The sequence below is a fragment of the Echiichthys vipera genome (assembly GCF_963691815.1).
Source record: "Echiichthys vipera genome assembly, chromosome: 11".
Taxonomy (NCBI): Eukaryota; Metazoa; Chordata; class Actinopteri; order Perciformes; family Trachinidae; genus Echiichthys; species Echiichthys vipera.
Window position 1 is genome coordinate 8822894 of NC_139836.1, and position 131924 is coordinate 8954817.

The following is a 131924-nucleotide window of genomic DNA, read 5'->3' on the forward strand; positions in this document are numbered from 1 at the left end:
GACTATTTATGCAGCTAAGTTATATATGAAGGCAATGAAAATGTTACATTTCACATACTGTCTGACCAGTTTTGCAGAAGCCTATAAAACAACACTAAAAGCACTTGAAACGCTATATAAACAAATCCTCAAAGTCCTAGATCGGAAGTCAAACACCTTCCACCGATGTCTTATTTTAAAGAAGTATAAACATTTGAGTTGGGACAACCTAATAAAGTATGGTTGTAGTATGTAGTGTTGTCAGTTGGCCTTCTTACTTTCTTACTAACTTCAATGCTATTGTGCTGCAGTGGTTGTTTCATTATAGCTGGTTCAATGTCTGTGCGTGTAAACCAGAAGTTTGAATAAAGCTTTGAATAAAGCTGACATGCATGACAGAATAATTAAGCACAAACATAAACTACATATTCTATTTGCAGTCTATGCAAATAATCTTCTGACATTACAATCTTGTGCACTACAGTGTGAAATAATGAGACTTGAAAAAGAACAATTTCTCTCTGCTTCCCCTCTCATGGCCATAGGCCTGAAATGGCTCATCATGTGATCTTAGACATGATCTAAGAGTCATCTCTTGAAACATTCAATTATAAAATCCTTAAAGATGTGTTTTCAGGCAGAGAGCTGCAATTCTTGTTGTTCTGTTATGATTATTGCACGTAATTGCATTTTTTGGCATGGATAATATGATTATAACTACAAAGACTAAATGTGAAAAGCCCAAATCTCGAGATGTTTTCAACTAGGCAGAATTGTTTGTAATAAAATGATGCCTGATTAGTGGCTGTTTTGCCTCTCCTGGCTCAAAGTGAAGAGGCAAATAACCAAAAGGAGGAAAAAAAAGGAATGAGATTTTCATGAAAATGCTAATGGGTGATGATTATTTGAGAGTACATATCAGAAAAAGCCAGCATTAGGTTCCCCCTTTCAGAAAAACTTGTAAAATGTAAATCTAACACCATCCTCACAAAAAAACCCAACTGCCATAAAGGTTGATTGCAAGGTTTATTGTGTAAGCAGCTAATAATGATGCTGTGTCCTCTAGCATTCTAAAAAATGTTACAGATTTCGATGCTTTCTCACGTGAGGTAAAAAAATGGATATTAAGAAATCAGTATTCTCAGCACTAATCATCAATCAGTACTCAGTGTGCGTGTGTGTGTGTGTGTATGTGTGTGTGTGTGTGTGTGTGTGTTTGTGTGAAGAAGAAGAAGAGAAGAAGAATTACTTTATTAATCCCGCAAGGGGAAAGTACATTTTTTCACTCTGTTATTATTCATATTACACACACACAGGCCTGAAATACACACATGCACAAACAGGACCTATATAGATGCAATTAATGGAGATTTGTTAGAGCGAGGGGGCTGCCAATGGATTGGCGCCCCGAGCAGTTGGGGATTTGATGCCTTGCTCAACAGCACCTCGCAGTGCCGAGGAGATGAACTAGCACCTCTTCAGCCACCATTCTACACTCCATTCATGGTCCACACAGGGACTCAAACCGGCCGAGTCACCTATGGACTGAGCTACTGCCGCCCCAACTGTGTGTGTGTGTATGGGCATGCATGTTCTTAATCTTGTATTTACCTGCCCAGGGACTGCAGATGGAATCTGGTACAAATCATCTTTTTACACTATGTATGTAACCAATGAATTTTGTACATGGTCCCTGAAACAAATAAACGACATAAACTAAAACTAAAACTCTAGTGGTCGTAATATTTATTGCAGGAGCAAACAAGGAGGTAAGGTGGCATGGTAAAGCCCCAAAGTCTGTCTGCAGAGAAGGTTAGGGCAATGGATAGGTATAAAAACACAGGACTTTCACACAGGAGACTCCATGTATTACTAGACCGGGATGTAGGACTGAAAATGGCGCCCTAGTCATTCCAATGATCCCCCAAACCATGACACTTCCTCCTCCAAATTTAACTGACTTCTTTACACACTTTGGGTTCAGTTTTTCCTCAGTCCTACGCTGAACATAATGTTTCCATCAGACCAAAATAAATTTAACGTCCTCTCATCACTGAAGTAACTCTGGACCAGTTCTCCTCTGTCCACACAACATGCTCCTCAGCAAAGTCTCACAGTTTTATCCTTTCTGCTGATGAGAGGTTTGGTCACTGCAGAGAGGGCTTTTTGTCCAAAAAGTCTTAAACCGCGAGACACTGTGTGCAGAGACAGATCCTTGCTCTGTTCAAAAACTGAACTGGCGAGCAACTCCAGCTGCAGTGTTGAACAGATTCCCCGTTGAGAGTCTTTTTATAATCCTGTACTCTCGTGCACTTGTTTTACGTGGACGAGCGGCCTTTTTGAAGGATTTAAATAAAACTGTGCCCCTAAAGTAAAGTTTCAATCTTCTTGGAATCACAGACTGTGAACACCCAGCCTCTCTCTGATGGCTAAGAGGGTCATCCCTTCGGTTTCAGTCTCCTTAGAGCAGCTCGCCATAAGATAAATGGGGTGTGTCCAACAATTACGTCAACTGTCACCAGGTGCCAGATTAACACCAATTACTGGGAGGGATCTGAAAGTATCTGAAGGTGTTCTCTAATTTTGCTCAGTGCTTTTCCACAAAATAAAGGTTTTCGTTGAAGTGCCTTGGTAAGCTAGAAAAAATGCTAGTACAGCAGTGGTATAGCCACAGCGGATATTCTATCAAATTCTGAACGATAAAAAATAACAGTATGTCAGAATAAATCAAGTATTTATAATTTAACTCATTTTAAATCAATCCATGATCTTTTTCTAAACCTAACCAAGTATGGTATTTTTGTCTTATCTTAATTAGTTTTATTTTAAAACTATGACCATTCCACAATATTAAATAAGCTATCACACGATTAAAAGGGGCACTATTTGGCCATTTTAATGTTAAATAGAACGGTCATACATGCAGTTCTGGAGGATTGTCAATAGACCTAGTCTGTTGTCTAGGTATGAGGGTGTGATGGTAAATCTACATCTGAGTGTCATTATTTCAAGGCACCTGAAACCAAGGTCCCTGGATATAATCGAACTTCAGGATTCCTGGTGTTTCACATCTGCATTTCCAGTCTAACTTGCACCCCCTTCAGGAGAGGAAAGTGGCATCAGCAGCATTTTAGACCACTTTCTTGAAGTGTATGTGTATCTAAATTAAAGATTTTTATGTGAAATAAATAACAATCCTCTTTCACCAGGTGCTCTTTATAAAAAAAACCAGCAAAAACACAGTATTTTTTTCTGACTGGTATGATCACTTTAAACACTAGATATCAATAAATGGTGTTTCTTCTTGCATTGATAAACCTATAATTATTTTATTCAGAAGAATTGATTTAGTCAGACCGAATTTATCGCTACAAAAAACGGCTTATGAAAATAGAAAAAAATGACTGTTCTCGATTCAGGACAAATATCATACTCAGGACAGGAGCCAGATTTAATCAGTGGAGCTGTTAAACGCGACACAGGTACAGGGCTGTTACTTTTTTATCGAAATTTGAATTTTTGTTTTTATGTGGGAAGAAATTTAATAATTTAAGTGCTAAAATTTATCAAAGTTGTTGATAAAAGAAATTGATCAAATACCTATTGCATGCACTAATTGGCCTATCAGGAGGACGACACCAGCAAACAAAGCCACAATAATCTGATAATCTCAACATGAAACTAAGAGGCAGTGAGTGGAAGTAGAAGTAGGGTTCTACACCGTAGATTGAAAAATTAACAACAAAGATATGGCTGTTTGCTGACTTCGTAAGAAGCAGCTGCTTTACCATGACAACAAATCTGAGGCTCGCCTCACAGGGTGAGGGTAAAACACTGACAGATGGACATAGCTGGATTGTTCGGATATTTTCACACTTGATTTTTTGACAGCCCTAAGTGACAGCAAGTTTAGAGTTTCAAATGAGTTCTCAGTTAAAATAGAAAAGAAAAACACCTCCAAACTATCTGTGTGGGTTTTTAATGTTGTTCCAGTGAGAAACTGATGGAAGAAGTCGCATGTCACGGACAGCATGGTGGATTTATCAACTCACAGTTACTGATATTTCAGAGTCATGATTGGGGCCATAGACTCTGACTTTCACAAACCTCAGTCTGATAAAGGCTCAATGAGTCAGGCAGAGTAGACTTACATATTAAACTAAACTCTGTCTCTGGTACTAGGAGATGGAGAGGAGGGATGGCAGGTTAACAAGGGGCATGCATTTTGGTCATTTTGCTAACAAGGAGGATGACATCACCCAATGATTAATTCCCTTGTAGAGCAACAAGCTAGTTAGTGATTTTAATGATGGAAGATGCAGTTGGCCTACAGGTTGACTGCAAGGTGAGCTCAGTAAAAAACCAACTAACTAAAACTGTCTGCAAAGCAAAACAGAACGATGTTTAGGATGTTTCTAGTATGCAAAACAACAAAATCTGAAACTTTGCCAAGGAAAAGGTGGCTGTCAAATAAAGCATTGCCATAAATCAGAGCTTTGTCTGGGCATCCATGGTTAAACAGCAGACTGCTTAGGCCTTGAATAAAAAAGCAGTTTCATTGATAATTCACAGGGCAACATCAATCAACCTTGCTTATCAGAATGGCTGTGTCACAGTCATGCAGCTCAACACTGCTTGACGCAGTGTACCCGACGAAAACCCATATCTTAAAGGTACAATCACGCCAGGCAAAATTTACTTGTACAAGAAAACGGGAAATAGTGTGGAGAGGGTTGCAAGCACTGACTGTTAGTATCAAGAGGATTTTTTAATATTAGTATTCCAAATGTTGAAAATGATGCATCTTATCAGATTCTATGCTGTCTTTACGCTCTTTCCCTGCCCTTGCACTCACTGCCAGAAATGCAGCATGCCTCACATTATGCAGCTTGTGGCTACACAAACAAGAGGTGCATCTCATTTCTCGTTGTCACCTTTCTTCTCTTACATTGAGTGGGACAAAAAGCTAGTCATCGTACTGGGTGCACCGGGCTGACAGCCATTGCCTTTCTCTCACTTAGAGTTAATAGAAGGTAGATAATTACTTTTAGTCAAAATAGAGGTTTAAATTTGAACTTTGGCACAAGGGTTGGCAATGTTGGCCAATGTCGGTTAGACTGAAATATCTCAACAACTATTGAATGGATTGCCATGAAGTTTGGTGAAGACTGTTTTGGTCACCAGAGGATGTATCAGACACACTTTGGTGATTCTGACTTTTTTTTAGTCCCACCAGCAGCTCAAATGTTAATTTGTCATTAATGACCAAAAAAACTACATTCCCACCAATCTCATCACACAAAGCATTTTGTGTGTGTGTGTGTGTCATTGTGGCAGAATGAGACACCTACTTTATTTTGCTAGGTGTTTATAGGCTATGTCTGTCTGTCTATCTGTGGCCACTTTATGTTCCTGCCCCGATAACTGTTCAAGATGCACTCACAAAACTTCATCATTCATTATTGTCAATTATAGGCCTACTTAAGCACAGTGTGTGTTCACCTTGGACCTTTCCCTTTCCCTCTAAGTGGGAATTTACGTAACGCCAGTATGGAAATAGAAGAAAACATAATGGAGGTGTAGGAGGATGATGTTGTGCCACTTTGTCCAGCAAACATGATGTTTGGGGAACTCAGACCTTGAATAACTTAATCATTTACAGTAAGTGGCCATAGGACTCTGCTGTTAAATTTTTTTGGTCAGAAGCAATATCTACCATCTACTATACTTCACATGGCCTGGAATGTATCACTTTGACCAAAAAACAGAGAGTAATATCAGAAACTGTGGACTTGTTAGTCAATTAAAACGCATTCCTCTGAACTAGGAAGGGTCTTTCAAGGGATTTGATGAACACTGCGCGGGAAGCTCATATATAATAAATATTTTCCTTTTTGTGCAATCAACATCATACATCAGATCAGTCGGGATGATAGGGTCAGTTAATTCATTGGTCAACCAGTGAAGAAGTTGAGGACATAATAATGGATTAATCACTTAGGCTTTTTTTACTGTGACAATAGCACACATATTCTGGTTTCATCTTCTTAGATGCATTGGTTTACTTACTTTTCTTACTTTTACTTTTATGTTAAAGGGGGTGTCCAGATGATTTGAGAAGCAGGCAGGAGTAATGACAGAATTTTAGAAAAGGACTGCTGTGGTTGGTTGCAGCAGTTAAACCAATTTTAGCCATCTAAAAAATCAATCAATCACGGGAGCACTTTGCAGAACCCCAACAGAATAGAGCACACAAAGTTTTGTGTTTGTGTGTGTGTGTGTTGTGGTCCATTTTCAAAGAAGGCAAGCATTTAGGTTCATTTTTATTTTATTACTTAATTATTCACTTTTCAAGGCTTAGGTGAAGTATTTTGTGAATACTTTGCACGTAATCACCCAGAGACTAACATTACCTGAGCAGAGGACTGAACTGGAGCACTAGACAACAAAACCACACGCCCAACACACACTGCAACTCTGTTTAATAATTTGGAACATTGTTCGTTACATTTAATAAAAAAACCTGTGTCTGTACAGGGTTGTATTTAATGATGACTTTTATTGTTACTGGCATATTCCTTCACCACTACTTGGGACATAACTTTAGTTAAAGCACAGCTGAGGTGCTACAGTTTTTTTTTTTACCCTTACTCCAGAAGTAGGTGTCTCCAGGACCAGATTTTGTCATGACACACACACACACACACACACACACACACATTCCGAATGAGTGCAGTTACCTTTTTTAAATCACAAGGCTACATACTTTCATATTTAAATGAATCAAGAATGAATTCTGAATCGAATCATGACATCAAGAGACAGAGTCCAATTCATATATAATTATGGAGAATGAGAACAGGCAAAAGTAATGGCAAAGGTAGTGCTGGAGATGTGTTCTAGTATACTGTAGGGGAATTATTAACACTAAGCCTTGCAGCTACACCAACAAAAAGGCCAAAACATATACTGATTGTCAATGGTTGCAAATGCTGGAATGCAGGAATCATAGTAGTGGCGATGGTTACGGTTTATCCTGAGCATGAAGCAGTACCTCTTTCTGTGAATAATCTCCTGCGCCTCTGCCTGCTTTCCTGCCGTCTCTGCTGCCTCCAGTGTATAATAAGTCTGCTGCATAGTGAGGACCTCTCTCTGACCTACTTACATACATATACAGTAGTACATACAAAGGTTAAGACGACAGGTGGCGGAAGAACATCCTTTGGGTGTAGTTCTCCTTCTCTTTGGTCAAAACAAACAATGATACAATGAACATGACAAAGTCAGTAAGGATGTGTTGAAAATAGCAGTGCTTCATAGTAATAGTAGTGTGCTCTACGTGCCACTGTTTTAATCATTCATCAGTACATCATTCATCCAAAATTTCTCAATCAATAAGACAAATTCCTGAAACCATTAGTTTGATTAATTTATTGAGTGATTTAGCTAAAAATCAACTTTGATGACGAAAAAGGAAGCAAAACTGTATATATACCAATGAATGTCAAATAGCTTTTAAAAATAAAATACAGCATCTACACTTTATTTTTTAGTATATATACAGAGTTTGAACATGGACACTTAAATTTGAGATCTTAGCAAAAGTAAGTTGGACTTTAGGAGCACAGCAGCATCTGAGAGACATCTGTTGGCTGCCCAGAGGGGTGAAAAGACAAACAAGCTGCTGAGACAGACAGTTAGCAGCAGCCACTTATCAGAATAAGGAAAAACAAGAAATGTGGTATCCAGCAAATTGCTCTGAATGTCATCTGCTAAAGAACAAGCTGTCGAGACATCAGCAATGCAGGCATGAGCTGAAACTGCTGAACTTCTTAAATGTTATTTGATAATCAGCAATTTGTTCTAAAGGGTACAGTTCTCTGCATTTATGAGCTCTGTTGCACCACTTCAATCACTGTGTGTCTGCATACAAGGAACTCTGTACTCTAATCTATGTCCGATTAGACAACATTTTGGCTTGATACAAACACAATTTTAACCATGTGTTTAAAACTGAGACCGTTTAATTGTGAGGATGTGTCAATATACTTTAGGAAAACCCTCCTTTGGGTCATATTTGATGGTAGGAAGAAACAACCTTTATCGAGAACTTGTTGATACAACATGTTAAAGGGATAGCTTAGCTTTTTTGAAGTGGGGTTGTAGGTTCTACTTATTCATAGTCAATTTATTACCTTCAGTAGATGATCGTCAGCATGCCCCAGTTTGGAGAAGCAGGCAGAAGTACCGACATAGAAACTGCTATGGAGGGGAAAAACAGCTGCAGCAAAACCTACTTTAGTCACCTTCAAGGGGACATATATTATACTCTTTTTCAAGTTGACACTTGTATTATGTCTTTCTATTAAAACACGTGTACACGTTTAAATGTTCAAAAAACACTTTATTTTTCTCACACTGCTCATAGCTGCTGCACCCTCTGTCTGAGACGCTCTGTTGCAGCGCCTGTCTATTTTAAGCCCCCTCCACACACACACAACTGGACATGTCACAGCAGGACTGTGTTTCGAAATTAGGGAGCAATAAACGTTGTCTCCTGTTGGCTTTTATAAACCAAAACACAACACAGCCGGACATATTCCAGCAGGACTGTGATACTCATGGCGCACTCACACTTGGCCCAGATGATCCGTGCCGTGCTTTAGCGGGATTGTCCCCCCTCAGGGGGTCTCAAGACTGCCAATGTCGTGCTTGTACATGTGCATTCATGGTTTACTGAAGCCCACCTCTCTCAACCTACCGTTGCTGGGAAGCATGTTGTGCCTAGGCACGGAACAGTTTTACTCACACTGGTCAAACAAACTAGACTTTAGTCATTTAGCTTTGTCAGCCATTAGCATTTAGCTACATGTAATAAACAGCAAAATGTTATACCGGAGCTGTGTGTAGCTGTATTTCATGGGTGTGCCCGGCATGCTTTTCCTTTTAACAAATAAATTAAATTAAATCTAAAAAAGGAGTATTTGTAACAGCGACAACAAAATCCATTTCACTGTGGAGACAAGAGGATCCCTTCAGAGGCTGAACAGCTGACAAAACATCTCTGGAAACTGGAGGAAAGTGCTAGCTGACCGCAAGGTAAAGCAGCAAAGATATTTCAAATATAGCCTACATTTAAAATTGTAACAGAATTTTTTTTTACGATGGCTAAAATAAGTTATGCTTCCGTCCTCCACAGCAGGACCTTGCTTAGCTTCCGTGTCAGGACACCTGTCTGTTTCTACAAACTAAGTGTGTACTAAACATCATTTACTGTAGGTAATACACTGTCTTTGAATTAGTACCTCATTCAATCACACTTTAAGTAGCTTAACTATCCCTTTAATTAGTGAGCTTCAGAGGTGCTGGTAGGTGGACACATCCAGGCTACTCGTGTTCCTGTTTCCTCTGCACTAGTGGCTTTGTGATTGACAATCAAAAGGAAGTTTGTCAACTTAAATTATATCCGTCCTTACACACATTCATGTAAAAACTCTTCAGTGTTTTAGTAAAAATACACAGCAAAATCTATTGAGGAATAAAGCATCAAAATGGTGATGATGACTTCAGCCCTTTAATTTTAGGTTTAGCATACTAACAATAAACAGGGCATTATATAAAACCTCAGGTCATGTTCTGACAGTAAGAACACATTTTTCTCAAGGAGTGTATTTACCGTTTATAAATATACTAAATTAACATTTAGTGCAAAACAGCAAATATAAGGATTAAGCATGCACGCAATGTCTGATATAGGCATGCTCTAAATTAAATTGAGTAAAAACAATTAAATTTAATTTGAGCCTAATTTGCATGAAAGGTGGAATCAAGCTTCTCTCAACTCAACTAAAGAGAGTTCTGATGGTTTTCAAGTTGACACAGTGTGACACAGTATGTTTAAACAATGACTGCATCCTCTATTGTGAGGTCAGTGTTTGAAATTGTGAGTCTTAATTTTAGGTGACAAGTCAACACAACAGAATTATCAACACAAGAGTAAATGAGCACTAATTGTAATGAAAGCTACAATTAAAGAGAACTTCAGTTACAGCTGCAAGATAAAGCTGCATCATTGCACTCAATACCAGACTACAAGACATGTAAGAGAGCTGCCCTCTGTGAGAGCACTGAGAGCTCTAGCCTTACTTTATGGAGCTGAGCATGTTCTATTTTTCTCATCTGCTCTGCATGGTCAAAACAATATTAAATACATTAAGTATAAAATCAGTATTCTCATGAAATGACAGGAAAGGAAAATGAAAAATCAAAACTTTAATGAAACATCTAACCCCCTCACGCTACAGTAGCTTTAGTTTTTTGTAAACAGTAATATAGTCAAAGCCAGCTGACAAGTATGTCTGTAATCATCATGAGACATCTTGAGGACAAACAATATATTACATGAGAATTAAGTTAGGGAGTCCATAAAGAATGCAGTTGAAGGCTGAAGGTGTGAGAGTTGTTTTGTGGTGAACATCGTCAATGGGGAGCACTTGATCTGCAGAGGACAGCCAGAGAAAGCAATAATGGAGGGTTATGCTAAAATCCAGCTTAGTTAGATTCATAATTTGAATGATTCTGCTTGACGTGTATTATTTCTCTTTGTAAAAAAAAAACCTGAAGCCTCACATACAGAGAATGAGAGAAGTGTGGGTGCCTGTGATGCCCCCATTAAAGAAAATAAAACACATGGACTTGAATGTATTTACAGTTGGGATGGGACAATATACAAGTTTATCTTGGATCACAATAAAGAACGCGTTAAATTACAAGATGATCGTGGTGAATTTCCATTATCTGGATAATCGTTAATATCATCACAAGTGACTTGGCCAGTGAATTGACTGTAGTTTAATACAGTTTTTCCTGCCACAGCCCATAAGTAACAGTTAAAATCAAGTAGAATTGGTTTTATTTTACAGAAAGTCCATCTTCCTATTAGATGCAGCCTATTAATAGAAGAAGTAGACAGTGAAAGTGGTAGTTGTATGTACATTTAACTTTACTGTGCATGTATTTATCAACAGCAACAAATGTAAGTATGAGTATTTAATGGGCTCTATGCATGTAGAAATGACCATCTACGGCATTTTTACAGGGGTTCTCTGTGAATTCCACTCTGTAAAGTTATTTTTATGACTTATTCTTTACAACATTTTAAAGGGGCTGTACTCTTCTTGCTCCCTCTGTGTGTGATGAAATCTGAGCTTCTCTGTTCTGTGTTTGGGAAACGTGTGCTCATGTTAGAGCATGTGTGTGCCTTCTGCATCATGTAAATTTTTTTTGTATTTCAAGTGCAGCCCCTTTAATAAGGGGGACCTTATAATGTATGATTACATTATTTAAGATTGTTTATTTTATTGTTTGTTTTTCACTAAAAAAGGATGTGTCATTTCTGTAATGCAATACAATTATTTGTTGATGATTATCAGGACAATAGCTTGATCGCAATTATTTGGTCAGAATAATTGTAACATTACAGTTTATAAATGTAAATGTGAGGCAAAATGCAGAAACAAGTAGGATATACAGTACCATTTGATCCTGTAACCTTGTGATGTGGTATGTCTGAACTGTTCCCTCCCCTCAGGGCATGGATGGTCTGGCCAGAGGTCTGTCTGACCCTCAGTAGATCTGCAACACATGGTGAAACACACAAATACTCTAACTGCTAAAACAGTCCACAGGCATAAATAAAATGGGACATCTACTTAAGATTTAGAGGTGAAATTATGATGTATTAGACTATAACATACTGTCTAGTACATTGACCATAATCCGTGTGTTCTGTTGAAGGCTGCTGTGCCATTGATTGAGGACAATACAGCCGACACCACCCAAACTCAACAGCAGTGCGGTCTCCAGGGGCTTCTCCAGGCCAGACTGTCCTCCACTGGAGAGGACAGAGACAGTGAGAATATCAGAGAAAGGGGAAGCCCTGCTTTTAGAAACTATTACCAACCAAAAAGCTGAAATAGTGTCAAAGGCAAAAGACAAAAACATCAATTGTCACAATTGAGGAGCACAGATATAAATGGTAATTATGTAAGCGCAAATGAATATGACAAACTGAGTTGGAGCTTCATTAGATAAAGCTATTTTGTTACCTCATGTGCATGCCAAGGTTTGAATGTTGGACAACACTGGCACTGTTCTGAACCGGGTCAAACAGCAGAGCCATGCGACACTCTGAGGAGAGCAAACATCAGTATCATTATCTGGCAACAGAATAAATAAAACTCCTCTAAACAAAGAACTGCTGTATAAAAAGTATGTATGTATGTAATCTGACACCTAGTGAAAATTGACTTAATTGTTGGACACCCTATTTATCTGGCAGCTCCTGGTTACTTTACAAGATGGCAAGCCCCTCTAAGGTGACTGAAACCATGAGGCAAAAGGTTGTCGAGATGAAGGCCAAAGGGATGACCCTCTCAGCCATCAGGGAGAGGTTGGGCGTTCCAAGTCTCGGCACAATGTGTCTCATCGTTTAAGACAATGTGAACTGAAAGCCCACTCTGCAGTGACTTAACCTCTCATCAGCAGAAACAATAAAACGGTGAGACTTGCCTTTGCTGAGGAGCATGTTGTGTGGACAGTGGAGAACTGGTCCAGAGTGACTTCAATGATGAGAGTACATTCACGTTATTTGGGTATGATAGGAAACATTATGTTCGGTATAGGACTGAGGTAGGACTAAGCCCAAAGTGTGTAAAGAAGTCAGTTACATTTGGAGGAGGAAGTGTCATGGTTTGGGGATGTTTTCTGCAGCAGGAGTTGGGCCTCTTGTTGGGCTACATGGCAGGGGGAATGCAAATGTTTGTGAACCTCCTTCAGCAACATGCAATACCTTCACTGCAATTGTCTCCCAATTAGCGCGCAATTGTCATGCAAGACAATGCCCCCTGTCCCACTGCAAAACGGGTAGAGCAGTTCCTTGAAGCTAAGAATATGGAAACAATGAAATGGCCAGCTCTAGGGCTAAGACAATTACTCGAGTAACTCGATTACAAAACATTCTCGAGGCGAAATCTCTGCCTCACTGATTCGTTCAATTCTTATCTCACGCGTTATGCGACCTGCTCAGCGCAGGGATTGTTTTTTCCTCATGGACTGCTTTTGTGGATGCACACCACTACCGCCCAGAAAAGGCAGAGAATAAGTTTGGGATCATTTTCAAAAAGAAGCCAAAAAGGTCCAATGTGTCCACTGCAAACTAGAACTGGCGTACCACTACAGCACGCCATCAATGATTCAGCGTCTGAGCCGAAAGCAGCCCGTTGTTAACGCCACTTCACCGAGTGCCGCTGTTTCGGTTCAAGTGACCCGTTAACTGGCGACTTCAGCTGAGTGCGTCTGCGGTTGCCGTAGTGCTGGGCTATTTAATTGAACCAGCCCGCGAGGGATTATATCCAGGCCACGCATGGCCACAACACTCCGCACGCTCCCACTACGCTCTTCTTCGTGGGTTTGTGAATCCTCTTTGCAACAGCTCGCCAAGCTCCGCTCTATTGTTGTTCTTGCAATCGTTTTAGTCTGGTTAAATCCGTGGTTAAATTTACCACCGCAATGTCTCTTTCCGGCAATTCACCAGCAAATGGACAGAGACTTTTTTGTTTATAAATGTCACTGTGAGGCTTGTGTTTACTCTGCAACTACTGTATATCCGTGTGTAAAGAGTATAACTTGATAAGTACGTTATTGTTTTTTGACAAGGTTGTTGCACTTTCAGTTGGCCTATTACTACTTGTTTTGATCCGCTGTTATGCTGTTGCACTTTGAGGCCTATTACTACTATTTCCACTAATTCCAAATTAATTGAATAGCCCTGCAGATGTTAAAAACAGGAAGAGAATGCGTAGCTGTCCAATGTTAAAAATAACCTTACCTACCTGGTAAATAATGCAAAATTATACTTTTTTTGGGGCAAAGTTTTGTTTTTAATCTGATTATTTGATTAAACGATGGAATAATCGGTAGAATACTTGATTACAAAAAGATTTGATAGCTGCAGCCCTAGCCAGCTTAGAGTCCAGATCTAAATTTCCCATAGAGGATCTCTGGAAAATACTTAGTGACAAAGTAATGGATAAGAAACCCACTACAGTTACAGAACTGTGGAAGAGAATGCAAGAACAATGGACAAGAGCAGTGTGAGAAACTAGTGCTGTCCTGTGGGTGCAGATGTGCTGAAGTCATGGGTCTGTGTCCCCCACATTTCCCATATCTGTGCCCTCTGCATATTCATATTACGCTCTGTACCCCACACTTTTTACAACCGCTAAATTCATTTGTAACATGGCACTGCCACGTTTTTCTGAGCTGTCCTAAAACGCACCATGAATAAGCAGTGGCATACTGATCACGTATCATTGCTGAGACATAAGCGGGTAGCGCTGTCCTGCCTTGCTCTTACAAACCTGATGAACTTTGTTATCCTATATACAAAATTCTTTATTTACAAACAAAAATTTGCAAAACCTCTACCTTAGTTTGCTCCTTTTCTCCTGAAACTGAGCTCTTTGCTTAAAGCTCTGATTTTGTTAAATAACAAAAAAGGAATACCTTACTGAGTCATTATGAAAAGTTTTTCCCTGAAGCCCCTGTTTGAACTATCTATTTTTATTTATTTATCAATTATGTCACCAATATGCTGTTTGTCATGTACATTTGAATTGCCTCCACACGGCCCTCACCCCATTATGTTAAATACCGATGTTTTTGTAATGGTCACATGCATTAACACGCATGTGCGGCCAGACCGCCTATCAAAACAAACAACAGAGAACCTTGGATTACAACACACACAGATAAGCACCGAAACTACCATTACATGACCGTTTTTAGCCTACAAAAGGTGACGTTTGGGTTAGGCATCGAAATGACTTGGTTAGGATTAGACTAAACGTTGTAGTTTGGCTTAGAACGTCTGGGACACAGACAGAAATGAGAAGCGAACCCAGTGAAAGTCCTGTGTTTGGGTACCATCCACAACTCCATCCTACCCTACATCCCTAAGTGGAGATCTGCCTTAAACATTTCCCCGCTTTTATTAAGTCGAATACCTACGATATAAATATGTGAATTACACATGAATAACGGCACGTTACTTTTCATGATTATATGTACAGAAAAACAGATGAGAAACACACAATTGTGATCAATCATGCCAAAGAGGCTTGTAGAAGAACCTCTAGCACAGAAAGTTTCTTCAACGCAGTCTATCTATTTATTAGTACAAAACAGGCTTTTACCTTTCATTCACTTGGACTAGAACTGTAGGTGTGAGTAAACTGGTGCTTGTGTCAGACACCAGGTGTGTATCGGTGAGGCTGTCATCTTTTCTATTGCATCAAGGATAGGCAGTGCCTTGCAGCTATTCTGGCTGACTTCCTATGCAATGACGATCATGTCTGTATCTGTAGCATGGCACTGCCCCTCCTTTGCTATTCAGCTCCCTGAGGCCAGAAGACTCTGATGTGAGTCTATGTCATTGTCACAGCAGGGTTGTCCCCCAAAGAGTTGTTTTAAACAGTATTATTACTTTAACAAGAAGAAGATGAAGTGATAAAGTAACACAATTTCCAGATAAGATATTAGTGAAGATGGTGCTGCATATACTGCACAACACCTTTTTTTCCTGAGAAACACACATCTGCCATCTTCCTAATCATAGTCTGATGGCCAATTAAGTAGGTTTATTGTGAAGTGACAGCTGGAATTCAGACCATGGTGTCAGTCACACTATAGTTATAGTTAGCAGCACTAATGCCAGGCTAGTAAATTAGACAACGTCCGCCCTCCAGCTATGTATAAGGTCGATCTGACACTGTCAATCACAATCACGTCCACCCCAAATCCATCCATTCTCAGACTACCTTTTTGTGCTAGTTAAAGGGAAGAAAAAAGCTACAAAGATGGAGTTGTACTGTTCCTTTGTGAAATCTCTTTGAAGGTTTGAAGAACTGAAAGTTCATTTGGGTCAGGTGATTATTTATTCAAAGAGTAAAGAAGGAAAAAGCCTCCTCTAGAACTTGAGAAGAGGGAGACAGGTTTGGAGTCCTCTTGCCCACTGACTGTAAATAAATTACAACAGCCAGGGGTTCTTTTAAGACTACGCCATGAAAGAAAAAAAGGGGTTGAGTTTTATTTTTCTCAAGTCATTAATTATGTGTGACAACAGTGATTTCAGGTTAAAAAAAATTGAGCTAATACCTGCCTTAAAATACAGATGTGTTGTCTTGACTATGACTGTATGCCATAATCAGAAAGGATGGCTGCTCTTTACATCTGGAAGTAGTTTTTTTTAAATGTCTCTGCTAGAAAGAGAAAATAAAAAGCTTGGTAGGAGTGAATGTCTGAAATTAATCCTCAATAGATTTTCTCAGATAAATATTATTTTACAGGCACTGAGTGCAGTTGTGGTAATGCTATGCAGGGATCTGATATTAAAACCTCATTGATCTGAGATATTTCTATATATACCCACACAGGGAATAAAAGACTTATGAGTTTGAAGAGATTAAGCCTATTGCTCCATTTACTGCTTACATATTTCGCAAACTGCTCCTTTCTCCAAATGTCCGTCATTACAGTATTCTGCCACCTATTTTTCCTAATTTACCATTTAAAAACCTTTGAGAAAACTCAAGATGCTGTGTGATTTCATAAAATGTGCTAAATAACTCGTACACAAGATGCTCAAGACATTTGATGATAGACTGGTTGTTTACAATTCTCATCATTTTTGTGCTTTATTTGACGTAGTAACATTGATATTAATTGTCTTGATTGTTTTGGAGGATGAGAGCGGTTACACTGTCACAGAAGTGAGCCTATGCAACACTAAGTGAAATCTTGGTTTCACAATGTTTCTATAACTATTTTTTTTTTACTGACAACGTTACTGACACTTAGACTGGTGCCAACAGTAAATGCACACATCATGAGTTGGTTATGTGACATTTCCAGGCGTGTATGCCATTAAGTATGGATGTCTGTGCTGCTGGTGTCAAATTGAAAAAGTATGCAACATCAAGTTTTTGTGTGATCATATACAGTGGTATATGGATATATTCAGCATACTGCTAATTTTTAACGCTGACATCTAACATTTTAAAAACAACATACTTTCATTCATCCAATTCAAATAAAAATGCTGTATGGGTGTAAAGTACCAGACAGATTGAGGGCTGCCAGCTTGGCAGGTGGAATATTTGCCATGAAGCGCTCCATCCCCAGGTAAATGAAGGCACTGCATCTGCACAGCAGCTGCTCTATCTCCGGCAGACTGGATACATATTGGAGAAGGGTTAGCGGTATAGAAATGATCAGGTGTGTTACAGTCAGTTGTCAGTATGCTCAGAGCAAAGACCAAACAAAGACATACTGCATTGCATTCTAACCTGGGTGTTTGTTTGCTGCCCATAAAGCCCTCCCACAGAGGGGTAGAATGCTGGCTGTGGGTTTCCAAAATCTCCTTCATCTTTATGGTCAGACTGGTCTCATCTGTGTCAGATGCACAACAACATATAAATATTCTGAAACCTTCAACTTGCTACAGTGCTGGCACTAATTGGGAGCTGAAATGTAACTCATACAAGGACACAGAAGTAGACATTTTGTGAAATAGTACAGTGTTAAAGAGAGAAGGATGTTTTGAGAGGCTTTGAGCTGAAAAGAGGACATGCAGAGTGAGCTATGTAAAGAACTTGGCTTCTTGAGTGAGGGTCAAAAGTACTCTCAGTACTACAGTCCACACTACCCCACCGATAAAAGAAAAGCCGCTGGAGCTAGACAGTACTGTACATTACTGAACATTAACAAGTATTTTTTTTCTGCCACATTGCAGTTTATTTCCAACCTTAAGAGATGTAACGGTACATATCAATATACTATATTATTAATCCTTTAAATATGTAATGTAAGGTGTGCAATGTAATCTCTCCAAAGACATTGATTGAATCCTCATTAACATTTACTTACCAATGTTTCCGTCATTGTGAGAACTTACAATATCTGTGGGGATATGTTAAGAATAATAATCTGTGGAAAAATAGTTCCATAGCTATATGTCAAGAACACAAATAAAACAGACGGTTCAACAAACTGAAATTGGTAACAAAAAAGATACATTTCAAGTAACGCGTGTCCACTGGGAAGGTGTAAGAAGGCAACACACAATTCACAGGTATCTGGGCAAATAAAGGAAATAAAGGAGGTATTACAGCTTAAACTAACTATTTAGGATGGAAACTAACAATGTGTGTACAGTATATGCATACACATGCAAATATTGTCTCGCACATATACATCTGCAAGTGCTAGTTACAAGAAAGAATGTGAGGGTTGATTTTAAGAGAGGAGAAAGAGCAAAAGAAATGTAAGTAGAAAGGGGTCGGTGGAAAAAATAGAATTGGTGCATGACAGAGGATAAATGCTCAGAAGCTAGAAATAGGATCTTTATGAAAACACATTATGTAATTGATTGAAAAACCACAGTTAAAAGGGAGGCAAGAGGAACTTAAATAATCGCCAGTGCTGACAGCAGGTAAAAGTAATATTGCTGTCTGTATCTGGCAGGCCCAGATTAATTTACTGAACTCACCACTTTGATGGCTTGGCTTTGATCTCCCTTCCCCTTAGTTCCCTTGCCACCTTTGGTCTCCTTTTTGTTGTCACTTTCAACTGCCACAGACAGGAAGCAGAATTAATACATACACTTGTCTGCAGGGTAGATTACACAGCATTTGGACTGCAAAAGAAATTAAACTTCCGCGTATGCAAAGTCAATGACATTTATTGGTGACTGAAGAACACTTTTAAAAGTTTCCTTATGGTTGCAACACATATAACCATCTGAAAATAAAAGCATCAACTATTGCTTAAGTATTGATTACACATAAATCAGTGGGTTTAGTCAACACCTAATCGCAGACGCACTGAAAAAGTAATCTTTATCAAAGTTCATCATTGTGATTTTTTTTTAACAACCGCTGGTATTGTTTTCACCTTGTGAGTCTGTGTGCGTACATGTATGTGTGTTTGTCACCATGGTATGGTACTGGAGACACCTACTGTAACGGACACTACAAAGGTGGTTTGGCTCGGACCACACCCATCTTTGATTTTAAGCTTAATTTTGATCTAAATTATGCACCAGTAAAGTGATTGTAAAGTGATGTATTGGGATGGCCTCACTAGATGTATCTAGTTATGTCATGTCTTTGAAAAAAGTTTCAAAGCTATCCCCTGGAACTGAAGAGAAATAGACTGTGAACAACTTTAAACAAAAGCCTACATTTTTGGTACAAGATACTTACTACTGTTCAAATTACCTGTATATCTACTGGTATTGCCGTGGTTTCTAATAATACAGTTTTTAAATACAGCAAAAAAAAAGCAAAAACTTCTACAAAAACTGCTTCTGGAGTAGTTCCCACTACAGTAGGTGTCCCCAGGACAATATTTTGTCATGATGACACGCACGCATGCACGCATGCACGCATGCACGCATGCACGCATGCACGCATGCACGCAGGCAGGCAGGCAGGCAGGCAGGCAGGCAGGCAGGCAGGCAGGCAGGCAGGCAGGCAGGCAGGCAGGCAGGCACACACACACAAAACACTAAACAATACCAGCATCGCGACTGGTAGAAAAAACCTGACAACCTAAGGGCCACTCAAACACTTTTTTAGGTTTTAATGTGATGTGCTTTGGACAAAAATTCAATATATATAAAGCATTATACAGTATACTGTATATATCACTCAATTTTTTATTGACCACCAGCAGCGATTCCAAACTTCTACTTCTTTCGCAATTTATGAAAAGTTACTTCAGAAACGAAGGGCTGAATTTCTACAAAATATGCTGTTGAAATTCACAGAGGCTGAATCAATGATTTTCCTCACCCTCTGATCTCAAACCGCCTCTAGCTTTAAGCTTAGGTTTCCAACTGCAGACACAGTAACATACTTCAAAATCAGGGAAGCAAAAACACCACAGTGTTTGATCTATTGGAATGACCCAGCCAACTTGCCACTAGTGTCAACCTTTAAATAACGCCAAGCCCAGGGCAAACTTGTCAGACCTTTCAGTCTGCTTTCTATCTCAACCTTTTGGCCAGTTTATGGCAGATTAACAGCCTGTGAAGTCCTAAGTTGTTAAGTATGCCACACTGAACCAATTCACTGTAGTATGCTTGGAATACATTTGATAAAAGGTCACGGCCCAAATTGTACTTAGGTGGGTCAACATTAGTAATTTTAAAATCCTACACATAAAGGAGGTGATAAAGTTAATGTGTCCACAAAATATAGTGTTATAAGTGACAGTGACATGTTTTTTTCTCAAAAGAGGTCCTTTACTTTGTTTTTAATATGACATGACTGGTACATTGACCCAACACCTTGGTAAAACTCCAGTGTCCTGAAATATTAACTGACTGCCTACAAACCTTTCCCGTCTATTGTCATGATGCACTTCATTAAGATCCCAAATACATGCTTTAATGTCTTTGCACATTGAGTCTGTAGATTTCCCACAGATTTTTTAGTCCGTTATTGGAAAAAAATAGTTCCGTACAAAAAACGTGCATACTAAGTCCAATGCTCTTTGTTATATTTGTTACAAAAAGGTGCAATACAATGCAAAATGATGAAGCTTTGTCTCTTGCTCCTTCTCTCTCATTTCCTCTCTCCACTAGACGTATCCGACTGTCTTCCCATGTCTTGCATTTTTCACAGTGGCTACCTAAAATTGACTACCCCCTCTACATCCATACGCTGTCTGTGTACTGTCCCTTCTTGTAGTTCCTCGCCTTTGCTATATGCAATTGTCAAGTCTCACACACGCACGCACACATGCACGCCTGCGCACACGCGCACAAACACACACACACACACACACACACACACACACACACACACACACACACACACACACACGCGCGCACACACACACACACACACACACACACACACACACACACACGTTTAACAGTAACCTTTGAACATTCACTCAAGTTATGCAAATGATTCAACCTTTAAAAAGGTAAAGATGTCTGCGGCATGAGATTCAGTGCTCTTTCTACTCCCATTTCTTTTCTTTTCAAAATATTAACGTGCGAAATTCCCCAGAGGATTGAGGCATTATTGCCAAAAAACACTGGATTTTTTTCTTGGGATTTTACGCTAATAGGAGACCTCCAAACAACATGTGCTGGATAATACTGATCCATTTTTTTCTTCCTGAAACATATTCTTGTTTGTTTCAAAGAGATTTTAATCAGATTATGCCCTTACTTATTAAAAAAATGTATTTGTTGTTTGTTTCCTACTCCAACAAAAAACTGTTCACCATAGTTCAGACAATTGTTGTGATATACAGAAACAAAGTGAAGAGAGAAATGGGCATAACATGCTATAAACTGCTGAATAATGGTACACGCTTGACAAGTAAAGTGCAGCTTTGCAACTTTTGTGACAATGTGTGAACATAAAATGCCTATTCTGTTTTAAAGTGAGTTTTGCATATTGACGCTTAGAAAAGTCCTCTCTTATGATATTTCTTGCCTTGGGTTCCACAGTTTTGGCTAATGGCAGTGAAACATTTAGGTTTAAATGCAAACCAAAAGGCAGATAGTCTTACCAGACTGTGGCTGCAAATCTATTAGTCTGAACAATACATTGATGAGCACTGTAGCAATAAGTAACTATATTTCAACTAAACAGCAGTTGATTGATATTGGCTTAAACAGATCCTTTATTTCACTTTGACCTTTTTTGTGATACATCTTGGTTAAAGTTCTTTCTTGAGTTACATGTCAGCTGAGTACTTATTATGGAGAGCTAGCAATTTGTAAAGGATTAATGATGCAAAACATCAAAAGCATTGGCCATTGACTTCCGTTAAAGTTGGCTATTTATCAAACCCAAACTTTTTACCAACATGGTCTGCTTACATGTGTTCTGTCACACTTTAGTTTTCCCAGACAAGCTCTCAAGGTCTCCACCTATCTATCAGCAGCAGCTCCGGGGGAGCTTTGTGGACAGCAGTTACCTCTAACCTGACAGCAAAAATGTACTAAACCAAAAAAACAGTTGTCATGTCGGCTGCATGGGAAGAAATCAAATGTTTATGTATTGATTTGAGTGAGGGGAATTTGCATGTGCCAGTCTAGAATCAGTACATGCTCGTCTCCTTTGTGAATAAAAAATTGTCTAAAATGTTGTTAATAACTATTAAATAAAAAATGATCCTGCCCATTCAAATTAATGCAAAAACAATTTTTTTTGAGTGCCTCCATATGGTGAAAGACTTCCAGTGTCCCTGTGTGCTCACACGCCCTACATATATATATTACTCCTGGACAATCAAACCTACAGTCCTGACTCTAAATTGCTCTGACAGGCCCAATGAAATGTCCACATTTAATGGACATCCACTGCAAAGCAGGCTGTGGTGTTCACAGATGTCCGCACTGCATGCCAGCAGGATGTGAACAAATTCCAGTTCTATGGAAGGCTGCCTACAGTCTACATCCAGGTATCAATATGCTTTTGCAAGTGTAAGCGATTATTTACTAAAATATGATGGGTAATTATGTGCAGCAAACATCCATTTATACTGAACAAAAACCTCACTAATTATTAGCAGCTTAATAGATAAGTCAGTTCTACTGTTTTATTCCTTCCATCAGTAAACCTGTTTTCTATTTTATGCATGTATGCCACATTAAAAACCTGTTATAGTTCTGGCACATGTATCCAACTTCTTTCATGAGAAGTCATATATCGGTGTTTCCTTCCTGGTCTGTATTGTAGTTCACTTTGGTCCGCTTTGTTGTTTCCTATTACTTTACTTCACTGTCTATTTCTATGTCACAATATCTTGCATGTAATATAAAATCTGCTTTTGAGGAATCATATTTATTGCTACTTAAAATAACTTAATGAAAACAACAAAGTAAAATAATGCAAGTTAGTGTTAGAACTCGAATAAAGCATCTATTTTACATTACCTGTACTTACGTTGTTTAAACAATATTTAACAAGAATCCAAGTCTTCTTTTATTGAATTATCCAGAAGTATAAAGTCTTTGTCTCGAACAAAGACAACAAGCATTTTCACAATGGATAAAGGAAATCAGGGGAAATGATGGATCATAAATCTGGATTAACCATTCTTTGGACATTCAAAATGATTAGTTACAATTTAAACAGGGTGCCTGTTCAATTAAGGAAGTAATAACAGGCTGAATGAAAGTTGAGAAGGAATTCTCCTGATGATTTTGGACCTGTCTCAAATGATGCGGCTGCCAGACTTAGAAGACTAAAAATGTACAAGACTAACTGCTCTATGTTGTTGTGAAAGTTGCATGTTAATGGGAATGGTTAAGAATCTCCAGGCAGTTTTTGAAAACATTTTTTAATTATGTGTGTGAATGCGTGACTCTGGTACCTTTGTCTGATTCTTCTCTGTTCAGACGACTGTGGAGAAGCTGCAGGGAGAAGTCTCGAGACACAGAAGTCAGGCCTTGCAGGATGGACATGGCTTCCAGCGGCAACTCCAGCAACTTTCTGTCAGCCAGCAACACCACATGCTCCCCTGGTTCGGCAGGTAATTTAACTGCACAACAATTGCAAACAATTTAACACACACACACACACACACACACACACACACACACACACACACACACACACACACACACACACACACACACACACACACACACACACACACACACACACACACACACACACACACACACACACACACACACACACACACACACACACACACACACACACACACACACACACACACCCACCCACCCACCCACCCACACACACACACACACACACACACACACACACACACACACACACACACACACACACACACACACACACACACACACACACACACACACACACACACACACACACACACACACACACACACACACACACACACACACACACACACACACACACACACACACACACACACACACACACACACACACACACACACAAACACACACACACACACACACACACCTCATAACTCCACTTCTGAAGCCCAGAATTCCTATCTGGTAGAGTGTGAATGTTCCAACAATTTGAGTGGGACTATAATCCCCACCATGCCTTGTCAAAATACAGAATTATCAAGTTGTGTTTGTAAATCAACGTGTTTCACATTAAATCCCATGCAGAGCAACAAGATTGGCCCGAGGGGGATGAGCCACTGCTGCCTGCTTAAATAGAAACCTGCTGACGGGGTGCCAATAAATAGATAGGAATTGCAGCAGATGTTGGATGTTGTTCATATGATACACTGTTATGATAAGCCCTAAGGGTGTCACAGACACAAGCAAGCTCAGAAACAAGATGCTCTTCCTTTACCTGAGTTGCCTTTCTCTTCTTTATCTTTGTTTTTGGTCATCTCAGGGACTGGTATGGATGCAGCCTGGGGCCTAAGGGAGGTAAGGACAGGTAAAGTTAGTTAGCTAAACCACCATACATCTGACAAGCACATAGAGTAAGATACTGTCAGATTGTGACATGCAACACTCGCTGTGTGTAAGCTTGCTGCATGCTTCCTTCCTCAGTCTGAGAACACTAAATTCAATTTGTCAAGCCTTTGTAGTGGACAAATTGGAGAATATGATGACACATACAATACTTCACCTTAAGCATGAGCAGTCAAACTGTGTGAGAAGTGGATTCAAATAGTCTTCCATAACTTGTACAATTTCTCTGAAGTGATGTCCTAACATTTCTTCATCAGCAGTTTTCTGTATAGGATAACAAGAAAAAAGGAAGTTTCAGTAACTCCAATGCAGTATTTATTTGTTCAGGTCACTGATTACTTTAACACACACATCTATTGCAGCAACATGATTGGATGTAAAAGTCAGCTGTCCCATGTTTCCCCATGGCGAGAAGAGCCATGAGATGATAATAATTGCAGTGGAGTGGGCTTATTTATGAGGCTTGCAGTGGATAATGTTAATAGAGTGAAAGAAGAGCAAAGGTCCCATCAAGACATACACAGGGAAGAACATGATGCTCCTCAGAGGCCTCCGGCATGCCCTCAGCACCGTGCCAACAGGCTTTCTTGAGGAGGGCATGTCTAGTTTCCTCTCCAAATGCCTGTATCTGCTCCCTCAGTGCCAGCAGAGCCTGTGGGCAGACTGAAACCTTGGCCATCCTAGAGCATGCCAGGGTACCTGCAGCAACAACAATATTGACACACAATCAGAGGTGCATACAAACAGGCATGTAATTGATTTCTATAAGCACCCCCCCCCCCCTCCTGAGCCTTTTGTAAGATCGGTCTCACTCTTCTCTCATCTTATTTTGTACTCACTTTCGTTTTGGTTTCTTGTCCTCATTCACAGGAAATGAGTCTAGATGCCAGCAGCCTATTTCCTTTTTCCCCCCACAATTCCAACAACTTATGTCAGACTTGTCCCAGGAAAGGTCATGTGAACAGGTATTCCACTATGCTAATGCCCTGTGATGACTTATGCAAACTGGTGATCCATGCAAGGCCAGCAGCTCTAAGGTGAAAGGGAACTTCAGCTGATTTGTTCTACACTTTATCATCTTTGCAACTCTCTTTGTCTCCATTGAATCTGAACTTTTCATCTGCCTTGCAGATAAATGTTACATGGTAATACTAAATTAATTTGGTTCTTTTAAAATGCTGACAGCAATGCTATGTGCAGAAACTTATGTGTAACCATCATCCCCGGGGCTATGGAACACATTAGATGCAGTATAAAAAAACATAAATGCAGTAACTCTCATGTTTGAAATGGGCCACATCTAAAACAATGCACAAGCCCCTTACCTGTAACTTGCGTAGTCTTTCCCTTCTGATTTGGAGCTTTGCTCATCTCATAGAAGGCCCCATAAAGTTCAGACCTAAAAACAAAACAAACGAACACCACAATTAAACAATACTTTTTACTCCTTAGCTGTCTACTGTATGAACTGTGCCACATGTTTATTTAATTTACATTAGATTTCGTGGAACATAGATGCATCCATCTCTATCCACAATGTACGTATGCAGTAGTTTCAAAGCAGGACCCCTCTTATTCATGTACAGTATTACTTTAGCTTAGACTTATTGACTTGAGTGACCTGCAGTCATTTACTTGTGTAGGCCTACTGTACCATAAAACTGTCAGACAGATAAGAACAGAATTTCCAGCATGGCAAAGAAAGGTAAATTGTGAGAGAAAACAAAGAAGGACAGAATACCCATCTTCAGAGTGCTGAAGCAGCAGGATTTTCAGGTTTGGGGGAAGCTCTGCAAGGATATTGAGGTGGCTGGGATGAATGGTCAGGTGGCTGAAGGCCTGCAAACCAGAAATAATTTTCAAGAACAGAAATTTAAAGCTGCACTCCATAAGAATTAAGATTGTTTCTAGTGGCCTCTTTCGCAGTAATATGTAACTGCAGGTGAGCCTGTTCTTTCAGAACCCTCCATCTTGTCACATTCATGGTGGCTATGTGTGGCTATGTTGACTTTTTTTTTGTTGCTCTTTTGTAAACTTTATTGACACACATTCACCTCTCTACTTCCGGCACGTTCCCTATATGTTACTCCTTAAATCCACATACACGTTCCAATTACACTTCTGTCCTTCTTGGCAAAGAGGCAAGCACAAGCACTTTCATTAGTGGGTCATTTGATCAATCACCATTGTTTTAACTCACTCTGTGAAACTAACTTAAAAGACAACAGATAAAAATCTTACAGAGTACAACTTTAACAGTGTATTATACAAACTTAAAGTGCCTTTGGAATAGTTTTGGTTTTCATTATCTGAATACAATCATTTTAGAAAAATTAAAAAGTAGGATATGTGGGGTGGCCTGTGGCCCAGTGGTTAGAGCAGTCGGCCCATGTAAAGAGGCTGAAGGTCCTTGAGGCAGCGGTCGCGGATTCGACTCTGACCTGCAGCCCTTTGCTGCATGTCTCTCTCTCATTCCATTTCTTATCTGTCCTATATAATAAAAGGCTTGAAATCTGACAATATAAATACATAAATGAATAAGTATATAAAAAAATAGAATGTAGCTCTTGCTTGATTTCAGAATATGAAAAAGCCTGTAGAAAAGTACCACTAGAGATACAGTATGTGATGAGTGACAGAGGAATATTTCTATTGGGATTTAAAAGTATTTTAAACATAAGCCATAGGCAATGCCAAGGTGCTGCTGAACTGTCCGATATTTGTACACATCTCAAAGCATCTTCTCATTTAAACATCACAGACTTGAGCAAAAAGTGAGCTATTATGTTGAAGACATGGGGGACACCCGACCAGATGATTTGGCATGCCATGTGTACTACCAATAGTTGGCTAGCTGCAGCACTGGCAGTAATACTAATGGCTGAACAGTGATGAGTGAACATCATGTTGAAAGTATTATACTTTAAACATAAAAAATATCTATGTTGGGAGTCAGCTTATATATTACACTTTTAGGCATATGGAGAATCAGGTCCCTTTTTTTAAGTTTGACATACACATATATATGTGTAACACGCCCAGGATCGCCTGCAGTTTGCGTACCAGCCAGATGTTGGTGTGGAGGATGCCATCCTCTACATGCAGCACCGAGTCCACTCCCATCTGGGTAAGGGAAGTGGCACAGCAAGGATTCTCTTCTTGGACTACTTTAGTGCCTTTAACACCACCCAGCCCCCTATACTTCAGGACAAACTGAACAGAATGGGAGTGGACCCCTTTCTGGTGGACTGGGTCAGAGACTACCTCACTAACATGCCACACTACGTAAGGCTGCAGGACACCACGTCTGACACTGTGGTCAGCAGCACTGGAGCCCCTCAGAGGGAGCTGAGGTGGAGGCGATGGACCTGTACCTGGACAACACACACCAGCCACATGTACAGGAAGACACAAGCAGGTTGAACTTCCTGAGGAGACTGTGGTTCTTCAACATCTGCAGCAAACTGCTGTGGATGTTTTACCAGTCTGTGGTCACCAGTGTAGAAAAGAACACTGTGCTGGGTGGGCAGCATATCCAAGAAGGACACCTCCAGACTGGATGAACTGATCGGACGGGCCGGCTCCGTGGTCGGCATGAAACTGGACTTGCTGGTGACACTGGACAAACTGCTGGACATTATGGACAATGCCAGCCACCCCCTTCACACCGTCATCAGCAGCCAGAGGAGCCTGTTTAGTGTAAGGCTGCTCCTGCCCGAGTGTAGGACCAACAGGCTCAAGAACTCCTTTGTCCCTCAGGCCATCATCCCCTTCATCTCCTCACTCAGGCGGAGGAGGAAATAAAGAGGACAGAAGGGAAGGAGTGGGAGCCACTCACTGTGCAATTAATAATCTATACTCTTACATACCTGGACACTTATCTTCTTCTTTTTTGTGCTATAACTTATTCCACCAAATAATTTAATCTTGCTGCTCATTTCTGTCATATACAGAATTTTGACTTGTCGGAGCTCCACCTCGGCAGACCAACTGCTGACTGAAAAGCTCACCTCAAACCCTGCTATGTGCCTCTGGTGAAGAGGAAGCCTACGACCACAAGGACTGTGAGGAGGTGGTCTGAGGAGGCTTATGAGACACTGCAGGGCTGCTTTGAAGTGACTGACTGGTCTGCACTGGTTCACTGAGTGCGTCACAGACTACATCAATTTTTGTGTGGACTGCAATGTCCCAGCTCAGACTTTAACCTGCTACGGCAACAATAAACCCTGGATCACCAAGGGCATTAAGGCCATTCTCAATGCAAAGAAGAAGACACACTGGACCAGCAGAGCAGAACTTTCAGCAGAAGACTCCTTGTACCCAGATGCACCACAGAGTGCCACAGAAAATCTTTCCTGCCTGGGGTTATTGAACTATACAATGCATCCCTAGGAGAGCCATTTCACCCCCTCTCTGTAATATGGACTCAATCATAGACAATCTGTTCTTTGCACATTTTTCCGATACTTTGCACATTATCCGAGTACTTTTGATCTGTATATATTACTATTATAAATTTGATATTATATATATACAGCTTTATATTTCTGCTTTATAGGTATAGAGCATCATACAGCGTAATATGTGCTTATGAGTGTATTCATGAAGAAATATGAATGCGTTATAATTTATATTGAATGCCCTTATAATGCACTATAGATGTGGTCTTCATAGAAAGTATTACCGAAAAGCTCCACTACTTGGCGTAGTTTTGGAAGTGCATTCAGAGAAAAGGCCATAACAGTGCAGGTAGTGTGTCCCATCAAGTGAATTTACCAAGCTGGGTATGACAGCATCCATAAATCATGAGTGGGGACCCAGTACCTTGGAGAGGCTATTGAGGGAGTCCTCCACTCCCGTCAGCATGTTGCTGGGCCTCTCCTCCTGAGAGATGAGCAGTTTCCTGTGAAGGTTGAGCAGAGCAGAGAGCTGGGACACACTGGTGCCAGCACACGCAGAACTTAGGACCTCAGCCATCGTAACAACAGTGCAGCAGCTCTGGGAATAAAACAGAAGATGGATGAAGGAGCTATTGGCAGTAGCAGGATTTATTGTAGTCAATGATATCCGGAGGAATATCATTAAGCACGTAAAGCTGATGTGTGGGTACAGATGCAAAGGACTGTGTTGTGCATAGAGCCACATGCATGATGTTCTGCATGTAGTCAGACAGTGGCAACATATTAACCTTTCATACAATGTACTCAATGCGGAACGTTCTACAGCACGCATGGGCATAACAGTGATGAGACTGTGACTATGACTTTAATGACTATACAAAGGCAGTGTAGTCAAAATGCGCATATGATCTGATGCACAATACCTGAAACAGGGCAACATATTGACCTGCCACTGCGGGATCAGACTGGCCATGACACTCCAACATGTCGAGTGAGGCATCGGCCAGGATGGAAAACGGCAGCTTGTGTTGCAGACACAGGCTTATGGCTTCAGCCAGTGCCTTCCTGGCCAGTCCCAAAAGCTGCTGGACTCTATTCCTCCTCCGCTGACACACACACACACACACACACACACACACACACACACACACACACACACACACACACACACACACACACACACACACACACACACACACACACACACACACACACACACACACACACACACACACACACACACACACACACACACACACACACACACACACACACACACACACACACAGTGATCCTCACATCCAGTATGGACAAGTCGAACAGTTACAGCAACCAATTACACTTGAAATGTACATATGGGTATGTGAGTATTGTTTTAAGACAGACTTGACAAATATGAAGCTGTCCCTTAGGTCCAACTCCAGAATACACATGTTCAATTACTCTGCATTACATCTCGTGTCAAAGTTGGCACAATATTGGGTGTCTGCACTCAATACATGGTATTTAAAGCTTTCCAATAGCTTCAGTAACTTCATTAGATGCTGATATCAGCATCAAGGCCTTTAACAAAGCATATAATAAATGTCAAAGTCACATTTTTCTCCTGTAGCTTAAAAACATTTTCAGCTGTTATTCATACTTCTAACCGTTTCCCATGGTTCAGTTTCTTTGAATGATGGTATGTTTATTCAAGCTCAAAGAGGGGCCCTTTACCCACAGCATAAATACCTCTCTTCACACTAATATGCCGCCTAGCAAGGTGTTGCTTATTAAATTCTCATTTTACATTTGTAGGTAAAAAAATAGGTAGGTTACGTTACAGATTATTTTACATTCATGTTCTAGTTTTATTTATTTATTATTTATTTTACCGGGAAAGCCTCATTGAGATTAAAAATATCCTTTACAAGAGCAACACAACAGTCTACAGAACTCTAGGAAGAGCTATGCTATTTAAAAGCAGGTTATTTTGTCTGGCAAATAAAATCCCCTAATGACAAAAGCACAATAATCAAACTGATTAAATATGTCTGTGAATGTATTAGTTTACATTAGCCTGGCTGATTTGTATCATCACAGTCAAAACCATACAACATTACCAACTGACACATAAATAATATACTGGCCCCATTGTATTCTGCACCAAGTTTGATGTGCACAGTGGATCTCTCTGTACTGACTTTTAATATGAGAACTATATGAGTGCCCAGAGATTTACCTCCAGGTTGAGATGTGAGGTAAACTTCAGTATAAACTCCTCAGATTAGAGATGAGTCAGAAGAGAGGGGGTCACTTGTCAGGAGGTATGTACCTGCAGCTCAGCTCCTTTGGCAGAGGTCAGCCTTGGCTCTCTTCTGCTTGATTCTCTGTCTTTTTCTTTCTCTGAATTATCCTCCTCCACGGAAGCTTTAGGGTCTGACCAGGCCTCCTTCTGCACAAACTTGTTTCAAGATCACAGAATAATGATAGTGATTTGTATAAAATCCCTGATCACAAACAAAAAAGACCCGAGCATTTCTGTCTTAAATGATGTAAGGGGACATCCATCTCTTTAATCACTATAAGCTTGTATACCTGTGGAGCAACATTTTCCAGGTTATTTGTACAGTGGTGTGTGTTTGTGTGTGCATGTGTGCATCTGGATCATGGATCATGGATCCCAAAAAGGCTTTTAAGTAAAATCCCCCCAGATTTATATGACTTCTAAGAATTAATCAAACACGTTTTCAAAGCTCAAAGGATCTCTTTAAGGTATATTGTTTTTGTGTTCATGAAATGTTAGCATTAACAGTCTGGGGAAAAAGTTACTTCAAACAATGACAGATATAATTGCCATTTCAAGATTTATGTTCCACTTTAAAACCTTCATCAGGAGCAGGTAGGGATGTCAGAAAACATCAGTAAATAAATACAGGGCACTCCAGCAATGTTTTAAACACCATGTAAACTATTTCAGTTTCTTAAAAACTATTAGATTACTGTTCAGAGAAGATCATATCTGGGCACTTCAGGGATTTAGTATTGAATTTTCATAAAGCTGTGGAACTTAAATGAAAAACTAAAAAAAAAACAATAGTCTAAATCAAAGCACCAGAGGCTGAGATGTCCTTTTAGTTCCTACTGTGAGTCAAGATAAACACAGGATCCTAAATTTCCAATAAAGACCTACAACTCAGTAGCATATTTCATAAATCCCCATTAAATTCCCTCCAGAGCCACAGAAGCCACATTAAACAGTTGTCATGATCTTTCCAGGATTTTTTCTATAATCTTTTTGTATAAGGAATCCATAATATAGAGAGTACAAAATTAGAAAAGAACTTTTAAACTCCACATTGACATTTTGCTATCTAAGCTGAGATTTAAATCTTGCTTTCCATTATTTATGAGAAAGAGTATTGGTGATGTTATTTATGGGCCGGCAGGTTCAACTCTCAAACCTTTAGATGCAGTATATCACTCGTCACTGGAGATAGTTATGGGACACACCATTTAGGTAATGCTCTGCCAAAAAACTGACCTGACTTCTCTTTTTGCAACTGAGGAGGGCTCAGCCATGCCTACTTGGAATGTTGGTAGTCTTATTAATTGTAACTGTCATTGCTTTTAATTTTTGTTGTTTTGTTTTAATTGATATAGCGATGTATTTTTCTTTTGTTGCTATTTGAAGTTGTGTCTGCAATGTGTTTTAGGGGTTTCAAATAAATCAAATGAATGAATGATCCCATGCCATAAAGCTCTTTCTAAGGCAAAAGATTAGGACTACAAAATAATTCGGTCACAGACACACAAAAGATGCTGTATTTCAATAGTAAGAAGCTGGTCAAATAAATATATTGTTTTGTGTTTTCAATAGATGCATTTCATTTCCTGTTATTCCCCTTTGAGTCTCTAAATAATCAAATTCCACAGTTTACCATCTGGAATACAGTGCCTGTGAGAACTCTCTCTAGATATACCGTATGAGCATTAAGTGTGCATTTATGTATGAACATTTTTGTCGTCTACCTGTTTGCATCTGTCCCAGAGAGCACACAAATAAATGGGGTCTTCCTGCACAGCCAGCAATCTGAAGTACTTTCCCATCAGACTCAGGCAGCGAGCTTTGGTCTCCATGTTGTCCAGGGATTGAGAATTGACTGTAGCCAGTTGGCTCAGAGCCACATGCCCCAAGGTACTGCCCACACTCACCCATTCCTGGACAATACACAAAGAAGGGGCATATAAGGGCACAGATGGAGGATAAGCAATGTACTTATTTGTAATATCATCTGACAAACAAGTTCCTGGATACACAAACCTCTCTAATTTTAAATGGATGCATTGACAGATGTTCAGAACTTGGCTGAACAGAAACCCCTTTTGGAAGCAAATTCTAAAGAAAGAATGGAAGCAGGAGTGGTGTCTGTGGGGAAAACATGAAGTAAATAGTATAGTTTTAACTTAATCACAAAGTAGCTCAGTCCGTGGGAACTTGGCATGGGTCACTGGTTCAAGTCCAGCTGGGACCATATACAGAGTGTGGACAAGTAGATGGAGAGGTTCCAGTTCACTTCCTGGTGCCCCTGGGCAAGGCACCCCAACTGCTTGGGGTGCCATCCCGTGAGGCAGCTCCCTCACTCTGACTAACATCTCTCCTTAAATTAAAGGGCAATATCAACTTAATTAAGAATTCCAGTATTTTATTTCCATGGCCTAGGAAAGACAATCAATATTTGTGAACATGAGCTACACTCTCTCTCAAAGCCATAGACAATGAATGGGAGACTGATTTTGTTTGTTTTCTTTTTATACTCAAATGAGCTGTATTCTATTTAGTGTTGTCAGAAGTGAAACATACAATCATCCCATATATTCAGAACATTCCTCTGGCTGTTCTCAGTGGCATCTGTAACATTGTGCATTGTCTTTTGAGCAGCTCCACTCTTTATACTTGCTGATATCACAACATTTTAGCTTTAATTAGGAATACCATGTATGAAGCCCTGTTTTGGCTTGTGTATGTAAAACATAACAACAACAGAGTGAAAATATTGAATTTCCTCTTGAGGGTTTTATAAAGTATTTCCTCTTCTTCTTCAAATACATTAGAATGGTAATATCTTTGTTCCCAGCCCTGTAAGTAAATAAATATCTGAAGTGAAGCCATAACACTCCGAACAGCTTAAATCCTGGGCAGTGGAGTCCCAAATGAGCACATTGCTGAAACTCTTCCTTGGAGTGATGGCTCGTTGCTGCACATGTTTGGTTATGACGGTGATGAAAATACACAACTAGCTAATAAATCACTGTAATTTGTTGGTTGGCCATGAGAGATTCGCTTTCAGGAGTGGTCACAGATAAGGGCTATAATTTACAAAATGGTGTTACTTTGCATGTAGCAGCCCCAAATGACAATGGCACACCACTAACCTTCTGACCAACATCTGACTGCATCTTAAACTTTTTGAGAGTAATATTTTACATTTTTCAGTGTAAACTTGTCACTTCCTGTGACATTACTAAGTACATTTTCCTCAAGCCTCTACCTGAAACTTATTTAGGCAAATCTGAGTTACATAGGATGGAATCTTTTCCAGCATTGCTCTGTCATTTAGAAAGGTGTATATTTTGTTTAGTTATCGGGCCATCATCTTCAACCGCTTGTCCCTAACAGGGTCGCAGGGGCTGGAGCCAGTCCCAGCTGACATTGGGCGTGAGGCGGGGTACACCATGGACAGAGACCATTCACACTCAGATATACATCTACGGGCAATTCAGAGTCATCAATTAACCTAACATGTGCATGTCTTTGGACTGTGGGAGGAAGCCTGAGAACCTGGAGAGAACCAACGCAGACACAGAGAGAACATGCAAACTCCGTACAGAAGGGCCCCAGCCCGGATTCGATCCTTAAACCTTCTTGCTGTGAGGCGAGTTTTTGGACCACAATGCTATATACAGTATAAGCTATATATCTGTTGGTATTGGTCTTTTTATTTATTTATATAAATATAAAATAATGGCTTGTCCTTTAAAAAGTGTAAAAGTGCATTGGCATAATCTGTTAATTTGCTACATTAACTGTTGTTATTGGGCAAGACTATCCGGCTGTTTAGTCGTGACATAATGCCCTTTCAAATAGGATTTCAAGGCCCAAGCCAGTCCAAGCCTTGTATTTCTACAATACTGCAGTGCTGTGTTTGCCATTGTTTAAACTAAATCTGAGTAAAATAAAAACAATGTCATTGTTATTTTACCTCTTTCTATTGATGAAAAGTGATCAAAATTGTTCACAGGTTCGACCGTTGCTGTCTGTTTTAGTCAATGGAGGGTTTGGACCCGGACATCGTATTTTAAAAAGGTGTTACATCACACTTAACAGCCCCATAGTACATCATCACTGCGCCAGGTGAGTTTGATTATATCTGAATAGACAGAAGTTTTACAGTAGACCTATGTTTGAAGTGGGTGTGTGCTGTCCAACCTGTTCTGTAGAGTTAGGCTCAGGTGAGCAGCGTGTAAACCTCTCCAGTGCTATCTCAGCAGAGGATTTCCCCTCACGTGCCAGGGCTTGGCTTTTTTCCTCAGAACAGTGTTCCGCCAGCATGGCCAAACAAAATTCTGCCAGGGCCAGTCGCAGGCGCAGCAGCTTCCGCGTGGCTGCCAGTGAAAATCCACAACCCTGCAAAGGATGAAAGCACCAGTGTAAAAAACAATAGTGAGAAAGTGAGATTGTAAGCACACCTGAGTAGATGACAAAGGAAAATGTAACACACATCTGAAACATTCATTCATTCATCTTCAACCGTTTGTCCCTTTCAGGGTCGCGGGGGGCTGGAGCCGATCCCAGCTGACATCGGGCGTGAGGCGGGGTACACCCTTGACAGGACGCCAGTCTATCACAGGACACATAGAGACGAACAGAGACAGACAACCATTCACACCTACGGGAAATTTAGAGTCATCAATGAACCTAACACCTGTATGTCTTTGGACTGTGGGAGGAAACCGGAGAACCCAGAGAAAACCCACGTAGACACGAGGAGAACATGCAAACTCCCTGTGTCGCCCCATCTGAAACATACACACCAATATATGTATAGGACAAAAACTCAATTAAGTTTAAAGAAAACGCCACAGCAGCCCATTGGCTCTCCTATTTACATGGGTTGCCAACCTGAAATCAGAAGCAACGTCTCTTTATCATAATATTGTAAAGCCTGAGTATTGAAATGGTAATTAGAAACAATTATTCTCAAGTGGCAGGTTAGGGTGCAGAAGTGGGCTATGATAATGAGTTCACAGACAACTCAGGCCAGACTTGCAATTAAATATTATAAGACATGGCAAATTAGAAACGTGGGCAATGGTCTGAATGAGACTGAAAACCACTAATTTAAAGAAGATATAATTGAATATGGAACAAAAGCCTAGCTCAAAAATTAAATGAATAAATGATTATAATATTAGTGAGTACAGCTGTTGTCTCTTGTTTCCAATGCAGGTTGGAGTTCAAAACTTGCTAGGGCAGCAGCACCATCTGCTGAAAGCACACTGCAACAATCCAGCCTCCAATGGCTGAGTCAAACATCCACAGACAACTAATCAAAACCTCAATAGAGTATCTTTCTTTCATAATTCCATCAACATGTAAATCAAGGCTGCAGCCAGTGCTATTTCAGGTCTGGCGCATCTTTATGACAGCTTGTATAGGTTCTAGATAAAATAGGATTCTAACAACCATCTGCTGTTGACATGAAACAGTAATGGAGACTTTATCTGGTTGTCAGAACATCTCTGAGATATATAAATATTTAGCTGAGATAACATACACACACATATAGACTACAGAATGTGACAGTGGCATAAGAGAGCCTTAATAACATCATCAGTCAATTTGACTCTTTAGTAAAAGAGATGGGGCTAGCACAAACAAAGCCTCATTTTGTCATTTAGCCATAAAAAGGGCTTTTCACAGGAAAAGCCTTTTTTCTCTCAAAACTGAAAAAACATGCTGATATATTCTCTAAATAGGATCAAATTTCAACATCTGATCAGTGTTCTCAAAAGAAAGTTCAGTAGAATGGTTGTGACTGGTTAAACGTGTGGATAATAGAATGTTTCATCCTCACAAAAAAAGATGTATTTCCACAGAAAATGCATGCACATACCTCCTCCTGTGAGGGGAGCAGCCTCTGAGCATTCAGCGCCACATGTTCTTGCTGTGTAACAGCTAGCTGCATTTGGGAGAGGCCATCGAGCAGGAATCGTTGTTTGTCTTCCGTGTAAGTAGTATGGTTGGCCAGGATTCTGTAGAACAACATTGTTAAAGGTGAACAAAGTGTGTGAGTGAGACAACACATTTTCCTGAGTCAAATAGAGCATGTGAGGGTTCTCAGGAAGAGAAGAACCACTTTTATGAAACCATTTGTGCTTATTTATTAGATCATTTATTTGCAAAAGGGACAATGTACAGTATGTTAATTAACATTAACAAAGTTAACTAAAATAAAACATACACTAAGACAAACGTAATGTAAAAATATTATGTTCACCATAGTTTCATCATTGTTGCTTGCCAATTTATTGAGACATTCTTATACAGCAACATACAGTACAGTTCAGTAGTTGTTGGAAAATGTGTATTCAGCAACAGCTGCATCAGGGTCTCTCTGCTGGTCCATGCCCACTATTATCCTCTGTTGTAGCGACAGTGTAACATCACCTAATGTAGTATTTATATAACTCTAATGAGACTGACTCATATTAATCATGGAAATTGCTCTGATGGCCTGCCATTGACAGCCATATAATAAATGTTTTGTAATTGTTTGGGTTACTAAATAAGAATGCTGACACTGCTGAGTTCAAGAGCTGAAGCTCCACAGTAGCATTTTATTTTAACTCTTTGATTACATTTATGTGAATGAAACATGTCCACAAACAGGGATGAATAATTATAACGATATACAGCAATTTTAGGGGTGTTTGGTGAATACAACTTGGAAAAAATGACAGAGAAAAGTAAGAGAGAACATGAATAGGAATAAGAATATGTTCTTGCATGATGGGTGTAGCTAGGTGGAATAGTAGTAATATAATTCTTAGGTTTAATTTGTATGTATTGAATTATTTTACTTATATTTATTCACACCGGTCTTCGTGCCAGTAAGACAGCCTGGACTGCAGCATAACACCCAGGTTGCTTGCAGTCCACTGCATTTCTTATGAAGAATAGGATGGTGTAGCCCGTATACTGCTGACAAACACCAATGCATATGGAGCAGAACAACAGGGGGGAAGAGATGAACATGGCATGAAGCATGCAAGTCACACTCCCAACCTGGCACATTTCAATGGACAAGAGAATGAAGGCATCAAAGGAGAGAATGTCCATCAAAAAGTGCATCCAGGACTGACCTAAGTGGAGGTACAAGCTGTTTTTCAATTAAATTCAATTGAAAGCACTGTATTCACCCCCACGGGGCAATTTAAAAGGGTGTATTACAGTAGCTTTAAAAATTAACAAACATTAGCAGCACACATACCGCACAATCACACAACACACACCGCACAACAACATTCAACACATAGCAAAAGTTTTTAAAGTGCTTCCTTGGTACTTCAGTTCAAAGTGCATGTAAAGGTAATTCCATGAGTCAGTGATCAGCATTAACAAGCTGGACAATCCTGGGGATGAAGGTTGCCTTTCTCCTCTGTGTCCGGCAACCCGGACAGCAGAGTCTGCGTCCTGAGGGGAGCCACTCAAACACAGGAAACAGGATGTGGGAGGGGTCCTGAAGAATATTGCGTGATAACTTTACAGTCTGTTGGTCGCATAGGTGGTTAGCACTGTCGCCTCACAGCAAGAGGGTTCCTGGTTCGAATCCCGGCTGGGGCCCTTCTGTGTGGAGTTTGCATGTTCTCCCCGTGTTTGCGTGGGTTCTCCTTGTATTCTCCGGCTTCCTCCCACGGTCCAAAGACATGCACGTGTTAGGTTAATTGATGACTCTAAATTGCCCGTAGGTTCTAATGTGAGTGTGAATGGTTGTTTGTCACTATGCGCCCTGTAATAGACTGGCGTACTGTCCAGGCTGTAGTGTACCTCGCCTGTACCCCATTGTCAGCTGGGATCGATAAGGACAAGCGGTTGAAGATGGATGGATAGATGGATGGATGGATGGACGGATAGGGCAGTGAGAGTTTGGACGGGCTGCTCGATGATTTTTGGAGCAAACCTTGACCACATTCAACAGGCAGTTTCTGTTTCTGTTCGTACTGGCCGATTTCAATTGTAGCTACACATGGAACGATTATGTGTATGCAGGCAAGTCATGTGGCCCTGGAAAGGAACTGAGTTATGAGTCAGTGATGTCCCTCATGGACTTCAATTGTCTGGACTGTCTGTCTTGTCTTTGTAGATAACTCTTTTTCAGGACCTTTTGAAAATTAAGATTGGGGCTTGTGGTACCATTCACTTTAACAGTGTTGCTTTCCCTAAGACCAGGGCTGGGGTAATTCTTGGGGCACCATTTGGTGCTTTCCCTGAAGTGGATGGATATCGGAGAGGTTGCCATGTTGTCCACCAGCCATAAGGCCTTCAATGGTGATACAGCCCAAAGGAGAGTGAAGACATGTGGGAAGAGGGTGCAGGGCTTCAGGGCTTTCTAATGCTCTCATTGGGCACTGCAGTGTAATCCACACGACCAAGAAGTGGTACCAGACTTCTTACTTCCACTTCATAGACATTGCTTGGGTGAATGCTTACAATTCCCTATCAGCAGTGCCAGAGAACCAAATAGTATTATGTCAACACCAATTATAAAATCTTGAATAGCGAGTGTATTGTCCTCCATGAATCAACACTGCATGTTCTCAGACAGGAATAGGTAAACACCTTCCTCATCATCTAGCTGTCCCACTGTGGGTGTGGTCCAAAGCCCTGTTTGCACTTGAAGGTGCATCTACTAAAGAACTAACAAAATTACTTTATGTTTGCTTCCAAGATATAACCACAAATAAGACAAATATTTAAACAGTCCTAAAAAGGATGAATCATTATTGAAAGGAAAATATCAACAGTAATCTATTCAAACTTCTGCTGACCAAAAAAAAACTTGTATTTGACTAATTGTTTACTGAATTTTGAATATTATTGTGACTTAATTATTATTGTGAGTTAATTGGTGTTTAAACAAATAGTTACTGTAGCCACCACACAAACGTAATGTCATCACACTATCTGAGAAAAGGAAAGTTCGCACACTGATATGATGCAATGTGACACTACAGGTAGTAGAGAACTGTTACCAAGGATGTAGAACAGTCAGTTGCACATCCTGTGATATTCATGAATTAGATGCAATTTAGATAATGCAGAATGCTCTCTTTCCTCATATTCCAATATTAAAACATTTCCCTAAATCATAATTAAACTTAAGTCAGTATATTCTGAAATTCATAAACAAATGGATTACAGTTCAGTTTCGACCCTAATAACACTGATTTCAATATCAAACCAGATACCGTTAATTTTACAACAGTTCTGGAAAGCATTCTTCAACCAATCAATAATCCCACATCTTCCGTTTCTTGATATCCTATTGTGATGTTAAATTGCTTTGTTAAATACCAACATTGCCAACATTGTTCTGTAAACTTAATACTAGGTAACATTATAACACCTAGTTCCAATGAAAGAGCTGCAGTGTTTCCCACTGAATTAGATTGGATTTGTGGAGGTAGGTGGCCGAAGGTACACATACAGACCTTAAAGGAACATTATCGCAAATACAGCAGTAATAGCTAGGTAGGGGGGAGCCATAATTAAGAAAATCTGCAACAGTGTTGTGTCCGTATAAGGAGGTGCGACGTCAGCATGACTGGCAGTTGAGAGGTCGAGAAGGGCCGCGCGCTCAGGAGCTCCACGGTCACCAAGGTCTGCAGCTAAAAAGCAGACCGACAAGAAAAGCCTGCACCAGGACATTTCTTCTAATCTACGGGTAAATCGCTTCTCATGGCAGTGCTAATGCTAATGTAGCAGTGTGGCTGCTTAAAGTCACTGAATCACTCGGTAGAACACTTTATCTCCACGTCCCTGTGTCTTTCTTTAGCTGTCCTCTCAGCGTTATCAACGCGTTAACGCAAAAATGATTATTGTTATATATAACGTGCGATTAACACGGGCCACTCCGAAGTTTTGGAAAACAGAGAGGCTGCTTCTCTCCAGACGTGTGTGTCTGTGTTAGTTACAGTTACTGCAACGCTCCCGTCCCCCGGATATTTCTGCAGCTGGATTTACATGAATCGGTCTGAGACATGGCTCTATGGGTCGGATGCATATCCAATGATAGAGTAGGAGTGACACACACTTGTTTGGCGGCAGTGGCTCAGTCCATAGGTGACTTGGCTGGGAACTGGAGGGTCGCTGGTTCGAGTCCCTATGTGGACCATGAATGGAGCGTGGACTGGTGGCTGGAGAGGTGCCAGTTCATCTCCTGGGCACTGCCGAGGTGCAGTGCCAAGGCACCAAACCCCCAACTGCTCGGGGCCGGCCACTGGCAGCCCCCTCGCTCTAACATCTCTCCATTAATTGCATGTATATAGAATGTGTGTGTATTTCGGGCCTGTGTGTGTGTAAAATGAAAATGAATAATAGAGTGAAAATTGAATTTCCCCATTGCGGGACAGATAAAGGAATTCTTCTTCCCAGAGCAGCAAATCACTGTCGTTATTTGCTGCTCTGTGTGCCCTGAATTGCCCCCCGGGGACAAATAAAGTTTTTTGAATTTGAATTTGAATTCTTCTTGTTTATGTCTGATATGCTCAAATGGCTCTATCTAGTGGACAGATTAAGAAATTGGATTTGCGTTAATGCTCCTTAAAACCTTAAATTACCGGTTTAAGCAACTCAAAATCAGCCAGTGCAAACCCCAGTGCTATGGGTCTGATGAATAAGTAAACTTTACTAGCTTAATGCTTCATTCAAACACTGTCACAGCATAGAAAAGCACAATGCTATTGACTTCCACGGTTGTAGATGTGTCTGAGTTCATTTCCTGCTGCAGTCAAGGAAACTCTACAAGAAGGACTGACTTTGGTGCCAGTTCTATTGAAGTTAATGGGGTGGGCATGGCATGTCCCACTATAACCCATCATATCTGTGTTGTTTCACCTTTGACTGAAACATGCTTCCACAAAATAAACACATTCCTCGATGTTGACTAATGTTTTATTTTATTGTTTGTTTTCCTTGTTATTTGTCTCCAAACAGACAGTGGCTTTGCTGCAGCAGCTGCATATAGCTCGGATGCTACATCATTATGCTCATTTCTGTCATATGCAGTCATGCATTTTTTATCTTATATATTGCCTCTACATGTAACTTATCTGATTTAACATTCTGTGAATTTTATTTGACCTGTATTCTTACATCTAACTCGTATATATTTGATAGAGTTTATTGCTTATGGTTTATAGGTTTTTTTGTACTTTCTGTACTTTATTTATCTAAGAGTTTATTGGTTATCCAATACTGTATTTTTTATACCTCCCTTTTGTTTTGTTAGCTGCTGGAAACTTAATTTCCTTGCGGGAGTCATTGCAAAAGATCAATAAAGAGAAGTCTAAGTCATGATACATGACAAAACGCAGGCTCTATCAATAATAGATCATATTATTGATAGAGCCTGCTAACTTTAGCTCTCCTGAATATTTATAAATATAATTTATTTCATGGTTAGTTATTGATAACAAAGATGCTTTACTACACTCAAATAAATGTAGAATTTGACTGCTTTCCTTGTTGCAGGGTTTTTAAATGACATCAGCTGACAGGAAGTGAAGAAGGAAGTGTGGTTGACGTGGTGAGAGAGTAGTGATGATTTCCATAGTTCCGGCATAAATCATGTCTTAGTGTTATTTTAATATGACTTAAACAAGGACAAACCTCTCAACGAAACCTCATACATGCATTTCAGCATTACAGTTCTTCTGTTACAATATTTTCCGTTTGGATTCCCTAAGCAAGTGAAAATTCCCCAAAAAGATAGACATTATCAAGCTAAAAAAAAATTCCAGGTCTGTAGTAACCCCAGATTGACTTACCTCAGACCGTGTGCATACACGACATGTGCCTCTGCTGCGTGTTCTCTATACCCCAGTTTAGTGAAACCACTGACACACTCTCTGAGTGTGTCACAGGCGGCCATTAGCCTCTGGACAACCTCAGTGCTGAGTCTCTCTCCAGGATCACCACCACCAAGGGCACGTGTACATTCAATGGCGCCTCTGGGACACAACACAACACATTTAATCATGATTATATGCAAAACCATTAAAGTCACAACTTATGAGTGTGTGTGTGTGGCTAAGCATTTGAAATATGACGGTTACATACTGAAAGAAGTTTACTTTTGTTTGAGTTAAATATGCATATTCTAGTCTATTCATGACACATTGAGACAGTAATTACTGATGCTTATTGTGTAAATTATTTTCACTCAAACTGGTTAGTGCACCTTGAAAATGACAACACAGTACTAAAGGTCATCTTTACCAGGATAAATGATACATTCAGCAGGTTTGACTACATAAGTTTGGGGTTACCTCATCTCTAAGGAGGTGATCAAAAAGGTGACTTCTGGGACTCTGTCGACCCGATGCTGCAGAACCAGCTTCAGAAACCCACAGCCTTGTTTTATAATCCGATCAGCCTGTGAGTGAAAAATGGCATGATGGGAAAGTATTCACTCCAAAAGCTAAGTGCCATCAAACTAATTGTTTTGCAAAGCGCTGTTAAAAGTTAGTGATTTCATACCTTGGTGTGTGCATCTTGGTCTGCCTGGCCCACTATAGCTCTGACCTTGGTGAGGGTGAGCTGGTACCAGAACTCCTCATCCCCACCCAGGGCTTGGGCTTTGTCCAGCAGGATCAAAGCCTGGGCATAGTTCTTCTCGTCACAAGCCAGAATGGCCAGACTGAGCAAACATCTAGCCATTGCTTTCTGGTCCCCAAGCTCCTGAACAGAGGGAAATTGAAACAGAGTTATAATGGAGTAAGACATTTCCATAACTATAATTGTAGCTGTAAATAATTCTAATAGTTCAGTGAGCATAAATTATCTGTCAATAGTAGGAGGATCAGCGTCAACAATATATTGTAGGTTCACATTTACCTTCACATATCTAGAGAGTATTTGTCAACATTGCAGATGTATAAAAGGTTCAGTCCGGTATGAAGAGATAGTAAAACAATGCTGTTTTTAAAAATGTAATATGAGCAAGGCTGATTGGTCAGATTCTGTCACTGAGTCTGACACTGTGGTCTTCTGTTTCAACTCACCTTAGCCACAAAGTGGGCCTCTGCCAGGAGCTCCCTGGCTGGTTGACAGAGCCCCATACTGAGGCAAACCTCAGCTTTGTCAAGCCAGATGTTCTGAGCGCACACATCCATATTCTGTGGCCCAGACCCAGCCTTTTCATCTGTCATTTTCTGAAAAATCACAGAGATATAGGATGATCATGAGGACACTTCTTTCTAAATTGACTCATACTGTAAACGGATAATGATTTTTAAAACTGCCAACTTATTTACAGTTTGGACAAGACATCCTGTATGCACACACACCATCCACAATTAAGCCACATACATATTGGAACTGCAAACGCACACACGCACGCACACCAATGTGAAAAAAAATGGGTGCAACAGAAAAAAAAGCCTTCCTCATGTACCTTTTTTAGTATAGGGTTTAGTGTTTATAGTTAATGAGAACAAGCCTGAGAATTTCAATATGAAACTCACACTATTAATAGGCTGAATGACTATGGATGGAGAAGTATAAGACAAGTTATAACAAGGCTGTGCCATCAGTGTGTGACTGTACATCTGAATGATTAGGTTAGCCAGGTGGCACCTTGCATTGCAGCCTCTTCCATCATTGCATTAATTTGTGTGTGTATGTATGTGGCATGTACTTGAAAGCACTTGAGCGGTCGGAAGACTATATAACATGCTTTACGATATAAATATGTCCATAACCAGTAATAATTATAATAAAAATCTATCTCATCATCTCATATAGCTAACTTAAGAGTTAACGCTCATTCCAGGTTTATGATCATAAGCCTGATGTATTAATCACTGTCCATCCGTACCGTGCCCAGGCACGCTTCACGGCTAAAATCTAGTTCGTTTGACCACGAGCGTGGGCACATGCACGAGCATGAGGCCTACGGCGGTTCTGACGTCATTTTATGTGCGCCTGTTCGGACATAGAAAAAAGAAGGACGGACCATGCGCGGACATTTAAAACAATAGCAGCGACAGGTTCACGGTGTGATGTGGAGGTGGAGTGTTTACTGCAGATTTGGTCAGATGAAAATATTCAAAAACAGTCGGACAAGACGCACAAAAACTCTGAGGTCTATGGAAAGATTTGTAAACAAAGCGACGTATCGCGATGACGTCAATCAATGCGTGTGACGTGTTACGGCGTGATGAGGTATAGGCAGCAAGAAGCATTAATGCGAGGCCCAGGCAGTGTGAGTACAAACGGGCCTGGCCCGCGGGGGGAGAGGGAGGGGGGGGACAAGTACCCTAAAGCACGGGGCACGGTACGGATGGACAGTGTGAGTGCGCCCTTAGTGTTACATTATAAAAGTACTAATTACAGAATCACACATTAGTGTGACCAACTTCCACTCATCCTCTTGTAAATCAAATGGTCATTTCTTTGACTTGTAACCCGTAATAAATGTGGACCAAAATAACATAGATATTTATTTAATGACAAGCACCTGATTGTTAGCTTTGTGAAGGCTTCTCTTCTCCTTTAAAAGAGCAATCACTTTGTGGCACCTGGAGACATGAACATTATGTCACAGGTCATTAAAGAAAAATTAGCAAACATTTAATCTTTATAGCTGAGTTGACATACCCTATCTGTTCTTGTTCTTGGATTCTACTCAGATACAGGAGCTTCTCTTGATACGGTGAATGTGTCTCCAATCCCAGCTGACAACAGGTCCTCACAATTCTAGGGGGAAAAAGGAAAACAACAAACATACAAGTCACTACAAAAAAATAATTATTGAGTATTAAAAGGATTTCTGAAAGTAACTTGTGCTGCCACAAGTTGATGCTCATCAGTTCCCCAGTTTTTCTGTGCTTTCCTGGGTTTTGACAGTTTAAATAAATCAGCCTTTTGAGAGCTGAGTTTAATCAAATCATTTATCATCTTTTTAATTCCATGCATTGTTCTTCTTTATCAAAACCTGGCGTCTAGATAACCCACAATGCAATTGGACTGCCGACAGTCTGGTTGGAGGTTGGGAGTGTTATGTTAGTAGCAGCTAAAGAAGCCTGGAGCCATTAGCCTCAAGCAGAGATTGAGGAGCGGGCAGCACTTGAGGCAATTTATCAGATTTTGCACACAAAAGGTTTTATACACATTTCTCCCATTTGCAGTACTACTGAGCTATAAACTGATCTGTAAATCTGTGGAGTTTTTAATTATCAGCGTTCTTACCTAAGGCGGTAGAGGTCAGAGAGGCTCCGCCTATCCAAAAGGTCATGAGCAATGGTCTCAGCTAGATGCATTATGGGTAGGGTCAGGTAGCTGAGTGAGAGTAAGTGAAGCTCTTTTTCCAGCAAGTTGAGATAAAAGAGGCTTTGAGTCTATAGCCAAACAAACAAAGGAAAAATATTGTAATAAAAAGTAGATTCTAATGGGGATACCAAATATTATCCAGGGTTTTTTATTAGATGGTTTGTATCATTTCCTAATTAATTAAATCCAATCTTATCACATAAATAATTCCACCCTTTCCCTTCTCCTTTGTAATTGCAACACATTGAAATCAGAATACTAAGGGCAAATGACAGCTTCAAGCAACACTGATACTAAATGAATGCTTTGGGGAGCCTTCAGCAGATACATTCCCTCCTCTGTTAAAAACAAGACTGAAATCAGAGACAATACCATAGACGGGAGAGGGTTATGACACTGAGATAAATATGAATGAGAGGTATGTAGTCTTGCCTGCTTTGTAATACTGTGTGTATTGATACAGTGGGGGTTACTGTTTGTTCTGAAGATCTGCCTGGCCTGCTCAGGACAGATGTAGCGAGCCCAGTCCTTTGGGGTGGAAGGAAGCGCCTGATCCAAGACAACAGGTTTAGTTCTCTCTTCTGCAGGGGTAGGCTGCTCAAATAGATTAGACACAGAATTGATATGATGTTATTAGTACAACTAATATAATAACAACAATATGTGTACTGCTCTAAGCAATTCATGTAAATAATATGCACATCTTCAGTATTGTGTGGTGTAGTATCATGTGGTGACTTGCTAGTTTAATTTTCATTAAAAAAATGTTGAACCCATTATGAACATAATAAAAGTTATATGACAGCATTATCTCTTCCATCATACAGACAGAGAGGATGAATTACAGCTGCCAGTTATTAAGTTAAGTAACAGCATTGTTTTTTAAAAGTAAATACCTAGTACTGTATGTTACACACTCTACTAGAAACCAGATAATTCAACAAAATGATAAATAAAAATTTGAGCTATAGCACTTACATCTTTCCCTTTTTTGCCTTTGCTCTTGTCTTTGCCTTTTTTGGATCCAGCAGAGGGAGGAGGCAGCGATGGCTGGCTCTTTGCCATCTCATTGGAAATCTCACAACCCACTGCCATGGACACCTGCAGTGAAGCGCATCTTCCATACTCAGCGTAGACATAATTTGTATTTGTATTTGCCTCATCCACATTGTCAAATTGAGTGATAGGGCAATGCTGTGGTAAAGTACAGTACCTGCCATATTTCAAGTACAAAGACGTAGGCTCTGAGCAGGTTAAGCTGGTGTTCAGGTGAAGTCTTGTCTGCCATGACAGCGAGCAGAGTGTGTGCCCGTACCAAGCTGTCAAGGCGCTTCACCTCCTTCAGATTCGACAAACTTTGTGTCAACAGCGAGCCCTGTACTCCCACCAAGGGCTCACATTTCAAATCCCTTTTTTTGGAATCATCCTCTAGGAGAAAGAGAACACAAAACATTAGTTTAACAGGAAACAAGGCATATGAATGATAATATGTGAATATAATAAACAGCATAATTTCCATTACTTAACAACTACAAATAATGTCAATAATAGAGAGGCAAATATCTCTGTAATTAGTTTCCACTTCTTTTATTTGAGTGTTCAATTTGTCTCTCAGGGAGTATTAAGCAGGCCTCACAGCAGGAACCTAGAAATTCTTCTCATAGCAGTCTTTTAAATATTACTAAGCCATTCTCAGTGGTATAGGACTCACATGGGATGTTAAGAAAGCAGTGTCTTTGTCTGGTCAGTTCCCTTTCTTCTGAATAATAAAGTATTTGCTTGGTTTATTGTTTATACAGGGTAACAATTGAAATCAAAGTACAACAATGAATTCCATTGCTGATGCAACTATCAAAAAGCTGTGACAGATCAGATGTTACTGTATTCCCCTTAGACTAACAGATTAAAACTTCAGGGATTTTCTCAAAGAACAGTACATGGGTGCATGTGTTCATGTGCAACCATACACAAACTGAATCCACATGGCAAAAGACCCCTGAGATTTCTGAGTTTCATTCCCATGTGCGTCCCTCGAGGGGAATTCTCGAAATACACAGGAGCAACATTAACAAATAAGTCATTTATGAAGTTGTGTCACAATACAACAAGATGAGTCAATGAGTTCTACCTGCTCCTTCTGCCTGTTCAGTTTCCAATTGTAGAAGGATGTCTATGGCCCACTGAACCTGGTGTTGGGCATCGGCTTTGGGGAAGTTGTGACAGTATAGCCACTCTCCAAACTCTAGTAGAAGGCTGACCTTCTGCCAATGCGTCTTTAAACTCTGTTCACAAACAGCATCACAAACACAAAAATATATTTTCTTTTCAATTTTGCCTTTGTTTCTTTGATTCCTCATTATATTTTTAACCTAGATCCAATTAACAGACTCTCCTGTGTTTCATGCCATAGCAACATGCTCATGAAACCCAGTTGCAATGACATAGTGGCACCACATGATGGTGCTACACACAAAATATTGCTTTTGCTCAGTTTAAAATGATGGACTTTATGACTAGAATGTTCCAATATGACAGATTCCAAAACGATCTATCTGCTTGTATCAGGGTTTAATGATGTTAAAACAGTGCAAGAACAGAGGTATTACCGACAGAGAAGTGATGGATTTCTGGTAGTAAGTGAGTTGTTGGGGGATATTGCTAGCACACAGCGCTATCTGGTGCCACATAAATGAACAGCATTGCTCTCCTTCATCTTGTAACTCCTGCATGTCCGTCAGTATACTTTGCCCCAGCCGTGCTTTTACCCGTATTCGGTGTTTCAGCAGAGGTCTGGGGAAACACAGAGAACGATAAGATTTCTTCCTATCTATTTACCTTTCCAGTCCCTCTCATATCCTCCATTTTTTGTTACTCACAGCCGGTGTCTGGTGTGTGGCACGTCTCTAATAGCTTGGTCCAGCAGCTGCAGAGCACTTTCCCAGGCTGTTTTATCAATGTAAATGCGGAGCAACAGATTGTAAATGGATGCTCTCAGGGACAGGTCCTGTTCATCTACTCACAGAGGCACACACATGGATGCACAGAAATGCATATTTAGAGGATTAATCTGTAATATAACGTATTAATGCAATGTAATATCAATGTAGATCTAAGAAATCCAGCTGTTCAAATAGACCATCTACATATAAATGTCAGAGGCTAAACATTATTTGTTGCATCCATTAATAATTCCTGTAGTCTGCCTTTGATGTTAAACACAAATTCACAGTCATGCTGATTTAAAAAACCCATTTAATGTTCCTAAGATCTCAACTGCTCAAGAATTCGAAATTGAAATGGTCACGACATACAGCATTTAGGTATTATTATTGATCAGAACTTGTTATTCAAATCACACATTGTAAAACGTTTGATTCGATTGTTTCTAAGCTGAAACTTAAATTAGGTTTATTTTTAAAAAATAAATCTTTTTCCTCCCTCCAGGCAAGGAAATATTTGATTTCAGCAACTTTTTGAAGTTATTGGATTACAGTGATCTGCTCTTTAAGAATGCACCTGACCAGTGCCTAAAGAAGTTGGATACTGAATATAACTGTGCTTTACGTTTTATTATTGGCTGTGGAAATCTCATACACCACTGTACTCACTGCATGCTGTTGCTAAAGGGACATCCCTCTATGAATGCAGAATTTAGCATTGCTTGGCTTTTGTATTTTAATCTTCCCTTAAAAATCAAAATCAATATGGCCTGTGCTCTCGCAATTTTCTATAGATGATGGTCCCCAAGGTAAGAATACAACTAGGCAAAAACACTTTTAAATACACTGCAGCTTCTGGAGAAGGACACGAAATTCTCAGAACTGATTTTTATGGGGGGGGAATCGCACTGATCAATGTGCTCCAAAATTCTTTACTTAAATTAAATCAGATTTTAGAAAATTATACCTTTTTATGCATTGACTGTAAAAACATTTTCACAGTTAAACCTTGTCAGGGTTCTTTTCCATTCACCTGTTGCTTCATGTTTAGAACTCCCAAGAGACAGTGCTGTCAAGGTCAGCAAGCCTTTAACTTTGCATTGTTTCTGAAGAAAAAAAGACAAAGGGTTAATACTTAAATCTCTTTACAAGGGTGATAGGAGATTGTTGCTGGTAATTGTGGATAGCTGGCCGTACTTAAAGCTCACTGATGTTCTGTATGACAAAAATTGCTATCTGACCTTGCACTGTACATCAGGATGCACCCCACCCCCAGTCTGTAGTCTCTTCCACACCCACAGCTAACAACATTGCTGTATTTCACTTATCTAGCTGAGGTAGTTAAATTTGATGTTCATACTTGGGCATCCCATAAAGAAAAAAAAAATCACATCAAGTCTGTTAAAACGAGACAACGCTGTATTGAATACTTTATTTCCCTATTTATAGTGGGCTGCAGTACTGCTGGACAAGTTGGAAAGTTGGAAAGAACAGCTCAGATGAACATCATACTGAATTCTCACATAAGCTGCCATTACTTAGAGCTCTTGTCCTGTCAGCTGAAAAAAATCAAAAGTGGTGGGAAGGATTTGTCTCATGCTTGGGCTGGGATGGGGCTAGGAAAGGAGCTGTGACATTTGTTTTAACAGAGGGGTAGACAGTGTGTTGCCGTGTTGTTGTATCGCTTCTTCTTAGGAGTTAAGTTGCATGCTTATGCTTTCTAAATATAAGGTAGCTATGGACTGACCTATAATCAGGCCAGGTGCTGAATAACAGATTCAGTGAAGGAGACACTGGATTAAAGCTTCCAATAATTGTCCTGGAAAATACTTCCATTTTAAATATCGCAATTGTATTGCAATCCTGATTTTTTCCTTTTTGCTATTTATATAACTTTTGGGAAACTATTAATTTTTTTGATTATTTGGAGGGTCACTTTGTGTGTGGCTGTTTATTTTTTGTCTGATCACTTGGCTATGACAACATGTCATCAATTCTATGCCTATATGATACAATACAATGTCCGTTGCCATGTTGTCCATTTGCCTGATAAAGAACCTGGAGGGTCCAAACTTAACAGATAAAACTTCAAAGGATTTAGTTTGGCTTTGTTCACTTTAGAACTTAAAGGAAGATTTATGGAAATCTCACTAGAAGTTGAGTTAGTTTCACATAAAAATGTGAACTGGCTCCTGCTTACTCAGCACCAACATAAAAAATTGACAGACTTCATAAAGATCAAAGTGAATGTGGGAATATGGCTAAAGAAGGGTCCATACAGTCGCATGTTTCTTGTTGGTGTGAACCAGAGCAATCACGATCTTCTCCAGGGGCTTTTGGAGCTGCCATCTTTCCTCAGTTATCTGTGTCAGAGGTAGACAAGTGTTCCAGTAATGTCTGGCAGCTGCCAAACACAATGCTGAATTCTTAGCCTTCTCTGCATAGCTATGGAGAAGATAGCAAGCACATATAAGGTAAAACAAATAAAAACATTGAGACCAGATTAAAAGTTCATTTAAAAAGAGCATTAGTCAGCACCTGACACTGGACAGAAGCACATTCAAAGCCTCTCTGTAAGTGTGTATATCTCCATTGGACTCATGGACTAAACTTAAACCCCTTAAACAACCAGCACTGCTCAGCATCTCATTCACCGCAGTCGGGCCATACCTAGGGATATGAGAAAATATATTAGCTGTCAGTCAAAGTATACCAATCACTCAGTCACTCACTTGATCAACCAAAATAAAAAAAACTGACATGTCCTAGAAAAAACTCAGCAACACCATGCAAAATGGAATGATAGGCTTGCTCATTTATATCAACTGCAATACACTAGAAAATGCACAAGATGTCACCTGCTCCTCAGAGAGCTTTGGAAGCAAAAGTCTCAGCCTCTACTAACAGCTACCTGTAGTGCTTTTCCATAATGAAGCAAATAAATTTGTATCAAGTGCAGTCTCTCTTGCCGATTTTTCAGAATTAGAGAATGAACACAGATCTACCTGAGCATTTCTAAAATGATCTTATTGTTTATATGTTATATATATATAATACATTGTCATCAGCCAACTACACTTACAAAACACAGGGCATGGTGTTGAGGCTCTTTACTGCTGATTCTTCCAGCTGCAGAGCGCACTTGGTGCAGCACAACACCAAGCTGTGGTCCTTGGCATGGTGGCAAAAGGCAGCCAGCTGGCACCACACCTGCAACTCCACCACAGCGTCAGTCCAGCTGCATTCAGACGCCATGCTCACCAGCTTTAGGTGAGGAAAGAGAAGAGGAGAGGGGAGGAAAATGGAGGTGGTAAGGAAAAAAGGAGAGGAGGGGTGTGAAAAAAGGGGGTAATTGAAGGAGATAAAACATGAGAAGTGAGAGGGCTAGGAAAGATGGAAGGCAGGCAGGGATGGAATAAAAACAAAGGAGGGTGAACATGGAATGACGGGGTGTTAATTAAGTAATGGAAGCAGGGAATAGAGAAAATTGGGAGGAGTGAAAGATGGAAAGGTAAAAAACGTGATGGAAGACAAAAAGTGGAAAAGAAGAAGCGACTGGCAAGGGAAAAGACAGGAGGCGGTAAGCAGAGGAGTAGTGTAAAAAAAGAAGACAAATTTGGAAAAAAGGAAATGGCATAGAGTAAAGGTGTGACGCAAAAGTAAGAGGCAATCAGGGATGGATATGAAGCTAGCAAAGGAATAAGGAGAGTAATTGGGGGTACACAGAAAATGAAAGATTGGAAGGAATAAGTATTACTGATAAGTGGAAAAGAAAAGGGAGAAGAACAAGGAAAAAGGGGATAGAGAGTGATGGAAAAAAATGGGCAGAAATGATAGAATTCAAAAGACGAGAGCATGAGCAGAATGTAGGAGAAGAAAAAGACGAGAGAAATAGGAAGAAAGGAAGGAGGAGAACTGCAGAGATGTAGACAGATGAGAGACAGAATGAAAGACGATATAGGCGTGGAAGGAGTCTTGAGTGTCAGTCAGGGAGAGGGATTCTCCACAGGTATATCTCATATCAAAGAAATTCTTGATCCAACCAAGGCAGCTACAGTATTTTAAAGACATTGACACATGATGAGATGCAGAGAGGGTCTGAGGGCACTTGGGCCATCTTGGCATCTGTTGTTGCCATCTGGGCAACAGCTACTGTAGGAAAACATGAACAGAGAAGTACATACTGTCGAGAGACTTGGAACAGAGAACTCCATATGCCTCGGGTTCCAATTGCACTGGAGCATCTCCACTCCAACCAGTACACGCGTCATCGCTGACACTTCCTCATTCTCACACTGCAAATGGGGAAGAGAATTTTGCATAATGAGCATGCAGTCCTCTGGTGAATATACCAATATATATATGTCAATCCCTTAAGATTAATTATTTTATAGAAAATGCATACATGCATTACTGTTTGCTTTTAAATTATACATGGACCTGCAGTATTATCATATTGTATGTGTCCCAAATACCGCAGAGATAACCTAGTTGATAATGTATGACTTTCTATTGTGTGGAAAATGAGTTGATGAATGATTTATTGAGATTAGAGGCAAACCCTGTTTGTATTAACACTACATTTCTTAATTTGCTATGCCAGTAGTGTAGGAATCGTAAACCAGTTCCAGTTGAGAAGTGGTAAAAAAATGGAATCTAAACTGGAATCGTATGCCTCTGAGAGTTTATCAAGTCCTTTAATCAATGCTGGCATGTTTTTTTCAGACAGTTGAGCATTGCAAACCAATGACAGCAAACTTCTACTCGTGGTGGTGGTGTTAGCTCCACACAGGCTGGCTTATCAGAATTTTTCTTTGAAAACCTAAACCTCTCATTTCAGCTACACTGTGTTCAGACTCACAGAAAATAAAAAAGTTTCAGATGCTGAAAACCACTGTAGGCCTTATTGATCAGGAATCATTCAGGAAATCAATAAATAAGCTGACCGATAAGCAGAATTAACAACGGCATTGGTATCAATAAAATGTTATTGATTCCCATCCCTGACTGCAAGAAACAAACCTCATTTAGCTGTGACTCAAAGCACATCAGGCTGAAGGGACTAATGTAGAGCAGGGGATTCTTGGCTGACAAAGGGTTGTAGGATTATGGTAACTACTCAAGCTGTCTGTTTAACTGACAAATTGTATAAGCACTTTCTCCACATTTATGTAATACAATGCTGTAATATGGATGGATGTGCAGAAGCAACACCTACCACATCAAAATGATTAATACAAATGTCAGGAATCATCAGCCTACAATAATATAAGCACAATTCTATGGAACTATGGAGACCATATTACAGGATACATTATAAATGTCAGATGATTATGTTATGATTCTGAGCTATACATTTATCTCAGCAAGTATCCATCCTCCTTTACATCTCATATTTTTTGTAGTGCAATAAAAAAAGTTTTGAAACAGGCTTAAAACTTAAGTCCCTTCCACACATGAACTGCAACCCTGACATTATGTATACATTACCTGGAGGAGCAGTATGTGAGAATGAGAATCAAATCAGTTGGACTGGACATTAAACAGACTTTACCCCGCCAGCTCCCTAGTACAAAGTCTGTTTAATGTCCAATTGAACCCATGTGTAAATAGAGCAGCTAATTTCCGAGAAAATTTATAGCGAGTGATTGGGTGTGTTGATGATGTTTTGATCATGTGGCTGGCACAAAAACAAAAGAAAACAAAAATCTCAGGGTGAAGAAGAAGGGTGATTTACATGAAGACGTCAGCAAAAATTTTAACTGGAGAGACAAGATACTGGAAGGATAAGGGCCGACACCAAAATCTTCAGACAAATTCAAACCAAATTCAATTTCTTTGATGACCAAATTGTAAACACGCTATGTGACCGCAGTGTAATTCACGTCATGCCCTGATTCCTGCACACTCTCCTTGGTGCTGCCCCTTGCCTAAATCTAACATATTTCATTCTTTAAGTGAGACTGTATCTGACACGTACAACCACCTGTTGTGTGCTGCATGTGAGGAGACAACTCCGGTCAATGTCCAGACCTGATACGTCTGATATTGTCCAGAGTTCATATGAGAAAAAGGCTTTAGACATAGTGGATACCTGCTCCAATAACGTATAAAGTAAAGTATAAAAATATCAACCTTCTTATATGAAAAAATTTGCAATACTGAAGAATTTTTGTTAGCTAGTAAGAATTTGGGAAGTACTTAATGGTCATACTACTTAGTAATGATTTGTGAATAACCCCATTCTGGACTACAATGTAATGAATCACTAACCTCATCTTTTATGTCCATTTTTGAGCCAATCTGCTGTTGCAAGAGCCTCTTGATCTGCACCCATGTGGCCACCACCTGTTTCCTTGCTGCGATAGGGAAACTCTCCCCTGGGATGTTGCAGTCGGATATGCAAAGGGCGTAGTCACACAGCTAGGAGGAAATGTAGGAAACAACAATGAGCTTGCATTCTGTCAGCTACAAGTACTCAGTATAGTATTAGCAGTCTGAGAAGCTTAAAGAGTAGAACATGACATTAACATAGTCAGGATTATGTATAATCCTTAATGATACTAAAAATGTTAATGTGGATCAAAGTGTCTATCCCATATTATACATTATGATATGTATCGGTAAGACTCGGAAGACCCTGGACCCTTCTCTAGCTCTAGGCCCTCTGTCAGCCCGCCAGCTGGAGACATGACAGACATACACATAAGAATTCTCAGAATTCAGAAAGACTTTGTTCAAGACAGACACTGAATCTGACCCTCCTGTCCTGTCGACTATTTATAAAAAAATGTATTGGAAAGAGTGATTTTTTATCTTTCCTTCAAAAGGGAAACAGACACGACGAAATTTCGTTAATAATTCACTGATAAAGTGCCTTTCATCTAGAGTTAGGGCTGATATTCATGCTGGATCCTTTGAATAGAAAAGGAGAAAGGAAACAGGATTTAATTGCCAACTGCAGCAGTCAGAGAACAGAGACATCAGACTCCAGTGGTACAAAGACAGTCATGGAAGCTAAATGTGAGTGTGTAAGTATGTGTGAGCATGCATGGCTAGATAAGTAACGTGTGTCAAAGGATGAACAAGATAACAAAATGTCAACATGTCATGACATCGTATCAAGGCATCAATGCATCAATGCATCAATGCATCAATGCATCAATGCAACAATGCTTCCTGAGTGTTAGGAGTTAGAATGACTCTGTCTTTACATTTCTTTATGCACTGTTCTTTATTTGAGAGACGGTTGGGGGTGTGGATACGCTTGGTATGATAAAAGAGGCCACTGCCAGACTGCAGGCGGCCTGGGGAGCGGCACTGAGTGTACATCACTTGGAGACACTAGTTTTTCAAGAAGCTATTCAAACCACACCACGACTTCACATCGTTCCAGCTCATGAAGACCTGCACTGTTGTTTTCAGGGATCCATCCACTAACAACCAGAGATGCACCGATCTGGATATCGGCTCCGATATTGACTTATTAGCTGGCTCTGATATCGGATGAATGAGGCCAATCCAGCATGTAAATAAATAATTTTAAGTAAATTTATATCTGCGTTAATTTCTTACCTTTATTTTAACAAGGCTAAATGTTTATGTAAGCCTGATGCCTTCACTCACATGGCAAAGTATATGGTTCATTCATTCAACCGTAGGATCCGATTGGTATTGGGTATCAGCCGTTACGCTCAGCCCAGGTACTGGTATCGGCTTGGATCAGAAATAAATAGATCAGTGCATCTCTAACAACATCATAAACTGAACTGAAGTAACTTGACGAAGCTTATCCACCAACGGATCAACTACCTGGGTAAGCTAACCCATCTCAGCTTCTCTCTGGTTGGTGTAAGCAGTCCTTATGTGTGCTTTTCCTAGTTTTCTCCAGGTGAAGACCGGTGATAAGAGCCTTAAAGGCCCTAGACCTAACTAGTTTGTAACACAGAGAGGCCTTGTTAGCTTGGGAGCCAGACGATTCTGCAATTTATGTTTCACTTGCTCTGGCAGATAAGTCTGGCCTGCATTCAGCCTTGACAAACTTTATTTATTTAAACTGAAATTGTGGTGCGTTGATAGTTCTGCTACTCCATTGCCTTTTTAATGCCACAAGTTTACAAAAGTGTCACTGCCGATTAGCTTACACCTCTGACAAACAAACCAAATAAGAAAAAACATACCTCAAAGCCCATTACCCTGAAACTGTAGCAAAATGGTGCACACTGTTTTCAAAGTGAACGTGCCCCTAATTCCGAAAGATTTCCAGCCAACCTGGGCCTTGACCGACCAATCACAACTGTTTATCTCACATGGGGTTAAGACGATGACTGACAGCGTCACTGTTCGCAGGTCCATTCAGCGCACGTTTTCAGGCTCAGCAAGCTCTGATCAAACTGTTAAACTGGGAGGTGCTGTTCAAAAATAAATCAAGATTATGTAACTGTATTGCCAATTTTTCACATAAAATGTTTTCAGAAACACGTTTTAGTGTACTGTGATTTGACAAAGGTTGTGTTCAGGGCACCATTTTTTTCTGCTTGAAACGGGACAAAGCATCGCCCCAACTTGCAGGTGTCACTCAGTGCTACATCAGAAGTTTGGTCGGTCTGATTGGTTGTAGATCTATCCAACTCTTAAACAATTTCTTTCTCTATTATTTGGTTTTTTTTTTGCCTTGAGTGCTTAGCCTCAACATAATTGAAAACAAGCTGTGATGGTTGAAACTGTAAAGTGAAAAAAGGAAATATGAAATTTCAAAGTTTAAAACATTCAAAAAGTTCACAGGGTGTAAACAGTGTCACACATATCTGTACATAAGATTAAAATTTGAGTTTCTGAACACGCCTTGCAAAGATTCAGAAAACTCCATTCAGAGATTATACAAACTCCTTTCACAGTCTCCACACGCTCCTTTCAGCTTTTTTCAGAGATTCTGATCTATCCTACAGCTTTGAATGCTGGAATTTCAGACATTGTTTTCACAGTGAAAAGATCAGAAACGGAAAAAAAGCAGCTCAAGCCGGCCCAATCAGTCTGTGAGGGATTTGATGGTTTGTTTGCTTCAACAAAATACAGCTAATCAACAAACCTCGGACTAAACATGTTTTTTTTTAATTTACTTTTCATTTGTGGTGTACTTTGTGTTGGTCCCAGAAAAGTTGGTTTCTGTGTTGTCATAATTTCACATTACATACTAGTTGGAGTTTTCTAAACCCTCATGACCTCATTAATCCTTCTTCGGGACAGATTATTCCATATCTACTACAGAAGTACTGAGCAGTGTGTAATTATTATAGTATAGTATTAGAGTATTACCAGATAGTTGTCATGTTAAGTAGTTCTCTGTGTTTACAGTCTGTTGTATCTTTATGCAAATATGGTGACTAAATTGCTTTTCAAATGTTTTAACACAAATGTACGTTAAGAGAGGCATTTTGGTGCAAATTAAACATTTAGTGATGTGTTCAGCTTTTATGCAGATGTATAGTGACATAGGGATACATAGGGAGAATTGTATCTATCTTTGGTCATGTTTTTCAACAGGGAGTGTAAAACAAAACACTAAATTTGTAAAACCCTTTTTTTTTTCAAATAAATCTTCTACTTTTTTCTCGTAGATTTGCCAATTTTTTCTCGAATATTACTTTCCCCCTGACCCCCTCCCCTAGGGTCCGTAAGATTTTTTTTTTCAATGTATATGTCTGACTAAAAACATTCTGAAAAAGGGCATTTAAGGCTCCAATAATGTACCTGAAACGTAACAAGACCTAAAGTCAATATTTGTCACAAATACTTCTATTGTACTGATACTTATTCAAAACATTATTAAAAACATTAAGTCATTCTCAGCCACACTCAGGTGCCCGATGCCCACATCCCACTCACATACTCAAACACACCTCTAATGCCTTGCGGACATCCTGAAGGGCATCAGGGTCTAAGAAAGCCCCATGGACACTGGCAGCCTTCTCGATCCCCTTCTCAGGTCTGTTTTTGCCCTTTTCTCCTGGCAGGGCTGGCTCAGCGCTGTCTGGTCCACACAGAGGCTGGATCAACCCCCGGGCCACAGCATCACACAGCAGGACAAGTAGAGCATGATTCCTGAGTGATACAATTGAAAAAAATGCCCCAAACTGACATTATCTGGAAAAACAAGGATTGAAAGTTGGGCTTTAAGTTGAAACATATTTGTCTTCATGGTTTTGTAAAGTTAAAACCCTTAACAAAGATTTGGACAGCAAAATATGTTTCCTTGACCACATCATCACAAAGAATATCATTGATTCCCAACATTTACATAATTATTTCAATGCCCAAAGACAGTTTGGTCAGTTTTCATGAACATTCTCTTCACAACCAAAAATAAGAGAAGAGCTTAAACCGCCTGTTTTTTGGAGTGAGCTACAGTGCCGTAGAGAATGCATTATCATTTCTACAAAAGTCAACTTTGACTGAGCCTAAAATGATTTTCTGAGGACAAGTGTACATATTGCTGTTGTAAGCACAAAATGCAATGACTTGCCCACTGTGGGTTGAGTGAAATGCTTTCAAAAGTATGTTATTTAAAAATGTACAGTCATCAGTCTAACACAGCTTTGTTTCATGTTTCATGAACTTTTGTGGAAACCTGTGATGATTCGTTTGAGACCTTTTTTAGCGCTGGAATGTAATAAACTTTGCAAGAACTCCAGAACAAACATCCAAACTATTCTGTCTATTAGGTATATACCCTTTAATAAAAAGTGATACTTTAGATGAGACCTGGCCTACCCAGCGAACTCTGTGTTTTGGAGCATCACTATCAGACTCTGGAAGGTGGGAAGCAGGCGTTGGTACTCCCCAGCTTCAAACAAGTGGCTGCTGTAGTTCCAAAGGTAAATGGCTGCATTTGTTACCACCCACGGCTCAGTGACCTCTGCTCCGAGCTCTGCTCCCCGCAAGAAATTGGAGGTGGCGTAGGCAGACAGAGCTTCGATCCAGTCTCTGGGTGAGAAAGGTACCGTTAGAGAGTGGGAAAGGGAGAAAGATAACTGTGTTTGTGTGTGAGAGAGAAAAACAGTATAGGGGCCACATGGTGTTGTCTTTCGTGAAAAAGTAAACTAAAGGTGAAAAAGTCAATGAATTTTTAAAAGGTTGCTTATTTAAACTTATAATGCATTGAAATCTGACTTGAATAATTCCATTTGCTGATTTTGTTTTTCTGCATGATGCACACGGGAGCTTAGGACCTCACCATGACAATGTCATATAAGTTATATCTATTGAGGCATTCAACGCTAATTTGTTTGAACACCTGGATGCACAGTGATAGCTCTCAGCTCACTTTATGTTACAACGCTGGAGGTAAACTTCAGGCAAATTTCAGACGGAGTGTAGTAGTGCACTAGTTCCACTGCTGAATGTGATTTTTCAGGACTTATCAATGCAACAAAGAGAACAGGCTGTTAAGATTAAGTGTGATCCTGGAGCTTTAGAAACCGTGTTGGGTTTATGGTTTCAAATCTGTTGTGCAGTTTTGGTATAACAGATAAGGAAACAAATGTGTTTGTAGTTAAAGAGAATGTGTCATTCCCACCTGTCTAGCATTATCTCTGACAAGCTTTGCAAATTAATTCACTTTAAAAGACTGCTCCCTACCCCATTAAATGAGCCACTGTCACTGTAATACAAATTATAGTCTCTATATATACTTACATTTTAAAACAACACCAAGAGAGACTATGAACAGCTAGAGCTGATGATGCGTTGAGAGGCATTAGTTGATGATTAAATAATCATATATACACTTCACAACATTTCAACAACTTTACATACATCTGGTTTGAACAGTTTTGGGCATAACAATTATTTAAACACTTTAAGTGTTTTGTCAAAACTACTGGTTATATAATAATATCATGGGATAACAAAAGAAAACAAATTAACAAAAATTGGAGGAAAGGTGGTCAAAGTGTATGTTCTACAAGACTGTATATCTATCATTAATAATTATAAATGAAACATAAAATTGATTTTAAATTGTTTGATATGGACATGTACAATGTAAAAGCATTTCATATTACAAATTCGGACTTAAATAAAGAACAAGTTAAAGTAAAGCAAAAACATACATACATAAAGCAGAAAACATACAGTTGCCAGACAAAAGATACAGTACAGACAAAATATTCCAGTTTTATAAAGCTTGTGTGTGTGTGTGTACTCACCTGTAAATGACCCAGTGTGGATCCTCTTCAGACACACACATCTCACTTTCCACTGCAGGGACGACAGGGCTGTTAAGCTGCACCCCCTCTGTAAGCAGCTTTTGGATGGTGGCCTGATCAAGACAGAATACATTAATTTCTCAATTTCAAAAGATAATATTAAAGCTGAAGACCTGTTTTGATAACTTCATAATAAAAAAAGAGAAGACCTCCCGCTTTGGAGATGACAATTTCTCTGGAGCTGTTAAAGCTCAGCTGTAGTAGATCAAAGAAAAGCCAAATGACTGCTGAGGATTTTAAGCCAGCGGTGGACAACTCAGGTAAGACAAGAGGAACCTGCCTTCATCATCAGACTGAGATGTAGGAATCTTTTAAACTAATGAATTATGACCTGATTAAAAATGTGTCATGGAACAAAGAAAGATACATGAGAGGAGCAAGCATAGAGACTACAGTGTGAGGCAGTTGACAAGGTCATGTAGTTGCTGTGGATAGTTGTCTCCATTTTCTTCAAACTGCTGTCAAGTTAACATCTCTATGGACTTAATGAAGACTTGGAGCTGCAGGCTTGATGGGAAGTGGGATTACACAATAAGACAGGCTCATAAGACAAGCACAACAATATCTGACTCCGACCAATCAACATCTAACTCAAGGGCTTGTTAAAAATCCCATACTGCATGTTTACTCCTGCAAGCAGCATCGGTTCCTCATATCATATTTCAAAAGAACAGCTCAAACTAAAAAACAAGAATATAATAATATAACTTTGATCTAATATAGTTAGAATATATTTTTGTGAAACGGAATATCTCAATACAAAGGTATCTTCATCCAAAGAAGCTTGAAATAAAATGTGAATGTAGCTTTTCCACTGTAAATCATGTAGCATCAATAACTGATAGGCAAAGTTTCTGGAATGAGTGTATGATCTGTCATATAAAATCAAAAAACTTCCTACTCTCTGTCATTATCAAAGCTAGAAAAATGTGTTTGTGTCGCTGGAAGAGCCGGCAGTCATTTCATGGATCCTCACTCTGCCTTGGTTATAATCCTTTTCATTGACATTTTCATGAAATCAAACCACATCTTTCATACTAATAACGGTTGGCATTTTATCATCAATATCCATTCAGTGTATTTACATTCAGTAATTACATTTCTATATTTAGTGGCGGAGTCGCCATTCCAACGCTGGATTGAAATTGCCTTCAGAGAAAACAATGCATGCATGTAATCCAGCATAATTCCATGGCAAAAAACTACTGCTGTTTACTGTTCTCTCTTTGTAATGTATCAGAGCTGTATAAAGTTACTGTTAATGCACATGGAACAACCTACTGCTGTTGCTCAACATTAAAAGTAATCCACTGGCAAAAAAAGGGGATGGATATAATGTGTCAATGTGAGTTTGTTTGGCTGCCGTATCAAGAGATACACCAGTTTTTTTTCTGAAATAGTAGCTGCTCAAGGAGTGTTTGAGTATTTCCATGAAAGCCACAGGTGTTGCCAAATCAACCAGGACTGAAATCATAAATTAAATAAAAAAACGGAAGATGGAAGTCTTTGCTTTTTTTTGTCTGCCAACACTGAGTAAGCAACCACGTTTATATATTAAGAGTAATGTTAAACTTGTTTTTGTGGATTACTATGGGAAGAACATATGTGTGCATGTGTAAATTAGGAGACATACATTAGTAAGCACGCACCTCAGCACTGATGAAGCGGATTTCAGCCAAAAGGCGTAGCAAATCCCTCACACAGGTTTGGTTTCCATTGTAACTGTGAAGACATGCTGAACAGCTTTCTTCCTCCGAGCATCTACATTCTGGATCAAATTGACAAAATCTGTGATGTGAATTATTTCAATGAAAGTAATCCTCTCAGTCTACTGCTACTTCCTGTCCTATCTTCTAATGTAAGAGGAATATATCTATCTATTTTACCGTCAGACAAAGGATCATTCATCATCTTACTGTCAGTCTTGGAAATCTTCCATCTCCCATCATCGTAAAGCAAACAGAATCGACAGGAAGCTCGGCACACATCCCAAACTTCCTTTTTCCTGGCTGTCTTCACCAGAGTTGCCCACAACTTTACCCTGGAGCAGCCCATAAATAAAGAATACTTAGAGATGATTCCCTTGTAAAGGTCAGAGCAAGGGCACAGCAGTACACTGTATATGATCTAAGGTTGTTTGCTTGCAGGGCCATGAATAATACTCTTTTCCTTTGGGGGATCTTCAAGTCTCTGCCCTCTCTCCTGACCATAAAGCCTGCAATTTCTAATGTGCACACTTTTTTGTAATGACATTGGTAGACAGGGGGGGACTAAACTATGTGCTATGAATTAGGAGATGTAAAAGAAGGTTGTAGACACACAGCAGCAGCTTTAACTGTAGAGAGGACCAATAGATCAAACATTCATTAGTATATATATAATGTTCAGTAACAGCCAGGAGTAATAAATCCAACAAGGCATAAAAGCATGATTATATAGACTAATTTCCAACTGAGTGTCTGAGAAGCCTGACAGCTAAAAATAACTAACTTCTGAGAAACTTCCCACTGGCAAGAAGATGGGTTCTTACTTGAATTTATACAATACATGTATAATTACAATTTATTTATGTAAATGTACAACGCACGCACGCAAGCACGCACACACACACACACACACACACACACACACACACACACACACACACACACACACACACACACACACACACACACACACACACACACACACACACACACACACACTCACACTCACACACACACACACACACACACCTACCTCTCTGTGTTGTCTGTGTCATCTCTTTGTCTGGCCAGGTGTCCATCCACCTTTCCTAGAGATGATGAGTGATGCTGAGCCTTAGCAGACAGTTTAGCCACTGGTCCAGGACCGTCTACAGCAACTGGACAATTGTTGGAGAACTGAATACATAAGCTCGATCTTAATTAATGCTTTTAGAAAAGCTTCTGCATTTTCTCTAAATAATTAATCAATAAAAAATGTCTGGCTTGTTTGCTTATCCATAACAAAAACTCTAAATGATTCAAATAACATGAAATAAATGTGCACTTATACTGTATACCTAGTATACATAGTTTGGGACTTCCTTTTGAGAAAAAACAACTAAGGGAGTGCATGAGTAAATGGGCCATTTTTACTCTTTTAACTCTTTCAAACAGGGATGTCACTGACTGCAATGTAATCATATTACATCATACACATAAGACCAAAAACACAAAACTAAACTGAACAAAAAGGCATGTCCCAGATTTTTATTCAGACCCTTCTGCAGTTACAGGGGTATTCAAGCATTTGTTTCATGGACTGAATTATAAAGAGAGTCTGTGACTTTGACCAGTGTTTTATAGAAGCAAAATGCTCCAGTGCCTGTGTGCACCGCCTAAGAATACACACACACTCATGCACACACCTCTCGTTAATGAACAACAATTAATCAAACTTCCTAGTCTCAAAGGATACTTGGTGTGCCCTGAACACAGTGGTTAAGTGTCAACTTGGGGATTTTTGAGGTTAAAGACAAAAACAAGGGGGTGCCTCTATGGATCAAAGCTCTTCACCTACAGTATGCCTGCAGTAGAAGCCCTTTGGCTATCTGTCTCTGACTATATGTCAAAGGGGTGAGGTGAGTTCCTTACTGGGTCATTTGGACTGATGAATGTTCATTTGATACATTTTTATGATCAAAGGCACTCCCTGGGAAACATCAACATTACTCTGAGAAATTTTACAAAATGTAGAAACAAAGTTCAACACTGCCACTAAAAGACCTTCTGTCCAGACCTGAAGAGCAAGGGACAAATTTACATACAAGACAGCGCATGCGTCCATTCAATATGCATTCACAATCTGCGTGTAATCAGTGCCTGCTTTACTGAGACAGCAGCCCATTACACAATCAGCACAGAGGACTGCCTTCCAGGCACCGGAACAGTGGGAAAGTGGGATTTGTCTGAGATCACCAAGCTTAGAGAATAAATTATTAAGTAGTCATGCCGCATTGAAATACTCATTAATGAACTAACATGATTCCAAAACATTTATATATGCCACATTTCAACCCCTAAGATCAATGTTTTATTATTCAATAATGTATATTATCTCCTGATCTTTCCCCTGACGCCTTTTGATAATGCAACAGGACTCAATAAATTAAACTTCCAAAGCGTGTTCCAAAGCCAAGTACAGAGATAGCTAAGAAAGAGAACTAGAGAGAGAAAGCTAAGGGGGACCAAGCAGCAGAAGTGCAGAACAGAGCAGTTGGAGAGAAGATGTACACCATAAATGTCTTATCAAAAGAGTACAATTAAAAGCCTAAAGTAATTTTATAGTTGCTACAACATTGTTTGACACCATAAAATAGTCAGATACTGATCATGCTCTTGTTACTCTCTTAAATGTAAATGCACTTTACCCCAGATAAGAGACATCTGTGGTATATTCTTTCAGGCAAGTAAACTGTCAATTTCCTCAAGTTTAATGAACTGTGTTATTCCTGGTGCACATCAAGATGCAACTTCCGGTGTTGAAAAATTAAGCAAACGCTGAAGTGCCAAAAATCGCAGTCGCTCTAAAAGCGAGTTCTGCAAAATTAAAGGTTGACCGCTTTAAGTAGCTGTAGGCTTCAATCAGCCCGCTTCAGCTCCATCCACGCTCCACCTCTTTGCCCTTTTATGGATTGACTGGCAGTAAGGTGGTGTCAGGCACTGCAAAGATGGCAACAGCCAGAGCCACCCACATTGAGCTTCACTTTGGCTCTTCTGAAACCTATGGGAGATGTCACATCCATATTTTATAGAGTCTATGGTGCAGATACAAGGGGCGAAAGGCTTCGTAATTTTGGGATGTGTGTTTTCAGCTATCCTGACAAATAAAGATCTTCTTGAAAAAAGGAGATGCATTAAGAACATATTATTGTGTCTTAATGAAATCTGTACTTTTGGAGGTGTTGTCAGCATCCAGCACCATCTGGAAATCCTCAGGAGCCAAAAGGAGACCCACAGCGACCAGGATGGGACGACAGTCGGTCCTATCTTGGGGCAGCATGTCCCTGGCCTGAGAAAGAGAAGGAAGGGTTAGATGTTAGAATTCATTAGTAGCCATTACTTACAGTCCTCCAAAGAGGTACACTCTTTTGTGACTTCAAGCCCAACACCATTCATAAAACATACTTGATGTTTATCTTATGGATTACAACTTACATTTACTCGTCTCAATAATCCTGCATACTGCATGCAGGTAAATTGTTAAACTGACTTGACTTTAACACCCACAAATAATTCAACAGCTATGTTCTGAAGGGAAAGGATTCTCTTCTTCTTTACTCTACGTATGTATGATTGCTGTTGATAAAGCAAGTATGTTTTTACACAAGTTTTGCCTTGTTAAGTTTTAAGGAACGTTTCATTTTGTAATGTTAGACTGTCTGACATGGCTAAAAACCTGCTGCATAAGCAAAGCTGCTTTATCCTCGGTCCTTGAGGGTGTTTGGTAGAGGGTCCCTCTGAGCTGTAGGAGGCTGACAGCTGACGACAGGCGTTCTCGTTCTGTCCCATTATCCAGCAGCATGGCTTTCTGAAGGTGAGTCAAAGAAGCCTCAAGGCGCCCGTCCTCTTCTTCAATCACTGCCAGCTCTGAGTGGACCTGACAGCGCATCTCCAGCAACATACTGTGAAAATACCAAACACTTCAAGCATAAACGTATACGTTATAAATGAATGCAAATCTCTAGATTAGATACTGAAATTTAAACCTGGTGACATAAACTTATATAATCTTGAAGAATACTGAAATGTTGGCTCTCAGAAACTCTACAGCCAAGAAACCTGATAAAAATAAAAACGGTTTCTTACTATTGACTGTCATAGAAAGGTCTGCATTATCGCAAAAACCAAGAAAACATAATCAAATCTATATATTGTTGCATTAAAATACAAATTGAGCTATACCATACCATGATAACATGCTCTATACTGTATATCAAATAATGCTACTTTGGGAAAGCATGTTGAATTAGGCCACAACCTGTTTGTCATTTTTTGCAGGTAAAGCTATAGGGCACAGCAAAACATATTCAGTGAAGTGCAAACGCAGCAATAAAAACAAATTGAAAAGCCCAGAGACATACACACATAACCATGTATAATGCTGTTTCTGAACAAACTGTAAACCTTTGCATGTCTGCCAGTACTTGGGCCACCCTGAGCAGAGGTGTCTTTATGCATTTCCTGAGGTTGTGCTGCATGAGGGGCAGACAGATGCTCCATTGGGTAGCACACACTGCCTGGATGGCCTGAGGTTCCCCCTCTCTCACTGCAGTCTGCAGCCACTGGTCCAGCTTTCCTATCTCCTTCAGTCGGGCCTGTGGGATAGCAACTACAGATTGAGAGTCTCTCCTGTTGTAATGACAGCACAACACTTCTATCATTTGGCAAGTATACTTGGAAGGAATTAGATTTTGGTTTGATGTGGTGCCAATTCTTTAAAAGGGACATATTCAGACCAAAATATTAAATGGTCCAAATGAGTTTACACATACATGTTTTTTTCTGTCTTAGAGGGGAAAATTCCTCAAAATATATTGGGGAGAAGGTGAATAGGGTATAACAGTTTACTATTAGATATCACCATGAAACTTCCACAGTTGATTTCTTACACAAAGACAATTACTTTTGGTATTAGAAGTTTTCTGAAAATGTATGTTTGAAATATGCAAATGAGGCATTATCTAATGCTTACTTTTAATGAATTTAGGAGAAATGTACTGACACAATAAAATAAAGTGTAATAAAAAAACACCTACTGTGAATGTGTATTGTATGTTGTCTTTCCAACAGTGTGAAATAAGACATATAATTCAAGCAAAATAGCCAAAAATTTCAAAATTGACCCCTGCATGAAAAACAGTTATTCAAGACTCTGCCAATGGGTCCACTGCCTGCATAACATGTGGCAGAAACACAAGGCTGATAATTCAGAAATATGATCGAGCACCTCCACACTGGCTTTGGAATAGTCATTCATCTTCGCCTTTCTCTTCAGGAGGTTGGTTTCACAGTTGATGCATTCCATTATTATGCATTGGCCAATACTCTAAAAAGACAAATACACATACCTATGATTTTAAGAGTCAGTGTTCAGCAGTGCATGGAAGAGAGGATGATTATTCTCAGTAGTCATATTTATGACAAAACTTCTTAAAAAGATAATGTTGCTAATTATGTTATCATTTCAATTAATTCACATTATATTAATGAGTACAAAAGAGCAAAACGACCAATTTCCGATTGGAAAAAAAACGTAAGATATGAATTCTACATTGAAGAAAGCAATCAAAATGCAGCAAACTTTTAAGCTCTTAGGCATGAGCTCAGCAAATTAATCTCATCTATTCTCAAGCAACTACTTAAGAAGTGACATCAATTACCATGCATTCATTTACATGTTTATATAATATGTACAGTTACAGCATGTACAGTAGCCACAGGGACACTTACAGCTTCTCCTGTCGACTTCAGTTCTTTCAAACAGTTGATAGCTACTTCCTGATGCTTCACTTGCAAGGCCAGCAGAGCCAACTCCAGGAGGAAAGCAACTCTGCAAATCCCAGATAAATCATAATTTGTACAATCCACAACACTTCAGCACAGTAATCTGAACCACGTACTGCCCTTTGGATATGCATATGTGGATTTATGGTAGTCGGAGGTTTAGGAAGAGGACAGGGAGCAACAAAGAGTAAGCTTGTTGAGTAGAAGATTTGTTAAGGACACTTTGGGTCACAGACCTGTCAGCCGGTTGGATGGGTGTTGGGCTCTGAAGAGGACTGGAGTTCACAGGCGTAGCAGATGCTTTGATACAATCCATTAAGAGATGAAAAATCTGCTCAAGCTCCTCTTTTGTTGGCTGATCCTCATTTCTTTCTTCCAACTTGCTACAAACATGAAAGAACATGAGTAAACATCCAAGGGTATGTATGCATCTGTATAGTAATTTCCCTCCTAATATACTCGCACTGAACAATGCATAAACCTTAGGCAAAATAACCTATATGATGGTGACGATGGCTGGTTCAGACTGAGTCATGCTGCTGATGTTTATTGAGCTGAAGAGCTATAAGAAGCTTGGACATGTTGAGTACATGCCTGCAGAAGGGGGGCAGGGGCCGGGGGCCTGGACTGGGTTTGTGCTGTATTACGCCACACCAGAAGCTGTAGTATTAAACCATTACTGTATGCAGGCGGCCAGATAAACCTGCACCCTATGGGGCGCCAAATGCTAAGCTGAGAGCAGTGGATCAAGTTTATTTCTTGAAAGAGCTCCCTAATTAACTGCAATCATACAACCTTCATGGTCAAAAATGCATTCATTTTTGACCATGAAAAAATCCTACATCTCAAGCAAAACATGGTGTATATAAAAAAAAACTGCTTTCCAGGTTATACATACAAAATGCGAACTTTGAGCAGCTTTGGTATGACCATTAATAAGGCCATAACTGATTGCCTTTAGTATTAGCAAATTGCATTCAACAAAAGCAAACATACAATCAATCAGTAAAGCATATTCTTTCAAACACAATTTTGCCTTCACCATTAAAGCAGATCAAAGGCTATTCTGTTTTTTGGATAACTACAACTACTTTTCCATTTTTACTACTAAAGTACAAAAACATTGCATTCTGAATAACAAATCAACAAGCAATTTCAGAGCAGAAAAAAATGTACTTATATATAAAAAAAAATAAACTTTCCTTACTTTTTAAATTTCTGTATTTTGTAAATGACCGCTAAGGTAGTACACTGCCTGCTCATTTCAATGAGGACATCAGCCTCTGTCAGCTTGTGTTGTACCTAAGAAGATAAGAGTAAAGGTATAAGTACTCTCAGGGTTATGGTTAAAGTAAAGACGGTTAGGATTCTGGTTAAACAATCTATGGAAATGAAACAAGGAGGTGAATGAGTATTGGTTGTCAGTGAACTAACATCTTAGTCAAGGGTTGTGTTCAAAATTGCCCATAGCATATACATACTGAGTATGTTAGTACATACATCATCATTTTATCCTATTAGAAATTTGTGTGGAAGGTTTTCATAAATAACATCTTGAGATATGGCCATAAATGTGTTTTGTCACAGTGACGTCCAAAAATCTTATCAGTTTATCTTTTAGTCCAAGTGGCTGTGGCGCAGAGGCATACAATAGCACTACAAGAATGCACAATTGTTTTTTTTTGTAGCATAAAGGGATTACAACTGCATTTCCTTGTGTAACACTGTGTTATACAGTGACAATAAATACACCTTGAACATTGAAGTACTTTAATGTGTTAGCAAGTTATAATAGTATATCAATGCCGTCCAATGACAACCTTATATTTATATTGCTGCTGAATTCTAGGCATTCAGATATATTAAAGATCAAATGCTCTTTAATGGGTTTAGACAGTTTTCCAACTGTTAAAAATGTATGACACAGAGGTTAAAACAATGCTGATTTTCTTATTTAGTGAAACATTTACATTTTGCAGATGCATGGTTTTCATTAGATATGTTTACTCTAAATTCAGTAAGTAATGCTGTTTACCAGTAACACAAAGAGTCTTGAATAAAGATGTGGGGTATGTGACTTGATGAATTCTTCAGTAACTTTGGCAAAACTTGCAGCATTTTCCATTTCCCCAGAATCCACAAGACATTTGATCAGATGCCTGAATAGAAGCAGAGAGCAAATGAGACAGATATTTCCATAACATACAGGCACTAGTGATGATGTGAGTTTTACTAGAGCAGGCGTCACAGTGCTATATACCAAGTTCCCAGTTTATTTGATGTACATACACCTAGCTACTTTACATACAAATCAGTCAAATGTTATCAAATAGTTGATCCTTTATGAAGCCAGCAATGTAATTTTTTTTTGTAGGTTTTTTTTTTATTGTTGTAGAATTAAACTGTACATACTGTTTTCTACTAAAAACTGTTTCTCATATTTTTGTTCACCACTGTATTGGCCAGTGTGAACAAAGTAAAGAACAATACACTGCATTATTGTAGTAGTAAATGCACAATGCCTATATCATACCAAATATAGTTAAAAGCTATTTTTCATCTGTAGTCTCTTTGAATGAGAGCTATGCATGTTGGACATGCTATCTTATATGGATGATACTCAGTACTGTATGAATTTCAGACATACTGTAACCAATCCTATTAATACTTTGGCTAGCTGTATTACTGAGAGTGACTGGGAAGACTGAGACACTGAGCATGGATGTCATTATGTCCTCTGAACGAAGATAACCACCATTTGAGCCTAAGGTGTCATGGGGGATCATAATAAAACTTCAAGGCCAATACTTAACTAGGGAACAAAAAGCCTTGGTCACACATGTACTGCTGGTTAATAGAAATGGAACTGGTCCAATCACATATGAATACCAGATTCCAGTACTGATATAATTCACTCATCGGATGTTGGACTAAGGTTACCGATCCACGCACAGATCCATATGTATTAACGGTAGAGAATGTACCTCCAGCTGTGTTGGGACCATAGACTGTATATAAACACACACAGGTACAAGTAGCACCTCATCATGCTTGCGGTCCCAGTGCTAATAATTTACTTGGTCAAACCAAATATACTGCTAATGATGTGACACACACACACACACACACACACACACACACACACACACACACACACACACACACACACACACACACACACACACACACACACACACACACACACACACACACACACACACACACACACACACACACACACACACACACACACACACACACACACACACACACAGACACAGACACAGACACACACACACACACACACACACACAAGCACACCGTAGCAGCTTAAGGAGACAAAACAAAAAACAGTAGATTGCAGAGACCCTGAGCATCATGCACCATCATAGGTAAAGGTATTTGCGGTGTTCAACACTGGTATAGCTTCTGGATAAAAACTGTTCTTAAGTCTATTAGTCCGAGCATTTAGAGACCTGAAACGTCTGCCTGGGCAATAATTCAAACTGTTGGTGACCTGGATGGGACGAATCCCTTAAAATGTTTTTATCCCTACTAAGACAGCGAGAGCTGTACAGTTCTTCCAGGGTGGGGAGTGAGCAACCCTTTGGAGGGCTTTCCGGTCAGCCACTGTGCAGCTGGCAAACCGCACACTCTTGCACTAAGTCAGGATGCTTTCTCACTTGACATGTACTTTGACTTTTTAGTTTCTATCTTCCATGTCCTGTCCACCAATATGGAGGACACCGGGAGCAATTAAGATGCTTTGGCTTCACTTCTAGGTTGGCTGTCACGCTTTTGATATACAGTCTATGGTTAGGACGGGTGCGAATAAGCTAACACACAGAGTCTGACTCTATGGCCCATAAATAACAGATTACTACCCTTTGTATTTTCACAGTGTTGGTCCTCCAACTTTAGAACGCAAAACTGACCTGCTGTCTGATATATCACAATGATGGACGATCATCCCGTTCTTTAAACAGACAATGCGGGTCACATGGGGTTCACAATGCTCTCAATAAAGATGCTCTTAACTCTAGCGTGTATAACATCAAACTGATACAGCTTCCAGTTTTTGTTTTTTTATCACAGTGTCTCATGTGAGATCTAGTTTGTTTTTTTGTTTTTTTAAACCTTGCCACAGCAATTTGCACTCCTACTCCCACTCCTGGTATGTGCAGCCAACTCTAGCTAAAGTTCAAATAAATTGCTTTGGAATACATTTAAACATAATGCAAAATTGCAATGCAATGTTAATTTCATGCAAAATCAGCTCTGGAATCAGAATCATTATTATTATCGGCAGACATCCAATTGGATATCTCAGATCGGAAACTGAAAAAAAGTCGATCTGTACATCTCGATTGGTTAATTAACGCTATGTTTCATGTTCACAAATCCAACATGAGAATGGACTTATTCATGAAAGAGAACTAAGAGATCGTTGCAGGGTCACTTGCATCATGAGTTCAGCCCTCCAGCTGTAGTCCTGGTCAGCCACCTCCTCCAGACTTTGGACAACCTGCTTGAGGGAAGGGATAAGGTGGAGGCACCGCCCTGGCTGCAGAAGAAGACGCACTGTCTGGAAGTACAGCACTGAGGCATTGAACACTATGAAGAAGTATCTGTAAGACACAAACCAAATGCACAATATCTTGGCAGAGAACACTGAATTATTTATGACACACATGCAAGCCATTTTATCTCTTAGTACAACTAAATTCAGTCCAAGCACCAACTCTGTATGGAGAGGTTCTGTAAATTGCAAATGTGTGTGGAATAACCATTGTCCAATGAGCCTCAGGAGAGAACCCTGTATATGCCTTTCAACATAAATTGAGGTGCTGTTTAAGACGAAATTGTGTAAACAGACAGTTTGAGTGCTGCTAATTTATTCACCAGAGAGTATGTTGTGCATTAGTCTGGGCTTAGTGTATTAGATATGTATTCCCTTTGGTGTTGATTGGGATGCTCATTCAGCCCTTTTATTGACAGGTTATGAGTTAATTAGCAAAGAGATTCAGTGCGGATTGCTTGCAAAAGCTAAGCCACTATCTCCCAACAGCAAGGAGCAAGGGAACTTTAACAATTTATGTTATTACATCTATATTTATCATCCTTTTTGCCCTGTGCACGGATACTTACAATCAACTGTTAAAATGTACATGCTGAATATGATCCAGTTGTGAATAAAGGGCTGGTGTGAAGCATGAACAATCATGTTATATTTCAACAATCTTCTTTGCAAATCGACCCTTCATGCCCCAGAATATATTTTATGAAGCAGACTGAACTCTCCTAACCTATCACGACTGAAATAACTGTTGTGAGTATTACACTTTCATACCATGTCTTTACAGGTGCACCTTAGCACTATAATGACATTTACCGAACAATATCAGAGATAAGAATGTACATGGCATAAATTGGTCAACTTTCTTGACACTAATATAGCAAAGCCAAGCATGCTTCAGAGAGGTTACAAACCTTGGATCATGCTTTGAAATTTCAATTGCTTTAAGAAAATACACCACAGCCTCTTCAAAGTCTTCCTAAAATAGAAAATAATGCAAAAGGGGAAGTGAGATATTGTCACATCATACACAAACATACAAAGATCAGACATATCAACTATTCAATGAATGCCAGTTTGAAAAACTGGAAACTACTCTAAATAGTGAAAAGACCAGGTGCAATATGCCTTGAAGAATGACATTGTGAAAAACAAATACAGTGTTTTACAAAGCTAGGACATCTGCTCCTGTTATAGCGGAAGTAAGTACAGTATACAGTATCTCTGCAGTCTCTACGTGTGTGTGTGTGTGTGTGTGTGTGTGTGTGTGTGTGTGTGTGTGTGTGTGTGTGTGTGTGTGTGTGTGTGTGTGTGTGTGTGTGTGTGTGTGTGTGTGTGTGTGTGTGTGTGTGTGTGTGTGTGTGTGTGTGTGTGTGTATCTCATTGACAAAAACACAGAAAACACACAATCTCCTTGAGGAGAAGTGTTCAATTTACTGTCCTCACCACTCTCCCTGTGGCCGGCGGAGACTTCAGCTGGCCCTGGCAGAGGTAGGCTCGACACAAAAATTGATTAGCCGGCGGATTACCTTCAAAGTACATCTTTAGACACGCTGTGCTTATCTCCAAACAACTAAGCTGAAAACACAGGAAAAGAGATGCACAAAGGCCAAAATAAATAAATATTTAAACCTTAACCCCCGTTTTATTGTGTCGCCAGCATTTCTCTATGCATGATGCATTATTGAAACTATTCAGAAATGGCTTAATGTATGTATGTGTGATGCACATTTATTTTACACATGACGAGCTGTTGCCCTTGAGAATATCAGTAGTGTGTTATATACTCTCTCCTGCTACTTGTTAGAAAAAAAAATATGCAGGGTTTTTTCATTCAAAGAATTGTAGAACTGTCAGGTAGGATATTATAATGTAATAGAAATCATGTATACTGTAATCTTTTAACTGTCTTATCATTAAATGTTTCATTGTTTTTCTCATGCTGGAAGATCATAAAACAGGATCGACTTTACAGTAATGGACATTGCATCAGTATATACAGTATAGAGTATGTATAACTGAACTGAAACTGAAGAATATTGTGACTAATTCAATATTCAAATAAGTCTTCAAGACTTCAAGGCATGCTGCATTTCCACTGTTTGATATAAAGGAGAAAGAACAAATCACATTATGGAATATCACTGTGTTTCATTATTCAAACATGTTTCCCTTGCCTTAGCACAGTTCAGTCTGCATTAGTGAATCAATTAGTATCCCCTACTGGGAGACTAGTTAGATTTAGCTCGCTTAAGTTACTGCACGGTACCAGTGACATAATGAACTATGTGATAAGACTCTTCTAGCAGAGGGGGTCCAGCAGAAGTTTTTTATTAGCATGAATTATCAGAATCTACAGAAACTTCCAGCAACAAAGCATTTGTAACCAAAAAAAAACCAATAATCTACTCCCTACCTTTATTTAGTCAAACCAAATTAAAGCATTTTACATGACAATAATGTAAGTAATAATTCAGGAACTTCCACAGATAAAGATGTTTACATATCACCACAGAAGCAGGTATTTACTAGAATAAATGAGCTCCACATTTTTCTCAGATGTGAATCTTTGAGACTTGGAGGCTCTTTGAAGCCTCATATCTTGTGCTGTATCCCAGCAGTCAACATGAAAACAGTGTTTATACAGAATGTACTTACACTAAAAGAAATGGGCAAATTTGGAGGTGTTGTTTACCGGCTATTATGCAATGGTTTACTGGCCCACTAAAGATTAAATTGGGCTGTATGTGGCCCATGGAGCAAATTTGGTTTGACTTCCCTGTATGAATCTGGCAGTGACTGAATCAGTATTAGTGCTATTGAATATACAGCAGTTTAATTCCTCTGCATTGAACAAGTATGATTAGTATTTTTCAAAATAACAGTGTTAGAGTTGGCATTGCCATTGGTCATTAACATAAAAGCTACATGTTGTACATTCCTGTTGCTGTGACTTTATCCTAATTTAGGAATAAAAACATTTGTATAAGATCTTATAAACAGTCTGATTTCCCAGGAACCCACGAGTCAGAAAATACAGTATGTCCCTCCAGCACCCTGTAGTCACACACTCAACAGATTCAGAGCTTTTAACCCAGGGGCTTGGACTCACCTACAGTGAGTAGGTCATTACCTCGACCCTGCTGACTGTAACTTACAAAGTCTAAAGTAACATCAACAGTTACATTATTACAGAGAATTACCTCTGCCTCACCTGTAGAGCTGTTTCCGCACAAACAACATACAATTCTGGGGCAATGCGTGGAGTTCGTCCGCTGGTTCCAGCTGCTGTAATGTCCTTCATTAAATGGTAGGCTGAGTGCAAGGCTCCGGGGTCTACATGAATTAACATACGCGTTGAATAACGTTAAACACAGTGACTTTCACAGTCCATCAATACTATCTTTGCTCCTGAATTAACGTCTACAAACGTTGCATTAACGTAACAAACCGTGCTGCTCCTTTGCCTCGCTGAGAAACTGACGAATATCCAGATCCATCACAGGAGAAAGTTACCGAGCATTTGCTGATACTCTTAAGATGATAATGTGTTGTGTCAGTTAGCTAATGTTAGCCAGCTAGCGTGAAAGTAATTACGACAGCCAGTCCTAACTTGGTATCGCTACCCCATTAAAACTTTACTGTGTGGGAAAGTACAAATCTAGAAGACGTTAGAAAAGCAATGCGTCCGTACGTTGAATGTAGTGTTAATGTAAATATACACGGATAAGTCTCTTTACTGGACAACTAGCTAACCCTGTGTCGACCGTAACTATCCTACCATCCGTGTTAGGGAGCGTTACTAAGCAACCGGAGACCGGGCTTGAACTACGGTAAACAAATGGGACAAAAATGGTTGACGCCACAGGAATAGATTGGTGTTGACAAAAACATACCATAAAACCTGTATTTTGTATCATTGGCTATCTGCATTGCACTACACTAACAACTCACTGTAGTCTTTTAAATCAAATCAAATATAGCCCACTTCTTAAATATTGATGTTTCATCAGCTAAAAACATCTCTCTCTCTCTCTCTCTCTCTCTCTCTCTCTCTCTCTCTCTCTCTCTCTCTCTCTCTCTCTCTCACACACACACACACACACACACACACACACAGACACACACACAGGTACAAGTAGCACCTCATCATGCTTGTGGTCCCAGTGCTTCTTAACTTCAAAGTGCATCATTAGAAACCAGGCCACTCAGTGTGCAAATATAATTTACTTGGTCAAACCAAATATACTGCTACTGATGTGACAAGAGAGAAAGCAGTGAGGCAAGACAAACTACAGTGGCTCTGCCTATAATGGACTTGGGGTAGTCCAAGTTTGAAGGAATCATGTATTAGGTCTACCTGCCAGAATTTCAAAGCAGCAGAGATAGCTCCTCAGTGCCCCTAAGCAAATGTGTTAAGCAGTTCACAGTGGGATATGTCTAAATATACACACAAAGACAATATTCACCCTTTGGGATTGCTTTAAATGTGAAATATATAATTATTTACTGGAAGAGATTTTTCCTCAGTCACTTGACCTACTTAATGGTTTGAGTTGGTGCTTTTATTTGTTGTTTAGAATTCCATAACTGCCGGAGCAGCAATAGTGCTTTAGCTGATAAATGTGTTTCTTTCTGTGCTCACTATTAAGCTGCAGATGGAAACCCCTACATGCTGTATTCCCAGACCTTTCAGGGACATACAAGTGATTTAGTTAGGTGTAGGCTACTCATACAGATATACACATCAAAACATGTTTCACAAGTATGATGTAAGATGTTTAAACCAGTGCATAACATCTCAATTCCAAATGCCAGTGATACAAACATGGGTTTTTTTTTTACATGTCACCTATACTGTGGGTGCTCATTTAAACAAGTTAAGACCAAACATGCAAATACATTCTTAAAATGAAGGATCTGAAGGATCAGAGCAAGTAGTTTTGTTTTTTATTGTTATTTATTGTTAGTGATATAATCGATTCATAGCAGAAGAGGGTGTGGCTGGCTTCACAAAGTCCATAGCCAGGCAATCTGGCCAACACAGATGGTGCTATATGATGATGAATAGGCTCTTAAAATGCTAAATGTTTTTGTAAAGGCTGTCATCCAGTATATTACAACAATACACCAACCCTGCTGTCTAGCTTCCAACAATATACTGGACATCAAAATTAGAGAACTAATTATAAATACTTGATTTATTCTGAAATATTGTTGTTTTTATTTTTCAGAGGTTGATAGAATATCTGCTTGGCCTATGCCGCTGCTGTACTAGCAGGTTTTATTTTTAAATAACCAAGGCTCTTCAACAATAACCTTTATTTGTAAAAAAAAAAAAGGTGTCAGGAGAGATGATTTAAACAATGTTTTCTTCAGACTATAGGATTCAAAAATGCACATCTGCGCCCACAGGACATCACTAGTTTCTCACACTGCTCTGATTTGATCTTGGTCCATTCTTCTTCAGTCTCTTCCACAGTTCACTAACTGTAGTGGGTTTCTTAGACATTACTTTATTACCAAGGATTTTCCAGAGATAATAATATAAGAATATTCTTAGCTACAAGGAACTGCTTAACCTGTTTTGCAGAGTGACAGGGGAACATTGTCTTACCTGAAAATTGCAGCTGATTGGGAAACAATTGCAGTGAAAGGTGTTTAATGTTGCTAAAGGAGGTTCACATAAACATTTGCATTCACCCTGTCATGTAGCTGTAAGAGAGGCCCAACTCCTGCTGCAGAAAACATACATCCCCCAAACCATGACACTTCCTACTCCAAATTTAACTGACTTCTTTGCACACTTTGGGTTAATTAAGAAAACATGCTAGAACAGCAGTGGTATAGCCACAGCAGATATTCTATTAAATTCTGAACGATAAAGAATAACAACATTTCAGAATAAATCAAGTATTAATAACTTGATCTCTAATTTAGATCACTGTATATTTACACTAGAGACCACAACTGAAGAGTGAGCTGAAGTTCAATCCAATGAGTAAATGCTAGGCTCCAGATAGGACTCAATAGTAAATTTTAGCTTCCTTCAGCTTCTGTGTACTTTACACACCATCATAAATACTATTTTGCTAAGATGCAGCGTGTTTGGGTCATGGTCTCTTGTAAAATGAGAAAGGAATTTGAAAAGCCATTAAGTGGTAATCCATTTGCTGTGTCTGTGAGTTATATTTGGACCAATGCACAGACACATTTATAGCCACATATAATGAGGATGTAACTACATGTCACAATCTTGTCAGAAGCAGTGATGAACACCAAGGTGGGGAACAAAGATAAACAGTGCACCACCAGCAGCGAAATTACATTAATCTCACCAACATTTTCCAGAGATGAATAGAAGCAGTTCCCCAAAAGGCTGTCGCTCCTGTGTTTCACACCCTGAAGCTCATTGTAAACATGCATTCAGATTAGCAAGAAGAGTCAGAACAGATCTGTCATATAGCTCTTTTTAATTTAGTTTTTAATTAACTTAGATGTTACAATGAAACACTTTACTGTTAGATAAAATTATTAAGAATGTGTTTGTGACAAGCAAAGTTTCTCCTCTCATTCATAATAAATCAAAGCCATTGTGTGGAATAAAGTCTTTTGCATTATCTGCCCCCCGATGGGATAACTTTCAACATATCCCAAAACCCCTATAAAGCAGCCTATCCTTAAGATGTTTAAACAGCAGGATCAAATCAATTATTGATCAACTCTCAAATCGTTATTAATAATTGAACATTTTGACCACGTGAAGCCCACATACACAAGAATGGCAGCAGCTAAACAGTGATTAAATCAACCTATATGATACAGACTGGTTGTTTTTCTACATACTGTACACGCAAGTCCCAATTATACCACATTATAATGTGAATAAAGTACAAAGATGTACCAAATGTCTTGCTTTTGGACCAGCCCAAAAAACTTTTATATTTCATCTATGAAAATAGAGATTCCTTTATAATGTGTTTACAAAACACTCCAGTCATTGATAGCAGGGTGTACTGCAATAGAGAGCAATACTTGGAAATAGCCTTTAATTTATTGCATTTTGGTATGAGAAGTTTTTTCTTTTCTTATGAAGAAATTAGCAAATTTAATATAAAAATATTATCAATATTGGATTAGTTAGACGTGGTGTGTCTTTGATCTCATTAAATTTAATTTCCTTGCGGTAGTCATCCTAAAGGATCAATAAAGAGAAGTCTAAGAAGTGTAAGTCTAAATTAGTCTAGTAGAGCAGGGCTGTAGTACTTGAGTCCAGTCTCAGCCCTGACTCCAGTCTTGAGTCTAAACCTTGTCTTGGATTCGACTATTGAGAGCTGGTAAAGTTGCTCCGGGCTGCCGATTCGGGATCAGCTGTACAGAACATTACCTTAATTCTATGTACCGCTTTCATTGATGTTAGAAGATCGAGAGAAGAATGATCGGATGACATGTACCCAAAAACTGACCTGACTCTCACCAGATGACTTTCGTTCCGCCTCGCTTCTGTCTTGACCTCACCTAGCTCCACTCAACCTTCTGGATTCGCTCCATAGGAAAGTGATTTCAGGGTCATCAAAAAATGGCGGAGTTTTATAGATGTGATGTAGCAGAGAAGCGACTGTTTTTATTCAGACAACAATGGCGGCTTGCTTGTTTGGCTTTTCCCTGCGTCAATCATCAGTGCCACAGCTTGGTTTCAATGTGAGTGGTTGAAGTAGCACGTCAATAAAGATGATGGACAAGTGGTTTATCCAATCATATGCAATTTTTGATAAGGCCCAGCCTCCTGAAATCACTTTACTATGATCCCAGATCGATGTTCTCTCATTGTTGGTATATTTCAACTTGAATAAAAAAGAAATCGCAAAATTTCAATCCCTAAAGCCATGTCCCTAGCATTGCACATGCACAGGGAGCGGTAACTACAAGGGTTTTCTGCACCACGAGTTATCTCCAACTAATCAGCAGGACCACCCACATTCAAGATATAACTCATTCAGCACAGAATTTTAAACAGACGTAGGTGTTAATAATTTAAATGACTCCCTCCAAATTTCATTGTGCACTTACAGAGAAAGCCCCTGTCGCGCTGGGTATGATTAGTTTCTCATGAACCAAAGCCCTCTCCTTTTAAAAACACATACAGTGGCAACAGTCACTGATTGGATGATGAGTCCCAGGCTAAATTCTAAGTCAGATGATTACTGTGGAATCAACTGAGTGGCCAAACAAAAATGTGGCAAACTGTTGCTGCTTCATATATTAATGTTCAGTTCCCCTTAGAAAGAGGTTTCTTTTGGGGGCAATAATGTGAATCCCGTTTAGGAGCATTTTCTGGCAGTTGTTAGCAGTTATGGAGCAGAATACCACCCTCCCCAAGTAATGCTGAGTCATCATGCGTAAATTAATCAATTACAGGTTCTTTTCTTGGATGATTGCATCCCTTAATATTCTTGTGATACGATTTTTCCAACACTGAGTGTCTTAGTGTTGCATTTCCCGCCAGTTTTTGTGTCCTGTACTCCTCAAATGTCCTACTTTATGCATAATATGCAAACACACTTTTATTTCAATCTGCTATCTTAAACAATTCGACATTTGAAAATAATCTGGCCTGTCAGACACACAGTTTCTTATCTACGCAAGCATGTGTTCAAACAGCTAATGAGGGTATTGACTCACTGCTCACACTCTCATTGGAGATGACGGATGTCACTGATTTGTTTGAACATCATCAGTGTGGGGATTGATTTTGATGGCACCCCGGATGCATACTTAGCAATCACTGACACAATGCCCAATCCTTCACAGCATGTACTTGCTGATTTGGTTACACTCCATAGAGATTACTAATATCAAGCTCAACTGAAGCAAAGCATTACACTCAAGCTGTTTGCTGCATACATTTTACATGTATGCCGCCAGATATATAGTAAAGTAGATTTATTGTATGTAAGTATGCATACACTGTTGGTTCTTTAAGGTAAAAATAATACATGAAATACATGTTGCTTTAAACTTTACTGATATCTAATAGTGCTTTACATTTCACATTTACTGCAAAAGGTTTTAAGTGTATGTGTTAGTGAAACGTGGATGCTTACCAACACGGGCATAGCACTAGTGGGGGTGTGGGGTGGTGGTGGTGGGAGCCCTGGCACTTAAAATGCAGTGCCTGAATACATTGGTCGAGGGGCTCAAAGCATAATTCCAGTGTAAAATCATCCCACGGTCTTTTTCTGCAAATTAGGTCATAAAATAAGTCATCGAGACAATTTGTTTGTGTATGAACAATTGGCTAACACATATTATCTTGGGCAGCACGGTGCAGGCATTAAAACAGCTTTTTAAACCACTAATACTGCTCAGAATAACACCAGACCTCTGCAGTAGCATGATAAGAGTCCTTACAGATTAACTTTAGCATCAATGGGCTCCTTCGTTTTGGATTGCATTTGCTAATCGACCTGAATGGACTTTACTACGAGACAAGCTGGTACTGGCCAGCAGGTAAGTCTTTCAAAACTCTCTTTTAATAAACTCTGGGTTCACAAACTACGTTGTTGGTGCTTTGATTAATGTGCAAGGACTCTTATCATGCTACAGCAGAGGTTTGGTGTTATTTCTATCAATATTAGTGGTTAAAAAAAGCCATTTTAATGCCTGCACTGTGCTGCCTCAAGCTAATTAGGGTTAGCTAACAGCCGGCCACTGTCGGTGTTGTAGCGACTCTACTGGATTTCTCCGTTAATTGTTCATACATGAAAAAAAATGCAGAAGAAGACCCTGAGATGATTTTACACTGGAATTAAGCTTTAACTTTGTATTTGAGCAAAAATTCCTGCTTCCCACACATCTTGAACCCAGCAGCACGGATAAGTGTCACTAATTAAGGAGCCAACCGAATGTCCGTCCTCCTGTTCCTGAGTTATGGTGTCACAGTGAAGTTGACCTTTAGCCTTTTAGATACAAAATGTCATCATTTTACCATTTTATCCTATTAGACAAGTGAAATGTTGTTGTGGAAAAGTTATGACCAAAAATGTTCTTGGGGTTACATTGACCTTGACCTGAGTCCAGGTAGACATTTGTACCACATTCGAAGAAAATCCCTCAAGGTGTTACTGAGATATTACGTGCACAAGAATGGGAAGGACGGATATACAGCCAACCCGGAAACATAATACCTCCAGTCAAGGCTGTTGCCAGTTGCCAGTGAGGCATAGAAATGTCTGCTCTGGCAAGATCTTCCCTAAAACACCTAAATCATCACTAGTCAGTTTTAGTGTTTAACGTTACTGCAGTTTGTTCAACAGACTGATTAAAAAGCCTTAATGTATCTGATTAAGGTTGATGATCTATTACAGGACAGTGAATTGCATGGAAGATAAATGACATATTTTAATCACCAGATGTATATTTTTAAGCCACAGCAGAGGCATGGCTCTCAGGACTGCAATTTTGGTTGGTCTGTCAATCAGTATTTGTCTAATACATCATTTGGTCTATTTATGGCCCACAAAGATAGACTCCTATGAATTATAGGATGATCTAGTGCCACCAAATAATCAAATGTTTCCCTTGTTAAGTACTTGAGTTGACCTTGATGGTTTAGCTGAAGTGAAATTAAGTGAAAATTCAGTTGGACTATTGGGTTATCTCTGCAGATTCAGATAGGAACATTTTTTTTTCTACAACTATGAAAAAGTGTCAGGATCCTCTGCTGATGGTTATAAGTGAGAACACTAATCTGTTTTTACCCAGCTATTCAAAGTTATGAGATACTATTTTATATTATTACTGTGCACACCACAGTATTTGCTGCTTTACTGTTCAGAACCAAAAAAGTCTCACTCAGTAGATGCAATTCTGTCATAGAAAGAATTGGACACAAGGGAATGTACTGTATGTTTTGTACATTGTCCATGGTCATGGTTTGGTATTTTCGCATGCAGTATGTGAGAATGCTCTGGGTCTCCGTATGTATGACATAGAATTCGCTCTATGAGGCTGAGCAAAAGTACTTTACGTTTTTGGGGATGACTGTGTCTATGCATGCTGTACCAAAATTGCATTAGTGTATTGATTAATACAAAAATGCGACACAAAATGGAAACAGCTATGGCAAATAAATCATGATGTACATGAAGCATCAAACTTCAACATCACTCAAGCTCAGCGGAAGAGAATAGAGGAGACATCAGATCTGTGATGATGGATGAGGAGACTAACCTTTTATCTTCATGTTATCATTTCTCGTCATCTCATTGCACCCTCTTCTTCTGGAATAGAATTGTGTGCATTTTGACTAGGTCTAAGAATAGCAAAGCTGTCTCTCCATATTTCATCAACAGCTTTTCTATCATGTGATGATCATTACATCCTCACATCACTGCAGAATGCCTATAGACTTTAAGTCGTTTCCATTTAGATTGCTGAAGGATCAGCTGGGCTGATTGATTTTGTTAAGAGGTTCCAACACCTCAAACTCAAGCCCATTCACTTAGCACAGACAGGGTGTCGGTTGAGATTAGCCACACTGTGGTTACCCGTTGACAGGCATCAATAAACCACTTAAAGGCACACGCTGGTTGCACTTTTACCTCCCATCCTCTAATGCTTGAGTGCTTCAGTAGAGCTTGACCTGAACATAAACCATACCTCGTATTCATAGACATACTGTAACTGTACCCTGAGTCACTTCACCCAGGAGATTATCATTCATGCTCATTAACATAAATATGATGTAGCTTGGACATTTTCTCTTATTGGAAATATCATCACAATATAACAATATATAGTATTTCTGAAACACAGGGATAACACAAAGACAAACACTACTACCTAAACTACAATTAAAACAGAAAAGGTGTTTGTAACTTTGTATAAACTATGAAGAATTGAGCGATTAACCAAACCAAAAATATCAACAGCCTTATATACTCTAAAGAAATAATCAAAATCTCTGTACTAGAAATACCAGTTCCCCTGTGTTTTGGCAGGCAATTGGTACATTCTGATTGGCCACTTCCTGTATTTAAGAGTTCTGCTTTATGGGGTGTAAGACGTCGTAAGTGTAAGATGTCCCTCCAGCAGCATTAGCAGCAACCAACAGTGGCACCCTCAGCACTGGTAATTCAAAGAAATATACATTAGAACAACTTCAAGCACACAATGGCAAACTAAAGTGTGACCCTGCTAACACTTTGGGCTTTTGGGCCTGTGCCCAGTGGGCCTGTTCAGAAATCCATCCATGTTCACAGGGCTACACAGACGGACAACCAAGTAATGAAGGCTATGTGCAAAACACCTGGCACCGTAACTTAATTGGCTGTTGAGTGGTTGACTGTAACATGCTTTCAGGTCAACTGCTAATTAGCATTTTCGCTGGTAGTTTGACTTGCTAGCTTTTTGATTCCCTCCAGATTGTATAATGTTGCCCAGCAGCATGGCTGTTTATTTGTGACACGTTCACTAGATTGATCTCGTACCAAATTTTTGGTTTGATGGCTTTAGTATGTGTTCTGTTATTTAACTTTAGCTGACACATTCTTTGATTGAGCTGCAGCCCAATTGTCTTAAAAAGGCAATATGTTTATGTTGTTTCATGTCAGAATGTTCACATGGCTCATTAACTTTACTGCATTGTGTTTTGCATGTAACATTAGAAATATACATTACCAAATGTGATATAGCTGACAGGACTGATACATGAAGGCACAGATGTTGGTTTTTGTATGACAGAGTGCACCATGCTTTAAATTACACAGATACAAGATACACAGATGCTTTCATGTCACATTTACATATTAGTTCCTTTTATTTATGCTGGTTTTCCAAGAAGTGCGGATCCTTCTTGCATGCAAAGTTGGAAATGCATTCCTTGGTCTTTATATGGCAGGGCTGGTAATGTTTTATTACTTGTAAGCAACGAAAATATAGTATAGTTTTATACACAGTGCCATGGAAATTTCACTTGTTATTATGAACTGTGACAAAATCTGACACCATCTTTTCAAAAAGAGATGAAAATAATAACTTTATAAATATTTCAGGAGGAACTTGTCATTCACCAAATGTTACACTTGACTAATGAAAACATATTTCATCATTCTGTTGTGTGTGTATGAAATCATTGTGTGACTGTGTGCATTTGCATTTGTTACTGTGTATGAATGTATTTCTCTTCTCAGGTGCCTGGTGTGTTTCTCCAGACATGTGCTGCTCCCAACACGATGTGGAGGGGGAACAGTTTGCGTCTGGAAGAGTTGGATGAAAAGCAAAAGGACTCTCAGTGATATATATTACTTCTGCAACATCGCTGAGCTCAGGTACCATGGTAACCAGCCCGAACTACCCTCCTCTCTCCGATATTGTCATGTTATCTCTAATTCCTCTATAACCCTATTCCCTTTAAAACAGACTTCTTACCTCTGTAGAAACACGTTGCAGTAAGCAGTTGCTCATCAAGTGGTATCAGACTGATTATTTTACAGTGTTTGCTAGAGAACTGTTAGCGTGCTATACTGGTGACAAAGTTCACATAGCGGCCACATTATGAAAGCAATTTCTAAGGGAGCAGCTCCCTCTCTCCCTCTCTTACTCTTTCTCCCTTTTTCTCTTTGATGATAAGAAAAGTAACATGCTTGAAGAAACCTCTAATGCAATGCTGTCACAAAATGATTGAAAAATGAATAATCTTAGATGTGTCAGAGAAATTTTTTTAAGAGAAACTAAATTGGATCAGTAATAAATGATATCTAAAGAGTCTTTTCTGTGAGCATTATGTTTCTTCAAACAGCCTGGTGATCTGTCTTTTCTCAGTTGCTCCTTGGCTGTTTGCCCAACAGATTGGCTCTAGCCTCAGGACATGTGCCAAAATAAGGCATCCCACTGGCCTTCACTACATGATTATTCTAAATGGAGCAACTCTCACTTTAATAACAGGGAAGTCAAAGTAAGTCCTAACAAACGTAAGCCTCCACTGCTCCATTCTTTTATTCATATGCAGTTTTATTCTTCAAAGGAAGAGTACTGGGTCAAAAGATACAAATAAAATTGCAGGAAATCACAATCTAATATGAAAGTGGGACGGATAGTGGAGATGTAATTATAAAGTAGTCTTCTGTAGAAATAGGCTGCACTTTAACTAACTATTGTATTTAATGTCTGGACGCCCAGACAGCCATAGTGCTGCTACGCCATACAAGCGTTCCATTCTTACACTGTAAACGTGTAGTTTTCTTTTATTCCTTAATGGCTTCATACATGATGTTATTCAAATGGACATAAGGGGTTTAGAAAACAAGACCCAGGCAAAAAAGTTAGCATCCTCAATAGCTAATTATGCAAATGTACAAGACATGTAAATAAAGAAACAGCAGTATGTATCAAACAGGTTGTCCTCACTTCTTACGTAACAAGGGGAAAGGCTTTTAGGATCTAACCAGTGTGTTGGTTAATGTTACTGTTATCTCAGATAACAAATTTGGTTGGGGTTTCCTGTCAAAACTTGCCCAGATCCATTACACCTTGATAGAATAGCATCAAGGTCAGTGGTACAGAGATGACTGGTTCTGTTATTCTTTCAGAATGAACTGCAGAGAAGTTGAAACTAGAGCACTAGAAGGATTCAGACTTGCAGGACGGTAGACAGTACAACCACAAACTTATTGATCGTTGTAACTCACTGTACAGAGGGCAACGTCAATAACCACTGCCTTGCCTAGAAACATAGCGTTATACAAGTGTGTGCTTTGCCGTGCGTAAAAAGTGCACCTTCTCTTTTTGCTTTAATGTGAGTGTTTATATTGTGTTAACATCTCTGTGTTGGCAGGCTATTTTCATTTATGTAGCCTCAAGGCATGTTTCTTTTTAATTATAGGTGCTCATTTTTGTGTAATTGTTTGAATTTTGCTCTCCTTTCTGATTCAATCTCGTTAAGAAGGAGACATACTTTATTTATCCCTGGGGGAAATTCAGTATTTTCACTGTTATTTTACATGTTACACAAACAGGCCCAAAATACACACACATGCAAACAGGACCTATACACCTGCAGTAAATGGAGAGATTTCAGAGTGGGGATGCTCGTGGAAAGGTGCAACAAGCAATTTGGGGGCTCGGCCTGTGTGTGGGACCCTCTGGTTCCCAAGCAAATCCCTGCCGCGACAGCTGGTGTTCCACATGCGTTCACATGTTAAAGGCACTTTATTTTATAGTCTTTTAAAAATGTAGTCTTTTTAAAATGTAAAGCTCACTTAGAGTACAGTTTAACTGGCCTATTTTCCACTTACATCAAAGAACATTTTTACAAGTAATCACACCAGTTATTTATGTAAATTGTCTTTAAAGCAACATCATTCCTACTTGAATAAAATGCTCTAGTCCTCCTTCCATTTCTGGTGTTTACAGTAAAGTCAGTACTAAAGAGAGCAGCAGAGTGGGAGGCAGGATACCTCTCTGTCACCAAATGCCCTTCAGGATGGTCCCAGCTTTTTTACGGTTCACATGGCTTTTCTTTCACCAGACTGAATGGCGCAGATTAGGGCCTTTCCCTCTCAATTCACAATCCCACTTGAGGGGAAACACTTTATGTAAGGGGACAGATGGTTCTGTTATGCTCCTGAAAACCTATCCCCTGTGAGCCAAAACATCAAGTTTAACCTTATGCAGGCTATCCCCATCCTCTCACTCCCCCTCCTCTGTTCATCTTTCTCTTACTCCGTCCTTTACTGTCTCTCTCTCATGTCCACACCCCATGTAACTCTGTCGCTCAATTGACTCTTTTGAGGAGCCTGCAGGGCGTGAGTGTTCTGAGCCATCCATGGCCCTATTAAAAAAACGGCCCTTATATCCTCCATCCTCCTCCTTTTCCTACGACACACTGACTTTGCTTGTCGAGTGCTGACTGCCTGCTTCATCCAGTGACCAATGCCAATGTCTGAAGGTCATGATGTCACCCCTTTACTTCTTCAACCAGTGTTTCCTTGGATCAGGGTTACTTTAGCCCATCTGTCATGGTCCTGTCATGTTGGTCATGACCCACGCATCACGCAGCTACCTCTCAGGCTTTAGTCAGTGCATGCACAGGCTTGACAGCAGTATAAAAACAGATACAGATAAAGAGACATACAGTAAGACAGATGAATGTTGGCAGGAGTGTAGAAGAATTATTTCTGCAATTCATATTGTGATAATGATGATGCTCAACCAGAATATTGTTAAAATACAGTTCCCTTCCTCAGAGTGAAACTTGCGCCTGAACCCTGCAGATCCTAGGGGCTCAGATCCCAGCTTGATGCGTATTATGTTGTGGAAAGATGTTGAAGACACCTCCTGTGAACAGACAGCCTCTCTGCTGCTTGCAGCAGATGCAAAGACATCAAACTGAAAACACCGCTGGCTATAGCCTATTAAACTTACATTGTGTACTTTTGTTTTGATGTTGCGCAAGGTGCTATCACAGATGTTCTCCATTTCAACCACTGGGATTGGGATGTTTTTGTTCACAAAGCTCTACAGAAGAGCCTAATAGCTTACTAAGATTATAGGAACACCAAAATCCTGTTTCAGTGTTCTTTAACGGCTACTTGTGGTTTTGTTATACTGAATTTCAGACATTATTAATTTAACAGTGTGTTCTGAACTCACATCTTGGTCCTTGGACTTTCTGTAGAGGTAGATTTAGGTGATGCATGTGGTGTTATGCATGAGATTATCTATTGCATGCAATGTATTTTGACATCACAAGCTTAATGAAAGTTCAATCAGGAAGACTACCTTTATGCTCACTCTATGTATTTAGATTTTCTTTCCTCTATCCCTTCCAACTAAGTCTAATGAATATTAGAGAACAACAGTGGGGTTCTGGAAATAAAAATTCCATTTCTTGTCTGAATCAAGATTTTGATTATTAGCCATAATGTCATGACCATCCAAATGCCATTCACCACATCATCATCCCTGACAGTCTCTGGTGGAGCTCATTGTTTCAATGGAAATGAGCTGCTACCCCTGAACTCTACAACTTTTATGTACGCCGCCTGGTACCTTTGCCTTTTCTTCCATCTCCTGATTATTGTTTGCACCGAATCAAATGCTTTATGGTCACAAAACATCTTATAGTTGTCTGACTTGGTTCAAGGCTTAAAACGTTAACGACTGAATGAATGGGGATATTCAGTGTGGCAATAGTGTTTCCCTCCAACCATTCAGAATTTGTCACAATCTTTGTGTGCCAATTATCTCATATTTGACTTTGTGTTTATTTCTCTGTTGCTGTTAGTCATTGTTTGCTGATTGTCATCCAATTGTTGGACCTTCTACTCCGTCTCTCATGTTTTATCACCACCAGCTGTCCAGTTGGCTCTTCTTGTGAGCTCAGACGAATCCTGCTCCAAATCACATCCATCCAAATTTTTAGCTAGGCCGTTCAGCTTGAATGTTATCAGCCAATTGAATGGGCGTTATAAGTTGTTAATCACTGCCATAGATATGAGGGGGGTATGGCCTTTCTCTACCTCCTATTTGGCTCAGTCATCAGATCACCCATCCGTGTTGCTCTCAACTGCTCCACCAAGGCACTGTGAGATGGTGTAGTATGAAAAGCGACAACGGTAGGGAGTTGTAATTAACTACCAAACTTCATGTAAGGAGGAAGATTGGGATGGTGAATGGGTCAAACAAATATAAGACTATAGTCCCGATGACTCGTGTTTGCGTCCGGCATGAAACCAAAAGTCAACTGTGATTTTTTTAATTTTATTTTGTAGGCTATACTGTATATAAAAACATGGCTAAATTGGCAGCTAGGGTTCTGTATTGTGCAATTACCCTCCAGTAGATAAAGTATCGCTAAATTGAACAATACCAGTTACCCCCCGGTTCAAAAAGGAGAAGCTCAATTTAGGTCACAGCAGGCTACAACCATGGAGTTTAGCTCAAACAGGAGCAAAGTTGTCATATGAATGCATATTTGTTTCTGTTTCCCTTTTCCACCATCCATTGTCATGGTAGCTGCCATAAAACACTGGCAAAGTGACACTGGTGGTTTTCTGTGTGCTATATCTCTTTGACTCATTCATGATAAAGTAGGACATGATGAGTGACACAAACCCCAAGACGCCAGTGGTGCATCAGCTCTCATGCCAAAGTTACTACAAAGGACAAAGAAAAAGTAAAGCACAGCTTTCCTCAGTATCTATTCCAGTAAAGGAAAATGTTTCACATTAACATTGCTCAAAACTTGAGATTTTTGCATATGTGTTGGTGAAGGCTACACGGTGGTGTAGTGGTTAGCACTGCCGCCTCACAGCGAGAAGGTTCCAGGTTTGCATCCCGATTGGGGCCTTTCTGTGTGGAGTTTGCAGGTTCTCCCCTAGTCTGCGTGGGTTTTCTCCGGGTACTCCGGTTTCCTCCCACCACCCAAAAGCATGCACGTGTTAGGTTAATTGATGACTCTAAAATTGCCCTTAAGTGTGAATGGTTTTCTCTCTCTGTGCGTCTCTATATAAAAATATGCCTAAGCCATAGAACAATGGCTGCCTATTACATTGTGACACATTCTACATTTAGGCTACACTGGTGAATGCTGCAAAAACAGCAGCAAGTATCCCACTGGCCCGTTTTTCTGTAAACATATCAGCATAAAATATTTGCTATGCAACCCTGAGCAAATTAGAATTTCTCACTCTCATCCTCTCCACCCACCCTCTCTGTCCTCCTACCATATGCATCCCAAATGATGAGTGAAACTCAGCTCCTGTTGGAGCCTGTTACTCTCACATTTGCTCACACACACATTTACTCTCTCTCCCCCACACAAAACCATGCACAATGTCACTAAGTAATGGAGTGGCTGTATTCTCCTTTACAAGTGAGGAATCTGTAGCATACATGTTATTAATATATGCCGGTATTGGATGGATTATTTTCTATCTTTCCTTTACACATGGGATGATATTTATCGGATAAATCTAATCAAAACTGGACTCATGTTTGTCCTTGAATGGCTGTCATTCATTCTCCTGCAGTCTAAAAACAACTTCAGCAGAGCAAGACTTCCAAATCTACTTTAATTTGATTTCGGAAAACTTTCTATTAAATCTTATTCTAACGTCCCTCAGTTGAGTGTTTTCATATCAGTGCTGCGATATTCTGAACTCTGTTTCCTGTCAATCACCCAAAGCACACAGGAGGAAATGGATAGGAGCAATCCCTCAAAAGCAAACTGCATTTCAAACTCTTTTCATTGAAAAGGCTCCGTATCCTCAGGGATAGCAGGGTAGGCCACTCGCTAATGCTTTTTTCTCTTGGATCCTTCTGTCTGACTGGTTGATTTGGCCTGTATGTTGGTAATAGACAGATGGTTTATCCAATCAGCAACCATCATTTTCGCCCCTTCCCAAAAGATCTCCAAACAAAAGTTCCCAGATGGATATGCTGAGCAAATGAGAATCAATCGATCTGGTGGAGTCAGGTTAACCTCATACCTCACAACACCACTACAAAATGCAAACTACATCTTTTAATTTTTATTTAGTTGCATGCACATATATTACAGGTGTAATTGCAGAAAAAAACAACATATTAAAAAAAAGTAATTGAACATGATCCATAGTTTTGCAGAATTGTCCAATATCAACATTCTTGTCTAGCAAGAAGGTCTGATGTGAGCCGGACCTTGCTGGAATAAGTTGATGTAACATATTTCCACCAGCCAACTGCGACGTCATGATATAGGAACGACAATGACAGAGGTTATGTATTCGTTTTTACTTCCAGAGGCGCTACTGTTGATCAAATCTGATCAAACTGCAACCACTTCTAATATCATATTCTACTTTATTCATTTAGAATTTCCAACTTTTTTAATAGTTGCTTATTTAAATATTTAAATAAGTTAATAACTAAAGTCACAACAGCAACAGCCAAGCCGCCATTTCTCTCCAGGCTGCAACCCGGGAGTTCTCATTAAACATTGGAGAGCAGCTGCTGTTTACTCTGCTGTCACAAACTGTGTGACCTGTTTGGGCTGTACAGAGGACTCTGTCATTGTCTGCATATGACTGATTACAAGCCATATGCGTTTTCCAAAAACCTCCTTAACTGTGTCGGTTTGGCTCTGCTCTGTTTGTAGGAGGTCGTCCGGAGAGCGGGTGGGTGGCTGAATTTGTGCTGAGAGAACTCAGTGTGTGGGTGACGGGGGGGAGTTATTATTCCTGAGTGTTTGCTGGTGTTTTGCCTTCTTCCACAGTTCTTTCCTCTCCTCTGGCTGTGCTGCATATTCCTTGTGGTGATAGAGACTACAGCCCTGCTTGTCAAATGGCCTCAGCTGCCTTTGTAATGATAAAGACAGAGACACACAGTTACTCTCACTAGACTAATACCCTGATACTTGTGTCATCATTAAGGGCTTAGCTGGGACATTGGATTGATGTTTATTAAAGATCTGTAATCTTGTGACTGATTAATTTGATTAATTATATGTTGATTTAATAATGATACACTGGTCACAACAAATCCTGACTTGTATCTAAATCATATTTATGAGTATCTTATTATTGTCATGGGTTTTAATTTTTGTGCTTTGTCTTCTAAAGGCAGTCTCAGGGGCTTTAAAACCTCCAGGGGAAAGCAATGAATCATATTTTTCAGGAAGTGTTTGGCATGAAAATAGTTTGCTTTACTTGTATTGAGTACTGGTTTGAGCTTTCAGCAGCTTTAGCAAAACAAGTACTGGTTCTAGGATTTAAATCCATTGTGTTCAGCCCATGCAGACTAAGAAGTCTAAGAAGAGGGAAATAAAGTTGGAAATCCAGTCAGAAGAGAAACAACAGAGTGGAAGGTAAGATATCAGCTGGAACAGAGACTCCATGCCTTGTTAACTCAGAGAGTTTGGCAGAAAGATGCTTTGTTGTGGTGGAGGTGTAAGCTTTTTTTCTTGTTCAAAAATAGAAAGCCATACAAGTTGATAAGCAGCTTTATCCCATGTTTCTTGCCTCGTCTAGGTATTTGAAATTCTGCTCAGTTTGTCTTTCGTCTTGTGAGGGCTTATAGGACAGTAAAGGAGTTTTAACAGAATTTGACTGTTTTGCCGCCAAGTTTTTTTTTTCTTTTTAGTCAATTGGTTCTCAGTAGTCTTATGTGCACCGATGCTTTTTATAATGTGTGTGTGTGTGTGTGTGTGTGTGTGTGTGTGTGCTAGATAGAGACTCTAATGCCACTTATGCAACACACACACATACCTCCATCTGGGTGATACATGTAGCATTTGTAAACAACATTCTTATACTAATAAAGAACAGACATCACTGTTCTGGTGATGTAGAGCTCCTGTCTGATTCCATTTGTATGATAATGCTGGGGTTTTCTAGATGTGCAGGTACCTGCACCAACGCACATATCAAGGCATGAAAAGAATCTCCATCAACTCTATGACTGTCAGTAAGGGTGATTTATGATCACTGCTGCTGCATTCTAACACTCTGCATTACCTGTGTGTACCCACCACGGACAAAGCATTATAAGATAAAACATTCAAAAGAAATGATGGATGATCTGGACAGTTTTTTATCCTCATATTTTTATCCAACATATTCATATGTAACATAATGTACAAACCTTTTCCTATGTCATACTGTGTGACATTTTTATAAAAAATTAAAGCCATGATAATTAAAATTCATAATATGTTAACATTGTGGCAACAGTTAAACGAATGTGCATGTTGTGACACTGTAAACTAACTTTTTCACTCACTTGCCAAAGGGACTGTTAGATGAAATAATCTACCGGCCAAGTACATTGCCTCTTTTTGTTGCATATACATCTGTTTTATTACTTTTCATTGAGATAACAGTATTATATAGCAATACATGCTTAGAAAAGAGGCCAAATTATTATTTAGCAGTACATTTTGATATGATTAAAAATTTAATTTCACAACATTGCAAATTGAAAACTTTAACAGTGCAACACTTTGCAGACACCCTCTCAGACATCTTCTTTACTCCCCCATCCATATAGTCGCCTGCTTCTAACTGAGCTCTCGTGCCACAGCATCCAACCTGTGTTTTGTCCCTGTAGGTTTCACCCAAGGCAATGCCTTTTTCTTTCAACCAAGATACAAAAAAAATCATGCCAAACATTTACACTGATCCAATAATAACTAATACAGATACAGTAATGTTATCCAACACATCTAGTTTGGCTATTGCTATAAGATATCTTGTTACGATTAACAAAGGTGGATTCAATGTTTTAGATCTTCCTACTCTTCATCCCACTTTTAAAATTGAGTGGTTAAAATTTTATTTAACAAATCCAACCTCACTATGGAATTTTATTTCAACATATATATCTGAAGCTTTAGGAGGATTTCATTCTTTTATTAAGGTGTAATAATTAGATGGAAAGGCTTCCAATAAAAGTTTCTGATTCCCATGAAGTTACTTTTAAGATGGTCCCTAGTGTATAAACATAATTTTTCCCCTCACAAATGTAACATTTGGAAAAACCAAGATATATGTTTTAAATGCAAGTCATAGTTTTTAAAGAATTGGGTTGATAATGGAATACTTCTTGTCTCTCAATCGCTTAAAAAAGAGGGTCATTGGATTACATGTATGGCATTTTTATCAGAGAATAACATTCCTGTGATTCATTCCTTGTCTTTGTCTTTCCTGGTCTTGTCTGCAATCAGAGATACTATCAAGTAAACCTCTCCAGAGCTTTAAAAAGGAAACTGAGATCATAAACTGAGTAAAAAAACAAATAATAGATGTACAAGAGGATTAATAGAAAGATGCACAATTAGTAAACCTACTTTTACATTTTTCTGGAGTTTTATTTGATATAGAATGGGAAAAACATGGTTATTACCCAGGATTTTTTTCTCTCTCTAAGGTGCAAGAGGTGTCTCAATAATTGCACAGCTGTCATCCTGTTAATTCTGTTATTGTAAGATATCTGTGAAATATTGGTCCTCTCTGCTCCTTTTGTCACATCACAGATGAAATGACACATCTTTTTTGGGAATGCTCTTTTAGTCAAACACTGTGGCATGATATTAACCTCTTTTTAAACAGAAAGTTAGCAATATGACTCAAACTCAAAATTGATTTTTTTTTGTATTTTTGAAAATATATTTTCTTTTAAAAAGTTGTATGTTTGTAATCTTTTATATCTCTTATTATTAGCTTAATTCTATATACACACCACAAATTTGCAAACCAGAAACCTAATTTCTTACTTTAACTCCTATCCAGAAACACTAAAGTACTGCACCAACTGCAAAGCTGTGAAAACCAAAGCCCTTTGTAATGAATTTGATCTGTAATGATTAATGTACTTCAGTATTTTGTTTTATTTATGATATATGCACTACCTCGAGTGATATCATTATTGCTACTATTGTTATATTTTTTGAAGATTTAACAGTAATCACTGTTGTAAGTCTATTTGTGTGAATAAAGTTATGAAATGAAAAAAATAATCACGTGAATGAAACTATACTTTTTTTTCATTGGTTGTTGCGTTAAATCTTACCTGGATACAATAATGCTATTTATTTTACATAATTTATAACCATTTGGGTATAAATATAATCCTATTAATAAATACTGTAGCTAAAAATGTGAAAATAATCTGTCTCCTTAGTGTGCGGGAATAACCCCCTCCCCCTCGTAGACTAAATTGTACTATCCAGCATTCGGCTCCGTCAGAGCGCATATTGGCTGGGCCTTAAATCTATCTGGGCATCAGAAATACAACAGTCTGCTACTGTTTATTCATCAGCATCATTTCATTTGAATATTTGGCCATTTGTTGTTTTTCATTATAGATGTTCAATCCGACACAGTCTGACACAGTGCCGTGAAAGTGAAAGTGAAAGTGAAAACTACAGTTCTAAAGCTATCAAAGAAAGATACAAAACAATACACATGTATGTTATAACAACAAATACTTTTAATACATTCTCCAACCAGAAATCAGAAATCACATCTCTCAGTAACCATCTGACCGCGTCACACGTGACACACGTGACCGCGCAGCGCTGGACTCACATGCAGCCGCTGCTGTCTGCTTCATGTCCATGGCTCGCCACCCCGGATCAGAGGGTTTTTCATGAGCAAAAAAACAAAACTATTAGTCGACTATAGGCTAAGACGTGACAAATAAGAATTGACTGTGAAAATTTTAGACTGGGACACCCCTAATTATTACCAACACAATATTTGATACATACAGGTGAATTGGTCTATCCTGCCCCTACACTATTATGATGATATTAACTCTGATATGAATTACACCTTGAATTGACACAGTACCAACCAGTCAGAAGATAATAGGCTGGTAGACAAGCTAGAGGGCCGCTAGCATTAGTTAGCCGCTAACATTAGCTTTCGCTAATGACTGAAAAACTGTTTGTGTTTAAATGCTGAAAATGTATAGGTTGCCTTCTGCATCAAACAACGCACAACACGGTACAGCACAACTCAGAATAAAATTCCTGTATCATTTTAGCCTGTCTGTCTCTGTGCGTCTCTATGTGACCTGTGATAGACTGGCGTCCTGTCAAGGGTGTACCCCGCCTCACGCCCTATGTCAGCTGGGATCGGCTCCAGCCCTCCGCGACCTCGACAGGGACAAGCGGTTGAAGATGAATGAATGAATGAATTAATTAAAGGTTGCCTACCTGTGTGGACTCCAGCTAGAGGCGGCCCTTTTGTCCCTTGTATTGAAATCCAACTTAAAAATATAAGTATTACCAACCAAATTTTGGAGCACACAACTGGCTTGCTTTGTTGTGCCTCAATGTCTATTTATATTTTCAAGTTTGTCCATCTGTAAACTGCTAGAAAAAGAGGTGGTTTTACTCTGTATACCTGGGTGTACTCTCCACTACACCACTAGTGGAGACCAAAACAGAGTTAAAAGGAGACTAAGATTTATAATTATCGGATAGCTGAAAACACAACTGAATGCAAATTAATATTAACGTTGCTCTGTGCTGAAGGCAGCTGTTTACTTGCATGTTTGCCATATCAACTTAATGTAATAATATGCCAGTGTTGCATTTAAAGCTTCTTGCACTACACTCTGTCATACTTAAATGTAATGTTTGCAGTTTAAAACAAGTGTTTAATGTTGCGATGCGGTCACATTTGATTGGGTTTATGGTTTAGGATGGTAGATGCGTGATGTAGATCGTGATGTAGTGTGACATACATGACTTAGAGAACTTAACTTTCATACATACATGCAAGTGAAGCTGTCAAACTATGCGGTGCTGATCAGATATGAATCAAGATTCAGTTACTGTAGTGCCTATTTCTCACCTAAAAAAGTTCAGAAATACACAGTATTTTATTATACTGGTTAGTTGTACTTTTTTACGTTTGTGACCTGGCCATCATTCTATCTGCTTCAAAATGGACCAAGCACCACCTCATATTTATTGTTTAGTGCTACGTTGTTACATTGCTCTAATTGGTAGATCTAAAACGGCACAATTGTCATAATAAGCTGCTTGTACAAACAACGTATGTGGTTGTTTTGGGGATGGAGAGTGCTAAGGGACAGTTTCCTCATGACAATGGCATCAACAGATATAAAAATGATAATTAGCCTTCATACAATGCCCTTTGTTTGCTCATTATCTTACATAATCTACAAGCATCAGATGAATGTGTTTTAGGTCTAAAAGACATTATGGAAAATTTGTAATTCATTTTCCCAATGTCAACCTTCACATCTGCATTCAGAAACAGGTCCCTCCTACTCTTAATTGGAATATGGCAGTGCTACTGGGCCTGCACATGATTGTAAATTGCACCATTATTCTGAATATTGCTGCTTACCTAGATCTCTGTGTGTGAATGAGCAGGGGCTGTTTTATATTGGGTAAAAGTAAAATGCTATTATGTAATATATTATATGGATAAATGCTGCACATGCTGTACTGTGGCACTTTAACATTGGGACTTTATCATAAAAAGGACAAATCAGTTGTTTTTCATAATGTGACTCATACAGGTACACATGCTTTAAATCCATTATTTATGTCTGGGAAACTGTCAATTTTTCAGGGAATCATGGATGTTCATGAACTGAGGGGTAATTAGTCATAGTATTTCAGTCTGACGTGCTCATGATACTAATAGGGTTCAGAAATTCCAATGGAAATGTTTAACTAAAGCAGGGCAAAAGTAAGTTCTGCTTATTAGAATACTGTATGAGCTGAAGATACATGGGAAAGTCTTCTTCTTAAACATCTTTCCATTCATGTCCGCAGCCAAAGTGTCAAAGTGATTCCTGTTTAATTGATCCTGGCAACCCTGGACATTTATTAATTATCAGTCAGAAAAAAAGAACAAATACCACACCTTCTGCGTACAAATGCACAAACTGTTTCATGACCCACTTAACAAAGATGCAACAGGGAGACATAATATAATTGGCTGCACAAAAGTAGGTCACCCATTGAGCTTTGATGAGTCAATTTATGGTGTTTTGGAGCCGTAAAAACTAGCTTCTCTTCATCGTGAACTTTCTACATGTTCTTTCGCTCCATCTTTGGCTTTGATTAGGCCATGTTTTGAAAGGAGAATCCGTTCAGTGGGGTTCATGGTGTTGAAGAAACATCAAGTGCAGAAATCTCTCAGGAGATGGACTCCGGGTAGTACTTGAAAAATGTTGTGAGGAAATAGCTTACTGTCTTCAGTTTGGGGTAGCCCATTAGCGTAAATAATTTGCGGACATAAATTATGCAATGTTGCAGTATTTTAATCTAGATCTGCCCCCCCCCTCTTATTGAATGATTTGTCTAATAACAGCTGCACCAGCTAGATGAGGCTGAGACATTCCAGTCCATTTGTCGTCTACTCATGATATTCCCTTTCCCTTCTAATGACTAGTTGTTTGTATCATTGTGGTCATGACTGCAAATGTATTGTCCTTTTCCTTGTATGAAACCACAGCAGCCAAATCTGATTGGGCTGAACCTAATAGTAAAGAGTGGTCCATCTCCCCAATTCTCTTTTTTTGTGGCGTTGCAGAAAAAAAACAGCTGCTGTGTCCTGCGGCAGAGTTTGTGTTGAGAGCTTATACACTGAGCCTCTCTGGCACTTGACAGGGCTTTGTAGTCTCCCACACATTTCTGGATAATATGGCAGGCTTGCTAATCTGACATGGTGTACACACGTCACCTGATCACTGGCAGAATCCTGATATTAAAAAGACAGCATCCCAATGTGAGGGAGACAGACGGTAAAAGAGACAATACATAGGAGGAGAGGGGAAAAAATGGGATGCATTCCCAGACAGATGGCGCACGCATGATAGATGAGCGATGCAAGGCAACACATTTTACACTGGGTGCTAACTTAAACAGACTTGAACTTGCCCATTGCATCAATGTGATAAGCCATATGTTTAACTTTAGTAACAAGCCCCCATAAACTTTAGATACAGTATATATTGCATGGTAGACTCTACAGCGTACAGAGAAAAGTTTGTTAAGTTCTAGGCTTTTTTATAACTTTATAACTAGATAGGTGCAGTACATTAAGAATTCTAATTTATTGTACTTGGTCATAGAAACACAGAATCCCTAACCTGACTTATTAGATGGTTTATTTTACAGAAACATCTGAGAAGCCATCATTGGAAATGGTTTGGAAAAGGGCAGTCACTTTCAAACCTGGCGGGTGATCAAACTCTCTCTGAAGTCAGTTTGGAGAATAGAGAAAAAAAATTTCAGTGAAAAACTTTCATTGCTGCTCTTTCAATGAAGAAATACTCGCCTGTTCTGAGATAACTATTACAATATCTACAGTATCCAACCTCTTTATGACCACCATTGTCCTCGCAGGACAGTGACTGGCCCTGAACCCAAACACATTACTTGAAGATTACAAGATGGATTTTCTTGTGATATGTGATCCCACAATTCTCGTGTGATCTTGTAATATCACAAGGTAATGGAAACCCTACAGTTTCTGCCAATTTTGGTATAAAGTGTTTTGGTCTGGATTTGTAGTCAGAATTGACCAGTCACATGTGAACAAGCTTTAGTTTCCTTCTGCTATCGTTTGATGACAATAACAGTAATAATAATAATACATTTTTATTTTTTAAAGCACTTTTCATTATTAAAAACAATTACAAAATGCTACAGAGTTTGACAAGGTTAAAAACAAGTGCAGGAAGAGACAAAGTTAAGAGAAAGCTTTTTTTTTATTAAAAAAGAAAGGGTTTCAGGTCCTTCTTAAAAGAGTCAGCTTTTTATTACTTTTATTTATTTAACTGCATTCATATGTGGACCTCTAAGGTATTGGCAACGGCCCCAGAGGTTGCCAGACTGATTATTTAAATGTTGACTTGCAATACATTTTACAGTCTCCCTGATCCATGTTTCTGTAAAGAAGCCAAAGTCTAACAGTATCTGTGTCCATGCCTGGCTGAGGCTTGAGTGCTGCTCAAACATGGCCACAGCTGTGGTTGTCTCTATAGCTATGCCATACAGCTGTGGCTGTGTCTACACTTTATATCAGAGGTGTCCAATCCTGCTCCTTCAGAGATTATTCTCTGCATGTTTTAGGTTTCTCCCTGCTCCAACCCACCTGATTCTAATGATGAGCTCGTTATCGAGCAGTTGAAGCTTGTCACAGGTTTCTAAATCGGTGTGGCAGCTTAGGGCTGTTTCTATAGCTATAGCTGTAGCTATGTAGATATGTTGGTACATTCATACATATGTTCATTTGTGAATTCATTTTCTGTTTGGATATCTCAGCACTGGGGACTCATTTACCACCATCGGCAGCAGTTTCAGGTTGGGCATTAGTACCGTAGGTAAGATTGTGAGGAAGACCTGTGACCAAATTCGGCTGCAACTCAAATAAAAATATGCCAGCTCCAGCAGAGGCCGTCAGGAATTACACAGCAAGAAAGTTCAATGAGCGATGGATTGCTTTGGAGCTCTGGATGGTAAGCATGTCAGATTTGAGGCAACCTGCAAACACAGGTTCCCTTTTTTAGATTAAAAAAAAAAATAGGGGCACTTTTCTACTGTCATCCTTGCCTTAGTGGATGCAGATTTCCTTGTTATAGATGTGGGGAGCCATGATTGGAGTAACAATGTAGGCATATTCGCAGACTCTGTGCTGGAACATTCCTCTAGCATTGAACACTGAATGTTCCACCTCCTGCACCTGAAATGGGGAAGGTCAATCATGATTGTGGTAGAAGAGGCATTTCCCATTAAGCCCTATCTTTTCTGACCCTGCCCTTGGAAGCATCTTGAAGAGAACAAGCATGTCTTCAACCTCCACTGGTCAAGAGTGTGTCACATCTCAGAAAATGCATGTGGCACTCTGACCCAACAATTCAGGGTTTACAAAAGCCAAATGGAGGTGAACCTTGACCTGGTCAACAGCATCATCAAAATAACCTGCATATTATGTAACTACCTGCGCCACAAAGTAGAAGGACAAGCATGTGAAGATGACAGCTTTGATGATACTGACGGCAGCATGTGTCTTCAGGAGATCCAAAGGCCAAGGTCCAACTAGGTATCTGTGGAGGCTCTGCACATTCAAGACACATTTGAACATCTGCCGGCCAACTACCATGGCAGTACGACTGTTGTATGGGCTCAGATAAGAGACAGATACCGCAATGCAACCTTTTTTAAATGTGTTTGAATGTTTTTTAAGATCCAGTACTGTTTAGTTCATATCTCCTTGACACAACACTGAACCAAATATCATTATACACTCAGTCTACCCAATATAACTATTGCTATATTTTGTCAATACCAATCTGAACCACATACCTGTATCGTTATACATATACAGTATAGTACAAGAGCAAAAGACCAATGAACTTGTTTCCTGTTTGTTTTCCATTTGTAAATACAAAAAACACACAATACACAGTGACATCTACAAAAGTTTAAATAGTTGCCAATTTCCTAGCTGACATCTAATCGATCAATCAATGAATCTTTGCAGCTCTACTTTTAGCTCTGTTTTTTTTTGTAGTAATAATAATTGCATGTAAATTTGGCTACCTAACATTTAAATGGTTATAAAAAAATCATTGAAACATTTTACAGTATATAAAAACAAAGATGAAACATTTACTAACTAGAAACTTTTAAAACACAGATAACAGTAGGTTGGATGCTGGAAAAACTGTTGATAGAATCCATCCCCAGAGGCAACATCATGAACCAAATCCTGCATCTTGATTTTAACATATGTTGGTTTCTCTGGGGTGAGTCTCCTCATGCTGGGGGCCAAGCTGGAGAGGAAGGGGGAAACCTCATTTGTTTGCTGCTCCTGAAAGGCCTGACATTGACATACCAATGAATAAATTGCATTTCAGACATCTGAAATGCAATTGTAGATCTTTTAAAATATATTCTTATTGGTTACAATTCCAAGCAAACATATCAACATACAACAAACATAGTTTTTTCCCGACATTATTTACAGACAGGCATCCACAGCCAGCTCCATGTTGCTGGAGACGCCTTTTTTAAGTTCAATAATTGTTCCTTTTTTTTTTTTTAAAGATTGAGACTCGTAACAGTTGTTATCATCATTGTGTAATTTTTACACAAATTGTAATTTTTGTAAATTGAGGGAACAAAAATAATATCTTTGAGAATATCGGCTCAAGAAAAACGGCAGTCTGTATCGGTTATCAGCTACAGCTGATGAAAAAAAACAGCATTGACCCTAAAAAATCCATAATGGTCGATCCCAAGTGAAAAGTTACAGATATAATTTATTTGAATTGCAACTAGGCAAAATTACAAGATGGATATGCAGACTTGGAATTATAACACACCACTGAATTGTAATTTTATTTGATATCTTCAACTGTGTTTGAATAAAAGTTAATGGCAAAAGTTGACTGGTCTTAGTTAAGTTACAGATATCCACAATGAATATTTTCACTAATGGTAATAAGCTAATGGTTGACAAAGAGGTAAGAATGTATAATATGTCTTTTTATGCTAAAACTATAGGCTACAACTAAAGTAAGCTGTTTGATGATGAAGATGTTATGTGTGGAGTACAGGGTGTTATTTCAAGTTGTTGAAGTACCTAACATAGTGTAGGTCAGAGTAAGGCCATATACTGCTTCATCCCTCTTAGAACGTACAGATCTTTTTCCTTATTGCAGGCGTTTTGGTTCATTAAGACTGTCTCTAAAGCAATGCGTATAGAATATAAAATGTGTATTTTTCTCAGAAGACCCTTACAGCTGACATTATGCAATCTGCATTTTTAAATGCAGTTAGAAAGCTGTATCAGAACATTCATTTGTGATACACTGTGGCTGGATTTAAGTCTCAAATGTTCTGTGACCTTCTTTTACCTCAGCAATCAAGCTTTAAAGTTTTAACGGTTTAATAGGATTGTGTTTTGTCCTGCTTTAAGTCAACTAAGTAAGGGAGAAGGCATTTCTTTAAACAGTAAGGTAAGAGAAAGTGAATATCTAATAATATTTTATATAATTTGCTTCTAACTCAAAATAACCACATGCACGGAATGATTGGGGTAAGCGTAGTGGTTAGCACTGCCGCCTCACGGCGAGAAGGTTCCATATTCACGTCCCGTCTGGGGCCTTTCTGTGTGGAGTTTGCATGTTCTCCCCGTGTCTGCTTGGGTTTTTCTCCGGGTTCTCCGGTTTCCTCCCACAATCCAAAAGACATGCACTTGTTAGGTTAATTGATGACTCTAAAATTGCCCGTAGGTGTGAATGGTTGGTCTCTGTTCGTCTCTATGTGCCCTCTGATAGACTGGCGTCCTGTCCAGGGTGTACCCCGCCTCACGCCCGATGCCAGCCCCCCCTTGTTTGTCACAAGTTTTTCTAACTATTTCCGTCTCCACTGTGTTTTGTGATAACAAACACAAATTAGAATCCCAACATGCTAAACTAAGATGGTGAACATAGTAAGCATAGCACTTGCTAAACATATACAGATACGAATTGCCATTGTGAGCATGTTGGCATACCATAACAGGACTGAAGTCTCAATTGTTAAAGATCATCCCAAATGGTCAAAGTATTTCTTGCCAAGAACTTCTCAATATCCTAAAACTTTCTGCTTGTAGTTGAAACCACTGACACCACTGTGGATGGTTAAATGTAGGCTCATTGCTCAGTTTTCCTATAGAAATAGAAATGTTAGGCAGTGACAGACAGGCATGTTATGTACCCACTCAGGCTGTCCTCTTAGAGTGTTCGTACATATAACTACGTAAAGAAAATGTACTGTAATGTTATCTAGTATTTATTACTGTCAAATTTTATTTCCAGAGGAAAGAAGCAGATTAGATTATGTAGTATAAGGGCACCAAAATCTGCAGAGGGAGGAAGGTTGGGGTGGGGATTGGGTCCCAAAACACAGGACTTTCACCTGGGCAACCGGTGTTTGTGTCCATTAACCAAGTAGTTTTTGGACCTAAACTTACCATCACATTTTGACGCCTAAACTTACCTGTTACGACCGGATACCGTTTCACAGGGTTACACAGGGTTGGACAGAACATCATACTTTGTAAGAGATCATGAATTGTTGTCCATAAGTTGTTGTAAGATATTACACAAACCTGTTGATAAGAACAAGCTGACCGACTAAGAAAGCTCCAGGATTTCCATACACTCACCTTGTCAGACATGGTAATGTGCCTGACACGTTGGGCATCTGTAAAAATGTTCTCGAGATAGATGTGGGTCTTAAGTGAACTTTATTATAACTTCACACACTGAGCACAGTTTACAGTGTAGCCTCCCTTTGTGTGGCTCTGTAACCAAAGAAAATATAGGACCAAAAATAAATAATGGTTAGCGAGCGACCTCTAACATCCAGAAGAATCCCCACCAAATACAGTCGAGATCCAAATTAGAGAGCATGTTTTTTTTTAAATAACCAAGGCACTTGGCACAAGAAAACTTTTCACGACTTCATTCTCTACTCAAGACGCCATTACTCTACTATATCTTTATTTAGAAAATATTTGTTTGCTGCTATATTAATGTGCTGAATGTTGAGTACAGTTCCTTTAAACCTTCTCCAGTGTATTACAGAATAAACATGTTACGAGTCTGGCTGATTTAGGACATTTAGAAAAGCAAGATCAAGTTTCTGTCTTAAAGTTAGGAATTCATTTTGTGTTGTCTCCGCCTTTGCCCAGAGTAATATGATACAAAATCAAGGTTTTATGAATTTCTAGAGAGGTTTGAAAACGTTTTCTAAGATGGTACAATTCGTCTTTCTCCCTCTACAGTGAATTTCAAGCTCCAATAGTAATTGTGTTTGAATAAGAGCAAATCTCATTATTTAATATAAACTTAGCCTTAATTAAATGTCATCATGTAACAAAGAAACTGAAATTGCCACTGAATTAAATGTATCATCTTTTTAATTGGAGCTGTCATACGTAAAGGACATGGAAACTGGAGGATTCATTTCTCTGAGATAAAACTAATCCCTTTATCTTTATGCAGCACTTTAAAGGTAAGAGTCAGTTTGTATATACAACTGCAGTCTCTACATATAAACCAAAACTGAACTGCTATAGCCTTCAAGTAACCAAGGAAGCAACCAATTTATTTCAGTGGTCATTAATCAATATCATTCCTTATAAGTGGTTGCTGTCTGGTGTTGTGTGGAATTCTCATTCACCGATAATAGAAGCGTGTATTGCTGCTTGTACATGTTATTTATTTGCTTCCAAAGCCACATTCCAGATAGATACCGTCAACAAAGACTCTCATTTCATAAACCTGTGGGTTATTAATCATACTTCACAGACATAAAGACAATTGCTTCTCTGGAAATGGCCCATCCTTTCTTGGCTTTCAGCGTCTGCACAGACACACTTCCACAGAGATCGTGCTTCCTTTTATTAAAGCCACAAGGCTCTATGTTGAGACATTAATTGTTCAAATTTGTTTTGAGCATATTTATATCTTTTCACAGACTATTTTTAGGTAACTTTGAACATTTTTAGTCACTTTGAAAAGCAACTTCAAATAGATGGTGCAAAAACACTCTGTAGCAGTAGTCTTAGACTGCTTCTGGTTTACTCTGGGAAAAACAATCCATGCTGTGAGACATGACGTTATCAGCTATGTATCTGCAGTGTGAGTCAAATCTCGTTGAGGCATTATTCTCATAATACGAATGTCCATATGTTATTCATGGATGCAACTGCACTGTACATAAAGCATGTCTTATATATATTTCTCTACAATACCCCTACATTTGGCAAATGTTTATGCAACATATGAGTTCATTTGCCCATGAATGCTTGTCTGCAGTACTGTATATATGTGTTTCTTGATTTTCCCTCTGTCTCATGATGTGTTTGCTTTGACAGCATGCTGACAGACAGAATGATGGATTCTCTCTCTCGGTGACACTTTATGCAAAGTTGTGTCCTAATTACAGCCCATAAAAACTGTGCAGCAGAGAGTCCCCTAACGCAGGCCAAGCAGACTGTGAAAAGACGTGTAAATAATTCTAGTTTAGCTGCATCCATCACCATCAATCATCTGTCAGTCAATGCCAAATTACACGTGCATTACGTCCAGATCCTATAATCCCTTTCACGTCAATGACATTGCATTCCCTAATTTCCTCATATCATACGGCGTCTTCATCATTTATTAATTTTCTTTATAGGATTGTTCCTTTAAATGGCCATGAGTCCCACAGACAATCTCAGCATGCTTTAAAGCAAGGAGACACATTGGAGAGTTCTCTTGTCCATCACAGCCCTAATGCAGATAGGCAGCCCCTCATTTGGCATTCATGAGAATTTAGTGTCACTTTATTCATGTAAGGAATCCTCTCATAGAAGAGCAATAAAGCAAGACTATGCAACTTTCACAGGGTGGATACAAGTGACAATTGTGAGATAATGCAAAATGTTTAGTAGTCGCACATGTGGAGGAGGAACAGAAAGTTAGTGAACTCTCAGTAATGTGCATTATAATATTAAGTTAGTTAGTAACCATTTCTTACTCATATCAGATGATTCCATTCTTCGTGTATATATATACTGTATATATTTATACACACACACACACACACACACACACACACACAAACACAATGAGGTTAGTGTAAAAGGAGATGGTATATGGTCATTTGCAAAACAAGCATAGTGACAAGTTCCATGTCATTTATTTATGATGGAGTGTGGAGGACAAGGTGGAGTTGAGGGCTCTCACAGCCTGAGGAAAGAAGCTGCTCTCCAGTCTGGTGGTGAGACAGAAGATACTTGACTTGCCCGTTGGCAGCAGGGTGAACAGGCTGTGGCTGTGATTGGTAGTTTTACGTGATAAGTGTTTATTTATTTATTAGTAATTAAGACATGTGCAAATTCCATGCCCTGATGAAGGCCATGACATGTGGTTGAAACCTGCGGGAAACATGCAAAGGTCAAGAATGAACATTTACGCTCATCATGTCGTCATGAGTTTTGAACACATTTATGATTTATGAGTTTTTCTGACACGCTGACAATGAAAATCCAAAAATGCTGATGTCTGGCAGGTACAATGTTTAACATGTTCACCATCTTAGCATGCTAACATTTGCTAAAATCGATATTCTTATCCCAAGGTCAGGAGAGTGGCTAGAGTATTCCGCACAGGTCTGATACCCACAGGCAGGCTTCTGGATGAGTTGAATAATACATCCAGTTGTTGGACAAAAACCCCATTTTATCACACAATGGTGTAATGCAATCCAAAACAAGAGCTATGTTTATGATTACTGTTGGGACTGGCATTGCTTCAACTGATTTCTGAGGTTGTAGTTTGCTGTTTTATTGTATTGGATTTCATTATATTTTATGGTCATCACACACACACACACACACACACACACACACACACACACACACACACACACACACACACACACACACACACACACACACACACACACACACACACACACACACACACACTCACTCACTCACTCACTCACTCACTCACTCACTCACTCACTCACTCTCTCTCATACTTAAGTTATCTGCCGCGTCTTGTTATTGTAACCTGATCAGACCTTTCCCTGTTGGTTTCCAAAACCATGTCCAGTCAGTGTTTGATACATTTCTACTGTGTGTGTGTGTGTGTGTGTGTGTGTGTGTGTTTGTGTGTGTGTGTGTGTGAGACCTTTAGATTTCTCCTGATACCCTGTTCCTGTTTATTTCAGTGGTCACAATCTCACAGCACCAGCAAGAAACTATGTGCCAGATACCACACAGAAAGATATCGCTTTCCCAGGAGATTATTAATGCACCAAACTTTTCTGTGCCAACTAGCTGTGATAGAAATACACGCATGCAAAGAAGCTCTTTGAACCTTTGAATTCAATTCAGCTGTATAGAGTTATTTTCACTTAACTTTATACAGCTGGGGGGTGGGTACAGGTACAGTATGACTGAGGTGGCTTGGGGTTTTAAATGTTAGTTGTTTCTGGAAGCATATTTACTGACAGGCACTTCACCTTCAGTTGAAATAACCTGCAGCGGAGTACAGTTGATACGCAACCTCCCTAAATAATGTAGAGTATACTATGAGACGGTGGTCCCTGTAATCTTTTGTTTCGTCCGGACTATATTTTCAAAACTTTTATTTTTTCTGACCCATAGACTAAATTAAATATTTACATAGTCACCCATTTACAATCACCCATAGGTCTTTTGAAGAGCTAAAATGAAGCTCCAAATGGGAGGCTTGGCAGTGCCTGATTGTGCTAATCGTGGTTAATTGCTAATCCAAAAATGGGCAAAAAGTTGGAGATTGGAGCTGAAGGAGGCCAAATGAAGCCTGACTCAGTTACAGTATTGAGCTTTTTATGGGATACTTTTTTGGCTGTTGGGTTGGTTTGGGCTCCCTTTGACAGGCCATTGGGCTGGTTTTGTGACAGAACTAGATACCCTGCTGGTCAGTCACTGAAACAAATCAAATCTGGAAAACACTGTACTTAATACATGCCTAACAAACCATTTTAAGGCAAATAATTCACCCAAATTTAGATTACACTGATGCATCCTTAATAAGAGAATACATTTATGTGTAACATTAACATTACTGCTACTGTATTAACAGCGCTCTGTAGTAGTATTGTCTTACTATTGCTGTTGAAAAATAATGATAACATTATGAAAATACAGGAATTTTACTAATCCATGTTACTTAAATTAATAATAACCCAAAAGGCACCAACAGGCGTCCATGGAGTCACAGTATACATACACAGTTCAAACATGGCCGAGAGCTGAGGTGTTGGTGTTGGTAGCAGGCAGACAGCTATCAGCTAACATTAGCCTTTGCAGACACCTGCCATTTAAAGCAGCCATGCTTTTAATTTTGCAGAACCTTAATTTTAAATGGTTGAGTTTCAAAAACAAACAAAAAAAATGTACAGTTGTCATGAATAGTGAAATTAGCCATAGAGACCAAACAGTTTTTTGTACCAGACCGAAAATGTTTATTTCTGCTGTAAAGTTGTAAAATGCTGTTGAGGTGCCAAAATGTGCTCTGAAACTGCCATGTGGAAGTGACTGACGCCGGCTCATCATGCAAAGGAATGTTTTCTTCACTGATCATTTATACTGTACAGCAACATTCTGTTTACAGTCAGAGCTGGGATATGCTCTTTTAAAGCCCCTTCATATATCCCTGCAGACATCAACATGCGGCATATTCAGGATGTTACCATGGAAACTAAACATACTCTGCTTGGACCAGCAGTAAATTGTACATTTGCCTCAGCATGTTTTACTCTTTAATTGGTCTATTTGTCAAACAAAAGATGCACATTGGTAGTGCACTTGCCACCATCTACTAAACTGAAAATAATGTAAATCTGCAACTGCAAATTTTCACTAGCTTATGAAATTGCTTAAGGAAGCAGGGGTAGTTGTTTCATAGTAGTTTTTTCTAGTTTTCTATTGCTATGTTATGCCGTTCATTCTTTCAACCTCACCTGAGCCTCCAGCCTCTCCTTCTATACCTCCTCCAGCCTCTCCTTCTGCATCTCTATCTGTCACCTGACAAGATATATGGGACAATTTGGGGTGCAACAATCATCAATTTTGATGATATGGTTATAGAGGAAGATAACGTAGTTTCACAATTATGAATATGGATGTATAAAATCAAATTTGTAATCCGAGGTTTTATTGTATTTTCCTCAAAATCTTTCATTGTTGGTGTTTTTCTTTAAACAGTTGCTGGCTTAAAACCATAAAAATAATACGAGTAATAATGTAATAACAACAATAATATAAATACATTTTAATGATCAGAATATTGAGAGCTTTGTAAATGATGAGGATCTTTAAGTGGATATGCTGCTTTATTTGGAGCCAGTGAAGGTGTTGCAGAATGGGTGTAACACATTTCTTTGAGTAACTTACACTTTTATGTCCACGTTTCTTTTTTATAGACATCCTGGCTGCGCCTAATTACCAAAAACCCATACACACAAGTACGTACGCACATATGCACATGGACACCGATTCAAACGTTAACGGTAAGCCTCAAATCATATATTATATATATATATATACAATCCTTTTATCTGACGTGAACCAGGTAGAGTAAAGACCAGTGTGCAAGCCAGATGGAGTGACTGCGGGGACGGCCAATCACACAAGAAATGGCCAATGGAGGACCTTCTGGGCTGTCTTAACTAAGGGAAACAGGCTTCAGCTTGAGCGGCCGTTTTCCACTTGGTCCTAGTGCGTGACACGTCCCTGTTTACTGTCGCGTAACATTGTAACAATCATTTCCCTCGGGATAAATAAAGCTTCTTGAATCTTGAATCTTGAATCTTGTTTTTGTATCGTAATAAGTGCAGGGGACCAAAACGGCCTTTTGAAAAAGTGCAGGGGACATGTCCCCTGTGTCCCCCCAAAATTACGTCCATGCTTGACATAATGAACCCTAGATATTCTAGTTTTTTCATCTCGTTACCCATGTCACCACCATTCCATTCATCTGGCTGCACTTTATTTAGCACGGGAATGGCAGTGTATTATGTGAATATTTCGTTCAAGTTGGAAGCAGGAGGCAGATAAAGTTCACTGCAGGAGCAACCGAAGCAGGAGATGACCAGGGTGAATGGCTGGAGAACTGCAGGAAGGAAGGGGTGGGGGGATGGAGAGTGGCTGGTGTCCGTGGTGGCAGAGGAAGCAGAGGGCATGAGTTGACAAGCAGAAAAGTATCCCTGCAGCACAGGGAACAAATATGTTTTAGACGAGGTAACAAATGCCCAAGTAGACCGCTCAGTGAAACAAATCAATCATCCTCATGTTCTTTGATGCTGTGCCTGCTGTTGAGCCTTTCAGCGATTGGGGTCCAGATTTGACTGCATATGTGTTGTACTCCAATGATATGGCACTGTGACACAAGAGGACTATGGGACACAGTGAAATACAAGGGAGAGACAGAAGTACTGCCGTGGCTGTGTGGACTGACCAGGCTTCCAGGAATTCCACTGGGCTTTGAAGACAATTTGACATAAGGTGTCTTTCCATTTAGATAAAATGTGGCCGCTGGGAAAGTTTAAGGGCACGCCCTCTCAAATGTCCTCTCACTCGTTGGGTTCCCATTACGAAAGAAGAGCGATTCAAAAGACTCTGGAGATGACATATCAATCTGAATGGGTTTCAATCATCGCGGAAGGGCGCTGTGGCACTTCCTTCTCTAAGTGAGAAATACAGAATAATTGCAGTTTGACTAATCTGGTTGACATTCAGACAGTTTTTATGAGTACTTCAGAATCCAACCATTATAAGAAGGTTTGTCGTAAGAAAGACGATGAAAGCAAAGTGTTTGTCATCATTTTGACATTTAAGGTGGAACGTCAACTCATGCACAAGTAACAGGAAAGAAAACACGCCACCTTAAAATGTCCATTAGTTGTCAAAAAAACTGTGTGTTAGGGACAGTCCGTCACCCGTACAGAGGACATTATATAGCATATATCTCATATCCGTATAGCTCTGTACTGTGTGTGTGTGTGTGTGTGTGTGTGTGTGTGTGTGTGTGTGTGTGTGTGTGTGTGTGTGTGTGTGTGTGTGTGTGTGTAAAATGGGAGAGAGGGAGAGAGAGAGAGAGAGAGAGAGAGAGAGAGAGAGAGAGAGAGAGAGAGAGAGAGAGAGAGAGAGAGAGAGAGAGAGAGAGAGAGAGAGAGAGAGAGAGAGATGTTTGGGTAAGTGGTTTTCTGGATAATTAGTCAATCTCCATACTAAATGTCTACGAACCTAATCAGGATGAGCCAAATCTTTTTACAAATCTTTTTCTCAATATAGCTTGTCCCCTACTGATTATGGTTAGATCCTCCTCAACCCCTAAAACTCTATCTTCTGTGGCTATAGGCTCTCAAAAGGAATTGGCAGACCTTAATGTAATTGATATAAAACAATATTCAAGCATATTGTTTTTATTCACACGCAAGCAAAGATTACTCCCGTATCGACATATTTTATCTCCATGCAAGAAAGCAGCCTCTATTCTCGTCTTGTGAATATTTTGACAAAACTCATTCAGATCATGCCCCTCTTCTACTCCACTTAGCCAAACAGGAACAAAACAAAAAACCCAAATGCTGGAGATTTCACGTCCACCTGGTTAACGATGAGGAATTTATCAAAAAAATTTAACGCAAATTGGACTTTTTCTTAACACAAATGTGGGCTCAGCTTCCCCATCCATAATCTGGGAATCCCTCAAATCTTATATCACGGGCTATAAAGTTAGTTACTCCTCATGGAAAAAATATCAAACCAAAACCCTAGAGGCTGATATTATAGCCATTGAAAGTGAACACTCTCGCTCTCAATCCCAATACATTCTTGATCAGTTAATAGCCAACAGGGCTGAATATGAGACTCTTACAACTCAAGAGGTAGAAAAAGCGATGGTAAGATGAAGCAGCGCTTTTACCAACATGGTGACAAATCAGGAAAACTACTGGCATGGCAGATTAGAAAGGAGGAGGCTGCCATATGCATTCCTGCTATTGAGTCACTGGATGGAAGTGGTGTGGCCCATGATCCCAAACACATTAACCAGGCTTTTACAAAAACATATATTTGTCTCAGGGTGTGAAAAGCTATGATGTGGACGTTTTTTTGGACAACCTGGTATTAAGGATACCAGAAGAACCCCCTGGACCGGATGGGTTCTCAATAGACTTCTTAAAAAATGTCCAAAAAAGATGTGTTCAATCATGCAACTGAGACCAAGAGATAACACCAAACTCTAGAGCAGGCTCTATTATAGTTCTGTTTGCAGGGACCCCATATTGTGTGGCTCATATAGACCCATCTCTCTCTTGTCAAACGGATATAAGGTGTTTCATAAAGTCATAGCTACCCGGCTCAGTAATATAGTCTCCACTCTGGTCCACCGAGACCAGACCGGATTAATTCAAAACAGGTCACTGACCGACTGATAATGTTCGGAGGATCCTCAATATAATGCACAGCGCAAAATCCATCGATGATCCAGTAGAGGCCATCTCACTGGACTGGAGACGGCTTTCAATTGCATCAAGGGGGAATATCTCTTTAAGTTTTGGGTCCAGATCTGTTACACATGATTAAACTCCTGTACCTTCAACTTGGACATCTATCCCCCATTCTCCGTTTTGTCAGGGGTGCCTGCTCTCACTATTGCTCTTTGCATTAGCATTTGTGGCTTTAGCTATTGCAATAAGATCCCACCCCTCCATTACAGGGGTCAGTATGGGGGGAGTGGACCGAATCACCTTGTTATATGCAGACGATGTAATCTTATTTTTACTCCTCTCTGCCAGCTCTCATTGACTTGCTTTCCACATACAGTGGGATATCAGGATATACAGTCAATCTTTGCCTCTTAATCCTTCAGTGGAGCAATTCTCCCGAGTAAACTTTCCCTTCTCGTGGTATGCTTAGTGTACAACATATTTGGGTCTAACAATCCCCACTCAATTGGATTGAACCTTGACCTTGAACCTTTTCAATTACAACCCTCTGTTTAAAAGGGCGGAGAGAGACCTGGACGGATGGAAGCATCCACTGATATCTTTGAAAGGGTGCGTCAACTGTATTAAAATGAATCTGCTACCCAGCTTTATATAACGCACTTTGAACAAGCTTTCATACAGCTAAAAGGAGCCTTTAAACTCACTTCAACACACTTTTTTAAATACCTACAGGTCAGACACTATATTAGCACACAACAGAATGGGCACTTAATGTCGTATGCTACCCTTTCAACTCAAGAAAGACATTCAAAACCCAAACAGCTTTGTATCCACAACCTACGGAAGAATGCTGGATCTCTTGACAAATGATATGTTAAAGTCCCAGGTCAGGTGGGAACAAGATCTGGAGCAGACCTTCAGGGCTAGTGAGTGGGAGGCAATATGTGCAGGAGACCTAAACTTCTATTTCAACAGCCGCCAGAAGCTCTTACAGCTTAATCTTATCCATAGAATTTATTACACACTGGAAATACTTCACAGAATGAACAGTGCCATCTTAGAAACCTGTCCTTGTAGATGTAAGACAGATGCATATGTTGTGAAGCTGTACAAAATAAACCTTATTGGTGTCCCATTTTGGATGTATTTGAATAGGTCACAGGAGTTGAAATCCCTCACTCACCTAGACTTGCTTTATTATGGGACATAACAGCTCTGCCAGTTGACAGGAGGAATACTTTGTGCTTTATCAAATTAGCCTTGATTGCTAGAAACAAGTTCATTGCTATCATGGGGAGGAGCAAATGCCCCTCTCCTGTCTCTCCATGAGTGAAAGAGGTTACCTTAAATATGGCCTCAGGACAAAATATGTTCAATCTCAAAAAGAAACCTCATCTTTAGGTAAATTGCTGGAAAAAGGAGTAATAAACAGGAGTTCTAATAGTTCTTTGTCAGGTTACAAACATTAATATCAGCGTCTGATAAACAATAATGACACACTGCCATTATTTATGGTAGGGCGTTCTGTTTACTTCTGTTGTCTTATCTTAGTGTATTTAGATGTGCTTTTTAAAAATAATGTTCTTTCAGCCTGATGGGACATTTTACTGACTACTGGGGTTGAAAATCGGGCTGTCAGTTGCTTATTTACACACCCAATGGTTACAGAGGAACATTATCCTTCACTTGGTTTCTGGCCACCCTGCAAATAAAAAGTCCAATCTCTGTCTGACTCTCCCTGTCTCTCTCTCTGTCTCTCTCTCACTCTCTCTCTCTAGTTTTTTTGTACATAAATAAAGACTCTACTTCTATGAAGTCTCCACTTCATAGAATTAGGACAGCAGCACTCTCTCTTGCACAAAATCTGTTCGTTGAGCTTGCTAGCCAGCTATTGCAAGATGCAGTTAAATGTTAAACAATGATATGTGCCGCTTAACATTCTGTTACCCAACTTGATAAGTTACAGTTCATAGTTGATTTACCATAGTGATACTGGTGGTGGTCATGTGGCTTATAATAAGCCTACATAACACAGTGGAATGGACATGGTACAATGTAACGTTACAACAACATTCAACATACTTTAATTTTAGAATGTTTTTTTTGACCACAGCCACATAATGTAGCTAAGTATGGGTATGGTATGGGTAGTCAACCTATCTAATTCTAACGTTAAGTTAACTAGCACACCTCGCAATACCGCCCCCTCTCCCCACTGCTACTGGGTAGTTAGCTTGCTTGTGTAGAGTCACTGAATACATACCAACAGTTGACTTTCTTCCACATTGTTTCATCTGTCCTCATATGAGCCACACAATACGGGATCCTTTCTAACAGAACTGTAATAAGAGCCTGCTCTAGAGCTTGTTCTCAGTTTCATCTTTTAGAATATCTTTGATGATTTCAATACTATAAAATCACAATATTTTGAAGTGGAGAGTGAACAAAGGCAGTCAAGTTGAGTATCTCCTCGGTCATAGTAATGACAAGACGTCACGTGGGAGTCCGGCTGTTGTTTGCTTAGAAATAATTACTCTGTTATCCCCTGCCTCCAGCCTTCTGGCTTTAGCTCCATGCTTAACTCAGAGCCGTGCAAGTGTTAATGATCTTTTCCTCTTGTTTGCAAGAAAGTTAAAAAAGGTTAAACTATGTCTTTAAAGGAACTTAGCAGAATTTACCACATTTATCAGGTTTATTTTGGCAGAAAATGCACGACATGTTTCAAGAAATCAGGTGTTGTTTTAATGTGATCATGCTGCAGGAAAGAAACGTAAAAACATGGGCAAACCACAGCCTGAGCTAAAGATCATGTTCAGCGATTTTCAATGCATTCTCAACCAGAGTGAAGTGCTCGCCAGAGAAGAAGAGCCTAGAAAAGACCTTAATCCTCAGATGGGATTGCATCAACTGGAATTACATTTGCTCTGACAAAATCTCTAACCTGGAGGGTCAACAAGTCACTAACTCTCAAACTACTTGTGAGCCCTTGTGACTTTTTTGCTAGCCGTGGGTCATTTGTAAGTGAGCAGCATTGGGTGAAGCAAATGTTTCTGCAATAGTTTGGAGCAGAGAAAAACAAACTGAAGGTGTGAGTAAAATGGGATGGTCTCCAGTGGACTCGGATGACTCACACATCAACACATTTTAGTACAATAGCTTCAGGATGATTCCATTGTAGGTGTAATGTTTGTCTTTTTATAGCATTTTGTTTATCTCAGTCTCTGCAAGATTAACAATTCTTTGGTTTGTCAAACTACAGTACTGTATTGTTATGACATGATGGGTTTTTATATTTGTAGCAATTTTGGTTTGAAGATACAATCAAATCAATAAGCTGATAGACTGACAGGTAATGCAACCTCAATGCTATTTTGACAGGAAATTGGAAAATATTTACAGAGAGGAGTGAGAGATGAAGGGTAGAAGAAGAAGAAAATATGGTGTGGGAACCAATTATGCTTAGTGTGCTTCAACCTGCTCCACCTATGCTTACATTGGTTGTGCTAGGGTCTTTGAGTAACTTTTACAAAAATGACCCTATTAAAATTTCCCCTCTTTAAAAAAAAAAACCTCATCCTTTTAATGACCATAATCCCTTCTAGCTATGCAAAATAAATTATATGCGTAGGGTAACATTATTTAACTGGGAAATTACATAATTCTTTCCCTCTAAAATTACTTTCTCAGCTAATGACACACCATTGCAACATGCATGTTTTGATTTATTCATCAACCTAACAACACTGTTTTGTGACATATTCTGCCATGTACACAATTATTCCAGTCATCACAGTGCCAGTGTCTGGGAACACTCGTCAAAAACAACAACAACAAAAAAAAACAATTTAATATGAACACAGCAGAAAATGAAAGGATGGAAACCTCAGGTGGAATGACAAGGCAGTCTTTGACATCTGTTCCTGTGAAAGGAAAGCAAGGACGCCACTAACAGTTTACCCCAGATACCACAGTCCCCTCCGGCAGCAGCATCTGTCTAATGAGGGTGCACAGTAGCTCCTGTGAAGCCAGACATAACAGCGCTTTGATATCTTGAGGTTTCCAACTTTTCAAGATGACACAATGTGATAAGGATGAAAAACCTCAAATAAAATGTATGAGATGTCTTTGAGAATCTAATTCTACCAATCTTTAACCAGATGCTTCATCTCTTGCCACATTTATAAAAGTCTAGTGTTTGCATGGTGAACATCTTGATTGCATGCTTCTACTCAATGTTATTTATAGTTTCCATGGTACAACCCAAGACGTGGGCAGAGATGGACGTACAGTAGCTAAAGTTTAACGTAGTGGTTTGTACTCACTGCCAGTCAGGTGCTTCAACCAAGAACTCATCTGACATTTAAAGGAGAGCAATTGTAGTCTTACTCTGTTACAGAAAATCATTGTCTTAACACCTGTAAGTTGTATATTAAGAATTATAGCCTATATATGACCAGAAACCTTTGAATGTAGGGTCCAGTTTTAAAGAAGTGTTTAGACTATAAGACTGTATCAAATATGTTTTCTTCGTGACATCACTCATAGGTTTCTGATGAGCCAAAATGAAGCTCAGTTTGGGCAGTCACCATCTGGCTTCCATGAATTGGCAAATAAGCTATATGGATCAAATCTGTCTTCTTTTGTACTAGGATGTAAATATCTTTATTTCTGCTGTAAAGCATTTTAAAATCACTCACTTTTGGAGCCAGCCTCAAGTGACCATTTGAGGACTTGCCCTGGAGGTTGCTGTTCGTTTAAGATTCAAATTTAAATTCCTCTTCCACTAAAAAATGTCATTTTCTTATGTTTACATCATTGACTGCAGTGTCTTGTAAGTGAGCAAAGTGTGTCACAAGGTGTTTCCACATTCCTCTCCTGAAGAAGGACATGTCTGAGCACTCTCCAATTTGAAATTCAAAAGGATCCTGGTCAAGGTAATAATTTGTTCATCACTAATGCATAAACCAATCGCTGTCTCATATGGAAACCTTATTCAATGGAGGAACATCTTCGACATAACACTGGCAAAGAAACCTGAAACCTCCTGCAGAACAAACAGAAACAAATTAAATCTGCTAACTACACTGACCATTCGGATATGTCTACTAGTAGCTGATTTTGGTACACAACTGATTCTTCATCTGAGTCGGGGTCTGGCTGTAGCCCTGTTCAGGACAGCAAAATTATAACTTAGATGCAGTGATTAGCTCCATGGGCAGGCAGCCCGGGGGTCTGTGGCAAGTTGCACCTGCATACTGTGAGCTGGCGAGCCGCCCAAGGGGCTCCAGTTCCTCGCTGCCTCCTGTCTGATGCCGATTTAAACATGTAGGCCTATGGCTGATTCTCACCATTGTGTTTGGTCATCTTGGGCAGTTTGTGCGCTTCTCTTTCACCTCGGTGCTGCTCCTCAACCCCAGGTAGAAACTGGTAGAATGTAGTAACCAAAGAGTCTCAACCTAGTACGAGCACAAGCATGAGCAGAGGCAGCCGTGGGGCCGCTGCAGAATTTCTCAATGAGGGAGTAGATGTGCTTCCATCCCCTTTGAGTTTTTTTTTTCTTTTTTTACTTTTTATTCATGTTAAAGTTAAATATAATATAATTATTATAATATTCTATTGTGTCATAGTATCAATAACAGCTGCTTTTTGTATCTCAGATTAGTTTACAGCCATACAGCCATGGTCAAATTATAATGGATCCCTAGACACAGACATGTAAACTGCCCCCCATCACTTCCCCATAGGAGCGAGACACCTAGACTGAGCCGGGGGTCTACTCTTGTGGTGGCCGTCAATAAAGTTCCATACATCTGTAGTCCGTGCTGCCCACCCTGAATGTTTGCTGTCGATGGTTCTGACTTATTGAATATACAAGGTTAAGATAAATGTTTGGCAAATACATTTTCATTTCAGAAATAATGATGTTTTAATGGTACAGACATTGTTGCCATATAGATATTGATCTTCACCTTTCCAAGTCAAGGGCAGTAGATTCCATGGCAACGACATGGACCTAGCTCTGCAAAGCCCACACTCCTATACTTGGGAAATAAATTGTTGATGAGTGATTTCTGAGGTTTTGCAGTGAAATACATCACACAGATTGGGAGAGCAATGTCACCTTGCAACTGATTGAATTTTTTTTTTTTAAATAGATGAATTGTTTAAATGTAAAGATTGTGGTTGTCCAAATGTTGCATAATGCATGACCATGCTAATATCCAGGCAAGTTCTACTGGCTGTGGTCAAATGTTCAATGATTGGACAAGACTGCACTCTGCAATTCTTCAGCTGCAGCTGAAACACTCCAGAGATTTACTTCATTGCCACACAAAACAATATCTTCATCTCTACATAGTAGTTGTAAGTCATCGAATATGAATAATGTAGCTATCACACACCAGGTCCCTTGAGAGCCCGCGTCACATGGACAAATGCATGAAAGCTTTGGTTTTCAGGGGGCACCTTTAATCTGGATTCTGCTGGTGATCCAGCTCTAAGTGATGGGTCTCGGAGCACAGCCCACATAAATCATGTATAAAACATGCACATAGCCATATAACCCTGGGTAAAATGGTTTGGTGAAAACAGCAGCGCAGCAGATGAATGAGGGCTCAGGAGGGTGTGGCAGGACAGCAGGATTCAAATGTGACAGGGAAACATATAAGGGAGAGATTCATCACCTGTCGGAGGTAAAAGGTTGAGACCATGATGGCCTTCATGTTAGCGCCCTCATCTTTTCACCTGTCTCTTCGTCTCTGCATAAAGAATGGCATGGAGGGTCCCCTATGGAACTTCAGGGCTATTCAGAAGATATTAAGCCTGTAACATATGACAAGGACAGAAAAGCATGGCAGGTGGCAATTATTTCCGAACTATTTCTCTGTTGATTGGCGGGATGGACGAATAGATGGACTGACTTTTAAGCAGTAATAGGATCTCAACAGTCACATGACTATACTTTATTTTCTTCTATTTTTTTGATGAACAGTCTGTAAAAGTGAATATTCTCTCCTCTGCATTTTAATCTCCCTAATTATTATTTTTAATTATACAGTAATCCAAGACAATTTCATGGACACATTTTCAAAACTTTTCCATGACTTTTGAAGGACCCTTCAGAAAAACTGTCCACTAAACACTGTATAACAAGAACAGAACGACATAGTATAATTTGTATTTAAAAATGAAACTCACTTCAAGTACTCCAACTACAGACACATTCAATACATTCTCTGTATTGTCTGTCAATTAATTTTTAAATACATTGCTGGATGCAAATCAGAAAAACCACAAGTATGCAGCCTACATATGACTCAAACTATATTTATACATTTCAGCCAGTTATCATACATGGAGAGACGGAATGCACAGAGAAAATTAAGAATCATATGTGGTAGTAAACAAAACATCATGCATAGGAGGTTATGTCAACAGCTAAGAAAAATAATTTTGATATTATGTTACAATACGTGAAAGGTTATTAATGGAAGACTATTATTAACAACAACAAACAAACAATTAATTTCATTGCACACAAAACCATTTTAATAGTTTTACTATTTCCATGACTGTAGGAACACTGATCCTAAGGCAATGGTTTCTAAATGTTTGGCTTGTGACCTCTCAAAATAAAGCAATTGTGAGTTGTGAACAGTTAGCCAAAAGTCATTTTCCTACTCACGTTCTTTTATTTCAAATGTTGAAAAGGCCTGATGAGGTTAAATTGTGAAGTTATTCAAAGGAAGTGAAGTACAGATGCACAGCACCACAATGCATCTGTATGAGACTCATAAGGCTTTCAACTAAGATAATGTTATATAAAAAGCCACAAAGGCTGTGTAGGGAGGATAATAATAAATGGCCACAACATCTTTCCCTTGTTTTTTACTTCTTTTTTTTTGCATTCATTAGAACTGAAACTAGAGACGAATACTGGCTAAAAGACAGGATGGCATGTAACAAAGTGTTACATGCCATCCTGTCTTGGCCAAATTCAAACTAAAGCAGTCACTTTTAAACAGTTTGGGCTGCCAGGTCACATCACTTTGACCTTTAGACTTATGAGCACCCCCTGGCAACTGTAATGGTAAATGAGTAAAAATGCACAGTAAATGAGGTTGCTAAAATGTCAATATTCCTCTGACTGTAAAACGGACCCCCATGTCTTAGAAAATCACAATACATTCGTCTTAGATATTCTTTATTTTCCTTTATTTACTCAACCAATACAAATGCCTCCAAACAATCTCTGTGTCTTTGAAATACAATATTTATATAGGCTACTGTAGTTCCATTCATCTAACGATCCCCATAGGGAACTCCTCTTGTTTCTTCCCCCTTCTACAGTAAGTTCAAGGGCCAGGGTCAGCGGGAGAGCAACCTCCCTGGAGGTGGAAACGAATACATCCATGGGCAGAAGGGATCTGTCCTACATAAGCATGCTTCAGCTGAATGGCTCGAACCTTCTCCCGTTTGAATGGTGGCCATCTACACAAGCACTATAGCACTCCCATGTCCTACCCTGCAGCCACTGAGTATGGCACACATGTGAGATAAGATCGGATCAGCTGCTGCCTGGCTGACCGCTCCTTTAGGAGTGTGTCACCCACGCAGTGGCAAATAGGTGAGGCCTAGGGAAGGTTGTCGAGCTCCATCCATCAGAGGGGAACACCGTGGCACAGGATTCTCCATCTTGACTTGCAGCCCCAAAGGGTCCCTGAATTTTTAGACCACCCTATTTTTGTCTGTGTGAGGCTGATTAGAAAGTATAACAGCCCTAAGTGTTGCTGCGAAACGTTGAACGTGCACTGGCAGGATTAATGTCACTTGATTTCTTCAAAGTACCTAAATAGAGATTGAATAAAAACATAATGTACTGTATGTGTTGAGTGTCAACATAGATTCCACTGGGATCTCTTTGATTTAAAAGATGCGAGATGCTGTTAGAGACTTGAAAGATAATATCTGAATGTCTTTGTCTCATGTATGGGGGTTGATTTAAAAAAACAAAAACAAAAGACTACTCAATGGTTTAAGTTGTTGCATAAATTATCTCATACTATAATGAAAGAGCAAAAAACAGCCGATATCATCATGCAAGATATTCTGTGCATTCATCTGGGGCAGCTTTGGAGTCTCCAAATCAGCTGCGAGTCCATGGCGTGCGTCATTGCGCAGCGGGCGTCCAGACCATAGTGGTTAGTAGGAATCGCTGACAGAGCACAACCAGTTATTTGTGCGGGTATATGCATGCGCAAATCAGCAGGTGCTCTCTTTAACAGTCTTTAACAACACTAGATGGAAGTGACGGTTTCAACCACACAGATCTGAGGGACAATTCTTACGGTACGGACTCTTTTTCCAGGATGCGCTGACATATTCGATACGCTCACGGCGATCGGCAGATACAGGTAAAGTTCGGATTTTTAACTTTGTTACCCTGGCTGATTTTTGTTTTAATGGTGGCGTCACCTGTCAGTGTTTGCTGCGCCTCAAATTTTGGAGACGTTTGTTGTCTTTCCGTGCGCCTTTTCTCACCAGCGCGCCTTTAAATAGAGCGTACAGCGTCTAATGCAGGATTCATACTTTTTTTAAAGTCCGACAATATCCAAACATGTAAAATATGTAATACGTGTAATACGTAGTCAACAATGTTAGGCATATCTCGGGTGTTATTTAACAACATGCCTGCGTGTGTGTGTGTGCGCGCGCCCGTGTCTCCCTCCAAAATTCTGCTGCTTTCAATGATTTCTGCCCGTATAAGCTGCTGGTGCACCAGTGCATAGTTGCGGCTGTTTCTTGAAGTGGATGAGGGTTAGGAGGTTAACAAGTTGTTGCTTAACTATGCAGCCACTTAATCGCTGATTGACTTTTCCCTAAGGCCATTTTTTGGGGAAATGTGTTAAGCTCATAATAGGAGCAACATTCAGACAACTGGTCAAGCTCACCAAGACAACTTGAGCCTTTAATTGGGCTCATGGGCGATTTTAAGGATGGCAGTTATTAAAGTGACATGAAAGTGAAGGTCCGGGATGAATTTATAGAGACCCTCAGGGTGAAGTGCAGCCTGCTGTATAGCTGTCTTTACTGGGAGACATACATGGAAAATTAATCAGGGTTAAACATTACAGCCTGTAGACATTAACAAGCCGGTCTAACCTTGTATACTGGATTGTTCTTATCCATGGGAATGCCTACATTGGCCAATCTTTTCCCAGCGGCTCTGCATCATATAAAAACAGTTAAGCCATCAAGTCAACAGACAAAATGCTCTAAGCAATGCTAGGATTCCACTGGGATAAAAACTAATTATAATCACTGTAATGCTCTGCTTGTGGTGGATTTCTGAGTCCTCCTTCAATTTCTCAAACTATATTTACCACAATGGCACTGCCTGTAATCAGTGGAATAAGCACAGATTGTAAGTCATACTTACTGGTGCAGATTTATATATTCATTGGGTATAAACAGCCAGCTGCAGATTTAGCTCTCACAGTGCAGGTCAGCAGACGCAAGATGGCACAGGAAGGGAGAGGAATGAGATTTACATAAGTAGAGTTGTGCAGAGATAGTGGAAAAAAGCTCTCTGTTATCATCAAAAGCCCAGAGCTGTGGGTATATTTTCTTACCCGCTCAGATGGACAACATGGATGAATTAAAAACAAAACAAAAAAAAACCCCCAAAACAGCAGTTTCGAGAAACAAATTTAAGTACTGGAAAGGCTGTGCCTTATTGGACATGTGACAGCTTGTCTTTGTTTCACTTATCTCTCTCTCTGTATTGATTTCCTCCCTCTCAGTTTCTTTTACCTGCTTATTGACTAGTTTCTGTGGTCTAGTAAGCTAAATGGGAGCAATGCCTAATGTCTCTGCAGGGCAGCTGGTGATTTATTTATTCATCCCTTATGCCAAATGCAGACCTAACGACCCCCCCCCCCACACACACACACACACACAATTGGGTATGATTCATATTTCTTTACTGGATTCAAAGCAGCTTCTTCTCACTCACCAGGTTTGTTTGCAGTAAGGTGCATCATGGTAGTAGTTTTTTGTCTCATGGGATTCTGCTTTGACTCAATGGCACAGTGTCATGTGTCATCAGTAATTTAATCTGATGTTCTAAGTCCTTCTGGTATTGTCCATTCTCGAGCTGTCACAGTGTCCAGATGTGTTTTCAAATCAACAGTTTTTTCCCTCAGGCGTTTCTTTTCAAGCATTACACGTAATTACATGTGAAATGTGGCTAAAGCCCAGAAGTGTGGTTTTTATAGACCAGAAGCTCTCAAGCAGTTACACACGATATGTTTAAGTGGATTATGAATGAGACCAGTGTATCTTCATTTGTTATTTCTTGGAGGAATAGTTTGAAATAACACTTTCTTGCAAATGGCATCCTTAATGTTACCTAACATAGGATGATTCTCCTGATGCTGTAGGTTAACTTCACCTCTGAGAAATCATGTTTTGTCACTTTAGTGTGGTTGGCGGCTCTTAATACTGCATTACCTGTGAGCCTTGGCTGCTGTTGCTATGAAGAAATAGGCTGATAGAGGCACGAATCAGAGCAGTTAGCAAATTCAATAGAAATTGTTTTTGCAGCTGGGAATTTATCCAAAATTGACTCATAAACCAAAAGTGAATGAACTTTATCCGTGGATTGTCAAAGTTGTGTTATGGTTCAGTCAAAGCCTACTAGGGAGTAGCTTTAGCTTGACTGACAGAGTGAGACATACGTCTGCACATATGAGGGTTGTGGGCTTTGACTCAATCAAGTCCAACAGGCTGCAGGTGGTTGGAATCAATTTAGACGAGCAAGCTGCAGCAACACACTGGGGAAACAAAGACACTGAAGAAGAACACTGGAGGAAGGGACTGAAAAGAAGATTTAAACTTTTCTTGTTTTCCCACACACCTCATCTATTTGTAAATACACTTTTTCTTTTAAAAACTGAACAACTATACTCAAGAGTGGGCTGGCAGACCCAGTGAGAGACACAGGAACGAGCAGGCCATTTCGAGGCGTGAACGAGGATCGATTGGGTGACTCTTGAAGACAGCACAACCCCCTCATATGTAGAGAAGAGTCACACTCACCCAGGCAAGCTTAGGTCTCATTCTCAAGTAAAACGCAACACCCAGGGAAAGGAGACCAGTGATTCAATTCATCTGCTGGGCTAGCCTTTAGTAGCTGTGTCCTTGGTAAAGCCTAGTTTGGCTTGGCACACATAATAGTTGTCTCAATAGTGTAATCTTTTGCTCCACCTCGCTCTTAGCAACACACATCACAGAATGTTTAACATACTGATTGGATTTTACTTTTAGTGAAATGTCTCAACAATTTTAGAAACACAAACTTGTACTTTTGACTTTTTAAAAAGAAAAATCAAATAATCAGATATTTTCTAATGCAGCTGTTAACCCTTTGTCCTGATGATTAGGATAGGTTCATTGTCCATCTGTGGTAGTGTATGAGCTCTATCATGTAACATCGTCCATGGGACTTTCATTTCCAGAACCAATATTCAAAGCATGTTTATAAGTAGACCCAAGAACAGTACACAGGCAGGTTGCAGAAGATTGTAACTGGGGGTCGAGAGAGAGAGAGAGAGCGAGAGAGAGAGAGTCTAATTCTAGGCAAGAAGGACACAATGTGGAACTATTTCTTTTCAACGCGATCCCAGCTTGATCATTATAACTTCGATTTTATGGCTTTTCCATCTCCTGATTCCTCCCCCTCATCATCCACACCACTGCTGTTATTACAAGCCTGCAGATTTTCTCCCGATACAGTATGCTTTACGGCAAAACTGCAGACTCATCCTAATAATAATGCAGTGATGGACACTGGAGAGTTTTCTGAGATGATGAGAAGTCAAAGGCACTCAGAGTCAGAGTGGAGACTTCTTAACCCACAGATGAAACGGGAGGAGAGGCCTCGGCCTAGATGGAGTCCATGGTCCCTAATGTTTCTGAGAGACAATGCCTTGGTGTGTTTGAAAGAGATAGAGCAAGAGAGAAAGTGAGATGGAGAGGGTTTCTGTCTGTTGTACTGGCTGTACGCAGAGTAGTAGTCCATTTTATATAATAAGAAATGTTGGTTAGACTGGCAAGAACCTTAAAGACCCTACATTGACAAAATCCATAAGATAGTTTGATAAAAGCTTCAATTATTCTTCCACAGTGAAATAGTCCATGGTGTGAGGAATAATGCTATTTTGTATGTACAAAGCATATTTGCTGAAATAGTATCAGACTTAAATTATGGATGGGTTGTGACAAATGGCTAGGGCTGTATAACGTTTATTTGGCGGTACACTTTCCCCCCATATCTTCATTCACCTTTTTTTCATTGTTTTTTTTTACCCAACTGGATAGGTAGAGGACCAGAGAATTATTCACCCGACAACATATCATAAAGTCTGGTGAAATACTGTAGAAAATAAAATCAAACTAGAGGAGCTTAAGCTATCCGGGCAGATGGTCTAATATTGCGAGGGCCATATATTAAATCCCTGATGCTGGTAGAGGAGACAAGATAACAATGTGCTCCAAATATATCCAAAGCAATAACTTTGCTAAAGTATAGATACAGAGATGGCCCGCATTGGTATAAAATTGCCTGTCGGTATTACCTAATTCCTTGAGTTGAGCTATCAAAAACAATATTGGATTGGATTTGTGCATCCCTAGGGATTTGTGAAACCCCTTAACAGGGTTCCTGAAGGTGACGAGAAAAGAGCATTCATATTTATTTTCCGCCACTTTCTTAAAAGCCTGAATTTAAGTGGAAAATTTACTGCTTTCTCTAAAAATCTCCCTATGGAGCTTTTTGTTTTAATTGTTTTATACGCCCTTTTCACAGCAAAACTTTTCATTCGTCATAGCAGCATGTACCTAATACCATTGATGGTGTCACTGTCACCTGTGGCTTTCCTGTTTTGGGTCATTGTTCCACTTGGATAGGGGAAGACGGACTTTATTATCAAAAGGGCTCAGGTTCAGCCAAGGTCTCAAAATGATTATAAGATATCTAGAAAACGAATGTAAAACATGAAATTTTGGCGTGCAAAATTTTGAAAAATTATAATCCAACAACAGTCAAATTATAATCGACGTCTAAAGGATCTTTGGTTTTCTATCCAATAATTGCAGCCATGTTGTAACCATAGACTGTATAGCTCCCCAAAAATGAAGGCACCTGACTCTACCTGCTGATCACTACTGGTTCCAAAATTACAAGATGGCAGCGCCCATCCGAGATATCTGAGCTTCACTTTTGTACTGGGGGAGGAAATGGTAGTGAACAATAAGAGACAAATAATGTTTTGATCACATTTGATTTATGCCACAATGTGCTGTGTGTGTTTTGTACTGGTATGTAACTCACACAAGCAGCAGGTCTTGCTCATTCAACTGCATCCTGGCTGATACAGTCGCTGGATAAAACACATCAGGTAAGATAACATTAACCTGATTCCGCTTCCGCCTAGCTCCACTCATCCATCTGGGAGTTCTCCATAGCAGAGGGATTTCGGTACCACTGAAAATGGTTTAGGAAATCAGGACCGCCGGGCGGGATACTTATCGATGTGACGTAGCATAGGAGCAACTGTTTTGATTCAGAAAACAATAGCAGCTTGCATCGATGAAGCAGGCGTTAACATTGATGTTGCTATATATTTTTTCCTTAAAAGAACATCAGAGAATGGCTCTGAAGGCTTTTGTTGGTAAAACCTTTTTTTCGTCCTTCTCCCGAATGGGTTTGGCAAAAGCTTGATGGCTCCAAATAACGGACAAGTGGTTTATCCAATCATATGCAAGGATTTTTGATACAGTAAGGCCCAGCCTTCTGAAACACCCCTTCTATGGAGCTATCCCAGATGTCGAGTGGAGCTAGGCAGAACAGAATTAATCGGTTGAGTGTCAGGTGAGGATAACGTTACATGTGTTGTGGAATATAGCTAAGTTAGCTAGCTAGCTAGCTAGCAGCCAGCATGCTGAGCAAGTAAGATGGCTAACATCATGCGAGAGATGTAGTTCACTGAGCGGTTTCACACAAAACTAAGTGGCACTATGACATGCTGGGACTTTCTCAACTTGAAAAATGTGTAATTCATTGCATTATTCAAAGGCTTCGAAAAATTATTTGTCTCACTATTCAACATAACTTTTATCGAAATAAAATGTCCCATTATTGTATTTGGTGTCTAGTTAGCTAGCCATCACTGTCCTTTTAACATTGTATTTTTAGGCCAACACCTTGAAAAACACTGCCATAATTCATTAGGAGTAAGAGTAATTATAATAACTATTCGAAGGGGTGAATTATGCTATGGATAGCAGCTTGAAGGCTACAAAGGCTGACATGATGTGTGACTCATCCAGTATGCCCAGAATAAGTACCTTGAAGAGCGACAAAGGAGAGAAAAGCCAGAGAATTAGTAGAAGTGACTCAGTTCTGCCTGACACATATTTTTATATTCCCTGCTGCCCTTTTCAAGTCAGCTTAAAATCAAATAGCCAGCTGTTGGAGTCACAACTGAAAGACAGGTTTCACTTTGGAGGGTAGTTACGCATCCTCCGACGTTGGAGTGTCCATCATGATGGTCACCGACCTCCTGAAACAGAAGAATATATGTGTGTAAGCAAATATTTGGTACTTAAGATTAGGGTTAAAACGGTGGAAATTCTGCAATTAGTTTTCTAAGTGCAGTTTTGGTCTGTGGTCTGTGAAATAAGGCCACAAAGACGTGTCTGAAATCCGTGCGCAATTTATTAACTTTATTTATAGATCAAAATGTTATCCGTAGACACTGACAGATGAATTCAATTATATCTGATGGTGAGAAAACAAAAAAATAAATTATGTAGTTTTCTCATTTACTGTCCATCAGATCCATTCAGAAAGTAGCTGGGGCATACAGACAATGACACAAACAATCTTATTTCTAATCATTTTATGATGGAAGTCACAAGAGGAACATTGACGTTAATTTATCATTTTTTTGTCTCCCCAGTTATACACAAAGTCCTGGACAAGCTGGTTACAAGTCTTGATTCTGTTATTTGAGTATTTTCTCAGTAAGTTTTTTCCTTTTCTGGCACTGGAGTAAAAAACTCATTTGGATCAATATGTGATGGGATGCTGCCATATGCACTGAAGCATGCAATTTTTGCAGGATGCTTTCCGCTTCAAAAAGCACTTTTGTAGCAGAAGATTTAAATAATCCACGCCATAAACCTTACATCAATCAGTTGCTTCACATTTTGAATTTTATACCACTGTTTAAGACAAGGTGTGTTTTATAAACTGTTCTCTTGACATTCCTTCCTTAAGTATATAGTGACATCAGATGCAGTCAAGCATTTGCATTGAATGATCAGTTTGAGTTTTAAAAGGTTATAATGCCCTGAATAGTCCCCCTGGTTATGTGCTGTAATGCACTGAGCAAATTGCTCATTCCATGTGTGTGGGCATCATTCAGTCCTTTTTAATTAATAACGAGGCTGCATGTATAATTATGTATTATGACAGTCTACAGCAGGGGTCCAAGCATAAAGTGAAA

At 39.5% G+C, this 131924-nt stretch overlaps 1 protein-coding gene across 1 annotated transcript; it reads right to left on the reverse strand.

Moving 5' to 3' along the window:
- Nucleotides 1–10376: 10376 nt before the first annotated feature.
- Nucleotides 10377–77329, reverse strand: cfap46 (cilia and flagella associated protein 46; the record flags this gene model as incomplete). Its single annotated transcript, XM_083923204.1, has 58 exons — nt 10377–10477; nt 11515–11613; nt 11736–11872; nt 12087–12168; nt 17157–17269; nt 17385–17487; nt 18113–18173; nt 18587–18666; nt 23443–23610; nt 24396–24466; nt 24681–24787; nt 25044–25222; nt 25849–25922; nt 26265–26362; nt 29348–29521; nt 29847–30029; nt 31238–31366; nt 32935–33123; nt 35393–35590; nt 37080–37218; nt 43015–43197; nt 43516–43622; nt 43727–43927; nt 44251–44400; nt 45708–45768; nt 45848–45946; nt 46439–46587; nt 46952–47113; nt 47498–47620; nt 47733–47947; nt 48648–48801; nt 49126–49309; nt 49396–49531; nt 50492–50564; nt 51738–51903; nt 51997–52128; nt 52541–52722; nt 53643–53753; nt 55732–55881; nt 59358–59559; nt 60229–60441; nt 61665–61777; nt 63374–63492; nt 63641–63765; nt 64464–64587; nt 66641–66758; nt 67146–67371; nt 67874–68064; nt 68697–68795; nt 69200–69299; nt 69490–69636; nt 70461–70555; nt 71289–71412; nt 73717–73881; nt 74744–74808; nt 75276–75407; nt 77044–77165; nt 77281–77329. The coding sequence occupies 58 exons, from the start codon at nt 77327–77329 to the stop codon at nt 10377–10379; spliced, it is 7752 nt and encodes a 2583-aa protein (XP_083779330.1).
- Between the last annotated feature and the right edge of the window lie 54595 nt (nt 77330–131924).